The following is a 144179-nucleotide window of genomic DNA, read 5'->3' on the forward strand; positions in this document are numbered from 1 at the left end:
AGTGTTCAGCACTATTTTTCAGTCATTCATGGACGTATACACACTCACTGTCACATTTTTTTCTCTGTGAGTTATCATAACATTTTGTGTATATTTCCCTGTGCTATACAGTGTAATCTTGTTTATCTATTGAAAACTGGACATCTTGAATCAGTTAATGTGGCCACTCCAGAAATCAAGATTCTACCATCCCCCCCCCAGAGTTTTTGCTGTTTTTGTGTAGTAGTTGTTGGTTTAGTGACTTTTCTGAATTTATTCCTTAAAGTCTGTATTCTTTGTTGTGAATGACCACTGGTGTCTTTGCTCGAGTTAGCTTAGCGGTCATCTGATGACTGGTATAGCTTTGACAGTCAGGGAATTTACAACTTTATCTTTACACTTCTTTCTTGTGTAGTGCCTCAAGGTTAGCCAGGGGTGAGAGCTTAGAGTCTTCTCAGGTCTTTCCTGAGCATCCACACAGCCCTAGGCATTCACACAATCCTAAACATGCAGCTACCTTTCAGATTCCTAGAAATATGTCAGAGTTTTTCTAAGTCCCTATGGACATCTCATACCCCAGTTAAATACTTTAGTATGGCTAGAGCAAGTGTGCTTCAAACAAACTTGAGGGATTTTTGACCTTTGTATTGGATATTAGGGGAAGCCATGTGTGAAATTTTAAGTAAAGAAGAGGCATGACTGTGTTTGTACAGCAGAAAAAAGCCCTTTGCCAATGAAGTGGAGAATGGATTAAGGGCGACAGATTGGAGGTAGGGAGATCAAGGAGGTACTTGCAGTATTCTAGGAAAAGAGCAAGGAAGGCTTGAATTAAGGTTGGTGTAGAGTGAGTGGAGAAAGGGGAGTGATGGATTGCAAAAGCTATTTTACAGATTAGACCTTTCATGATTTCCAGGGTGTTTAACTGGGAGGCCAGTGGGAACAGATGAATCAGAGGGAAGGGTCTACTTTCAGGTCTGATTAGAGAAACTAGTTGGAGGAGGATGCGAATATCTACAAAAAAAGAGGCACAAGTCTGAGGGAAAACAAAGACATGGATCCAAATACAATTAATATTACCTATTATTAAAATAACATATATATATGTTATTATATATAATATATAATATATATACACATATATTTAGAGTGGTATCTTTCAATAGGAAATTCTATGTAATTGTGTCACTCAAACAGCTTTGGATTCAGATGCTGCAATCCATCCTTTCCTTCCATCCAGTAAATTCCTCACCATTCTTGATTTAGGAATGCTTTAAAGATGCTAGTTATTTGAAACATACTGACAAAGTGAGATGAACTCAGTAAACGTGCTGCCCTAAACAGAGCCTTATGAAGATGTGATATAAACTTGACAACAGTAAGTTATTTCTTGGGCGATTTTGCTCCCTTGAAAACCTAGCACAAAGCAGATAATGGGTAAAATGTTATTTTTGATGGTAATTACGAGGGGAAACGTGAGTAAATGATTTCTTAAGCCTTGTAAATTAAACTGGACATAAAATAGACGGTTTTACCGTTTGGCAAACGTTGTTTTCCTTGAAATCCAGACTTTGCAAAGCGGTAAAGGCAAGAAGGTGGGTAGACTGCACTGTGGAAAAGAGCATCCGACAGATTTCCCCTCTTTTCACATCCCTCCCTTTTCTCTTCTGCTTCTCAGATGATGAAGTTAAGTTTAGTTCAAGTGAACTTTTTAGTTTTTAAGTAGGGCCGCGGTGAATACCAAAACGAAAAGGGTTCCGGTCTTCTCACTCCTGGCGTTCCACTGAACAGTCAGGCCCCTCCCGGGCTGCGCAGGCCGGCGCCCCAGACCTCCGCGCCCAGAAGTGGGGAGGAAAAGGCGGGGGCAGAAAGGGAGGACGTCGGAGAGGCGGGAGCGGTCCTGGCGCTAACTTCCGCCCCGCCCTCCAAGCCAAGACTGGAGGAGTTGGCGGCCCGCTTCGTTCGCCCCGGGCGCTCCTCCTGGGACGCCCGCCCGTCTCCCAGGTCGTCTCCAATTGGCCGTCAGGGGAACGGAAGCCGAAGCAGAGCAGTGAACCCGGAAGTGCTTCGCGGCGGAGGCCTGGGCGACTCTTTTGAATGGAATCGGGCTGATTCATCGCCGGTTCGCGGAGCCAGAGCCTGGCCGAGTCTGAGCTGCTGCTGCCGCTGTCACCGCCGCCGCTGCCTCTGCCTCTGCTTCTGCGTCACCGCTGCCGGCGGACAACAGTCCAGACCGCAGCCTCCCGCCCCTCCTGCCTTCAGGTAAGACGGGGAAGGCAGGCCCCGGAGGTCCGCGGAGGCTGCCGCGCTAGGCCGCTGCCAGCCCCGTGCTTTCCTGAGTCACGTTGCCCAGCCGAGTTGCCACTTGGGGCCCGAGTGGCGAGGGTGGAGTCCAGGTTCCTTCGTCTTCCTCGTCGGCTACCCGGGTCTCTGACTAAGTTAGGTCTGTATGTGGTCACTTGGCTTCCAGGCGTTTCTGCTCTGCTGAATTCAGAACATCTTGAGAACCTCTCCTCCCCGTACTGGGAGAACCCTTGTTTTTGCCTCTGTCTGTGCTCTGTTGATAGTTGCCCCGTGTGTTGAAAAGCTTCCCACCAGACAGTAAACAAGCACTAGAGAATACAAATCAACTTTCCCGTTGAGTGCATGTTTGCTTTATCCCTTGTCCTAACCATAGGCCTTGACCCCTTTTCTCTTAGTGTTAGCTTTTCAACTCCCTTCGAAAACAAAAACCTCAGAGATGCGGTGGTTTTTAACCTTGAAACTCTTCAAAACAAAGTGTAGTTCATTCCTGCTATGTCTTTTAACTTTCAGGTTGTTCCAATTGAATAGTTGTTGCTGAATTGATTACATTTCCTGTTTTTAATAAAGTAGAAATCTGTTGCTGTGTGTTACTTCTCGGAACTTAATTTTCCTGGTGGCGTTACTTTGTGTCAGGTAAAAGAAGAAAGATGTAAACTTCTCGAAAAATTTTGTATATAAATCCAGTGACCAAAGAAAGATTCTTGAAATTAATATGATAATCAAAAGTTGGTAAAAGATTTAATGGGAAAGGCAGGGAAAAGGCTTTAAAAATTAGCAAAGAAATGTAGTTCTTGAGTGAAAAAATTTTTTTCACTGCTCACAAAAGTGTGTTTTTAGTGCTACTGACTTAATGTTTATGAGTAAGCAAGAAGACAGCTGCTAATAATGTTGAAATAACAAAAACTGAGTACAGTTTTAGTGGCGATGATTAGCATAATAGTGGCCTTGTCTTGTCGTATAAAGCTAGCAACTGACTCATTTAAAGTTTAAATTATGTATGTTTTAAACATATAAACTTAGTGGGTTATTGTGCATTTGAGGAGATTAAAATATGTAGCGGCTCAGAATTAACTACAAGATGCATTTAGTGAAGTTGTATTTAGTGAAAAGCCTGAACAGTGTCTTGAATTTGTCCCAGAACAAAATTACATCTGGTCAACAGAAGAAAATTTGAAGTCGTGATGGTTCAATGAAGACTCACCTTCTGAGTTTGGGAGATTTTTTTCCCCTAGAGCCTATTAAGCAATATTGCTGTACTAAGTGAAAAGCTGGATTTTAACCCGTCCGATATGGATTTATTCTATTTTTATACTTGTCTGTAAACCTTGTGTTTAATATCTAGTTTCAGAACCCATGTTTGAAAATCAATAACAAGAAATAATTGTGCTTTTACTTAATTGCTTTCAATTTGATAGCAATGTTTGTTTCATCGGTCAGTGTCTATCTGTGAAAGCCATACCTAAATACTCATGATTTGTTACTCATGAACTTGTCATGTACCCTGTTTCTTGCACTCATTTGACATTCACGTTCTGTTTTATAGTATTTTGGTAGCCCCATCTGTAAAATGAGTACTGGGTTAAAAATCTCTTCTGGCTCTAAAATAATAATGGTAATAACAACAATGACAACATTGTTGAGTACCTGTGAATGTTTCAGGCACTGTATTAGGTGCTTTGTATTTTTTCTTACAACAGATTTACAAGAAAGGTATTATCCTCATTTTATAGATAAGGTCTAAAGTCCAGAAGAGGGTAACTTGTTCCACATCATAGAGAGGGGAGGTGATGAAGCCAGGATTCAAATCTAGGTCTGATTGCCTCCAGAGCCTTTTTAGTTCCACACTGCTATCCCTTCACTTTATGTATTTTCCATGGGTTTATACCATGCCTCCCTAGGTAGATTGTAAGTTCTTTTCAGTGAAAGCCACAGAATTTCTTAGTGGCTCTATGTCTGTATCATCTTATATACAAGGTAATATTTAATAAATGTTTTACTTGAAAACTGTAATTAGGAGATAGCGCAAGAGGATATTTATGACAATTCTATTCTCACTGTTCTAAAGGGTTGGGGGAGATGACGCTTCAAAATCCTACTTATATGATTAAGTTTAATGTTGACTCTATTTCTTCCACTGAAGAAAGCCCTTAAGAAAGTGAGAGAAAGAAATTTCTAATTACTTTCCATAAATCAGAGAGTAGAGGAATTAAAAACACAGTGAGATCTCAAATATGGAGTAGTTAAAAAAGGAGTTAGCATCAATCTGAGAAGTAATAGTATTTAACTGCAGCATGGTTTGAGGAGTAAAAAATGAAAAATGAACTAGGTAACAGAATGATAAACCCAAACAGCTAAGGGCTTCATGATTTTGTTTGAATTTTGTGAATTATCAGACACCAGCATTCCTTGTGAAAAGGTTGAGAAGTTTAAGAAAAATTGTCACATTCCAAATACAGATTAAGATAATTTTGAAGGATCTGTTTTTTAGGGTTATTCATGATTCCATATATTTTCTGTAAATATTTGAGAATTGATTTATTGTAATTCCAGCATGAACACCATATCAGGTTCTAACTAGCTATTAACTCATTTGGGAGATGAAGTTGAAAATCATTATCCTTTTGAAAGTACTGATACTTATTTTATACTGTTTTTACCAATTAGGATTCTAAACATGTATGGCATAGTAGGCATAGTTATCTAGTAGTGTTTTAGTTAATCATACCATAAATGAGCTTTTGAGCCTTGTGCTTTTTGATAGGTGTAAAAATGGTTTAGATCCACAGACCTTTTGTACTGCTTTTATTTCTAAACATTGGAAGTATTCTCTTTTATGTTATATGAACCCCTTTGCTAAATTCTGCAAAGTGCAAGTCCCTCCTCTCCAGTGTGATTCATGTACTACTGTGAAATACGCCCAGTGATTTGAAATTCACTAAGTGACAAACTATATGGGAAGAAGGATCTGTGTTGGATGATCCATAGCTATGTTCATAGGATGGTAGTGTTGATAAGAGCAGCTAGCAGTCATTGTTTACTTACTATATGCCAAGTAGTGTGTTAAATGTTGTTTGTGTTCATTGTCTTTAATTTTCTAAACAACTCTATGATGTGGACACTATCATTATCCCCATTTTGAAGGTGAGGAAACTGAGGCTAAGAGAGGTAACTGACCCAGTGACACAGAGCTAATAATAAGTGTTAGACTCAGGATTTGAATCCTGGCACTTAGACTGCAGACTCATAGGTCTTAACCTCATGTATGAAGGAAAAGAGTCATCAGCATTTACCATCTGGATCCAGTAGACCTTTTAAAATTTTTACACCTTTAAGTCATTTTATGAGTAATTTACAGAAGTAAAATTAAAGGCATAGTAAAGAAAAAAAACTATATCAGAAATGTTAATAAAGTTTAAGCATAGTGCATACCCATTTTTATTCCGTATATTCCTGTTTTTAAAGGTATATATGCCTGAAATGGACAACGTTGTTTGAATGTAATTAAGTGCTCATCATTCATTTTGCATGAACCTGGAACATACTCATCATGTAAAGATCAGTTTCACATTTTAAATATGTCTCTAATAGACCCTAGCTCATTTTTTCTTATGGTTCTGCTTGCACTGGCAATATTTTGTATGTGTGTATGTGTGTTACAGTATGCATATCATAAACTTTACCATTTTAACTACTTTTAGGCATATGGTTCAGTGGCATTAGGTACTTTTACTTTGTTGTGCAGTCATCACCACCATCCATCGCCAGAACTTTTTCATCATCTCTGATGAAGTCCTTTTGAAAACATAGCTTATAATTTTGTTGAAGAGGGGATGGCCATCATCTTTGTTCACAAAACAGTTTTATTTTGTGATTTATAAACACCAATTTATATAGTTATTCCAATGATTTTTAAAATTTCTACATTATTTCCTTTTATTCACCTTTGTGTACACTTCAGCATTTATCCACATATGAACGTATTATAAAAGAGAAAAGAATATGTTGCACACCTTTTTAGCAAAACGGGTTCTTATAAAATAGTGTGAGATAGAGTCCTTTTGAATACTAACTGGATGAGAATGTCATAGTTCCTTTTTGATCTTGAAACTATATTGTTCAACTCATCAGTCTCTTAAAAAATAATTTATTGAGGTAAAGTTCACATAACATAAAATTAACCATTTTAAAGTGAACAATTCAGTGTCATTTAGTATATTCAGACTGTTATGCAACTATCACCTTTGTCTAGTTCCAAAACATTTCCATTTTTCTAAAGTAAAAGCCCTGACCCATTAAGCAATTTTTCCATTTTATTCCACTCTCCCCAGCCTCTGGCAGTCACCAGTCTGCACTTTGTCTCTATAGATTTATATATTTTGGGTATTTCATATAAATGGAATCATACAATATGTGACCTTTTGTGCATGGCTTCTTTCACATAGCGTAATGTTTTGAGGTTCATCCACGTTGTAAATTGTATTAATATTTCATTTCTTTTTATACCTGAATAATATTCCATATGTTCCATTGTATATATACATAGAATTTATTTACCTTTTTATCCTTTAATGGACATTTGGGCTGTTTCCACCTTTGGCTGTTCGCTGTTGTGAATAGTGATGCAATAAATATGCATGTACATGTACTTGTTTTGAATACCTGTTTTTAGTTCTTTTGGATATATACCTAGGAGTAGAATTTCTGGATTTTCTTGAACTTTTTGAAGAGTTCTCAAGCTGTTTCCAACACTCACTGTTTTTTAAGTTTGAGGAAATTGATCTACAATATTGTCAGTGGTCTGAGATTTTGTTTATATGAGTGGATTTAAACTGGGATGATTTTGCCCTCCCAGGGGACAACTGGCTATGTCTGGAGACTTTTTTTTTTAATTGAAGTATTTGATTTAGTTGATTTATAATATTGTGTTAGTTTCAGGTATGCAGCATAGTGATTCAGATATATATGTATTCCAGATTAGTTTCCATTATAGTTTATTATAATATAATTGAATTATGGGTTCCTGTGTTGTACAGCAAATCCTTATTGCTTATCTATTTTATGTACAGTCGTTTGTATCTGTTAACCCCATACTCCTAATTTATCCCCCCGCCCTGGTAACCATAAGTTTATTTTCAGTGTTTGTGTCTGTTTTTGTTTTGTATATAGATTCATTTGTATTTTTTAGATTCTACATATAAGTGATACCATGTAATATTTGTCTTTGTCTGTCTGACTTGACTTAACTTAGTATGATATACTCTAGGTCCATCTAAGCTCCTGCAAATGGCAATACTTCATTCTTTTTATGGCTGAATATATTCCATTGTGTGTGTATACACCTTACCTTCTTTTTTGGGGGGAGGAGGTAATTAGGTTTATTTAATTAATTAATTTGTTTATTTTAACAGAGGTGTTGGGGATTGAACCCAGGACTTGTGCATGCTAAGCATGCATTCTACCACTGACCTAAACCTGCCCCCCTATATATACCACAACTTCTTAAACTAGTCATCTGTTGACGGGCATTTGGGTTGTATCCATGTCTTGGTTATTGTAAATAGTGCTGCTGTGACCATTGGGGTGCATCTATCTTTTTGAATTAGAGTTCTTATCTTTTTGGATATGTATATTTGGTTCTGAATGTCAGCTGAGGGGAAGAAACCTCGGCTTATATCATTTGTGTTGTTATCATTAGAAACTAGAGTTCTCTTAACTTGTTTCTTTATATTCACATTGTGATTCCCTAATAATTGTGAAACTTTTTTTCTCCTTTTTTCTCTGTCATTTCTCTCTTTTCCATTATGGAAGGAACATGAAAAATCTGAATTCTCAACTGTGTTCAATGAAAGCTAAAAAAAGCCTGCAAAGATGATGTCTCTAGTCTTTTATATCTTTAAAAGATGAAGCAATGCTTGGGGCAGCACAATAAAAACTGAAGATGATGCAATAGCTATAATGTATTTCACTACTGCATCATTTGGGATGATTCTTAGTGTTTTTCCATTTTCTTATTTTAGTCTTTTTTGGCATAGTTGGGAATAATTGATTAAGACATGACAAAGTGATTCCTAGGGTAATGAAATAACAAACTTTCAAGATATAGGAAAAGTAACCACTAAGATTCGATAATGTATTTTAGATTTGTAATAATGTGCAATTGAATGAATTTTGTTCTATTTGAAAAAATATTTTGTTCTATTTAAAAATAAACGAATTTTCTTTGTTCTTTGAAACACCTTTGAAAGACTAGAAGTCATGAAATGTCAGTCCTTACATAGAATCAGAACTGCTCAAAAAAGAAACTTCAGAAATAAAATTTGGATACAGTGTTAATCACTATGCTCCATAAACTCCCAGGGATGGTATTTCATTCCATAGTGGTGATTAAAAATCAATTTTGATTTCTATTTTGTTTTTAAGAATTTTACTTCTTTTAAAGCTCTTGGCATATTACTCTGCTTAGTTCTCAGAGTAATTATATCTTATTAATTTTTTTTAGGACAGAGAAAACAAACTTGGGAAAAGTTATACCTGCCAGTATTAGCAAGAGCTGAATTAAGAAGAAATTTGTCAAACTCAAGAAATTGAAGCTTAACACCACAAGAGTTGTAGTTCCTGACCAGGTGAGAATTAAGAATGTATTTTACTTTTACCTATTCTTTCAGGATATGTTATAAAGATGCTATGAAAATGTATTGTTTTTTTTTTAACACACATCAGATTATAAATATGTGGTAGATAACCAGATTTAAGGGCCCATGAAAGTCAGATAACTAGGATTTTTTTCTTGTTTGCTTTCTATAATTTTTTTTAGTGTGATTTAGAACATTTATCAGTGTTTCATTTCCAAATGTTAGCATTTTTATTAAACCTGATTATCTTATCTTAAATGTTTTAGTTTGTTAAATATTTTTTCCTGTTTGCTGAGACATCTAATTTTGCTAAAAACACGGATTTGACCTGCCAGATTTTCTTTCCCTCTGCTCCCCACATTGCTCATGTATATTCACAGCATCTGGAGTCTGTGTAGAGTCATCAGAAAGAACGCAGGGGGAACAGATAAACTGAACACAGCTGGGAATTGACTTTGGCCTGGAATATATAATGTCTAAAGTTTTTTTTCCCATGGTTCTTTATGTTTATAAGCTTGAACCTGGTCCAGCAGAATTTGAGGGGAGAGGTAATATATTGTAGAGAAATAAATGTCTTGTATTTTAAAATACACAGGATTTTATGTTTGCTTTCTTCAGTCTATAGCCTTTAAAAAAGTGCTGTGTATTGAATGCCATGTTTGAGTTGAGGGATTTTAATGAGCATTTGATGGAGATTTTATTTGCAAATGTTGCTATTGGGAGGATGAGTTGAGGTTGTAGAGTGGAAATTTTGTCTGGACTATCAAGTTTTCTTACGTGCCTTTTCATTTTTTAAAATGAGTTTATCCATTGTCAGTCTCACAAACTTGCGAAGTGAAACAAACCAAGCAAAAAGTATATTATTTATGTAAAATCCAAAAACAGTAGAAGTAATCTATGCCGTTAGAAGTTGGAATTCTACTTTTGCAGGGTGGTAGGAAGCAGGCATGAAAGGTTCTTAGGTGCTGGTAAGTTTTTCTCTCTTCACCTAGGTGGTTATGGTGGTGTGTTCACCTTGTGCAGATTCTATGACTGTATCATTTGTGTACTTTTCTAAATGTGGACTTGAATAAAGTTTACAACATTAACAGTGTTACATAGTCCCAAGATTAAATTGTTAGCAGGATTCACCGAACATGATTAGTCAGTAATGTAATGATGTAATGTATTGAGTTTATTGAGTTTTGGTTTGCATAGCAGTGCTAACTAGTAAAACATCATGGACAAATGACTAAACTAATCTATTAGCACTCAAGTTAGAATATAATTTGTAGTAATACCATTTTCCAAAGTATTCACTTAGGAAGAAGAGGAATTTTAAGGCATAGTAGCAATTTTCAAGTAGAAAAAAATGCATCGTTTTCATGTTTAAAGTATTTAGTTGTACTGGAATTAATTTTTATAATCTGATTAATCTTTCTGTGTATTTGAGGCCATATTAGTACCTTTGCTACTTCTTTCCTTTGATTTCTTCTGTAAATTTTTCAAGCTTATGAGAATGTCTTTTGTAGTTCCTATCATAAAAAACAAATCAGATTGATATTTCAAAGTTAATCTGCTTTGTATTGATTAGTTCTAAAATTATGAGTGAGAACAGCAGCTGAATTTCCTTAGTGAAAAAGGTGTATATCTTCACAGTATCTGAAATAATACAAAATATCTGTGTGGGTTCTAGAGCCCTATCTTAATGCATTTAATGTTTATAATATTTCTTTTAGTATAATGAGTTCATTTTTTAAAAGTCTTTGATGCTAATTCAGAGATCCATAATCTGCTCACAATGTCTTTCACATGTAGTTTCGATGATAACTGACAAGCTGTAAGTTAATTAGCACAGAACTTACTAATGAGGATGTTAAAATTTAATTTAAAAGTGAGGATTTTTATTTGTACACTCTGGACAAATTGAGGGAAATTCAATCATACGTATGATAAGCATTTCAGGCACTTTTTCTTCATTCAGGTACTTTATTAGATAACAATAAGAAAATATAATTAACTTAATGATAGCAAAGTTTTGAAAGTATGCTAAGATTGCTTGTCTTTAAAACTGGGGATAACCCAAAACCAAAGCAGTAAAATAAGGTCTGTTAATTAGCATGGAAGACAGCTTCTTGAATTAATATGTGGTGTTAATTAACAGGAAGTCTGATGTTGTGTTGTAATTACCACCAATATTTTTGACATACTGAGTGACTGAAGGTGAATTATATAGATAGCAATTGAGTAAACACTTTTGTGCTTAGGAACGTTTTCCTTTGTTTCTGTCTTCTAGAAATATGGACAGACTTCTTCGACTTGGAGGAGGTATGCCTGGACTGGGCCAGGTTAGTATATAGAATCTAAGTAGTTCTTTGTGTGTAAACTACAAGCCTTTTACTAGTTATCCAAAGAGAAGGAAATCGGTCCCAAGAAAATCACCTCACAGATAACCTTATGGTAAGAAGGTTCCCTTGCTGCTCGTTGCTGTGTTGCAACACTAACATGTGGAGAATATTTTCTACTATCTTAATTTAATTTTCTCCTAGGAATAAGAATTTTCTCTGTTTGCTTTGAATTAAACTTTTGGGATATGCAAGATTATCAAACTTGTCTTTTGGTTTAAAGAAGACTCAAAATATCTTATTTCTGGGTTTACAATGTAGACTTTAAAAGTAACACATGAAAAAGTAAAAATGGCAAGATCTAGAAAACCGACCTGTAGAATGTTTGTATGTACAGTCTTAATGCTGATAAATTCCTTTGAGTAATTATATACGTAGATAAATTAAAAACTAATACGTCTTTTTTCTTTGAATTTGGTGAATATAGTTTCTTTTACATTCTTATTAAAATAAAATGAATTTTCAGTTGTTTTAATGTTATCATTTATCTTATTCCATGCTGTTGGGCAAAGGGCCTCCAGATAGATTTCTGTCTCAGGAGATTCTGCCTGCTTTCAGGTAAAGAAGAAATTTCTGCCTCTTTTGAGTTCTACACTGATTATCTTTCTAGTCCTCCATTCACAAAACAGATGACTATGTGTTGTTCCTTTCCTGAGACTTTTATGTAATATATTGTTTTATGTCCAAATTTTGGTATAGTATTTTTATAACCACCTTTAGGACCCTTTTAGTTGCCAGGTTCCTTCTATTTCCATGATACTATCAATGACTTTGCTTTCCTTTATTCAAAGTAGTTCAATATTTTGTGTACGAAATAGTTTTGTTTGATATTTCATGAATATTTCAATGTTTTGTAGGCACTTTTACAAGAATTCTTTGATTAGGTCTATCTGGTTTGTGACTAATAAACCTTTTCCTATTAGAAAGTCAAAATGATTTTGTGATTCTGTATCACATCCTTGCATAGACTTCAGTTATTTTTCATTTACTCTTGTTAGTTTTGGATATTTCTCGCATTCCTTTACTGTAAGCATGTTTCTTCATGATTTTTCATCTTTGTAAGATCGGTATAATACATTCTCTTAAGAGGCCTAAGCCTTTCTGGCCTTGACCTAGTAACGCTGCTTCCATACTTTTGTAAGTATTCTGGATAGCTTCTAGAATTTCTCTAATTCATTCTGAAATTAGCAATAACAATGTTAAGACATATAAGAATATGAGAAGTGAACTGAGGTGGTATATAGATACTGCACATTGAATTGCAAATTATAGATACAGGTGTTGTCTTAGTGGAATTCTAAGGGAAGTTGCATCAAAATTAAATTCCAAAGTAACTTTTAAGTATTAGATGCAATAAATTATATATCCATGCTGGGAAATTGCTAGACATGAAATAATGGTTTTACTGACCACAGATTGAGTTATATCAAATCTAAATGACCACTGCAAACCTTTGCATTAAGTGGAAAACTAAGTGTTGGTTCAGTAAACTGTCGTTGTTTTCTGATAATTTAATCGACCGTGTGTGCTCAGTTTGTGTTCTTACTTGAACTTAAAAAATGCTGCTTGAGAATCTGTTATTTCATGTATGTGTTTCATCTTCCCAATTAAATGAGAAATGCTCAACAGAATATTTTATGGGATTCTTATTTCTGTGATACCTCCTTTATCAAATACTAGGAGTTCAATGAGTAAATTTTTTTCTTAAAATTTTATTTTACTCTTGTTCTAGACCAATTTGACGAACAGATAAAGATGTTGCTTCTACAACATGAAATGTAAAGTTTTTCTAATAAACAGGCAGGAAATATTAAGTGTACTGTTTATTTTTAATAAGTCTAAGATGTTTAGATTGATAATAGCTTCTTTTTCCATTTCATAATGCATAGCAGCCAATAAAAATAGGAGAGGAGATACAGTTGTTTTACCCCTCCAAAAATCAGTGGAAAATACTATGTTACCATATAATGGAAAAGACAGAATTTCCTTATAAATAGGGGCAGGTTACTTGCTGTTAAGTTTGCATATGGCCCTTTTAAAACATGGGAATGGTAGTAAAACAGGGTTTTCCATCCATTCTAATGACTCTTAACTTTCTTTGAATAGCAATGACCTTTCTCTTTTCTGTGGTTAATCCTTCCACTTACTCTCTTGAAACCGTGCTCATCTCTACTGACCCCTCTCTCTGCCTACAAAGATGTTTAAGTGTCCTGTATCCAAAAACCAATAAAACTTCACTGTATGCTGCTATTAAATCTTTTCTTCCATTTATTTCCAGAACTTCTGAAGTAATAGCATATACTCACATGTTCTACCTCCTTAATATCCATTGACCCTCATGAGATTGTATTCTGGACTCCTCCTCCATTACTGTACTGGAATTGCTCAAATTGCCAAGTTTGTTGGCTTACTTTTTGTTCTCTTTTCACTAGATTTTAATATATACATTGTTTATAATGTCTTTCTTAAAACTTTCTCTTCTGTTAGCTTTATCATGGTACTTTTTCCTAGTTCTTCATTATGATGTGCATGCCTATACAACAACTTGAAGTATTATTTTTTTAATACTGCATTTTAAAATGTTAATACTTGAACAGTGGCAGGCCAAAATCATTGAGTCTGTCCACAATCCCCTACTTTAATATAACTTATCAGTAGTTTGAAGCAGAAGCAGATGTTATAATAGAACTATTAAGATTGTATGCTTAGCATGCACGAGGTCCTGGGTTCAATCCCCAGTGCCCCCATTAAAATAAATAAATAAACAAACAGACAAACAAACAAACAAACCTAATGACCTGGGGGGTAGGGTATAGCTCGGTGGTAGAGCACATGCTTAGCACACACAAGGTCCTGGGTTCAATCCCCAGTGCCTCCATTAAAATAAATAAATAAATGAAGGGAGAAAGATAGATAGATTTGTGAACTAATAGCTTTATATTTCATTGTGTTTTTTAATTTACTTTGCTAAAGTGCTTACAAACTTGAAATTCCTGAAAGATGTGAGATGATTGTATTAAAAGCATTTACTGCTGTAGGTTGACTGCTTGATTGTCTTTGTAATTATCTCACCTTAGGTCTTGGCAACTAAACTATTTCCAAAAACAGTCAAGACTAAACCCAAGAGATGGGCATAGCCAAAGCATAGTCTCTAGTCTCTTTTAAAAATTTAAGTCTCTGGGTCTATTTTAGCTTGAGAAAGAGTCAAGGTAAGCTTAAAAGTAAATGAACCTTAAATAAAATGTCGGTGTCATTTATTATCTTGTCTTGTGTTTGAATTCTGTAGGCGAATATTCTGAGTTTTGTGTGTTGGGTGTTAGGCTATAGGGAAAACCAGGGTAAACAAGAACATTGCTACTTAACCTTATATTCTAGTAGACACACTGCAGTTATGTTTTAAGTGCCTGGCACGTATTGACTACTTTGAGGGAATACTAGTGCTCATTATAAATAATGTGAATTATAAGTATAGTGGATGTGGAGTTTAATTTTTTTCCACAAAAAGGGAAAGTGAGACTGAATTGAGGAAATGAAGCTTGAGCTAAATTTTGGAATATGGCCAAGATGTATTCAGAAAGGAGAGAGAATAGGCAGGAATAGGCAATGTGAGGGGAAACAATGGGAAAAGAAGCTGGTAAAGGAGTTTGGAGTAGACTATAAACGGTGTTGAATGTCATTGTTAGTGATTTTTACTTTTTTTTCCCATAGATGTTATACTTTCATGATGTTTTTTAAGCAGTGTTGTGAGATAAATCTGTGTTTTTGAAAAATAATTCTAGTGGTAGCTTGGAGATAGGTAGAATGAAAGAGTTTGAAGGCAGGGTCTTCAATTATTTCAAATATTTCTGACTTCTAACCTTCTAGGAACATAATAGGATTATACTTTTTTCATCATTCTTCAAATTAGCCTGCTCATGATTTTGTTTTGGCCAATGGAATGTGAGTTGGAAATTAACCAGTTACTTTTGTGTAGAAACTTTAAGAATCAGTGTGTGCTTTGCCGACCCTGATAATTAAGGAAATGTGGAAATGGATTCTCTCTTAACTGCGTCCCTGCAAGAGAGTGACATACAATCTGCAAGTCAGAAATTGTATGATTTTTGTGTGAAGTCCCCTATATTTCTAGTCTCTGGTTTTTAAGAAACATGGTATAGGCCAAATTAAGCACAAACTGAAAATACATGTGTTCTCTGTAAGTTATCAGTTTGTATCTTTCTAACACAGACCCAGTAATTTCCAGATGGAAAAATAAAGGAAAATACTGTAAGTTAGTGATCAGAGAAGACTTTCTGAAAGTGGTGAGATGTAAGCTACATTTTGAAGGATTATTTCAGGTGGCTAGACTTAAGAAAATAACTTTATTGATTGGATATGCTCTGTTTTATTTGTTGTAACTCTCAAGTCCACACAGTATTTGGGTTTTGTATATATAATATAACCAGCAACTATTTTTCTGATTTCTGTTACGAGTCTTGGAGTAGAAATGTTTTTTTCCAATTATTTGTCCTTTAAGTTTTGGTCTAATGTTATATAGAAAGGATTAATTTTATATAGTAATGTGGGAAAATGATTGGGATAAATGAAGAAACAGTACCATTTTCATGGATGATGAGTCTCAATACCACGTGCCAATTCTCTCCAATTAATCATAAATTTAATGCAGTTCCAATAGAAATACCAACCAGAATTTTCAGGAATTAGAAAGCTGATTCTTAAATTCATATAGGAGAAAACAATCTAAGAATAGCAAAGAAAGTCTTAGGAAGGAAAAAGAAACTGCCAAATATCAAAATATATTTTCATGTTTTGTTGACTCAAGTAGTGCTATACTGGTAAACAGGTAGTCAGGTAGATCAGTATAGTCAAATAGAAAGCCCAGAAATAAATTCATGCATATATGAGAACTTGATTATGGTATTAAAAGTTAGTGGGAAAGGAGAGGCCTGTTCATTAAATGATACTGAAGCAATTGGCTGGGAAAGGAGAGGCCTGTTCATTAAATGATACTGAAGCAATTGGCTTTCTTTATGGGGGGGGAACGAGTATTAGATTCCTACCTTATTCTGTATGCAAAAAATGTATACCATATAGACTGAAGACCTGACTGTGAAAATTAATCTTTGTAGTATTGGAAGACACACACATTAGGATGGCTGTTATCCAAAAAAAGAGTAGGAAATAACAACTGTTGGTGAGGATGTAGAGAAACCCTTGTGCATTGCTAGTAGGAATGTAAAATTGTGTGGCCTCTGTGGAAAATGGTATGGTGGTTCTTCAAAAAATTAAGCAAAATTACCATATGAGCCACCAATTCCATGTCTGGGTACATACCCCAAAGAACTGAAAGTAGGGAACTGAGACAGGTATTTGTACATCAATTTTCATAGCAACATTATTTGCAAAAGCCAAAAAGTAAAAGCAATCTGTATTTATTGATGATTGAATGGATAAGCAAAATGTGGTGTATTAATACTATGGGTTATTTATTATTCAGTCTTAAAAAGGAAGGAAACTCTGGCATATGCTACAGCATGAGTGAACCTTGAAGACATGCTAGTGAAAGAAGCCAATCTCAAAGGGTCAAATATTTTATGATTCCACTCAAGTGAGGTACTAGATTAGTCAGATTCTTAGAGACAAAAAGTAGAATGGTGGTTGTCAAGAATTGGGGATGTAGTAGAATGAGAAGTTAGTGTTCAGTGGTACAGAGTTTCAGTTTGGGAAAATGAAACCTCTAGACATAGATGGTGGTGATGGTTGCATGACATTGTGAATGTCCTTAATGCCACAGAACTGTCCAGTTAAATATGGATAAAATGGTCACTTTTATGTTACGTATATTTTACCACAATAAAACTTCAATTACCATATCTTTAAAATGAGAGTGATAATACTTTATTCAGATGATTCTTATAAGGATTAAATAAACTAACATGTGGCCATATCAGACACACAGTAGATAGCTCCCAAAAATATTTTTTGGAAGAAAGCTTAATCTTTATGACCTCAAAATAGGATAGCATAACTCAAAAGAAAAGATTGGTAATTGGATTACCTCAATATATTACTAATTCTTGTCCCAAGAAAGATAATAGAAACAAACTTAAAAGACAAGTGATGGAGAGGAGATATTTGCAGTAGGTTCATCCATGACACATTTAAATCAAGACACACACAGCACACATAAATCAGAAAGACAAAAAAGGTCTCAGGAAAAAAAGACCATGAAATGATAATCAGTAGAACAGGAATTGCCAACAAGCATATGAAAAGATACTCAATCTCACTGTTATATCAGGGAAATGAAAATTAAAACAGGTATTAGATTTTTTTAAACAAATTCTCTCGTTTTAAGTGTTAATGAAGATTTGAGGAAGCCAAAATTCTCATGTAAGCTTTTTTCCCTTAGGGTGGATATGAGTGTGGCACTTTGGAGTTTTGAAAAATTGCAAAGTATATAAATGTCTATCTGTGCCAAAAATGCCTTTAATGGAATATTATGCAGCAGTTAAAATGATCTCGATTCTATATCTCAATATGCATAATAGACTTTACAAACATATTAAGATAAAAATTTAGGTTGTAGATATATGCATATAATATGAAATCATGCTAATTTTAAAAACATAAAATATCATTTTTAAGGGCATGTAACCCTTGAGTAAAAGTATTAACAAGTTCTGTAGCAGCACTTTTTAGTAGAACTTTCTGTAAGGAGAGAAATGTTCCATATCTGTTCTGTCTAATACAGTAGCTACTATCCACATGTGGCTGTTAAGCCCTTGAAATGTGACTGGAGCAACTGAAGAACTGAATTTTAAATTTTATTTAATTTTAATTTTAATTGATTTAAGTGTTACAGCCACATATAACTGTTGGGTCCACGAGATGTGCCTAGTGTGATGGAAGAACTGAATTTTTAATTATATTTAAATTTAAGTAGTCACATGTAATTAATGGCTCCCATATTGTAAATCGCAAGCCTGGATAACCCACACCAAATTCATTAGAAGGGAGGGAGGCAAAAATAACTTCCACTTCATGTATGATGTTCTCTCTTTTTAAAAAACAAAAAGACTGAAGCAAACAAAACAAAGCAAAACAGGTCAATGCATAACATTAAATAACATTTTCCTTTAGTAAAACTTTTTTTAAAAGCTGCCAAGTAAAACAAAGCCAGAAATTCATTTAAATTTATTTTTCAGAACTTTTTTTCTTGCCTTACTTAGGCATTCCATATTCTCCCCTAGTCTTAGAGTTGAAGAGAATGATACTATCTATGTAGGTTGCCAGAGACTATCCTGCAGGGCCTTGTAGAAAATTCTCTTCTGAGTGAATTGAGAAGTTGTTAGAAATTTTTGAGCAAAGGAGTGATGCTCATCAGACTTCCATTTTTAAAGAACCTCGATATTCTGGAAATGAGACTTAAGGCAAGAATGGAAGTGGAGATAAGAAACTATTACCATACTGTTTTAAAATAAATTACAGATTATGATGTTTTATTTTTATTGTGTATTTATCTGCTAGAGAGATTCTGATGTGGCTTCAGCCAACATAGATTAATGTGTACAATTAATCTTTACGCCTATCACATTTGAAATAAAAAACTTTTATTTACTGCTGGTGCAGTAGCATGAAAATGGGCAGAGCGTTTAGTTTTACAAAAGGATTTTTATGAGTTCTCTTTGTATTCCTTAAGCTCTTTAACCTGTCTGTATCACAGTTTTTACATACTGATGGATGCTTCTGTTTACCTTTTTCCCTATTTGATTCTTTAAGTATTTATCCTGAGGTGATCCTCTGAGCATTTACAAAGAGCCATTCTTAACATTGGTAGAATGATTTGGCCATTTTTCTTCCTCTTAAGAGGTAGGGAAGGGTCAAGAAATTTTAATTGTTTTATTTCTTTGCTTAACTACAAATGAACAGTGACTTTGCTTTAGAAACAAAGCAAATGCTCTTTTTTTTAATTTGCTGTTGTCATGTAATTTATTATTTTAAAAAGTATACTTCCTAATTATTAATGTACTTGAGCTGATGTTTCTACTATAGAAAATTTAAGAAAGAGGTCAGGTCACAAGCAGGCTAATTACAGCTTATTCTTTCTAGGTGTCATTGTAGTATGATTCTTCTGAAGAGATATTAAACCCCATGAAATATGTGGTGCTCCTGAGAAGTCTCAGATCTATTCTTGAGAGTTCTCAAGTGAAAGGGAAACAGATTTCTGGTGGGTGCATTGCAGTTAATCAGTGTTACTTTGAACATTCTAGTTGTGACTGGTCTTTAAAGGGGAAGGGTCTTTGACACTTTGGAATGTTAAATTTCTGTTTTGATATGAAATTACCATATATGACTTTGCTTGCATTCTTTAGAACATAAGGGGAGCAGTGACGTGTTTTCAGTTACAGCGAAATTGTCTTCCAAAATTAATCGCATTCTGATGAAATAGAAAATCGAAATTATGAGAAAAAAGAAATGTTAAGATTTTAAAATTGAAGTGAAGGATGGATCTATGACATCTGGTACTGCTTTTGGTAGAAAGAGTATATGGGATGAGAAATAAGTTAGAAGATAACCTTTGTCTAATATAGAAAGCTAAGGTATTGCAGTATAACCTCAATATTCCAAATGTATGGGATATTATAATCATGAAAATCCAAACTATGTCTATTCCTTCCCTACCCTCAACATTGTTTTACACGTTTGTTTTACTGGTAACATTGCTCATTTGGCACACTGATGTTTGGGTTTCCTATCTTAAACTTGTGTAACATAATTTCTAATTTTTTCAGTTCATATTATCATTTGGACAGTTCTTTAGATATGATACTCATTCAAAGTCTGGGCAAACATGGCTGATGTTCTCTCCCACAACACACATTCAGGATGGTTCTTTGTGGGTTGTTATTTGAGTTGAGTGCCCTGGAAGCATGCCGCCAGAGCAGGGCAGTGGTCTCTACCGGGCAGCCTCCAGTGCTGCTTTTCAGAAATCTTGCCAGGATTTCACAGGCTCTCCCCTCTAGGAGACTGTATGCCTGTGTTGGGCACAATGGGAGGACTTGGGGACAATTAAGAGTAATGACTATGATAGTTATAATTTTCTCTATTTCTTTTATTTTTAAATGTATGTGCATTTCCTCTCTTTACTTGATTACATTCTTTTCTGCCTATATCTATCTGTTCATTATTAGTTCTTTATTCCTTAGTGTTGTAAACACCAGAGCCTGAGTAATTGGAAGAAAATGCTTATCAGAAGTGGTTAGTAGAATAATAAAATCTAGTTTTGGAAAAGCACCCCTTTCTGTTTTATAGAAAAGATACTCTTACTTCATGGGAAACTATTTTATTACCTAGTAAAATATATTTTTGTTACTGTCATATGGCTATATATCATTGTAGGGAGATAATTTTGATTTCACTTTTCACCTAGCTCCACAATTTCTTGCTACTGTTTCCTTCCCACTTGCAGGTTCTTGTTACTATGTACATTTCCTTATTTCTATCTTATAGACTACTTGAGGTCTTCAGATATTTTATAGCTCAGTCTTTCTACAAGGCTCTTCCCTGGGGACTTTTCTGGGGGCTTTGAAAATTGTAGCAATATAGGAAGATAGCCAGGTACTCTGAATAGGGAATGTAAGTTTTTGTGGGATCTGGAGCAAATGTATGCATCTGTAAAGAGAACCCATGTATTTTGACAGTTGTATCAGATTCCCCTCTGGAATTTATAGAAGTGGGTTGAGGAAAGGGATGAGAGGCAAATGGACGAATGCTGAGGGCTCCCATGTTTTATTGTGAGATGTTCTGTGTATTTAATCTCCTCATTTAATCCTCACAACAATCCTATATGGGTAGGGATAATTATTTCCATGTTATAGGGTCAAGTCACGGAACTAACAAGAAGTGGAGCTAGAGTTGGAACACAAGTCTTTCTGATGCCAAAGCCTATTCTACATCAACAACATGTTCTCAGGTAGATAATATCTATAATGTAGTCACTGGCTACTTGCTTCATAAATTGAAAAATCTTAAACAGTCTGGAAATTTTTATTGCAAAATATAGGTGAAGAGTAAGACATTTGCTTTAAAAATTTTTAGGAAACCGAAGTATTTGAGGGTTTTTTTCCCCTTTATTCTGACATGTAGTACTTGATCTATGTTTTGAAAATATTTAAGGAATGAATAAAAATTTCATTCATTTCATTCCCTATGATAATGCATATCTTGATGTATTTATGAAACAAAGGAAACAAAAGTACAACTTTTTAAAGAAGGTTTATATATCTTACTCTTTTTAGTTTGTAAAACATTTTCCTTACTATTCAGAAACTGATTAGTGCTCTAAATTAATTGTCAAAATATGTAATTTCATTAAAAAAATTATTTTGGGAGAGAAGCTTCTATTATTAAACTAATTTGAATGACCAGTCTTGTACCTTGACTTGTAGTAATGAAAGAAGAGGTACAGAGAGCTGTTTTATTTGAATAATAGACTTGCCAATTAGCCATCAAGTGCTTCCATCTGTGAAATTGTTGATCAGATGGGTTAGCTGGGATGTTTCCAGACTAGGGCATCATAAATGGCACTTGAAAACTGTCACTTTGATGATGAGGTTTCAAGTATTACACTGCTTGATGCTGTGGAACCTTTTTTTCCTTTTGCAGTACCATGTTTTTTTAGAACATACTGATCCCACTTATGAATTCTGTGGCATCAAGAGAACTTGGGAGACCTGCCACTGATGCAAAGTTCTGCTTAATCTGCTGCTCTGGCCTGTGCTGAGATTAAACTAGGGTTTTAACAGCTTCTTTCATGGCCTTCAACAGCAATGTTGGTTGGTGATCTGACTGGCAGACAGGTGATGCTCATTGCCCATGGGCCATGGAGCTGGCACACATTGGCAAGTTTCTTTGCACTTTCCCATTAATATAAACTTATCTTCAAATGTCTCACTCCCTTAAATAAACGTATAGTAGTCTAAGGCTGCTTGAGTGTTGAGATTTTATACATGTATCTGTAGTATGAAATGAATTTAACATCCGTCTTATAAATTTTTAAGGATTTAAATTACATATTGATAATTATTAGATTTAAAATTTTGTTTAATAATAACTTGGAAATACAGATTTCTAGAAATAATTGTCATACGTCCTTTCTCACTATGCCATATCTTCCTTGCTTGGTCTTATATTTTGTAGGATGTTTTCTTCCGTAAGTTGACTTCCTTGAATGTTTGTGGATATGATTAGCTGTTAGAGTCCCTGAATGACATTCCTATCTGATAGGACTGTGTTATACTTTTCTTTTCCCATAAACCCAGATTCCTGAAATTTGGGCAGGCTTCCTGGCTACCAGTCTGTGTGGGGACAAATTCATGTCCTTGACACTTTGTGGACACCAGCTTGGCCTTCTATCTGCCCTGGCACAGATCTTTGTCCTGCCTAAACTCGCTGTGAAAGACAGTATGTTTTGGGCAACAATGAAAGGCCATGCTCCGGAGCTAGACTAGATCTAAACAATGACAGAGCTCCATGGAAGAGGAAGAGAATGAGAATCCCAAGTCGGTGTGTGGAAAAGTGGGTGGTTTGGGAACTTGTTCCTATGCATTTTTCTTACAGGGCAGATTTTCATCTATTAGAATCATCCCTAGGCCCTTCAAGCCTCCTCAGCCTGACCATCTCCCAATGAGAGAAAAGAATCAGTTCAGATTCTATTGTTGTTGTTGTTACCTTGGAGTATCTGACTACCGTGCCTCTTTTCTCAAAGGTTTGGCTGTTCCCTGTCTTAGGCAGAAATGTCCAGTAGTTAGTGAAACATTGGTTAAACAACAGGTTGTTGTTTTACAGGTGAGGAAATTGAGGCATATAGCAATTAACTTGTTCAGTGTATTTTGTCATTTAAAGAACTAATGACATTTTGGGGGAAAAATGCCACTTCAAAGCAGAACTGAAAGACTGTCACTTTCAAGTGCTCCTCTATAGAGAATTAAATGGAAGTATAAGAAAAGGAGAATAGATGTGACAGTGTGACCTGTGCCTTCCTTCCCAAAAGAATATAACTTACCCCTGTGCCTTTTGACCAGTTACGCTTTCATACTTTGTAAGCATTTTTCTTGTAATTTTTTTTTCTGTCTCTCCTTAATTCCATAGAAATGGCAATTGTGTAATCTTTTGCTTGTTATCCCAGATAGTATTGTGAATAGGTGAATGTTTACTGAAGTTAGGGTAGTAGTCAGCCATATTTCTAGGGAGCCTTGAGAGGTGATTTTTGTCCCTTCGCCTCTATCTGTTATGCTTCAGAACTTCTGAGCCCTTTATGCTTCTAAGTAGCGTAAATCAAGAAGTTTTTTTTTTTTTGAGAACTACACAAGATACTTTAAAATAGGTAAACAGTTACTTAAAAATAGGTAGTATGTGACATGTTACAGAGTTCAGAAGTTAACTGTGCATATACTGAATAAGTACCCTAGCTATTTCTGCCCCCTTCCCTAGAAACAACCACTGTTACCAGTTTCTGTTCTTCCAAAGATACTCTGTATCAGTGCTGTCCAATAGAACATTCTGTGAGGGTAGAAACTGTATTATACCTAGCTGCTTAATATGGTAGCCACTAGCCATGTGGCTGTCAAACCCTTGAAATGTGGGTAATATGACTGAAAAACTAGAAGTTTAAATTTCATTTTAAATAATTTAAGTTTCAATAGCTGCATATGGCCAGCAACTACTGTGTTAGTGCAGTATGTACGTACTTAATACTATGTTCTAGAGATTGTCCCATTGCATATCTATACATATAAAGCTGCCTCACTTTCTTTAGATGATTATTTTCTGCTCCATTTTATGGATGAACCATGATTTATATGACCAGTCCTCTGTCAATATGCACTCAGGTTGTTTCCTTAATGTTTTCAAAGGATATCTACTACAACATTGGCAGCTTTGAATTTAGGTTTCACCACTTACCTTTGTCACCTTGGACACATTGGTTAACTTTGAGCCTCAGTTTCCTCATTTATGCAGTAGGTGCAGTAGTTTCCATTTTGCAGGCTTATGTGATTTTTAGAAGTAATTTATGTAGTGGACTCAAGAATGGTGTTTGGAGCTCAAGTTACAAGTGGTATTTAATAGTCTTGTTATTACTTATTATTTTAATAATGAGACCATAACTAGCCCAGAGGCCGGTGTTTAATATTGAATGGTGACAGAACATTCAGAAGGCTTTGCTTATTAGCCCATTTTAGGTTTGTAAGTATAGGCATTCTTTACCTTTTATTCAGTTGACTTCTCTGAATTGTACATAGCCTCTGTGGATTACTTTTCATATGCTAATTTAGAATTTTTGTGTATCAGCTGGCAAAATTGTACATTTCAGGTTGTTAACATGGTACCTTGCCTTTCAGCCAATGGTTAAATTTAAGCAAGATCGCTGTACTGATACAGCATTGCTTGTGTTTGAATATTCTATGGTATATTGGAATATTGGTGGAAAACAGGGAAATAAAAATAGCAATAACTGTTTAGAAGCACCCATAGGTCCTTAAATTATATGGATTATAGGAACATATTAGAGTTTGGATACAATTTTTTCTTTAGTGTTTTCCGTGGTATTGCTTGTTTAAAATAAAGCCCTTAGAATTATTTTGAAAAAGTACACCTTTTTGCAACTTGATTCCTTGACCACAGGCGATTTTTACATTCTTAATACACTGGCAACTATTAATAAGCTCATTTTTAGGTTTCCTTGACTTTACTTTTTATAAACATTAAGATCTGTTATCAACACTTTGTACTGTCAGATGAGTAGTTTTCTTATTCAAAGTTATTTAAATAAAAATTTATTTTTTAAAACCAGTAGCCAAAATTTTCATAAGTATACAGATTAAGAACCAATTTCAGGTATGTTCTATGTCTGTATTATACTATGAAGGAAATGTGCTGGGGGGGGCAGTTTGTTGTTTTTAATCTTAGTACTGAAAAGGGATGTTTGTGAGTGAAACTCAGTCAAGGAAAAACAAAATATTAATCTTTTTATATCTAAATTTAGCATTTATTTCTAAAGTATATATTATATTAAAATTAGAATTGCTGGTTTTTTGATAGACATCAGTAATTTAAGTATCAAAAGTTTATCATTAGAAGTAGTAGGTGGTGTAGTAACAGCTGTGTGCCAGGCACTATAAAATGGAGTGCATATGTTCATACCATTTAATCCTCATAGTAACCAGTACCATGGGTATGATTAGCTCCATTTCATAAGGGAAAGTGAGCCTTAGATTTATGCAGTGAAAGAATTCAGCCTTATATTGAGTTCTTCTGATTCTAAAATACCTATGCCCCTTACCAATATTTTAGTTTGGGAGGGAGTTTTATCAGATTGTTCATAGGCATTGTCATCTTCCTTGTATACTGATTTTACAGGAATTACCCGGTGCAGATGATTAGTCTTTGTTTATGATGGTGGTCTCAGGGCTGCCTCTGCAGATGACTTTGAGCAATAATATTTTTCAGTGTTAGAACAGTAAGGTACATATGTGATAATTGAAATGATGCACTGTAGCAGAAAAGGGATTGGACTGTGGGTCAGGAGATTTGATTCTGAATGTACCTCTTGACCTGTAGATTGCACAATTATTTAAATTACCTATGTTTATTTTCCTGTCTATTTCTATCTGTATGCTCAGTAAAAGTGTGATTAAACCTCTCTAACTACTTTATTGCTGTAAAGATCAATAAAAAATGATGAGAGAATCTAAAAATGTTTTGTAGTATCATACAGCACTCAACAAGTACTTTAATCTAAAATATTGGTTGTCTCCAAGCAGATAATATTGTGATGAGTTGTTGAGCCTTGATGAAGCACCCCTAAACTAGATTTGTTTCCCTAGGCCACAATTTCTCTTAAAGAACTTTTGGAACTATCTTTGGAACTACAAATTATGAGATATGAAGTTTGGAAACTGTAGAGTGCGTGTGTGTGTTTGTGTTTAAACACAGGTGCTGTAATCCAATCACATTGTAGGTAGAGTCAAGAGATTTTATTTTTGAAAGATGGGAAAACTGCTCTTAAAATTTTTAATTGGTCATGTCTGAATGAATGCTGTTTTATTTATTTATTTTTTTACCATGATTTCTGAATTTGCTGAGCTGGTTTAACAAATCATATTATTTACCCTATTTGTAAACCTTTTTTCAAGTTTAGCTTACAAGAGTTTTATTTTGTAGTCATTATATTTGAGAATTACCAGAAGAGGAGGCACTAAAAAAAGGCATTAAATACCTTTACAGTATTCTTTCAATTAGAATAAGTCATTTTGGAATATTTGTAAACCTTTTATTTTTGTTTTTTAATAGCTTTATTGAGATATGAATTACATACTTAAAGTATATAATCTGATGAGTTTTGACCAGTGTACATAAACTTGTGAAGCCATCACTATAATCATGATGGTGAACATCCATCACTCCCCACACTTACTTATGCCACTTCGTAATCCCTTTCCTTTCAAACTTCCCCATTCCCCAGGCAACCACTGACCTGCTATTATACATTAGTTTTCATTTTCTAGAATGTTAAATAAGTGGAATCATACAATAGATATTCTTTTTTTGTCTGACTTTCATCATCATAAGTGTTTTGAGATTCTTCTAAGTGTTTGTCAACAGTACATTCTCTTTTATTACTGAGTAGTATTTCATTGCATGAATATACCATACTTTGTTTATCCATTCACCTATTCATGAATATTTTAGTGTTTTCTGGTTTGGGGCTATTACAAGTAAAGCTGCTGTGAACATTGTTTCATTTCTCTTGAATAAATAGCTGAGTGGAATGGCTGGGTCATATGGCAGATGTGTGTTTAACTTATTGAAAAACTGCTAAACTTTTCCAAAGTGGTCTACCATTTTACATTCCCACCAGCAGTGTGAGAGTTCTAGTTCCTTCACGTCGTTACTAACACTTGGTACTTGATATAATTAATCTTTTTAATTTTAGCCATTCTAATAGGTAGTAGTGTCTGATGGTAGTTTTAGTTTGTGTTTTCTTAATGACTGATGATGTTGAGCATCTTTTCATGTGCTAATTTGTTACTTAATATATCTTTTCTAGTGAGGTCTTTATTCAGGTCTGTTGTCCAGTTTTTACTGGGCTGTTTTATTAATGAGCTTTGTGAGTTCTTTATGTAGACTAGGTATAAATCCATGATTTGCAGATATCTTCTACTAGTCTTTGGTTTATTTATTTTTTACTCTGTTAGTGTTTTTTAAAGAGCAGAGTTCTTAATTTTGAAGTCTAATTTACAAAAATTTTCTCTTATGAAATAAACTTTGGTGTAATACCTAGGAAACTTGTGCTAACCAAAGGTCACAAAGGTGCTCTCTTATGTTTTCTTCTAGAAGTTTTATAGTTTACAGTTTTACATTTAGTTCTGTGATTCATTTTGAATTATATATATATGGTCAAGATATGGCTCATGTTCATTTTTAAAACAGTTTTTGCATGTGAATATCCAATTGGATTATTTTTCTCTACCTTTGCATTTGTACCTTTGTTGGAAATCAGTTGTTCCTATATGTAAGGCTATCTTTCTGGAATCTCTTTTCTGTTCCATTATCTGTTTTTCTTTTTAAGCCAGTACTGCACTGCCTTGAATACTATAGCTGTATAACGTGTTGAAATCAGGTTGTGTCAGTCCTCCAGTTTTTTTTTTTTAAACAGCATTTTGGCTGTACTAGATCCTTTGCATCTTCATATATAGCTAAAATTAAATATGTCAATTTCTATAAATAAAAATTACTGAGGTTTTGATTTGCTGTTCTGTCACTAGCTTATTTCACTTAGCATAATGTCTTCAGGGTTCATCCATGTTGTAGCATGTGTCAGAACTTACTTCCTTTTTAAAGGCTGAATAATACTCCATTGCATTGATATACTACATTTGTTTATTCATCTGATGATGGACATTTGGGTTGTTTCTACCTTTTGGCTATTATGAATAATGCTTCTGTGACCACTGATATGCAAATATCCATTCTGATCACTGTGTTCAATTTTGGGGGGTATAATTCCAGAAGTGGAATTGTTGGGTCATGTATTAATCCTATTTTTAAGTTTTGGAGAACTGCTATGCTATTCTTTATAGCAATGTATTATCTTTTAAAGAGATTTAAATAATAAGAAATATCATAAGTCTACCTATGCAGTTATCATTTCCTGTGTTCTTTCTTTTGTAGATCTATATTTTTATCTGGTATTATTTGCTTTCTGCCTGATGGGCATAACATTTTTGTAATGCAGGTCAGCTACCCATTAAAAAAATTGGGCTATTTTTCATTTTAATATTGAGTTGTAAAAGTTCCTTATACATTGTGGTCACAAGCTCCTTTTTATGATTTGCAAATATTTTCTTCCAGTCTATGGACTCTCTTCACTTTCTTGATGGAGACCTTGGAAGCAAAATGTTTTTACTTTAAAGTCCAGTGTGTCATTCTCCTCTTTTATGACTTGTGCTTTTGATATTATACTATGAAATTATTGTTTAACCAAAGTTCATGAAGATTTACTGTTTTCTTCTAAGAGTTTTGTGATTTTTATCTCTTTAGTTCTGTAGTCCACTTTGTGCATAGTGTGAGATGGGGATCATATCATGGTTTTGCATGTAGATATCCAGTTGTTCCAGCACCACTTATTGAAAAGACTCTTCTTTCCCCATTGAATTGTCTTGGCCCCTTTGTCAAAGATCTATTGATCATAAGTGTTAAGACTGAATTTTCGATTCTGTTCCGTTGATCTCTGTATTTATCCTTATTGTAACACTTTAAAGATTTTTTTCTCTTTATCACTGGTTTTTAGTTATAATGTGCATCGATGTAGTTTTCTTCATATTTCTTGTGTTTATGGTTTGTTGAGCTTCCCTATCTGTAGGTTTATTATTTTCATCAAGTTTCAACAAATTTTGACATTTTTTCTGTTCTCCTACCACCTTTCCCACCATTTCAAGGATCCCATTAAACATGTGTATTTTTCTTATTGTAGTTGTCCCATAATTAACTGGTGGCTCTGTTATTTATTTATTAATTCATTCATTCTTTCTTTTTTTCCCCAGTGTTTTTGGTCTCTGTGTTTCATTTCCTATTATTTTGTCTTGAAGTTCACTCTCTTTTTTTTTTCTTATTCAGTCTTCTATTAATCCTATCCAGTGTATTTTTCATCTTACAGCATTTTTTTCACCTTTTGGCCACCCATGGACACCCTAAAGATGAACTCCACCAGGCCTCTAAGTCCATCCCCGACTTTATCCGGTTGCCACTGATATATTGTGGTTTTCATCACAAAAAGTTTGATTTGGGTTGTTTTTATGTTTTTCATGTCTCTACTTAACTTTTTAACAGTTACAAGATTTTGATATTCTTGTCTACTAATTTTAACATCTGTGTTGTTTCTGTTTTCAGTTAATTGATTTATGTCCTGATTGCGGGGGCCCATATTTTCTTTTCTTTTCTTTTCTTTTCTTTTCTTTTCTTTTCTTTTCTTTTCTTTTCTTTTCTTTTCTTTTCTTTTCTTTTTTTTCTTTTCTTTTTTTTCTTTTCTTTTCTTTTATTTTCTTTTCTTTTTTTCATATTTTTTTATTTGCATTTTCTCAATGCCTGACATTGTGAATTTTACCTTGTATACTGGCTGTGTTTTATTCTTATAAAGTATTCCTGATATTTGTTATGGGATGTAGTTAAATTACTTGGAACCTGTTTGATTCTTTCTAGCTTTGCTTTTAAAATTTGTTAGGTGAGACTGGAGCAGTGTCTAGGACTTAGTCTAGGGCTCTTTATTTTTCAGTATTTAGACAAGACTCTCCTGTCTAATCAATGCCTTGTGCATTTTGAAGTTTTTTAGCTTGGCTGATGGGAATAAGCACTATTTCCAGTGCTATGTAGGTATTCTTTCCTCTGATCCTTTTGGGTGGTTCTTTCCCCAGCCTCCGTTTCCTCATACACATGCACTGATTAGTACTCAGCTGAATATTCCAGGAGGACCCTCAGAACATCTCAAGGGTTTTCTCTCTTTGTAGCTATTTTCTCTCTGGTACTCTGTGCTGGTAACTGTAGCTGCTTTGGTCTCCCAGTAATCTCAGCTCCATCACCTTAACTCAGGGAGTCCGGGAGGCTCAGCCTGGTTTCCTTCTCACTGCACTCAGCCTGGAATCTGTCTCAAGGCAATAAGCTAGTATAGTAGTAGGGCTCACTTCCTTTGTTTCCCAGTTCTCAGAAATCACTGTCTTTTGTTGCCTTATCAACAGTGCCTTACAATCTATTGTTTTATATAGCTTTATCTGTTTTTTATTTATTTCAGGTGGAAATGTAAATTTAGTCTCTGTTACTCTGTCTTGAACCTAAGAAGATGTCTGTTTTATTTAATTTTTAATAGGAAAAAACTTGTGTTAGTCTGGATATTCTAGATGGGGTTTCCTTTTCTATCAGCACTTTAGAGAGATCAGTATTGAAATTACACTTAGATTTTAAGAATATATGCTGAAATTGAATAGTTAATTGAAACCAAAATAACAGAAAGTACTGTTCTTTCTTAGCATTCAGAGGTAGTAAATAAACAAGATAGGCTGAGACCTATATTGTTTTATGGACACATAAATTGAGTATGTAGGACAGGATTTCTTAAACAAGATAGATAGCACAGGTACTAAAGGGACAGATTGATAAATTTACATTGAAATCTAAAATTTGTTTTCCTTTAAAAACACCATTATAAAATAAATAGTTAACATTTGTGAAACACATGTATCAGGCACTGTTCTAAGTACTTTAAATATATTAATGCGTGTAACCTTTTCAACAACTATATGAAGTTCAGTTATTCAGACAAAACTGAGGCATGAAGAAATGTAAAAAGCGAAACGGTAAGCCGCAGATTGGGAGAGATATCTAACATACAGTGGACAAAATTTTAGTCATCTATATATATATATTTAGCTTCTACAAATCAGTAAGAAAAAGACATCCATTATTAAATGGGCAAAAGATAATGAACATTAGAAGAAGAAACACAGTTTGTAAACATGTATGAGCTAATGGTAGTGTACAGCCACCCTGTATATTTTGGTAAAAATCTGATAACAATAAAGATTTGCTACCCTGCATTGTAGGCGATTTTTTCCTAATTATGTTCCCTAGGGAAAGTCTCCTACATGGATACAAGGACATTCATAACAGCATTGTTTATATCGGGTCGGTACTCCTTTCTTAAAGGGCCAGATAGTAAATATTTTAGACTTAGACCAAATGGTCTCTGTTGCAACCACTCATTTTCATTCTGCCATTGAAGTGTTAGAGCAGCCATACATAATATAAAATGAATGGGCCTGGCTGTGTTCCAGTAAAACTTCATTTTTAAAAACAATCAGCTGGTTCTTCCAGAGACCCCAGTTTGCTGATTTCCAGTTTATAATATCAAAAAATTGAAAACAACCTAATTGTCTGTCAGTAGGAGAATGAATACATTACTAGGCTGTTAACAGTAGACTTTTGTAAAGTAGGTGATCTTCACATATTAGCACGATTAATCTGTATTAACATACTGGAGGGAAAAAAGCATGTGAAGTTTTTATATACAATTAAAAATATGCAAATGCTATAATGCTATGTGTTACCTATATATTACTTATGTGGTGAAAGTATAAGGAAGTGCATGATAGTCACCAGAATTAGAAGAGTAGCTACAACTGGATTATGGAGAGGATGCAGTCAATCAGGGAGGATGGTACAGGAGCTTCAGCCCAACTGTGTAGTGAGTGATGTTTTATTTCATAAGCTGTTTAGTGATTGTAGTGTATTATTTATTAGGTCTTTTAAAAAAATCTCTTAAGTATTTTATAATAAATTTTAAAAGAAAATTTAAAAGAAAGAAACTAACAGTGGTTAGTTAGAAAAAAACATCAGTTGTTCACTCTGGATAGTTATCACTTTGCTCTTGTTTCCTCTCAGCTGCTCACATACCTGCGTCATTGGATTCTCTCACACCCAGGAAGGCAGCTTTGTACTCTTAGGCCTAAGACAAATCAGATTCCTAAGTAATAACTGTTGTGTCCAGTCTGCTGCCTAGTTGGTTGATTATCTTAGTCTCTTGATCTCTTTATAAGTATGCTTCAAGCATATTAGTTTCCTTTTCTCTAGCCTCTTATTCTGCCTTTTGGATACACTTAACCCTCTGGGAGAGAAGATGTAAGTTCTTAATGGAGACCACACAAGCATAGGATTGCCATTGGCGTTTTCATGTATTCTTGGCTCAAAGAGGCCTCAGAATGCCTTACTTGGCATGTTTGTGGGTGAGATAGTGATCAAAAAATAAAAGTTGAAACTGTATTTATTTATAAAGTGTTTGAAGAGTTATTTATTGAGCATCTTTTTTGTGTGTGTTGGATAATCTTTCTCTAGTGTGGAATTCTTTCAGATATGTTAGTAGCCTTTTCTATTAAGGTATTCTACCAGGAAGCAGTAGTAGTATGCAGAACACTGACCCAGGCGCCATGTGAAGTTACAAACAAGTGATTGCCAAGTCCTTACATAGTGTTTTGCTTAATGAGGACTTAACGTCATGATGAGAATGGTGAGAAGCAGAGAAAATCTAGTGCATCTGAAGAGCGCTGCTCAGGGTATGTGAGGAGAGTCAGTCCATTGTCAGCTAGACTAGCAGCAGAGACAACAGGGCCATATGCACAGTGTGCTCTGAACTGTGAATGTTTTCTTGTCTACAGTAAAAGATATATTTGGCAGTTAATGAATGATTATTTTAGCATTTGAAGAGAGAAAATACTTCAAAGTAGATGCTGATTTCCAACAAGGATAAAAATGGGATTTATATATCATTGTGATATAAATTTCATTTGTGCTCTTTTTATTAGAGGGAACTGAGTGACCATTTGGCAAGGACACTTTAGTCTTAAAAGTATTACTTTATTAAAGACAAAGAAGTAGCAGTAGGTTTTGAAAAAGCTGTTGGTATGTGTAGTAATATAAAGTTGCCTCTGGCCAATGCTAGGTGGAACAAATGAAATGGGAAAGAGACTTAGAATATGGACTTAGAATGGAAAATACTTGTTACTTGGGAATAGAGTTGCCATATTTAGCAAATAAAAATACTGGATGCCCAGTTAAAGTGATTTCAGATAAACAATGAATATCTTTAAAATATATAAATATGTCCCAAGTATTGCCTGGGATGTACGTATTAAAAATATTCATTTATCTGAAATTCAAATTTAACTGAGTATCATTTTTTTTTATCTGTCAACCCTCCTTGGGGATGAAGAACTTCTGTGGTTCAGACCAGGAAGAAAGAAAACTAATCCCACTAAGACTAGATGTTAGTGTGTTTAATTTTGAGTGACTAACTGATTGCTGTAATTGTTTTTGGTAGTCTTAAATTGTTCTCTTTGAGCAGGGTGTAACTTGCTATTTAGATAGTCTAGGTGTAATGTTATAGCTGCGTTGGCTTACATTTGAACTTTGTAATGTCAGGTCGTGGTTAAACATGGTAATAGGAAGAAAAGGAGATCATTTCTATTAAGCGTAAAAATAAAATAAGTTAAAATGAGATATAAATGGATTTCATGTCCATGTAATGTTTACAGTTATCACCAGAATGCTATAATGTATAATGCAGGTGGTAAGAAGCAGTCAGATTCTGGAGATTTGGGATATGGCCTGAAGATATTTCCTATCTTGATTGATGGTATTGGAATTTATCCAGCTGCCCCAGGCAAAACATGCAACCACTGTGTACTTCTCCATTTCCTCCACATAATTAGCCTCCGAGTATTGTACTATGGAGTCTGTTTCTAAAAATCTCTTGAATGTGTTTCTTCTCTTCTGTTATTGCCTCTGCTTGATTCCAGCCTTTACATAATCTTTATCCATACCTTCCTAGTCACTAGTTTGCCTTGGTAAATCTTCCTATGGCTAGAAATGCCAGAGTCCTTTTTAAAATGTAGAACTGATTATTTTATTCATTTGTGTAAAAATCCTTCATAAGGCTCAGTCATCTTCACTGTAGGATAAAAATTATAGTCCTCAGGCCAAAGGGTAGTGGATTCTTGAGGAGATAGTGAAGAGAATGCCATCTCTCCTAAAACTACACGATCAGAATCAACTGAGAGCTTTCTAAAATGATATGTGTAGTAGTATACCATTGTTACTGGTGAGAGTGTGTCTTATTACTTAGGTACAGTAGGACAGAAAGAAGATTGAGGACTAGTATGTGAACCACTTTGTGGAATGGCCCCTTTGACCCTTTGATGAGTTGATCTGTCTAGATTTGGTCCTTCATGATATGTCTCTTTCCAGCTTCATCTCGTGATCCAACTTTCTCATATCCTAAACTAGCCATATTATACTATTTTGTAATTCCTCAGGTATCCCATGTCATTCTGCTCATTCATTCATGACTCTAAAGGAATGCCTTTTGCCTCCGTTGTTTGTTTAATTAATTACTACTTACTTTCCTTCCAGACTGCTTAAGTAATCCCCTTCTTCCCGAAGTCTTCTGTGTATGTCATTGCTCTGATTTCTGTGTCCCTTATACATGCTTTTGCGTTACATGTATGGGTTTTCTTGCCTGTCTTCTAGTTTCTAAACCTTTTAAGGGTGAGGAGGGCCTGTTTACATTTATAAGCTAGTACATGGCAAGTAGGCTCTCCAGTCTGTGGTTGTTGAAAGAGTAAATGAAAACATGCATTCTATGTGTATGTGTGTAATATTCCATGTATAGCTTTGCATACTATAATTTAGAAGATGAGCTAATTAATGAATTATGAATGCTTCCCCAAATAACCAGTTCATTTGTGGGTGACTATATTTTACATGTTTTATAATTTAAATACATAAATAAAATGTCACTGCTGTTGAACAGTATAAAAGGAGAAAGGGCCACTGGGCCCCTTTAAAGTCAATTTTAGTTGTAAGGTCTATTGTGGAATAGTTCTGATACTTTAATGTACTGTTGTAGGACATATGAGGTTCTTCATGATTCTGGGACCCTATTTCCAATTATAAAGGATAGCATGTTTTAGCCACTCCTAAACATTTGTAGTTAAGGTTTTGGAAGTTTAACTAATCAGTCTTCTGTGAATGATGCTTCTCCATAACAGAAGTAGTCAGATGTTGTGCTTGCTCCCTCCTCATTGCTATAGGCCGTAGTGAAAGTCACCCAGAGTAGAAGATGGTCCCTATTCTGGTAAGGCAGATTTCATAAATGTCTAAAGTGGTTGCTGCTTATGGCATATTTCACACACACATATGCACACATTTTTAAGTAGGTGAATACTGTTTTAAGGGTGGTCTTAAAGAAATGTCACAGTTGCTTATTGTTCACTAGATCACCAGCCCCCGTGTTACTTTGATCAGATGTCTTTATAACCAAGTAATGGTGTCATCTTCCCTTCTCCCCCACTATTACCTTGCCTCACCCCACTGCCTGTTGTCCACTGAAATTTTTTTATTTTCGAAGTATTGGCTCTAGGGTGGCCATTAGGTTTGCTGTATTGGAGGACCTCAGGAGGCCTAGGGGAAAAAGTCAGTTTTCAGAGAGACGGGAACTGAGTTTGTCAGATAATTGAAAGACTTGAAAGAAGGAGATGAGTGAAAGGAGGGGGAGGAATATTGAATAGGGGATAAGAATAAAGTATGTATAGCTCCCATTTTTTTTGACATCCTCAAACCATTATTTTTTTCATTTATTATCTAAGCCCTTGCTGATCAAGTTCTGATGAGTGTATTGTTGGTTGTAATTACTTGAGAGCCCAGCTATATTATAACAGTGGATGAAATTATGTCTCCATTGTCATGCTGGGAATTTTTTATTGATTTATCACATGGCATAGTTTTAGGCATTATAGGTTTCTAATGTTTACTTCTTACTCTGATAATATTTTTATTAAAGGAAATACTTCCAAGATTACTCAAAGATAAAAGATGCAGCATATGTGTATTAATTTTCTTTATTGTAATATTTAGAATATTTATATAATTGAGTTCTATTTTAAATGCCTATAATGCTTAAATATATGGGAATATTAGTATTTCTAAGTATGGCATTTCAAAAGCAATGCACCATTATTTTGACATTTCTATTCTTATTTTTCTTTCCTTCTTTTTGTCTTTTTTTTTTTTTTTTTAAAGAATTAATGTGCCATCTGGAAACCTCTGAGATCATGCCATAAAAGGAATTTTGGCTTTTTGGCAACCAGTCATCAGGATTTGCTGTGACTGTGCACCTTATCAGAATAATGAAACTTAATTAGAAAGGTGTTTAACTCATATGTATTTCAAAACATTTTTATATTGGGGATTCTTTTATGGACATTATGGAAATAAAAAAATTAATACTACTCTCTCCCAAGGTTAAGGTGATTAAGTTACTATCAAGAGATAGTCCTTGGATGCTTAAACAGAAATATAAATCAGAACCCTGTGTGACTAAATGGTTCTGAGCTATTTTTAAACACTATGTTCTATATCTTTTTTTCAGTGTTAAAATAAGCAAATACAATTAGTTTATATATTTTACAGAGGGGAGAGTTGCAATATTACAATGCAATTAACTTACTCTGCTCTTCTCTTCTGAATAATGTAGTCATTGGAACTGTCACCCAAAGGACCTTTTTTTTTTCTTTTGGAACTTTTTTTTAACTCTAAGAAGTAACAAGTTTTTAAAATTAATTGAGAGAAAACAGCTGAAAGCACGCATTGAAAGGGTTAAGTCGACATGAAAGAATTCATTTCCACTTTAATGACCTAGCCTTGCTGGGTTAGGACGATGGGGAACATGCTTCTGACTTGTACTCCTATTGCCAATTAACACCTCCTATAACAGGTTGCCTCAGCTAGTCATTGAAGCTCAGGCAGTAGAAATAGTTTACATGCAGCTTGTTTTTCACACTAGTTGTTTAATACTCACAAAATTAAAGTATTAAAAGATTGTTTCTTACCTTGCTGGGTAAGAGATAAACAATACAGTGGTAGTTATTTGTATATGTTTGAATTTGCTTATTTTCTGTTCCTTTTTTGAGGGGGAGGGTATTAATTGAGGAAACTGAAGGTCATGGTTTCATCAAATTTTTAAATTTTTTGATAGAATTTGTCAAGGATTATATTGCATACCATAAATTAAGAACTATCTTCTGTCAGTTATTCAGTGTATTATATGTTCAGGTTTATTTTGTTTTTGAAAATATAATCACTTTCATTTGTTAATTAAGTTTTTCTCTTTGTTGAAAAGTATTTTAGCAGACTTATGAAAGTCATTCTATAATGCAGGACCAAATATACACCTGAAAACAGCCATTATAAAAATAAAGAAGCCCATGTAATATTTTAATCCTAGAACAACTTTTAAATAAATTTTGACATGTTTTATGTCATTTCTCAAGGTAACTTTACATTTTTAGATTTTTTTTGGAGTGTGCAGCTCAGTGATACTACGTATTTTACATCTCTTTTAAGTGACACTTTGGTTCATGTTTAATCAGCAGGTATTTTAATAACATAATAAAATTGGCTAAATAATTGATACCAGTTCACACTAAGAGAAAGGTGGAGTAATATAACTAATAGTGTTAACAAATTTGTTAAAAGGCCTGAATAGGTAACACTTCGAGGCGTTAGTTTTTATCCTGTTATAATGGCAAATGCCTTTTTTTTTTTTTAACACTTAGTCAACAAGGGCTGCCCAAGTAAAAGTCACAGCTTTTTAGGTTGGATCAGATTTTAACCTTCCAAATGGGGAGAAAAAAGCAAAAACAAAAACAAAAAACCCCATGTCTCATTTAATTTAACCACAGTTAACATTTGTGCACCTGGCTGATAATTTCTCTTTTGCTAAATGTGGCAGATCACAACTCATTGTGCAGAGGTAAGTTTGGTGCCCTTGTGGAGTCCGTGATAGGCATTATGTCGTTGCCAGATTGTCTTGTCTTATAAAGGTTAATCACACTGCTTGTGCCTATGGCTCACCTCTTTTGCCCTGCAGTTCTGTTACATAGCTGACTTATATATACTCTTAGTTTAAAGGTATAGATTCCTCCCTACTCCATTTTAAACAAACTTATTTCAAAGTTGCGTGTAGAATTTGAGTATTGAGGATTTATATAGCAAAAGTATTTCAATTTCTTGTTTGTATGAGGGGTATGTGCATTTTAGTTACATTTTTTTTAACAGCAATATATAACTAAATCATATTCCAGTTTTCAAATTGTAACCTTCACCTAAGTTTTAGCAGTGGACTATAAAGTTGTCGAACACTCAGATATTTGTTTTACTTATCTGTTGTCAGTGATGTGTGTACAGGGAACACTTCTTCAGTTTTTTTGGTTTTTTTTTGCTTTTGCTTAATTACCACGTTAGTTATAGCACTGCCTTCAGTTATTCTAATAGTTATTTTTAAAGGACGTGGGAGTTGAGGTTGCATCATGTTCAATTTTTTTAAAAAATGACTTTCTGTACTTGTTTATTGTGATGGTAAGATAGTTGTTATGAGGTCAACAGATTTAACCTGAATAGTTCACACACCATATAAGTTGATAATTTTAGAGCTTTGCTGTTGGTTAAGCACAAGAAAGAAACTTTTTTGGTTTATTTTTTATAATAGTAATAACCTAGGCCAATTTTTAAAATTCAAAAAAAATTTGTGCCCAGGTTTTCATTTGATTTATATCATTGTGTAGTTTTAGTTTTGTCTACCCAGCATTTAACTTAGTTTCTTAAACATTAATAAATTCTCAATACATGAAAGATAATTGAAGTAGTTCAAATTCTGTACATTTATTCAAATTTTTTTCATCCTATGAATGGAAAATATATAATTTGTCATTGTATGTGATCACCACATGTCCATTTTAGTTGAGTGTAAACATAGTTTAGCAATAGTTGACTTGAATCTGACATAAAATTTTGTATCAGTTTATACTTGTGGAATCTTCTGTTTCTTGCTAAAGTCATGGGATTGTAAATATGAGACATGAGGGCAGGGGTAGTTAAAAGGGCCTTGGGAACCTCCTGTGGATGAGGAGTAAAAACCATCCTGTGTCTCTTTTGCTGGGTGACACCTCCCAATTCTGAAAGTTTGTCTCTGTGCCCATTACCACATTATTACCCTGACTGCTCCTGATTACTCTGTCCATTTCTCCTCCTTGAATCCCTGGCTCATACTTTTTTTTTTTCCCTTAAGTTATTTAACATTGAAATAGAGTTATGTCTTGGTATCTTCATTTGCCTAAGGTATAGTCATCTGGCATCTGAACTATCTTGAAAATTTTTACTTGATACTTCTGCTTCTGTAGTGAATGTGTCCTATTTTTGTTGTTCTGTATATTATTTACTCAGTTCTTTAAAATACAGTAAACTAATGCTCAGGTAATTTTGTGTGCTTACATACATACAAACATGATTTAATTGTTTGAATAAGGTGGTATGTTTGAGAACTGTACTTGCCTTATTATTTTTCTATCATTTGTATGCTGAGATTTTTGGGGGGAAAAAAGCACCAAATGTTTTATGTGACTTAAATTTCCTATAGTGTATTTTAATTAAAAGGCGTATTTTTGTTTTCATAGTAGTGTACATATTGTGTTAGTAAATCCAGCAGTGCAGTTTGCTCTGCAAAGCCCCCTATGCCCATCTGGATTTCAGAAAATAAAGGGAGGCCCGGAAGTGTTCCGTTTCTCAGTGGGCATACTGACTGCTTTTGGGTAGGAAGAAGATCCCAGGTCTTATTTCTATTTTCTTTAATAGGAAATGGCTCCAGGTGGCAGAGGATTCTAAAATTGTAAACAATGTAAAGGAACTAAGCTTTTAGAGTAAAAGTACATTTGGACATCTGAAAATGGTATGGTGTTCTATAGTGGAAAGAGCACATTGCTAGAAGTCAGAAATTGCGTTTTAGTCCTGATGATCTATGCCAGTGTGCGTTTTGTCTGCCTTTCTAACTACATTATAAGCTTCCTGAAGCCTTCATTTAATCAGACAGCTGAAGTGCTAAGCACATGGTAAATAACTTCGGCATTATTTGGAGCCTGGGATTGATCTCTGCCTCACATTTGAAAGAACAATACCTTTTTTTTGGAGCCTGGATTTGGAACCCCAGATTTTCTCCGAGAGGACCATGTAGACATGGAATGATTCAGGTCAAGCAAAGATAAACAAATTTTTTCCACTCCAGGATTTTTCTTAGAACCTTTAATATTCTAGCATACAACATAAATTTGGAGAGTAGGGTAGGTATGCAGCATATTCCAAACTTATTCAACTAGGAGTAAACTCTATGAATGGTATTTTTCTTGAAACTCTTTACCCAAAAATGAATATTTAAAAAATCTCTGTCATACTGCAGAATAACAAAGAATTGATAAAACTTGGTGATGTATTGAATATAAGGCCTGAAGGAGAGTCAACAAAATTTTTGCCTAGGTTTCTAGTTTGAGACTCACAGTAATTAATTGGAATTATAAATTGGGAAGGTTTGTAGAGAAACATACTAAGTTGGATTTTTGAGGATGTTTAGTTTGAGATGTCTTTCTTGGGAAACAATATGATGATTGGTAGCATAAATTAGGAGGGAAGGGGGGGGGAACACCATGTGATTTAATCAGCCACCACATACTAGAAACCCATTCTATAACATTTGCACCAATTTGAACGACTTACATTTGAGTAACTCTTAATTACAGGGAACTCATTAACTTCAGCTCTTCTTTAGATAGCTTGGACCAGTACAAGATTTTTCTTACACTGAACCCAAATTCAGTCTCCCCATAGCTTCATTCCATTAGCCCATAGGTCTACAAACTATATAGTCTAAATCAGTGGTTCTCAAATTTAACGAGCATCAGAATCACCCAGAGGGCTTTTTAAAAATGCAGATTTCTGTGCTCTGCCCCCATAACTTCTGATTCAGTATGAATGTGCATTTATAACATATTGCCAGGTGATGCTGATGTGTCTGGTTTGGAGACTGCACTTTGAAAGCTATTATTAGTCTGAACTTTGTCTGACAACTTCTCATATATTTGAAAATAGCTATTTTGTACTGTAAGTCTTTTCCAAGCTTCATCAAGTTCTTTTGAACATTTCCTATATATATTTTAAGTCACTTTCCCATACTGGTAACTCAGATTCTGAAAGTGAAGAAACTTTCTGAAGTGGAATCTCTAACATGTGTCAAGAGCCAGCCAAAAAAGACCTCATCTTTCAGTGCTCTAAAATATTTTGCACTGGTAAACAGTGAAGCTTATGTGGTTGTCTTACAGTTTGGTTCCTAATTTACCTCTGTTTGTTATCATGGACTCCAGGAAGGGAACAAAATCTGTGAACGTACTTAATAGCCATTCTCCTTTCCCGTAGCTTTCTTTTTAAATTAGGGGAGGGTTCCTTCAATATTGTAAATTAAAAATATTCAATATAGCAGCAGGCTGGGGTACTTTTAATTGAAGGTAATATTGCTGTTGAAGATGGCTAGAGCTATCAAGATCTCAGAGAAAGGGGCTTTCAACGTTATTTTTAAATTATTAGTTATTTTGTTCCTAGGTTTATCTGCATAATTAAAACTATCACGAACATTCTGGTTCATGCAGATATCTCTGTTTATTTACTTAATTTCTAGAGTGTAAAAGCAGGTTAAGAAGTTTGTGCAGTTGTAAGGCTTCTGATATACATTGCTCAGTTGCTTTTTTGATAGATTATACACTTCCACCAACAGTGCTGAGAGTGTCTGTTTTATTACACTCTTTCCAAAACTGGGCATTGTAAACCTTGTTTGATAGGAAAACAACAACAATAACAATGTCTTAATGTGTTAATTGGCATTTCTTAATTAAAGGAGGTCAACTAGTAAGGTTGAACATTTTTCATATTTACTTCATTATTTCTTATGAAATTAGTTGCTTTGTATTATTTACCCATGTTTCCATTAAGATTTCAGTGTTTTGTTAACTTATGTATTGGCTTTTTGTCATAATTGAGGCAACTATTTTTTCAGGGTTTTTTTGTCTTTTTAATTTTTTTTATTACAGGCATACCTCATTTTATTGTGCTTCACTTTGCTGTGCTTTGCAGATAATTGTGTTTTTTTACAAATTGGGAGTGTGGCCAGCCAATGCTGAGCAAGTCTATTAGTGCCATTTTTCCAATAGCATTTGCTCAACTTGTGTCTCTATGTCGTGTTTTGCTAATTCTAACAATATTTCAAACCTTCCACCAGCAAAAAGATAACAACTCACTGGAGACTTAGATGATGGTTAGCATTTTTTTTTAGCAATAAAGAATTTTTCAATTAAGGTATGTACATTATCTTTTTTAGACATAATGCCATTGCACACTTAGCATGCTGACTACAGTATAATATAAACATAACTTTTATATGCATTGGGAAACAAAAAAATTCATGTGACTTGCTTTAGTGCAGTATTCACTTTACTGTAGTGGTCTGGAATTGAACTCATAATATCTCCAAGGTATGTCTGTAGTCAGAAATTTTAGATTATATTGCCAGTTTTATATTGTTTTATTTGTTCAGTTGGGTTCGTACCTAGAATATGTTTCCTCACCTGGATCATTTGTTGTTTTCTGGGTTTTTTGGGTTTTTTTGTTTTTTTATAGTAGCCATCCTGATGGGTCTAAGATGGTATCTTATTATAGTTTCTTATGTGCTATCTTATTTGCGTTTCTCTAATGATTAGTGACATTGAGCATCTTTTCATGTGCTTATTGGCCAATTATATATCTTCTTTGGAGAAATATCTATTCACATCCTTTGCCCATTTTTGGATCAAGTTTTTTGTCGAGTTTTAGAAGTTCTCTATATATTATGAATATAAATCCCTTGTCAGATATGTAATTTGCAAATATTTTCTACCATTCTGTGGGTTGCCTTTTTATTCTGTTGGTAGTGTCTTTTAATGCACAAAAATTTTAAGTTTGTGAAGTTAAGTGTCTATTTTTTCTTATGTGACCTCTGCCTTTGGTGTAATATTCAAGAAATCATTGCCAAATCATTATGTAGCTTTTGTCCTTTGTTTCTTCTCTTGTTTTAGGCCTTACATTGAGGTCATTGATCCATTTTGAGTTAATTTTTGTGTAGTGTTAGGTAGGTTCCAGCTTCATTCTTTTGCACGTGGATATCCAGTTTTCCCAGCACCATTTGTTGAAAAAACTGTCCTTTCCCCACTGAATTGTTTTGGCACCCTTGTTAAAAATCATTTGGCCATATATGCAGTGGTTTATTTCTGAGCTCTATTTAGTTCCATCGGTCTATGTGTCTGTCTTTGTGCCAGTACCACACTGTTTTGATTACTGTAGATTTGTTGTAATTTTGAAATCAGGACATGTGAGATCTCCAATTTTGTTCATCTTTTCAAGGATTGTTTTGGCTATTCAGGGTCCCTGAGATTCCATATGAATTTTAGGATGGGTTTCTATTTCTGCAAAAATCATCATTGGAAAAGGAATGTGGCAATGAATATATGTATGATCGTGTATAACTGAAAAATTGTGCTCTACACTGGAAATTGACACAACGTTGTAAACTGACTATAACTCAAAAAAAAATCGTCATTGAGATTTGACAGAGATCTCATTTAATCTGTAGATCACTTTGGATAGGCTTGACTTTTTAATGATATTAAGTCTTCCAGACCATGAACATGAGATGTGCTTCTAGTTATTTATGTCTTCTTTAATTTCTTACAACAGTATTTTGTAGTTTTTATTATACAGTTCTTTCATATCCTTGGTTAAGTTAATTCCCAAGCATTTTATCTTTTTTGATGCTATTGTAAATAAAATTATTTTTGTAATTTCTTTTTCAGATTGCTCATTATTTGTATATAGAAATGCAGTTTTGTTTTGAATTTTGACTTTGTATCTGCTCCTTTACTGAATTCACTTACTAGATCTAACATCTTTTTTTTGTGGAATCTTTACGGTTTTCTATGTATAAGACCATCTCATCTACAAACAGATAATTTTACTTTTTCCTTTGTAATTCGGGTGCCTTTTATTTCTTTTTCTTGCCTAATTGCTCTGGCTAGAACTTCTAGTACTATGTTGAATAGAAATGGTGAAAGCAGGCATCCTTGTCTTGTTCCTCATCTTAGAGAACATGCTTTCAGTCTTTCACCAACATGGGACATTATGTTCACTGTGGGGTTTTCATATATAGCTTTTATTATATTGAGGTAGTTTCCTTCTGTTCATAGTTTGTTGAGTGTTTTTATCATAAAAGGGTGTTGAATTTTGTCAAATGCCTTCTCTGCAACAATTGAGATGATCGTGTGTTGTTGTTTTCCTTTATTCTATTAATGTGGTGTATTACATGGGTCAATTTTTGTATATTGAACCATCTTTGCACTGCAGATTTTAATCTCACTTGACCATGTGTGTAGGCAGTCTTTTGAATATGCTAATGAGTTCTGTTTGCTAGTATTTTGTTGAGGTTTTTTGCACCGATGTTTGTAAGAGATACTGGTCTGTGGTTTTCTTTTCTTATAGTGTGTTTGTCTGATTTTGGTATTAGGGTAATGCTGGCCTCATATAATGAATTAGGAAGTATTCACTTTACCAATATTTTTATCATGGTTTTCGTTATGATTTGATTTTTTGAAAATGTAAATCATTAATCTTCTAGGTAGTGATATGTGATCTGGAGAAACAAATTTAGTGTTAAATGAATCTCTATCAAAATGAAAACTCTAAAGTAAGCTAAAGTGCTATCATGCCAGAACATTTGTTGAGCTCATCATATAAAACATGACAATTTTGTTGATATAATTTTATTTATCTAGGAAAGTTAAGAAAGTTTAAGAAAAAAGGAGACTAGTAGTAAGTTAGTTGTGATGAGAGGTTTTGAGAGAAGTAATACTTTAAGGTTAGGATTATACAAAGTCAACCTAAGTTGCATTTTTTTTTCCTTCAAGTTATTTAATTTTCCTTTTTGTATGGTTTTGGAAATTTTGCTTTATCCATGTAGTTAAGATTTGCCTAATATTTTACAAGGTGTAATAACTCTTCTCTTCGTGTATGTAAATTGTCTACATTTTTCTTAACCTGGGTCATCTTTGATCTACAGCTGTATAGGCTTTTACATCTCTTTTAGCTCAGTTTCCAGGGTCTTTACTGGGGTTTTCTTCATCTTCATTGCCTGGTTGTGTGCTTTCTGAACAGTGAGCATGTAGAAAAACGATAGCTTCAGATACTCACTGCTACCAGAGGTCCTTAACATTTGTCCCATAGATGGTGTTTTTACATGGGCTACTCTTTTTTTTTTCTTCTTTTCAGAATGCAGTTCACTGCTCCAGATCCTTCTCTACTTCTTGCCATGCTGTTTTATTGGAAATTTAATCTGACTAGATCAAGAAATAGATTAGTAATGGAGTGAAGGGGGCAATAGGAAATATCACTGGCTACTGTCTCAAAAAACAACACTTACACAATAGAGAAACCTTTGCATGCTTTTCTGTTAGTATGTTTCTAAACCAGAAGACCATATATCTACTTGCTTATGGCTTGTTCGCTCTCACAGGGTAGCTGGTGGGTCTTTTTTCCTTTCTATTCCATTGGCTTTTGAAGTACCTCAACTTACTCATTCTTTTTTTTCAATCAGTACTTATTCCGTTCTTACTATGTGCCAGGCACTTTGCTAGATACTGGTCATATATGATGAGCAAAACAGTGTTTCTTCTTTCACTGATGGCAGAAATAGTTTCTGGACTTTGTCAGTAATATATTTTGGTGAGGGTGTGATGTTTTATTTCCCTATTTTTTTCCATAGTAAATATTTTCTGGCAAGTTTAGAAAGGTTGTGTTAATAACTATAGCCTAGATACCAGTTTTAAATTCTTTTGTCATATGCATTTTTTAAGTTGCTCTAAGTTAGGAAATAATTTTTATGAATACAATGTTCATTATCCTGACCTTGAAGTATTACTTCTCCCAAAACCTCTCATCACAACTAACTTACTAATGTCTTCTCCTTTTTCCTTAAATTTTCTTAACTTTCTTAGTTAGATGAATAAAATTATCATATCAACAAAATTACCATGTTTTATATGATGACTTCAAATATTTTGGAATGATAGCACTTTAGCTTACCTTAGAGTTTTCATTTTGAAAGAGATTTGTATCTATTTGAAAGGCAAGCAGTAAAGCTGCATTAATAGATGAAAATTTTGGTTTGTTTGTTTGTTTAATTTGGAGGGAAGTAATTAGATTTATTTATTTTTAGAGGAGGTACTGGGGATTGAACCCAGGACCTCATGCGTGCTAAGCATGTGCTCTACCACTTGAGCTATACCCTCCCTGCCTGGTTCTTTTTAAAACTTATTATCTGGCATCTATTATTAAAAATAAAAGTTATGGGATTTTGTTTTTCTCACCACTTTGTATATAAGGAAATAGAGATAATTTTTGTATGTGATTCTTGTATTTGGAGAAAGCTTATTGTAGAACCTCTTATGCTTAATGCTTCCAGTAAATATATGAGCATTTAAACAAAACCAAAAAAAAAATCACGGAATTTAGCATATAAATAGATAAGAAACACAAAGTGCACACAGACCTATAAGTGTGAAATGTAATAAATAAAGCAATTGTTTAATTTTAGTATTAAGCAAACCCATCAAAGCGAGATAGAATATTGATTTACAGTTAGATAGCTAATATGTTCATTATGTAATTTGTAATAGTTACTGTTAAGGAAAGAGAACTTTAATCAAAACAGGGCTTGACAATTATAAGTCATATCTTATTTTAATTTCCGGGCTGCCCAGTATTAAAAACAAGAAGCTTTGTGTGCAGTGGTTGGGGCAGAATTATATTTATAAGATTGTAGTCATCTTGAGGGTAAGGGCTATATGTAAATTACATTGGCAGCAAAATGTTATATTCAAAAGAGATTTGATGATTTTGATGAAGAAGGTAGAATTTTTATGGAGAAACAGTATTTTCTTATGGTGTAATAAGATTTATAGTAATATTTGTTTTAAAGGTAGTTGTTAGGATTTGGAAGTATTTTCATGTTAACTACACCAGTCTCAACCAGTTTGTTCACACCTGGAGCAGTTGTGTGAAATTTGGTGTTGTATGGGGAAGGGAAACAACTGCATCAGGTAAAGTGCAGAGTATGTTGTTCACAGCTCTTTCACCTAGGGATTAGTCTTCTCTTCACTCCACCTACCTCCCCTCCCCACCGCCAGCACCCCCCCGCAAATATACTTCCATATCTACAGAGATCCCATAGCCCTAATCTACATGCTGTCTTTAGCTGAGAGTCAGACTCAGAGAATTTACTGTTTGTGTTGATCCTTCAGTTAATCATACTAGTCCAACAGCAGTTTACATTCACATTAAGGTAAGAAACATGGCTAACTGGTACATTATAGTTGTTTTGTAACAGAGGTAGATTAGCATCACCAAAAGATTCCATATCATGTCTATTGGACACCTGCCTGAGTACTGAGTTAGATCTCCTACAGGTTTGATATTTGCAAGGTTGTTTTGGCTATTTGTGTTATACTTGAATAAAAGAATACTTGACACGTTTTTCCAAAACTTTTGAAAACAATCATGTTTATATTACATATAACTTTAATTTTAAGCTTGTAAACTCTGTGTGTTTATAATAATTTACATGCTTGTTTCCAGGGGCCACCTACAGATGCTCCTGCAGTGGACACAGCAGAACAAGTCTATATCTCTTCCCTGGCACTGTTAAAAGTAAGTGTTGAACTTGCTTTAGAGAGCTCTTGCTTTCACTGTATCTTTGACTTTGGAATATTTTTCACCTTAACCTCACACTTAAGATACTGTTTTAGGTGCATCTGTAGAATAGTGTTTTATTTCCACTGAAGCACAATTAGGTTATTAATTTTAAAAAATAAAAGTGTCCAAAGATCTCAAAGCTTTGTGTCTATATATCTTCCTCTTTATAGATGTTAAAACATGGTCGTGCTGGAGTTCCAATGGAAGTTATGGGTCTGATGCTTGGAGAATTTGTTGATGATTACACCGTCAGAGTGATCGATGTGTTTGCTATGCCCCAGTCAGGAACAGTGAGTACTTTTATGGTTGCCTACTGCAAGTAGATGTGTTTCTTTTCTCTTTTCTTTTCCTATGCAAAATAACTCTCACCATATTACAGCTTTATCTTCCTGATAGGAAAAATTCATTGTAAGATTAATGACAGAAATTTCTAGACTGTTTTGACTTAACTTGTTGATCTTCAAAATGCATCATGAACTCCCTATAGGTCCACTAACTGAGTGATGCATTTAATCCCTTTACCTGTACCTTCAGCTTTAATTAACGTAGCATACTGGATTTATAAGTTAGTTACCTTAAAACAGTAGGATATTAGTTTGATTAGTTTGAATATTTGGTTCAAAAGACTTCAGAGACTCTTAATTGGATTTTTAATTCATGTGCATTATCTGCTCCTCATGTTTTATTCTCATTGTGTATATACAACATTGTTCTTATTGAGCCTTGTAAAATATCTGGGTTAAAGAAATTGTCATCATAAAGCTGTTTGCTATGTTTGCGGCTCTTTACTATAAGTATACTTTGATAAAGTGGTTACTAGAGAAAAACATTATCTTTTAAAATAACACAATGTGTGTATATTCCTACACCTATGCATATATACACGTATATAATAAGCATTTTAACTAGGATCATTGCTACAGAATGCAGTGTATTTGTAAACAATGCAAAATATAGAAAAATACACAAATTTTTCTTCAAGTAGACCAGTTTGTTGAGATAAACTAATTTAGATCTGCTGATTTTGTCCACCTGGGTATTCATTATAATTATTTTGTACATTTAGACATGGAGAAATACACTGCATATTAACTAAAGATTTAAGTTTAAATCTTAGACTGTTATTACTTGTATCTGTCTTTTCATGTCAGAAAATATAAAACATACAATAAAAGTAACTTATTTCTGTTACATTTGGTCATTATGTGGATATCCATTATAATAAAGGGTTTTTAAGCTTTAATATCATTTATTTCCTTGTAAGTGCTTGTTTGACAATATAAAATAGAAGATTTGATCCCCATGTTCACTCTGTGTAGTAGAATTGGAAAGTTTTCTTCTAACTCAAGAGTTAGCAAACTTTTCTGTAAAGACATATGTCTCTGTCTCATATTCCTGGTTTTTTTTTCCAAACCACCCTTTAAAAATGTAAAAAAAAATTCTTAGCCTGTAGGCAGCAGATTGCATACCCCTGTTCTTGAGGATGCACTCTCAATTAGAATTCAAAATACTGTTTGTTTTGGTGGGAAGAAGTGCTTATGTTAACTGGTTTGTTTAAGTGGATTAGACTTAAATTCCTGATGTCAGGGGAAAGCCTTGTGGGAGCTATAATGGCAGTGATCTATCACTGGAAAGATGATATAAGTTCTTCTAATTCTTCAAATTTTCTTTTAGTTGAACTAACAAAATAAGGCAGAATTTAAAGACTTGGGTACAGATTGTCTCTAACAGAGAATTTTTTGTGAATGCTTTTATATTTGAAGTAATGTTTAATAGTATATATTTCCCTCCAATTGCCTAATTTACCGAGTTGTCCTGACTAAAGCACTGAACTTCCTCCTCTTCCAACTCACCCACCCAAAAGCCAAACAGAAACAACTCTGGGAAACGGATAAATTATTTTCTTTCTTCAAAGTGTTAACTGGAGGAAGGGGAAAAAAGACTTTAGGCTGTTTATTATAATAGCTGAATTGTTGGAGAACTTTGGATGAGATGGAAAAGACCTAGTACTTGTTAGTTATCAGAAGATGACAGTAGGAAGCATGCTTGCCTAGGTAGGTCTACCCAAAAAATACTTGGTTCACTTATTTGGTATTTCTGGTATATGTATATATACAGTCATGACCATAAACTCTTAAAGGATCCTAAAAATTGTTTTAATTTATTAGGTGACAGCTGTTTGGTGCTTGACAATTTTAAAAGTTTTATTGATGTATGCTTTATAATTGAATGACATGAGTGTGTATCAAATATGGGCATCAAAAATTATAAAATTATTTTGGTATCTCAAAATGATACCCATCAGTTTGGGGGTAGCTTTTTGTTCATTTACAGTGTAATACAATTTTCCCCCATAGTTATTAATATAAGCTAATCATTTGTCTTACTTTCCAAACCAGGGTGTCAGTGTGGAGGCAGTTGATCCAGTGTTCCAAGCCAAAATGTTGGATATGTTGAAGCAAACAGGAAGGTAAGTATTTCAAGTGATCATATAATGGAATAATGGGAAATATTTTTCAAAAATATATCTCAAAATTTTAGATGTTTATGAACGCTGCTCCCAGGAAAAAAGCCACATAGTTAATGTTGAAGTATCACTATCAGTGTCTTATCTAGTATCTCTTCCCTGTATTATCAAAGAAATTTGCCAGTAAGAAAACTGCCTCATGTTAAAATTCTCAACTGTTCCATAGTAACTTTGGACTGTAGCTTCCCTCTGTTTAGCATATGGAGTTACTTTCTAGTCACTTATAATTGAAAGAGCTTGTATGTTCCATGTATTTGAGAATTGCAGCTGAATAAGATTCTGAATATTTAATTACATTTGTAGGCATATTGAGTTTTAAAGACGGAGAGAGTGGAATCCAAATATTCTTCAAGTTTTTTCCCCGAGATTAGATCTCTCGATAGTTGTCATTCTCTTGCTCAAATTCTTCTACTGTGGAAAAAACTTCAAAATTAATGTTAGCAAAAGCCTCAGCAGCTGAACAGAACAGTGCAAATTGGTTTTTGACTGAGTTCCTAGTTCTACTGCTGGTTTAATTGATATTTAATCCTTTCACAACAGTGGATCCTGGTGTCCATTGTTAAAAATGTACTCTGCCTGGAAAATCCAACTCCCAGAGCTAAGGAGTTAAAGAGTAGATATTTACTTGAATGCTGAAAGGGTAAAAACTGGCTCTGAGAAAGTGTGGTAACAAGGTGAAAAACTGAAAGCCTTATCTACCACTGCTAATGTGCATCTCTTAATGATAACACTCCTTTGTCATACTTACTCATTTCCATGTTTTCTGGATAATACGGTGTATGATTTCAGTGTTTCTAATGGTGCTTTTTCACACCTGTGTGTTTTTCATCTCTTCTTAATTTATACCCTGTTAGTGTGTTGTTTCTTTTCCTATCATAAATGTATTACTTGCTCTGTTCTGAACAGCTGAATGCCCTCTTTGTTTCAGGCCTGAGATGGTTGTTGGTTGGTATCACAGTCACCCTGGCTTTGGTTGTTGGCTATCTGGTGTGGATATCAACACTCAGCAGAGCTTTGAAGCCTTGTCGGAAAGAGCTGTGGCAGTGGTTGTGGATCCCATTCAGAGTGTAAAAGGAAAGGTAGAGTAGATTCTATCTTTATTAGCATCTCCTACCACATTCTCTTTATAGATACGTTAAATAAAAATCTATTTTGTTTAAAGCAAGATTTCTTCATTACTAAAAAAAAAACCCTGTCTGTTTACTTAAAAAAACAACCAAACAAAAAACTCTACAAGTCAATAAATGTGTCTCGATATTATTAGTAATTTAAATATTTAGAGATTTGTTTCTACTTTAATCAGCAATTGTCTGATCATAAATGTTTATCTTAAAATTTTTTTTCTTTCATAGATTTAGGAATGTTAAAGCATACTAAAAACTTGCTGTGTACATTTCATTAATATTTTAATAAACATTACTCCACCTTCCTTTATTCTAAAATGATGAATTTGAAATTGGCACATCATTTAAAAAACCTAGTTAAAGAGCTTTGTTTTATGGACGTTGTGCAGGATATATTCTAGAGTTATATGTTCCAAATATTTTAGACAATGAAAACTTGCCCCATACACTTGGTAACAACCGTTTGCATTTTTGGAGTGAGAACACAGATGAATGATTAGATATGCTAAATGATTCCAAAAAGGGATTAACTTGCAAAGCGTATTGGGTTATAGTTGTTCTTTGTTGAAATCTTTTGTTCTGGTTTAGTTCTTTTTTCTTTCTTTCTTTCTTTCTTTCTTTTTTTGTTTGTCCATTCGTTTGTTCGTTCGTTCTTTTTTTTCTTTCTTTCTTTCTAGCCCCATATGCCATTTTCCTATTTCCTGCCTCATGACAGCAGGGAGCAGCTCTATTATCACCTTCACAGAGCTGTCTGCAAATGTGAGAGGCAATTCGATTTTGCTCAACCACAGGGAGAGTGGATTAGAAAAACTACAGAACATACAGAAATTGGCTAGGTGGTTACTGCTTTAAAATACTGCTGAGGTGTCTTGTTTGAGCATGTACTTCCATTGTAGTGTAGAATAATTGTTAAAATAAAATCACAATACATTTATGGAATCCTTTTTATGCAGCTTTTATAAATAATTTTTAGAGCACTTAAAAATAAATATTAGCTTGCTATGTATCAGACCTGGAATTTGATGATAGTATTGCAGATTACTTTTACATCTGTTCACCAGCTCAAACAAACTAAATATGGCTGTTAAAACATGGAGTTTTTATCTGTCGTGAATTTGAAGTTGGCACTTTTTGACATCATATTATGATGATGAATAAAAACTGAGGTCTTCTCCAAATCATCATCCGATTAGATGTGATTTAGCTTTTCAGAGGCAGAACTAGCTGCAAAAACAATAATAATAGAAAGTGATATACTAGGCAATTCAGAATGGATAACTTCTGAGGCTTGCTTTATACTGATGTTTCAATTTATTTACTTTCTTTTTTATTAAGTGTATGGTTATTTAACTGCTATAAAGGAGTTGAGAATCCTTGACTTTTGTTAGCTTTATGAGTTAAAGTACAGTATAATATTTCTTAAGTTTAATTCTTTGATAACTGATACTTTTTAAAAAGTAATCCATAAGTAACTCATTTAAGTAATAATTATTATTTTAGAAATATAACAGAATTATCTGATTTAGTTCCTCCACCACAGTATTTACAAATAATAATTGGAGATTAATTTTAAGTATAATTAGAATTCTATCTTGTAGTATTAGTGACTTTTAATGATACTTCACTCATGTGATGGTGGCCACTTTGAAAAGGAAAATATAAATGTAAATACAATGAAAGAAAGCATTTTCAAAATAGAATATAAATGAATGACTGTGTATTTTGGTTTTGGTTATCTTATTTATATAGTCTTTGAAATGGCAGTTTTAGTTTCTAGACCTAGTTCAGGTATTATATAACATTGGTGTTTACATTTGTTTGTTTCTAATTAACTATAATTCATATTAAAAGAATGCATTTCATTAAAAAATACACTTATATCACATGACTCTTGTCATATGGTAAAATATATCAAAATGTATCAAAAATTACTTTATGAAATCACATGTATCACCATCTAGTTTTATATGTCATGACAAAATTTAGTATAAATATCCATCATTGATGATTGACATCACTTATTGTACCTAATATTTAGGTTCATACAATTATATTACCTGAAATAAGGATTCAGTTCTTTATCAATAAAGCAGCTTCATCTATAAGGTATCTGAGTTTGGTTATAATTTACAGTCCTCTCAGTGTCTCAAAACCATGAATTAAATTAAATGCTAGTAAATCCATGGCCAGAGTGTTCTAGTTAAATTGTTAAACTTAAGAATATAAACTTACAAAACATGAAGAATAGCATGAGACTCTCCCTCCCCCTTCCCTGCACATGATTTATCAAAACTATCAAAATATTTAATAAGGCAATGATTAACTCTAGAGTTTAAAAAATGTTGATCTATATGTAAATGATTTAAGTTGGGTTTCTCTTCTCTTTCCTGTATGTTTTTATATCTTTATTTTAATGAGTCCCAATATTATCTGTTTTTGAGTTATTAGATAAGCATGGATTCTTTCTTCATAATCTCAATTAATTAATAGTGTTTGATTTCCTTTTATAGTGACTTGACTGTATCTTGTATGGAATTACTGCTATATGCCAGGTATTGTGGTGATAGCCGTTTTTCTCATTTTTCTCAGTAATTCTGGAAATAGGTTCTATTATCATTCCATTTTATGAATGAAAGGGTGAAAAAACTAGGGTCAAAGAGATTACTTTGCACAAAATCACGCCATTTATGTATTAAGCAGCAGAACAAAGATACAAATCTCAGTCTATAAAATTTGAGAGCTCAAGCTATTTACTGGCTCTTTTAATATTAGACAGTTATAAACAATATGATTAGAATAACTCAAGAATGGAAAATGAGTATCAAAGGTCATTGCAGTGCCTTTTCTTAACTTGTATGGATAGGCATCATTCCCCTCAGTGTAAGTTCTCTGAGTTCTCAATCTCTCTGTTTTTAGTAGGCATTATATATTAATTGATTTTTCTCATATGGTATTTGTTCTGTTCATTTTAAAAAACAGTTTAGACAGTTTCCTCCCTGTCAGCCTTTGTAACATCCCTAAGACCGAACATTGAAACCAACATAAATAATAAAATATACTATATGATAAAGAATCCATATCACTCTATTATGTAATTATGTAAATGTTAGAAATGATAGATGAAAAATCAATAATACTGTTTGTAATTTAAATAGAGTGTAAGCTCATAGATATCACCAGTGAGCTCTAATCTAAACTTACCATTGAAAATAGTTTTTAAGATTCTGTTTTAGTTTATTTGTAAAAAAACATGTTTTAAGATATTTTAAACTTTGTTCTCAAATGGCAGCCTCTTGCTTAATGTTTTGCTATCGTGTATATTCAGCCTACAACTGGAATTGATCCAGCAAAAATTTAGAAGTTAATTCAACTTGTAATATGGCTATACTTCTTCCTTAGGGCAAAAAGAACAATTACTTTGTACAGAGTCATAAAACTAGCTAGCATACAATTATTACTGCTTTTGAGAACTAATTTTCTTATTGGGATTCCTGTCAGTAAAATGCTCAGATGTTACCTACTAACTCCAAACAATCTTTGTGTCTGTTCTCTATTTTGAAAACATTTAAAAAATAACTAAAAACCCTTTAGTCCAAATAAATCTTCACATTGGCTAGATTTTCTTGAAGATTTTTTATTTACTCTGATCAGAAATACTCAATGGACTTCTACAAATGTGATGTTTATCTAGTTTCAGATCACCTCATCAGCAGGTGTTTAAATACATCTCATGTGCCTGTATGCTAATGATTTGGGAATACAAAATAAATTTAAAATGGTCTTAGTCTCTTTGAGAAAATAAGTCATATACATTTAGTGTCACTAGTGAGCCAGATACCATTCTGCCAATTGTATGCTGATAATCTTACATTGCATAATAATTTAATACAGCTTATACTGATACTGCTTTGTTTCTGTAACTAAGTATTAATTAGATTTCTAGCCACAAAGAATTCAACAAATATGTATTTAGAACCTTTTATGTGTCAATATGCAATAAAGTAGTACTTGTATAGCAAACGTAGTTAAATGCAAATTAAATTAGAAGCGGGTAGAAATCGGTGTAGGCTGCACAAAGTAGATGAAGCTTGCGCTAAACTTTAGGGGATGGGCAGGACATCACTCAGAAAAGAAGAATTTGTACCCTTGGGGAAAAATGTAGAGACAGTACCATTTCAGGTGGTATTTACCTCTTTGTTCATTCTTCTTTCACACATATTTTAGAATGTATAGTGAGTAGTTTTGGTCGTTGTTGTTGTTGTTTGTTTTTTAATCAGTGTTTTTCAGAAAAGATGGGGCTCTGAAGAGTAAATACAAATACAGGAGGAAAGAATTAAGGCATAAATGTTATAAGAGCTTACCTTTTATTTTCGAATATCTGGAGGGTTATGTCTTTTTCAAGATAAGGGAGAAAATATTTTACTTATCCAAGAAATTTTATATTAGAAAGTTTTAGGATGGTGGAAATTTTAAACTGCTCCAATAATAGTTTTGTTTTAGCATTTACTTCTTATTATTAAAAATGTTATAAAGGCAGGGCATAGAGTAATGAAGAGCACAGGCTTTGGGATCAGGCTTGCTTTAGAATCCAATTTTTATCTTTTCTTTACAGCATGACCTTAAGCAAGTTACCTAATCTTCTTGAGCTTCAGTTTTCTCATCTATAAAACAGATTTTAGTAACCATCTCATAGTATTTATAAATACTATGAAGTGATATATATAATCGTTACAGTGCACATGCCATATAGGAGTTGTGTAATAAATGTCACTTCATTATTCTGAAGATTAAAATAATCAATACTGGTAAAACAACTAGCATTTTAAAAAGCAATGAATATTTCTGAAAATTTTGTTAAGAACAAGTCTATGAATTAATTACTAATGTGCTCACTTTGGGGAGGTGAAAGTAATAACTACAGAAGAAATGAAAACTTTAAAAAAATATTTTGGACATCCTGACTAATGTAAGATACTCTTCTAATTCAGCTGATTTTTTATTGAGCACTTACTGTTTTTCCAACTATTTCTCTAGTGCATGCTGATAAAAAGGAAAATAAATATATTATGTTAAAATTCTGGCCTTTGACATGATTAATGTGTTTCACTTAAAACCATTTTGTGTTTTATTCATCTGTGTGTTGTCTCCCCTACAAGACTGGAACTTCTTTTATAGGAAATATGTTTTCATATCTTGAAACTGATGTAGTGTTTGCAAAAAGTAGTTTTTTTCATAATTGTTTATAAAATAAAATCAAGGAATTCATGTGTCAGTGGTTAACTATTACCAGTTTTGACTTTTAGCATATAAGAAAACTGCAGTTAATTTTGTGTAGTTAAGTAATTTGTATATGTTAGCAGTCATAGAATAATTTATTTAATGAGTAAAATGTGAAATTGACATGGTCAGTGAGCCAGTTTGTTCATAGACATTAGCTTTGATTAATCAGAACCTTGTGTAATCAGAGGTAAAGTTTAACATGTCATTTATCTTCTGATGGTAGTGGAAGATATTTAGAATATCTGTTATTCATAAGATTTTCTTTTGATCAGTATCCCATGAGGGTCAGTTAGGGCTGAATAGTCCTAATCTCAAATTGTATACACACACAATTTTTTCTTTGCCTAGTTTTCCAGACTGAAAGAGAAAAATAGAAAATAGGACACATAAAAGTTCTATTTCCATTCCTAGTATAGCTCTATGAGCATACTTATCCAACTCTCAGAACAAGTTTAGTTACTATATTATCTTTTGTTTGCTTCCTGGTTTTCATTCTTATTATCAGTTTGAAGTTTTATAACACACTTAGATTTAATCTGTGAGGATGGCAAAGAAAATATTATAGGTGCTAATGTACCTATACTATTCCTGATAGACAGACTTAATAGTTTATAATATTAATTTAGCTGATATAATCAGAAATTGTCAGCTTGGAGTGTTAAAACAAGTTATGTTTAAAAGCCTAAGAAACATAAATCATATATAGAACTAACAGTTGTTAATGTAGTTCTTTTTATTTAGAACTTCTATATTATAATTTCTGAGCTGTTTATTATTGTTTGATACTTGCTATGCATTTGAATGGCATAAATCTACTTCAAATTAGTTTGAATCCAGCTGTTTCTATAAAGATACAGGGAAACCTTTGAAACAATGTCCCATTATCTATAAAAATGTTATTTATGGGCTCTTTTGCTTCTTGAATGCTTTCTCTTTCCCCAACTTAATGATCCCTGGTCATTCATTCAACAGATATTTATTGATCACTACTGTTTGCCAAGCATACACTAGATACACAAGGGAAAGAAGATACTCTGTCCTTAATGCCAGTTTTATACTGGAAAATGGAAACTATGACTTTCTTTAAGAGGCTTATCATAGCCCATATATATTAATTGTTTAAGATCACATTGAAATAATTTGACATTAGCCCTTCTGAATTGTTAGGATGTTTCTGTCCCTGGGACTTAGTTTTGGCAGGTTAATGTGTCATTATCACTGTAATCTTCTGAAGAGGTTAGAATTGATTATGGTGGTAAATTTTCTTCTAAGTTATAGTTGATTATTATTCTAATAATCAGTGATTATTCTTAGAATACTAGTAAGCTTTTTAGTAGATGCCCACTGCCACTTTTTACATTCAGAATAGCTTTACTATATGCAGTTTTTATTCCTGATTAAATGTAAGTCAGTGCTTTGTGACGTTTGAGTTTTTCAGTTCAACATTCCTAGAAGAGTGTTTCATGAATTCAGAACTGAGCAGTGATAGGGAAATGGGAAGTATATACTTTGTAAAGCTAGTGATTAGATTTTTATAGATAATGATTGTTTTTGTTTTAAGGAAAAATAAACACAAATAGTAAAACTTTACGTTGAACAGTAACCAAAAATGCTTTCTTGGACCTTTTATTTCAGTAGATGTTTATTCTGCATTGTATTAGGCATCCCAGGTACTCTGCTAGGGAATGGATATTCATTGGTGAGTAAGGCACAAGCCTTGCTGTGCAGTAACTGAATCTAATAGTAGTCTTTTCTTGCTTTTGTGTTAGGATAACTGTTATATCAAGTAGCTTGGTGATGAAGAGTGCTGGCTTTGGCATGCTGTGCATGTACAAATGTATAGTGGTATCACTTACTGGTTGTCATCTCATTTAATTTATTCAAGTCCTCTGAGCCATAGTTTCTTTATCCATAAATTGAGAATATTAATACCAGCTTCTTGATTATTGACAACATAATTTCTATATAATAATTAATAAGCCCAATAAAAAGATGTAAAAGTGATATATAGCAAAGTTGACCTTTACATATTTTTCCTACAATAATGACCTTGCCTTTTGAGGGATAGCAGTTTGAAGGGTATATTTTATGTTTTACTTTGAGGGTGATGTTAAAGCATGAGAAATATATGTAAGTCCATTATTCCCCTTATCCTAGCCTGCCCTACTGCCCTTCTAACATAGGTAAGCCCTGCCCTTTGGTCTCTAGAGCCTGTTATCCCTTTACTTTATGTGGACCTGTTATTAAGCATACCAATTGTGTTGCTTTCACTTGTCTGCTAGAAAGGAATCTGAAGTCATTTGTTCATTGTATGTAGGCTGGCCGAGTAGCCACCAGATAGAGTTGGTATCAGATCAGTGACCCAGAGATGGTAGTCTCTTCTAGGTCAACAGTGGTCCCTGAGAAGTTCACTTTTTAAGTTTGCTGTTTATTCGTCACCTGTAAGTCTAGAAATACCTATCATGCAGGAGTATCAAGATTCTAGGCATATTGTCATTTTTAAAAAGAGATAATAATATTCAGTATAACTGTTAAATTTTTTTATTTTAATTAGGAATTTTCCTAAGGAAATATGTCTTTAAAGATCTCTCCCTAATTTCCTATTGATGTTTTCATATACCAAATGTCTGTGATACTAGATTTATAATTCTGATTTGGTTTTTGGGGTAGCTTTTTCTAACTTTAACACTGTATTGCCGTAGCAGCACTCTGGTTAGTTTACCATGTCAGTTTGGGACCTCCAAGAAGCAGATGCCAAAATGGGATTAGATATACAAGAGATTTATTTGGAGAAACACCTGTGAAAGATAAAGGGGAGACTCTTCACACAGCAGTACAGATTTGACCTTGTGGAAGGAGAAAGAGAAGGTAGGGTTGGGTAGATGGAGTGTCAGACTGCAGCATATTTCTGAGAAAGTTTCAGCCAGGCTGTTGGGGAGTCCTTGAGACAGTTGTCCTTTAGAAGAGGCCCTCATTTGTCAGGAATGGCTAGGTTATAGTATCTCTGTTGTACTCAGTTAATGGCTGGGAGTAAGTAGCCCAAGAGAAGTGTGACATGGGGTGAACCCCTAGAGGATCCAAAGGTGTAGCATCTGGAGTTTGTGAGTCAGCTATGCTCTCTACAGTAGGTTCTGTTGAAAGATCTGAGCTGGGCAGCTCCATGACCACCACAGTTAATAATACTAACATCTATAGTGGCAGGTACAGTGATACTATTTTATTTAATCTTATCACCAACTCTGTGAGGTGTCATTCATGAGCAAATGGAGACATCATCAAGAGGTTAAATAACACTTAACCTTACTTAGGTCACTGAACTAGCAAGTGATAGGACCAGAATTTCAACTTAGGTGAATTCTGACTCCAGAGTGTCTTACGCATTTAAACCACCTATACCGTACTGCCTACATGCATCACTGTAAAAATTCTGCTAAACTTTATCACTTGACTGTATTCCTTTTTTGAAGTTTCATGGATCTAAAAATGTTTACCTTTTGCCATACTAGTTTCTAGAGATGGATTTTGTTTTTGTTAAAGCATATATGTTCAGAACTTCTGGCTTTACTGTTTGAATTTTGATGCATGTCTTCACTTGTCAAAAAAAGTACATTATGCTAGTTACACTCCTTCCCCCTTTTCTCCCAATATATTGAAGTTGTACTACAGATCTCTAGCTACAATAAGCAATTCTCCAAGGATGAAGAAATAAAATGTACATACACATAGGAATTTCTTTTCCAGAGCTAAAATTGACATTTTATAAATAATTTCCATGTTGCAAACTTGAGACTAGGAAATCACAGCAATTCAGTGATATGCATTTGGCATGAGTCAGTTTTAGTTCTTAGTGCTTTTCATTGGAAATGGCATAAAAAGTAAGATTTCTTTGAATTTTTTATGTTGTGGGCTTACTAGAGACATAAGATGTTTTTCTCTTATAGATGTCTGGCAGTGCATGGCAGCAGAAGTAACGAAATGGTCACAAACCCCAGCAGTACTTCCCAGGTCACATGCACCCTTAATTTTTAAAGCATCTAGAAACAACCTAAGCAGTTGATAACAGGTCATTTCTAGGTGATAAAGGGTGTTTGATATGGGGTGTTGCTTTTCGTTCCACACCTACCATTTTTATAGTCATTTAGAGACTGACTTTATATGATGGTGTGTTTCTGTGTTTTTAAATATGTAACCTAACTGGTAACTGAATTGTAACGCTTTTCTCTTTTCTTGGTATTTGACATTGATTTTGAGGTCTTAATTTTTTTTTTCCAAGCTTTTTTCCCCCCAGCTCATTTAATATATAAACACTTATACCATAGTCATTGATTTCAATACAAGGGCAGTTGGGAATGCCAAAGGCAGCTACTATAAAATAAAATTTTAAAAAAGAGACAGAGAAATTATGAATTATAGTATCTACTGCCAGAAGTGTTTGTGCATTTTTCTTTCAGATGCTTTTGTATTAAATTACTTTTACGAGCTTCACTTAAAAAATAACCTCCTTTGAATGTAAAAATTGGGAACTATAGGTTGGTGCTTTAGAAATTTAGTCTTTCAGTAACCTAGCAGTTGATATGAAAACATGAATTTTAAAATAAATAGCATTTGGATAAACTGTACTATACTCATGAAAGAAGCCAAAAAATTATGGATTAAACTGAATTTGAAAATAATTGCAATTTTGGGCCCTAAACCAGATTCATTATTAAAGTGAAATGGTAGGTCCTTGACCCTTGGGTATACTTGAAATAAATACGGAATACAGTATTGTTTTTAAAACTATTTTGCTTTTATAAGCTAAGACAGATGTACAAAAAAGATGCAGTTTTTATTTTGTATTGGCAGCTTCCAAATATTTAGTATCTATTTCCAAGAGTTGCAATTAGTAAAGCAACCATGGTACTGAAATCTGCACATCCCACAAGCTAATTATATTTGCAAGGTCAGAGTGAATACATATTTTCAGAAAAATAAAGGGTTATATAAATATGTGTCTTCTACTTGGCTGTTATATCACAGTTTGTTGATCTGGAGTATAATGTGTACAATTCACAAATTTGTCTGATAACAGAAAGTGGTGTGTGATTGTGTTTATTTTACTAACCAGTATATTCACAGCAATCACTTCCAAATATCTCTCCAGTAAAGATGTGTTAATTACAAAACAGACAAGGTCTTCTATTATATTAAAGCTACTAACAAGAAGACAGCAGGAATCACACATGTAAATAGCATCATCAACCCCTATTTTAGTCCTCTGTTTTGATCTGTGAGTTGCGCATAGACCAAAGGTGCTATTAAAGACTGAGTGTATGAAATAGGCAGCATTATATGAACAAAATTTATTCAACAAGAAAACAGACCTTTAACATGAATTTAACAAGCCTGAGAAATTATAAACTATCATATGCTGCAGATTCATGCAGTGATAATAAACAAAAAAGGAAAGTAAGAGGTTTCCCTAAGCTAGCCAAACTGCTAATGGTTTTGTTATAAGCTGTCTACTGTTGCAGTGACCTCTGAAAAGTCTCAAGGCACTTGTACCAGAAAAAATTAAATGGTCAGGCCAGTGAATAGAGATTCAATGTGGTGTGTAGGACTGCAGCATGGAAACGAATTATAAAAGTCTAGCTTCATATTCCTGAAAATATTCTTCATACTTTAGCTTGGAAGTTTCTGTTATTGCACATTAGGGAGGTAGTTTTTGTGCAGTTTTTTGACTAAATTACTTTTTGGATTTATAAGACTTAAGCTGAACTGCTTTAATGTATGTATACTTTAAAACAAGCTGTAGAAAATTTGTATAGCTCAAAAAAAAAAAAAAGGATTTTCCCCTACCCCCTCCCATACCTTAATTAATCCTTGGGGGTTCTTTGTTCAGTATATTGTATCTGAGATTTCCTTTCTTATCCACTGAGTGACCATTTTGCTGTCATTCTATTGCATCATGCTGTAAATACATAAACATGGAGAAACGCCTTCAGCTTATACACACCTCCAAGTGCTCACTGGGGCTTTTCCTTGAATCTTACTGTGGCATAATTAACACCTTCTTCACCCATTGCTCATTAGTGCACTGGACATTAATGAGTCTATTTTGATAGGTTCTCCAAAGGAGAAACCCACTTATTCTCACAGAGCAAAAAGCAATTATAAAATTGTACAGAAATTAAAATGTAGCCTATATTGCCATATTTATGTTTTTATTGCGTACTAAGTCTAATTTTGGTCTGCAGGTTGTAGAACATGTTAGTTTCCTTAAGACAGTTGCTATAGTGATGGCAGCAAATTCCTTTAATCTTAATGTAAAGTATTCATTTTCTATTGGCTATCATATTGCTACTCATAAATTGTCAATCTAAGCATGTCATTTCACATGGGCCATCATTTATTAGTTGAACAGTATATTAAATTCTTGAATCTTTGTCTTAATTTTTAATAGAATTCAAAGGTTTCTTATTTCATACTGTTTTTAACTGATTGTGAGATCTGTTTAGCTGGTATTTTCATTTTTTTATGAAGTTTCATAAAAAATAGTCCAGAGAAATACTACAGAGATTTTTGTGTAAAATAGTTTTGCTTTTCTAGTTTGAAAGCATTCGGTATAAAAAGGCATCTTGTTGTGATATATAATGGAATTTTCATCGATTTGTAGAAGTGGTTTTTTTCTACAAATGATACTGAAATCTTTAAATGGAATCAAAGTATTCTAAAAACAGACCAAAATGATACTTTGCTCTTAAGTATTTACTGCTATTGGTTAGGGAGGCACTTCTTAATTTCGTATTTATTTAAGTTGTACATGTATCAAAATGGTCTCTTTTCCCTTCTTTAGCCTACATTTTAATTTTATTTTATGTGCTTTTTAGTAGAAAATGTTAGAAAATTTTACTTCATGTTTTTAAAAGTTATTGAAAATATGATAATATCTAATTAAAGCATGTTTGATACTAGTATTTTATTGTTTTGCAGAAAAAATGTGATTAGAAAAAAATTTAAGTATAAGCAAGAAGTGTAAACCTCGGCCATGTTTATTTACACATTAATTTGAGAGTGAAGTCTGGATTACAGTTATTGTATAAAAGGAAAAAAGTTTTCATGAACTATTAAATCATGCATGTTCTGAGGATACTTGGTTTTATTTTAAGGCCAGAGAAGTCTTTGGGGAAGTTCAGACTGTTAGAAATAAAAGCAAAATTCAAAGTTGATTTTTTTTTTTGGCCTAGTGGAGTAGGCAGAGACCTTAGATTGATTCACTTGTCATAATGCTTTGGCCCAAGTTTGTGTTCTTTGGTGCTATTGACCCTTCGTGGTAGCTTTTTAGAAAGGGTAAATTTTGTTTTCTTTCTTTAAGTCTTGCTCTTTAGCGTATAGCATGTAGTAATACTTACTACAGATTTTTCAGACTTGATGAGGTTCCAGGTGGCTTAATTTGAAAGTAAATTTTTTTTAAACTCTTAGTATCTTCAAACAATAATTATACATATGAGAAACAGTCTAGTTGACAATAGTGTTTAAAACAGTGATAAATGTCAGTTGTTTAACACTCTCAAAGGCAAATCTAGAAATAACTATATTATCCTGCTTTAAGATATTTTAATGTGAAGAATGTATTGAGTTTATTCTCTAGGAAATTGATTTAAATTCCCTAAAAGAGGCATCTGTCTTAAGGTCCCAGGTTCTTAACATAAAACATAGCAACATTTAAAATTAAAAGCTTTAATGAGTTCTTTCAAATCCATAATAATGAACAGAAGAAAGCATTAAGATAGTATGTGATTCTTGTTAAAACTCTTAATATGTAAGAGACAGTAGATGATTTATATCACGTAAGAATTTGAAGTTTTTCTGTACTGAAATATTGAATACACATAGTAAAAAGAGGATACTTATTTCTTTACTATCAACTTAGGGCTGTGTCATTCTGTCCCATGTTCCTGGCTTAAAAGCATAGATGACCTTGGTTTTCTTGCATTGTGTCTCCTATTCTTGACAGTGGCTTGGATATTTAAGGCCATCAGACAAGGTATAAAGTCTTTTATAGTCACAAGAAGTAAAAGGTATCTGACTAGAAGAGAATACGTGGAGCAAGTGCCTTGCTGGTTGTAATTTTGTTGTCATTTCAAGTACTGAGGTAGTATAATTGATGTGACAGGGCTGGGCTTTAGATGTGGTCCCTTAGCTTGTGCTCACTTTCAGTTTTAGTTTCTCTTTGTCATTCATTTTGATTAGGTAAAATTTAGGTGACAGACATATGCACACCAATGAAGACTGTTTGGTGTAAGTTTAGTAATGACGTATTTCAATAATAAAGATGCAAAGTTCGTATTTCCCTTTACTGCTTCATGAAAATTGCAATAATTGGTGTCACCTTACATTACAAGATAGAGGGTGGTGTGCTGATGGCACAGTCAGCAGGAGGTTCTTTTTTATTAATATTATAATTAAATGATTTTCTGGAAATAGGCCAGAAACAGATGCAAGTTGATCATGCCTTGTCCACTGTTGCTTGGCATCATCACTTGCTTTTAAAAAAGAATTGACCTGACACCTTGTTTTTACAGGTTGTTATTGATGCCTTCAGATTGATCAATGCTAATATGATGGTCTTAGGACATGAACCAAGACAAACAACCTCAAATCTGGGTCACCTAAACAAGCCATCTATCCAGGTAATGCCTGTATTTGATACTGTGTTAAAACTGTTTTACATTTTAAAAGCCTGTTATCAATGGACATTTTAAGATCCAATACTTAGCATTTTAATTTGTTTTGCAGTTAATTTTTTTGTGCTTTAAAAGGAGATTATGGGAAAAGTGTTGCAGAAGTTAGATTTGCTTATATATGAGTCAGCTTTTAGTGAAACTTTTAAACTGTCCTAACATAATTTGAGGACACCTTTTTTGGAACTATAGTGGAGCCTTAATCTTGACAGTACCTTACAGCTTTGTGTGGTTAACACTGTGGGAAAGGACTGACAGGAGTTTCAGGAGGAGTGTGTTAGGTATCATTATTGATTGGTTAGTAGCCTTTCTCATAGCAGTAAATAGTGGTAAATTGTTGTATACTTTAAGAGGTCCCCAGAAGGAGTCCTTAAATGGTGTTTAAATTTTTCTACCATTTTTTTTGCTTACTCCCTACCTTTAAGACAAATGATATAAAACATGGTTATATATTGCTTTTTATTAGAATCTATATCTTGTTCTTTCTAATGATGGCAACCACTATTATTGCAGTTATTCAGACACTTAATATCCTCCTGAGTGATTAATGTTTTCTTTGTGTCATTCACATGCCTCATTGTTTTTACACAAATCTTTATTATCTGCAAAAATTATTTTAAATGTGTTTTTAAATGCACCACAACCTGTGTTTGTATAGTTAATTGCTTCTCTGAAGATTAATTAAAAGGACAGAGATACCATGTTTGGTTAAATAGAACACATAGGACAGAGACATTATAGTAGCTGTTCCTGCTCTCCTTCTGAAACCTTGTTCTGTCATATGATTGTCTTTGGGGAGTTGTGGCTTTGACAGTTAACCATGGTTAAGCTAGGTTACACTTTGATGACTTTATACTTTTAGATGCTTACATTTTCAGCAGACACTCATCTGAAATCATCGAAGTGAAATTTTGTTTTTTAAAGGATTGAGGTGTGTTGCTTTTGAAAAATTTTTTTACAAGTCAGAGAAGACTGCAAAGTATAATGAGTAAAAGATAAGCTATCAGTGTTTTTGATTGGGTACAGACAAGTCCATGCTTGCATGTTTCAAGAGAATATATTATTGGGCCTGTTTAGCCTGTGATAATGACCTTTCTTTAAAACCCCCATAGCATCATACTGCTTCATTATTTGTTTTGCAGAAGGTTAAGTAGCATCTCATAGTCTAAGATCATTTTGATTACTGCATGGTATGTTTTTGCCATAAGTTTTTACTAATTGCAAGTCAGCAGCCACCTGTTGCAGATTTCGTCTTTTAAATTTAAACACTGCTTTTTAACCTTAAAAATTGAGTATAACAAAATAATTAAAATGTTTCTTTCTGTATCAGTCCAGTTTGTATTTTTTACCTTATAATCTTGTAATTTAACATAGACCTTAAGAAGGAGGTTCCAAACCCAAGTTAAAAGGACCTGTGTATATAACAGCTATAGCATCGTTGTTTATTTCATTTTAGTTTGTTTTGCCTTCTAGTTAAAAATCTGTAAATATATTTATTTCACAGTTTGTCTAGCGCCCATCAGTAAGACATCTATCTGGGTGCTTTACAGTTTTAAGACAATTCCAATACTAAAACACTCAAATGGGATCAAGCCAAAAAGTGACAGAACAAAGCCACACCTTAAAACAGTTTTTTAGTTTTTTAAGATAAGCTAGAAGGAAGGCAGCCCAGAAGAACCTGAAGTGTTAAGATGTGTTAAGAAATTGAATTTTAAGATGTGTTAGCAGGATCTTTACCTCAGGGATTAGAAAGACCATGCCTTTTATTTTAAAGGAAAATCAGTTCATGTTAAGAGAGGTCTTCTTCCTAAACCAAATTATAAGTAGTAGGGATAGAAACCTGACAGGTACCATGAGCGCTCATGCTTGGGGTAACTAATACTTTTCAACACTGATTTTTTTTTTCACTCTTATGCTTAAAATACGTTGTGGGAAAATACTAGGATTATATTATAGACTACTATTGAATATATTGAGAAAAGTTCAAAATATGTTAAGAAAAAGATTATAACATAGGATACACAAGTTCTCCTCTTTGAAAACATATCTTCTGTAAACTGTGCCTATTATTTACACCAACATGTTAGCATTGATTACCTTTAGGTAGTAGGATTATGGATTTTTTTTTTCTTGTTTTTCATTCTTCCTATTTCTTAAACTTTCTACAGTGAAATATATTCTGCTTTTAGAAAATGTTATTTTTAAAGCACTGATAACAGTGTTGAAGTATCTGCTACAAGGCAAAGCTAGTAGACAAGGTTTATATGAACTTTCATCTTTTAAATAAGATAAGCCATTAATAATCCTCGTAGAGAGGAAAAAGTATAATGCTTATACTACAGACTTTTATTTTAATGTATGAGGCTTTTATTAATTTGTACTTGAAACATTTAACATTATTGTCAAGTGTATAGGATTGAGAGTTAGCAAGCATTTATTTTAGTAGCTACAGATGTTAAACTATTCCACTAAAAATTGTTCAATGACCTTTCAGATCCTTAAGGGCCACAGTATATATGAAGACTGGTTGTCAATTGCATGGACATTTAGTGAATGTTAATGCATATATACTAGGGTTGTGAGCCTCTAAGTGTAGCCCTGTGTACAGTTGCATTGTCTAACAGAGTTAAACTATTTGAAAAGCATTGTTTTCAGTAGTTATTAAGTAGTTATGAAACAGTTGCACTGGAAGGAACCATTGTGGTCATTTTGTAGGTAAGAAAACAGACCCAGAAAGTTTATTATTTGCTTAGGTTATCCAGTGAGTTGATACAGGACCTAATACATAACCAAAGCTATTCTTTTATTCTATACTTGGAATTTTAATTAATTAATTTCAGCATAGATATATGTATACAATTCAAAATTCAGAAGATATGAAAAGGTATTTAGCAAAAACTCTTTTCTTTTGCTATCTGCAACCCATTTCTCCACTCTAGAGGGAACAAAGCACATGTTTTGTTTCTTTTCAGGGTTATTATATTTATAAATAAAAAGAAAGCTTCATGTTAAAGTATAATTTAATGGATGATACCTAGCGCCACATTTGTTTTATCAATTGTAAAACAATTCCAGACAGACAGGCTTATCTTTACATCTAAATAAATACAGCTTTTTAAGAGCATGAAACTTTTTTAACCTATCAAGAATCTATAAATAGGTTATTACATACTTCATAAGCTCTGTGTTTTAAAATATGCCTGCTTTTCCACAGCAGTGAGTGAATGGAAGTATAGCTTCTGACCTTTTCTCAATAGTCTGGGCAGTGCCAATGAAGTATGATTAGGATTGGTTTTAGTTACTTCTAAGTATGTTTTAAGTATTTATTTAGTCGTTTAAGTGGTTAAGAAGCCACTTAAGTTAGAGGATCTTATTTTAGGAACTATTGTCAGCAATCCCTCTACAGAAAATGTGGCTCTACACAGTTTCATCCAACCTGGTAACTGACTGCCTCTCATGAACTGCCTGTATTTTTATTCCATAGTTTCTACTATCTTTGCTTATACATCGCTGCAGTTCTAAGTTTATTACTTTTCTTTCTCCCTCTTACTTATACTTTAGTGGTTTAGCCAATCTTGAACATTCATTAGGATTGGTACCTATTCTCCCAAAGATATTTCTAATACTTAAGTTTAATAATTCACATGAGTGAATGAATACAGAATATATCAATAATTCAAATGGTGGTTGATTTTGAAGTTTATTTCACAGTAATGATTATTTGCATACTTTTTAAGAAATTTGTCATACCAACAAAATTATAGAGCTCTACTCTAAGGATTAATTTAAAGAAACATAGAGATAACATCAGTGGATTGTCATAACTCTGCTTTGTCTAGTTCCTCCTTCAAACCATTCTTTATCTAGAATAAATAGCATTTTAGACCCATACAGAGTACCAACCTAGGTAGAACTCCTTGTTTTAAAGGGTGGCAGCCTGCGAACAAAGAAAACAGAGTCAGGATATCCAAGAAGCAAATAAGCTAAGTCCTGTTAGTAAATTCAGAATGTGTTTTCGTAGAAATAGTGCTGGAAAGGGGCTAGCTTCCCAGGTCAGCCACTGAAAGCTGATTTATCCCACAATATATAATGCTGTAGAACAGGGGACCGTGCTTTGCAGATTTCAAACGGTCAGTGAATGAGCTTCAGGACAATATCCTGTTCAATGAAGAATTGCCTAAATTTTCCTAAGTTCGTCATATGTTTTTTAAGTATAAATTTACAACTTAAGTATTGATATTTTAAGAAATTTCCTGGTTATATAACTTCTTTATCTGCCTGATATACTATGGCATTTGCTAGTATGTTATGTTTAATTTGCAGTTTGACCCTTTCAGAAAGCTAGTCTCCCCCTTGTAAAGCTAATCTTGTATTTCGTCTATGCTGCCACAACTTGTAATTCAATGTCAGCTAGACTGGTTAGTTCAAAAGAATTTATTTTTCACTGAGCTAAATAAAAGATGCTGTGCTTTTTGGGCTCATGGGAAGAGGTCTCTACGTGGCCAGTTTATGTGTGATTTGGGATGAATGCGCTGGGGGTACACAGCAGATAAGTAAGTGAATTTGGAAGATGGCTTAAGGATATCATTTGATTTAAATTTTATTTATTTTGTTATTGTCCCTGCTAATCTTTCATGATGCTCATGTTAGTTTTACTACTTTTAACTGAATAATGTAATTGAAAATCAAATAGGTAGTGCCTTCAAATTGCAAACGGTGTATTTCAGCAGTACAGTCAGTCTCTGAAATGTGGACTTGTCTGTGGGCTCATCTGGCTGGCCATACCTGTTATTAGCTTTATGTCCACTATGTAGAATTATATAGTTGGAGCACTGCACAAAGGCACTTGGATTAGAGGACAGTTAGCACTGAAATCTAACGTGAGTTCCACTCTCTAACCGGGCTGTGTCTGCTTAGAGTATTGGGTACCTTTTTCTGATTCTTCTACCCAGAGGATGTACAGATTAAGGGAGGCACTGATTAGTTCTACTTTTTTATCTGCACAGTAGTATAGCATTTCTGTGCACTGAAATTTAATTCATTGCTCTTGATTATTATTGTAATGAATGAAGACTTAATAGATATTGTTAGTACTTTAATGTTGTGTATCAACTGTTTTATTATAGCACATGTTAAGAATATAAGAAGGGATTGTTTCAGTACATATCTAAAATGGTTTATTATTTGGTGGAGTGATTTTTCCTAGCAGAGTTTAAAAATAAAGACTATGCTTTGTTTTCATCCTGGTCCTTAAAGTACAAAGATTTAATCCAAGAATTCCCTAAAATACATTATAGCATAGTATGGTCAAAACAAAACAAAAAAACATGGGCTTTGGAGTCAGAAAGACTTGGGTTCAAATCCCAGCTTTACCTTTTACTAGGTATAAACTAGTAAAAAATTGAGACTTGTGTCTTATTTCCTCATCTGTCAAAATACAGATGGAACCACCCTACCTTACTGGATTGTTGTGAAGATTAGAAGACTTAACTATGTAAAGCACGTGCCAGGTGCTCTTTAAATGTTTCCTTCCACTCCTTTTTCTATTTCAACACCTTAAGACTACACTATAAAAATCTCAATTATTAGACAGTGTGGTGGTTGTTTCATTTATCATTTTAAGATTCCTGAGCTTTTTTGTTTTTATACTTGAAAATATGTCCAATGTGTATTTCTGTACTGGAATGTCTTAGGCTGATGCAGCAGTCCCCAGAAACTGTTCTGAACCTCATTTGAATCTCTTGCTAGAGTTAGATATTTGAGCAGTTGTGAATGGATTACAGCACATGAAGAGAAATTGTTTCTTAACAGAGGCATGCCATTAGCTTAAATTTTTATTATGATTTTCCTGTTTATCTTGGCGATCAAGCGCAGTGGAAAAAGTTCTGCTTGATGAGATTGCCTGTCACTGGGTAAGAGCATGAGCTAAATAGACCCAGTAAGAATAAACTCCATTTTGTTAATTTGGAGACACGTGCAGACACAATCATTTTAATATATTAGAGCTGAATTAAGAAAAGGGAAATTTCAGATTAATGTTATGTGTGAAGGAACTAAGTATATTATTATGACTTTTTAGGCTTTTCTTTTGAAATAACGAAGGCAAATCATAAAATCAGACTTAATAAATTACGTATTATTTATAAATTATGGATAATTAATTTATGAGTTAGATCATGATAAGGTCTAACTCTGTCTCTGACTCTGCACAAGGCTACTAAAACTGCTGAATTTGTGCTGCTCTGTATCATGCTTTAAAGAATGTGTGCCCCATATCTCTAAACCTCACTTCTAAACTTGTAGCTGAGAAAAAAATAATTTAATCTTTATTTGGGATTAAAAAGCCACTTTTAGACAATGGTAAAGGTATTGTCTGCAGGATATGTGAACAGTTTTAAACAGCAGTATTTATTTTACTAGATGAAAAATATTAATCAGTCCTTTTTCTAATCATTTCTCTATATAGGCATTAATTCATGGACTAAACAGACATTATTATTCCATTACTATTAACTATCGGAAAAATGAACTGGAACAGAAGGTAAGCTTAAATTTTTATCTTAGAGGAAAAGAAATTTTTTTCCAAATAATTTAAACTATTCCTTGGTATATTTGAATTTGAGTTAATTGACCTCTTCCATTAATGTGTTCAAGTATTTTTTCATTCCTGATGAACTGCAACATAAAATAAAGGAATATTGAATATTTTATTGTACATATTGAAAGACATTTTACCTTATTAATAAATGCGAAAGCAGAAGAGGAAGTAGGAAACAAATATTCCAGTTTGGTTTTATGATAAATTATAAAAATCTTTCTTCTAATTCTGTGATTTTTCTGATTATTTTATCTTATCCAATAAAATGGCTGTTTGTTACTAAGGTACTAAGTAGCTTCCCAAGTTTTAAAGGAATAAATTAGACTGTAATTGTATAGTGCTTTAAAAAGCCATGGTTACCTAGATAAACTAAAGGTGAATCAAGAGGGAAATGCATTTTGAGAGATTTCAGATATTTAGATCTAAATTCTTCTACCTTTTTATACCAGGCAATTTTCTAATTTGATTACTTTAAAACTACCTGGCATCTTGGTGTATTAGTATTCTTTTGCTTCTACTATTTTAGGATTATCTCAAGTACAGTTTTTCTCTCAACTAATTCAAAATTTTTAAGTCTGCATATTGCTTTTTGAAATTACAATCTGAACTGCTTTTTTTCCTTTACTATTAGAAGTAGTCATTCTCCAAATGAGCTTCTTGTATTTCTCTCTGAGAAAGACTTAAAAAAAATTTTGTACTATTTGACAGCCAGTAAGTTTTGATTTCTACGTCTACTCTGAAGCTCAAACATGATAAGCAATCAGTAGTAAATAAGACCTTTCTTACTAATTGAAACTGTTCCACACAAAGTTAACCTTAGAAGGAGATTCTAGTGCATAGGGTGTGTGGGAGGTGGAATAAGTTGGGCTCTCCATACTACTCCCGCTTTCAACCTGATCACCTCCATTTTCAATCTTATTTACATATTGTGGGGGAGGATGTGCTGTATAAGATTTTCTGAAGTTTGATAAACCATTGTTTCAAAAGTTCAAAGCCACCAGTAAAGTCCTAGGTGCTTGAGCACAGTTTTGAGTGAGGAGCTACAGGGGACCAGTTCTTCCTTGGACTGAGGTGAGACACAGAGCCACACAGCTCTCTTCCAGCTGCTTGCTTTTGTCCCAAAGTTTATGTCTGCTGTGGTGGATTTAGCTGACATCTTGATACATTTTCAATACTTATTTTAATTTTATGCAGAATAGGTACAGGCCATGAAAAAGGGCACCAGTCATACACAAACTGAAAAATTCATTCAGATATATAAATATTTTTATCAGTCTGATAACTGACCCTGCTATTTGGAAATATCCATCTAATTACATCAACTTTTTCTCTTTTTCCTTTTTTCTCTTATGGTACCCCATAAACTTAGCTACCATTCTTGGTATAAAAAACCATACACATAAATACTTACATAATTTAATGTTATATTTATCTTCTTAGTATAGCTCAGTTCAGGTGCTTTCTTGATACCAAAAGCCCTGCCTTTACTCTTATCTCACCAACCTGTATACTTAACCCCAAGTCTTACCTGAGGGTCCCAGTGGAATCCTTGTTCAGGCGTGGTAGGATTATCCTGCTGCTCTGTGGGAACTTCCTTTGTTTGCTTTTGAAGTGCAGAAAAATTCAGTTGTCAACATTTAATTATAGGTAGCTTTATAGCATAGATAGTTGTAGTTGCAACAAAATTTCCTGACGATGTATTTTCTAAAACACTATCAGTGTCAAGAAGATGGGAAACAATCAGAGAAATTAGAGTTACTTGTGTATTGGAATGTCTTGTGCAGCATTTTCCCAGTTTTTTTTCCCCCCCAAACTACTCTTGCCTCTCTGGGCCCTAGGAGGAGAATGGGGAATTTGGAACTTTGTGTCTTGAAAACTCTCATAGGTGACTTTGCCATGCAGCTTATTCTCCAGCATAAGAAAAACTTTGTACTGCTTTTATGTGCAAATCTCGAAACAAGTGATTTTTCTTTTCTTTCTCTTTTTTAATTGAAACATAGTCAGTTTACAATGTTAATTTCTGATGTACAGCATAGTAGTTCAGTCATACATGTACATACATATATTCATAGGTAATTTTTCTAAACTAAATTCATACATGTCCATTTGTGTCTTCAGATCCTCAAGGCTTATGGGTCTCATTTAAAGTATACTGGTTCTGATAGCAAAAGAACAACTGTACTTCTGTAGCCTCCATTTTTTATCAATCATTTAGAAAACTCTTCTTTTTCAACAATAGTCCTCAACTGAAGAACATTATGAGCAGGACTTTAAGAAAAACTGTCTTAAGACTCCAAACATGAAAAGTTACGAACTTCTAAGAATATGTACTCAAAACTAGGAGTCCAGATGGAGAAACAGTGAGCTAAGGTGTTTAGTTCCATGGTCACAAATAGGATCTGACCCCAATTTGCTGATGTGATTGCAAACTGGATGAATCTGTGATTTCCTTTCCAGTTTTGTGACTTTTCATTCTGATATAAAGAAGTTTTAATTTTTAAAATTATAGGTATAATATTAGAATTTGAAGGAGACTTAGAGATTATCTGATTCAAGCCTTCAATTCACAGGGACTCAGAAAGATTGATATACAGTCATTCAGTAAATGGGCCATTTACTTCCTTATCTTGGCATTTGAAAGCTGGGCTATATAAACTATTAGAAATACTGTGTGTAACGTAGTAGTTTTATTCAATAGATATTTATTATCAGCTATGATTAGATTGTGATCTAGATTCTAGAATCTAGACCTTGGTGATCTTAAAATAAACAGACCAAAGTCCTTGCCTGTTGATTTCTCTTTAGTGAGAGAGAAATGTACTGAACAGCAGACAGAAATTTCAGGTGTTGATAGTGTTATAAAAATAATAAAGCAGGTTAAGGAAGGAACGATGGTTAGATACTGTGAGGTGGCTTTTTTATATATGGTGAGGAGTGGCATTTATCTCTGAGTGAGAAAAGTAAGCTGTATAAAGATAAGGAAAATAGCCTTTTAGGCAGAGGGACAGCAAATGCAAAGGCCATGGGCTTGGAGTATTCCTTAGACTTTATTAATGTAAATTTAGGAGAATTCTTATTAAAGTTTATTTAAATTAATAAGATTAAATTTAAATTCATTAATTCCAAAAGTTTTTTGTTGTGTCTCGAGAAAAGTGAAGGAAATTTTCTCAACATGGAGAAATAATTACATTGCTTTATATTTTTTAGATGTTGCTAAATTTGCATAAGAAGAGTTGGATGGAAGGTTTGACACTTCAGGACTACAGTGAACACTGTAAACACAATGAATCAGTTGTAAAAGAGATGTTGGAATTAGCCAAGAATTACAATAAGGTAAAAACTTACTTTCAACATTTATTTCTTATAATCTTTGGAATATATGTGATTAGATGTCAGACATTGTATAAATACAGTATAGTTTGAAATAGAGTGGCCTATTTTATAGATCAGATAATAAATATTTTAAGCTTTACAGGCTATCTGGTCTGTCACAACTACTCAACTCTGCCATTATGGTGTAAAAAATAGCCACAGACAGTACATAAAGGGATGAGTGAGGCTGTGTAGTAAAACATTATTTACTAAAACAGGCAGCTGGCTAGATTTGGCCCATGACCTTTAGTCTGCTAACCCCTGTTGTAGACCATGTGAAATAGTTTCACATTTGAAGTTTCTTCGTTAATCAGAGAACTTTTTCTTACAAGGGAAGGGGAACATGGAGATGTGAACAACAGCATTTAATACTTGATACATGTAACTTATTTTATGAACTTGTATGTTTTTCATTTAATACATGTTTATTGAAAACTTGCTGTGTGCCAGGCACTGGGAATATGGTAAGAAACAAGACCTGTCCTCACAGAATTTATTTTTCTGGTAGAGGGAACAGAAAGTAAGCAGATAAATACATCATAATACATAAAATACATAACATAGTAATAGTGTTGTGAAGAAAATAAACAGGATGATGTAAAGACGAGTACTAAAGGAGAGTACTTTATATGAGGTTGTTAAAAAAGTTGTATTTTTCAGAATCTCCTGAAAATCTTTATTGTATGCTTAAGTATATGTGGCCATTATAATGTTTTGTTCATAGATTAATGTTCTTTTACAATTCTGAAATTAAGAGAATACTTGAGCTGTGACTAAAATGTATCTTCTATATTGTATCAGTTTTGTAGGGCTACCACAACAAACTACCATAAAATGGGTGTCTTAAAACAACAAATTTACTCCAAAGAAGTCCAAAATCAAGGTATTGGCAGGGCAGTGCTCCCTATGAAGCCTTTAGAGGAGGAGCCTTGTTTTTCTTTTCCAGCTTCCGTTAGTCCCAGGCATTCCTTGGTATGTGGCAGCACAACTCTAATCTCTAAGGAGGGTTAGGATTTCAGTGTCTTTTGAGGGGGGATGTGGTTTCAGCTTTCTGGACCAAAACCCACATAAAGAATAGATTTTATGTTTTGACCTAGGACATGCAAATGTTTGTGAATGTGAGTATATATAATTGCAACAAAAGTTTCACAAAACAACATTTACCCTTATAACAAGTGATTTTTTTTCTCATTTGAACTCAGTTTCACTCTGTTTCAGTTATATACACATATAGTATATACATAGACATATAGCTTACAGCCTATTAACAGGTTGAAAAACCTGCAATTTGTGAAGCATATATACATATTATACAATGTCATGATTACAAATATTGAATATCTCCTGTATAACTTGCAGTGGAAAACAGGGATCTTGCCTTCATCCATAGGAAAACAGGGGCAGTAAGAATAGTTCATAACCAGAGTACTAGGCCAAAATTGATGTGTTCCATAACACCTTAGTATTCAACTTGTCCACAGACCAGCTGCATTAGTATCACCTGGGATCTTGTTAGAAACGTGGGCTCTCAGACCTACTAAATAAAAATCTACATTTTAACAAGACATTTGTTAGAAGTTGGAGACCACTGCCATAGAGAAGTCCATGCGAGGTCCTGTAGAAGTTCAGAGACTTTTGCTTTCAACTGGGAGAGACCCAGGATGCAGTCTTAGGGAGTAATAACATTTGAACTAGACCTTAAAGCAAGAATAAGATTTGGACATACAGAGGAATGTTACCCTAGGCCAGCTAAACATCATGAGCAAAGACTAGGAGATAGAAAATGTAAGGGCATCTTTAGGAAACTGTTTGACTAGAGTACATAAGAAGGGTGTACATAAAAGGGTGAGTAGTGGGGAGTAAAGTTTTTTAAGTCAAGTAACAGGGTTTGGAAAATCAAGGTAGAATTATTTTTTATCAAGGGCATGATATACCTAGGACTTGACTTTAGAAACATAATTTGACAATGGTATGGAAGAAAGTGTTGTAAGGGAGATTTGAAATGGAGATTCTGTTTAGGAGGAGCTTGCTCCCAAATAAAAGATACTAGGTGTCTGTCTGGATTACTGCAGTGGCAGTGGGAAGGGAGACTTCAGTAGGCAAATAAAATAAAGCATGGTGCCAGGTGGATAGATGAAGTGAAAGAAGAAGGAGGAATTAAAAGATGAATTAAATGTTTCCTGCCTTGGTGACTGGGAAGTATGTTGGTACCATTAACATTTCCAATTTATGTAGAAGTGCAAAGATGGAGAAAGGAGATAAAGAGTTCTGTATTCAACAAGCAGTTTTCTATGTGGGACTAAACATTAATGGCAGGGGCTAGAGCTTTTGGAGGCAGTTAAAAATAATATTGCTTGTCACACCAAAGAAGTATCATTTCTCTGTTTAAATTATACACATTTTACAAAATAAATATTAGCCAAGAGACAGTGTATAAAATTTTCCAAGTGTAACACCAAGTTGTTCGAGAGAATTGGGCTTTGAAAAAATGTTGATGGGCCCATATAAACTAAATTACAGCAGAATTGGGTTTGACTTTGAAGACCATGCTGATTTACAAGTAGTGTTCCAACTGGAAATCCCCACTGGTTCTAGATTGTAGATATATGTAGAGAGAGAGAGAGAAAGAGAGATTTATCTTTCTAGTATATGTTTTCATGCTGTGGAGACTAAAGAGAAAGCAATAATTTATTGTATTTAAAACAGTTAACCTTTTATAAATTAAAAAGTTATGACTTAAGTTATTCAGCAGACTGTAGGAATGGTTTTCATTTTTCTGTAGCATTACAAGTTTAAGTAAATTCTTATTGGTACCACTGCCAGGAAATAACCTATTTATGGTTACTGCTGCCCATCCACAGAAGTTTTTCCTATTTTACAGTTTTAAAAAATTCTCTGTAGTACTCAAAAACTTGTAAGGTTTGGTTATAAAATGAAAACAATGTGTAAGCTGTGATATGAAGGAGTCCAAATTTGGGACTGTAATTCCCTCTGTGATTGAAAGAGAATGCGGTGGAGTTTTTAGTAACACTTAAAATATAAAAAGAAAGGCCCATACTACTAGTTTTTCATAGTATTCTTTTTAATTGGTTGGTGTTTTAAACTAAGGTAATTACTGTTAGGTGCCAGTTAGCTCCTAAAGTGAAAGAAGACTAGAAAAAAAGTTAAATTCTTTTATCCCAATTTTCTAATTTCAGATCTGAAGTCCATGCAGAGATTCTGCATGATTATTAGTCACTGATTTCTCTAATTACTGAACTTCAGCACCCACAACTCTTTTGTTCCAAATCTCCTAATTTTTTCATGCCAAGATGCATCAGTTTTTTAATATTGATAATATTTGGATATTTGTGAATGAATATGCCAGTGAAAAAATGAATTGTAAGACTGTCTTAAGAATTGCATAGAAACATAAAATTTTGCCTTGTTTTCAAATAGGTAGCCCTATAAATTCAGAGATCTGACAGTTTACTTTTCAAGTAGAAATACTGTCTACTTAGTAACCTGAAAAATGTTTGGATACATCTTTCACGTAATTTCATATAAAATATGTAATATTTAACTACAGTTGGTTTACCACAGTAATTAAATGTCTTGTTTTATGCTAGTGCAGTAAGATAAGAAAAACAAAATGTGATATAAATATTGGGAAAACCAGGCCAGATTATCATTATTTAAGTATGATAGGATATATTTGCAATCAAACATAGAAATACATGAGACTAAACTAGAAAACTAAGAACTGCGATTATTGAGAATTGTGTAGGTTACAGTAACCATGCAGTTATATAGGCTGAAACCAATTGAAAAATATAAAAGGCAAATCAGTTCACAGTAGCATCCAAAATTACAAAATACTTAGGAATAGCTACTATTAAAAATATAAATATATGAATATGTATATGACTTGAATAATAATAAAAACCTTTGTGAGTAAATTCCTTTGTTTCCAAAAAGAAAGACTCAGTATTTGTAAAGCTGCAATTGCGCTTCTCAAAGGTTTAGTGCTGGTAAGAATATCAGTGAGTTTTGAAATTTTTGAAAACTTAACAGTAAAGTTTATCTGCAATAAAAATAACATTTATTGAGTGCTTATTTAGAGTCAGATTGGGAGGAAATATTTCTACCTATAACACAGAAATGGCTAGTATCCAAAATGCATAATAGACAAAGAATTCCTATAAAATAATTTTAAAAAACAATAATAAATTGGACAACAGAGTTGAAAAATTCATTGAAGACAAATGGCATATAAACATGAAAGAGGTTTAGTCTTATTAAGTAATCAAAGAAAATAATTAAAAGTATAAGCAGATTTTTTTTCCTTTTCAAATTAAAAAATGGTTTGGAAAAATGCACCACTAGTGGGGAAATAAAGTGACATATGACATTTCTGAAGGCCATCTCCCAGTTTTATTTTTCAGTTTTAAAAGTGCATATAACTCTTTAGGCCAACATGTTCTCTTTTAAGGATTTATTATGAAGAATGAAATTCTACAAGTACCAACGTAGAGAAATATTTACAACTTGCTGTTAGGTGTGAAAAACTAAATTGTGTAACAATATGAAAAGTGCCTACTATGTTATCTTCCCTCCATTTTCAATAATACCTCTCTGTCTCACATATATCTCAACCTATTCTGTTGTTAACAGTGTCACCTCCAAGGTGGAAGGTAGGGGAATATTATACTTTATGTAAATCCTGGATTATTTGCAGTTTTTTCACTAAGCAATTGTTATTTATATCTAAGATTGTGTTAGCTTAAGTAACAATGGTTTAAGCAAGGTAGAAATGTACATCTCTTGCAATTCAAGGCCAGTATGAAGCTTTGAAATTATTGCAGATCCAGATATCTCCATCTTTTGATCTACTTTCCTTGTATTGGCTTCCATCCTTCAGATCTCATGATTCAAGGTGATTGCTAAAGCTTTAGCCATCCCCATCTGAGTTCCAAGCAACAGGGAAAAATGATGGGCAGAGGAGGGATACCTACCAGCTACACCAGTTCCTTTTCAGGATCCTTTCCATAAGTCCCATAGCACTTCTGATTATATCTCATTGGCAGAACTTGGTCAAATGGACATACTTTGCTTTGGGAAAGGCTATATAATGTAGTCTTTTACCTGGGAGCATTGCTGCTTTTAATAAAATCAGGATTATATTACAGAAGAAGAAGAAGGAGATGTATATTGAGTAGGCAACTAGTAGTAGACTCTGCCATAGAAAATTTTTTTAACTAGCTGAATTACAATTTCTGTTATACATACACATGCTTTTATGGGAACACACACACACACGATCTTTATCTTTTATCTCTATTTTATATAATTACATTTAAAATTGGATTCTTTATGTTTTTAAATAGAATTTTTGCTGTTCAGAGGTCACTTAATAAATTACGGATTTGGCTTTATTCAGGATGTGTCATTAAAAAGTAATGATTTCTCAAATTGCCGTGAATGTTGCTTCGAGGTCTTTGGAGATGGGTAGGACTATGTTTAAGTCACAGTTTCATTGCTTATTGGCTGTGTGGCTATGTGTGTCCCCATCATTCCTCTGCACACTCCTTTTTTGTATATTTCATTCTGCATTGTAAGTTGGGACTTAGAGGCAGGTAAAGTAAAGCGCAAATGTGAGCTTCTTGAAGAGCCGGAGCTGTCTTACTCTTTGTGAGCACTTAGTAGTTACTTACTGAGTATGTAAAATGATGAAAATTCTACTGTTGAGAACATGCATGGAGTGTACTGGAGTGTTATAAGCTATTCCAAAAGAGAAGTAAGAAAAAAAAATTATAGTAGAAGTATTGCTGGAATTAACATATAGGAGATAGTGCCTTATTTCTTCATGTAAAATGTAGATTAACTACTTAAGGATTCAGTAAATTAATATGTATGTTAATGTTTAATAATTGATGGTTATAGGAAATCCAGTTTTATTGTTCTCCATATTCATACCTTTAATACTTTCTCAGATAGTTTTCTAATTGTTTTATGTTTGTTTTTGCTTTCCTAAGTCTATTTTATAAAAGCCATTTTTTAAACTTACTCTCTATCCCCATACTTAACCCATAATGTGATTTTCAGTTATAAAGTCAATACATTGACTTTTTATAAAAATCAAGAAAGAAGTAAAATGCCTTATCTTACATTCATTAGCAGTCATGCAGAGATTGTTTAATTGTGGCAAAAATTACTGTATAGGTGATTTTAGAAAGCATGTGCTTAAATGGGAGCATGGCGTGTTACAGAGTGAACACAGTTAACATGTCAAAGGGAAAAAAAGAAGCCTGAGGAATGGAATAAATATGAAGAAGTACAAAGTGGAGTAAGAGACATGGTGTCTATAAAAGCAGAGGTTTAAAGATTAGAAAAGGGATATCGGAAAAGGTGTTCAGAAAGTTCAAGTAAACTGAGTTCATTTGAATTTACCTGGTGGAGATCCTTAAAAGAGTATTAATGAAGTGCCAAGGATCTAATCCATGTTTGTTAAAGGGTAGATAAAATGGTAGAATTTGAAAGACAGGTTTTCCATTTGAGAAATTTGACCATTACCAGAAAAAAGATAATGAGGTTAATAGGTTTGGTAAAGCCTCTTTAAGATAGGGGGCACATCTGAGGGGATTTTGATAACATAACAGACCAAATTCTGGGAATTTCTTAGAACTGTGCAGACCGTGCGTGATGGGATAGCCATATGGGGGTCTTTGTTGATAAACTGTTAAAACGTTTCTAGTGTGAATAGCCACAAACATTTTCAGTGCTTTTTTGTTGGTTGAGTAAACCGAAGAGCACGGATGCAAAAGCAAAATTTGATGCCAAATCACAGAAGTTGCCATAAACACAGAAGTTTCCCTAGTGAGGACACTGCCTGTGCCTGAATTTCATTTGTTTCTGCTGATACCATTTCTTAATTTTTCCTGGTGACTAGCCAGATTAGACCTATGAATGAAGACAAACTGGTCTTTCCCAGATGGTAAATGAGATAAAGGTAACTTTAGGTGGATGGAGAACATATTTAGGGATTTGATGATCTGGTCTGATCTGGTGTATCTCAGAATGTAAGAGATGTGCTTACTCTTTTGTCATGGGGGTTTGCAACCTTAGTATATGCCTAAATCTACAGCTGCTCCTCATTTTCCAGATGGCATCTATGGCTGGGAGTACTTTTTACCATCTGTACTTCTCAAAGAGTTTGTGAACTCTCTCTTTTAATTATTGGAAAAACTAATTGGTGAAGTGGTTAGATGATATAAAAGATTTTTTAAATTGAGTTAGAGCTTTTATCATTCTATTTAACCTTTTATGTAAGATCAGTGTTTTAAATGGTTTTTTATTTTCATTGCTGCATATCTGCCATCTTTGACATTTGAAATGCTAAAATACTCCATAATAACTATTTTGTACATGGATTGGTATTTTGAGCCAAATTCCAACACTCTTACCTCCTTCCAGTAAAGTACAGTTTGTTGGCATGTGCATAGAACAACTAACACTGAATGGATATAGAGTACAAACTTACGTGAATTGTTCCATTCATCTAATATGTTTTCAAGTCAGTAAGGTATAGGGTCATGATTTGTAAAAGTAATTTAGAAAAACTTTTTATGGGTTACCAATGTTTCCATATAGGTGAAACACTGAGATAGTGGGAGAAGCAATGTCCCAATTAGGAGATACTTGTTTAACTAGCTGAGAATAAGAGAAGTGACATCTGACTCTGAACATACTCTCTGTCTAGGGAATTCTAGATTTGGAGTGTTATTAACTTATTTTTCCTTCTCTCACTTTTTGAGTCATAAATGTATTTCCTAATGATGTGTTGTAAATAAATATCCTGTAATAAGCAGTAGATACAATACTTATTCTCCATCTTTTCTCTTTAGGCAGGATCTACTAGGGAAAATTCTCTAGATAGTTTGTCCATTTATAAAATTAGATACTTGCCATCTTTGCTCATTTTCAAGTTCTCTGTTTACAAAACTATTAAGAAGGTGTGAAATGCAGCCAAACTTCCCAGTTTATGGGAAATGTCTGATGATTGCATTTCCTACATGTTCATTGTTCACACATGAAGAAATTTGGCAGCTGGGAGATTATTAAGTTTAGAGTATCCAAATCTAACCCACACTGGGATTTTGGTTTCCTGCTTTCTGCCGCTATTATCTCACCCTCTTTTGTAACCATATTGTGGTAAGTGTTGTGGTATTATTTCTTAAGATTGGTGATCCTTACGTTTTCTTCATTTTCCATTTATCAAATGCTATGAATAAATCATAGACCAGGAATCCACCTGATGCAGAATCCTAGCTTCAGGCAATAGCATACCGAAAACCATTAGAAGGAGGTTCCTTAAACTCCGAGTTTTCAATAAAGAGGTTTTGTGGTGCCATTATTGGGAAAGAGAGCAATGGTGGTAGCTAATCTAAATGCCTTAATTATTTCAGAATTATTCTGCTAGAAAAGTAGTTTATATGTATGATTTTGGTTGATTTTATTTCATTTGGCTTTTAATTCAAGTAATTTTTTGATGTTGAAAATTTCCAATTACTCTATTTCTTCATGGTTATTAAAGATCATTCATATGAAGAAGTGAGTTTTTTCAAACACATGTATTACTTTTAGAGATTTTAAATACGTGAAGGTATTAAGGGAGAAAACTATATGATTTGGTAAGTGGTTCAGAAGTCAGCAGGTCCTTTGATCCTGAGTGTTACTGATAGTTAAATAGATCCTGGGTATGTATACGTTTGGTTGACAAGGAACAGGAGACAAAGATACAGGAAGTTGGGGGAGAACCATAGTGAAAGGAGGAAAAGAAAAAAAGACAGAGTAGGACTAGCTAGCACCACAGTGCCATAAGCTGCTGCCTTAGTTCTTCTGTCCTCTAGTTTAGCCATCCCCTAGAGAGTTCCGTAACAGTTCGCAAATGGTTAATACTTCCATTTGGTGGTCCAATTTGATATTTTCAATGTCTTTTACAAATTTCTTAAGTCTGTTTTCAAAATGATGGTGGTAATAGTTTTAATTACCCTGAGGCTGTTCTGAAGATCAGCAAAATTTTGCTTTTTTATTCAATAAATTATTTGAATAAAAGATTCTGAGAATGAAAATCATGGTCATCATTATCTTTGGTGATTACTCTGTGTGGCAAAAGTAAATTTAGAATTTGAAACTCTGTCCTTTGTGTTTCATTCACAGGCTGTAGAAGAAGAAGATAAGATGACACCTGAACAGCTGGCAATAAAGAATGTTGGCAAGCAGGTGAGGTATACTGCAATAGGTTATGCAGTTGCATAATAACATGCTCTTGTAGAGTGAAAACTATTTTGGAGCCTGTATGATATTTTTTTCCCTGTCTGTTCACTCTACATTTTTCTTCTGTCATGTAAATGTGATGCTAATTTTAAAGGTCACTGAATTATTTGATGTCACATTCTTTTTGCCATCTACAGAGAAGTAAATCACAAATATACCTGTGAGACACTATCTTTAGTGAAAATAAGGAAATTGGGAAACTAGTGTCCTGAGTTAATTTTTCAAGAAATATGTTTACTATTTTTGAAATAATGTTATCCATGATGATAATAGAATGGTAGGTTTATTTCATATGTAACAGTTTTTTAAATATGATTTTTCAATATGTAGGTAAAGGTCCTGAGAAAGCTTAGAGCCCTGTTAGTTTATATTGAGTGAAGGGAGGGTTTTAACTATTTGCTCTTTCACTTTTCCAAGATGAAATATATATTTTAGTTCCTATTTTCTGAGGGATGAGGGGAACACACCAACCAATTAAAAGAATCTACAGATTAATTAGAGTGTTTTTTAAAGAATGTTGATTACATTTTTTCATTTCATGGAACATGGTTATCATATTGCTGATGTTGGCAGAATCTTGATATTTCAGATGCAAGACACTAAGCTGTCTTTGCTTTCAGCCATCCTACCATATGCTCTGATCCCATCACATCTCACAAGCTATGGAGGTTTGGGCCAGGACCATACTTGGATGGGAAATCTCTAAGAATCACCCAGCTGCCACAAGAAGTAATGTAGATAACTGAGGGAGTGTGTTACCAATTCACTGCAAAGCCAGCTACTCCAGTAGAGCAGTAGGGGCAAAGGTCTGACTAAAATATCATAATTGGTAAGATCAAATCTCACTCTTTGCTGAGTATTATAATTTAAAAAACAACAGGAACCCTCCCAAACCAAAATGAAATACAGTTCATCTTATTCTCCTGTCCTATGCGATAGTCACCCTGCTTGTCTTTTCCCATTACTTATCTTAGTCTAATATGTAATATTAGATCAGCAGCTTGGGGCCTAGCACTTTATAGCATTCAGTAACAATTTTTTGAATAAATGACTCTGACGCTATAGTTTCTTGGTGTAGATTTTACTTAATAGTTAGCAGCAAATAAAAGAAGTAAATTAAAATAAAAGTGAAACTGAGAAGTATATAATTGGCAAAGTTTATTATCATCAGAATTATTTTTTAAAATGTAGGACTTTCACTAGTTTGACCTACTGCATGGCAAAAGCAAAACTGTCTATGATGGAATCAGACCAATATCTTTTCCTCCTGCCAGTCTTTCTTATAGTCTCTTTCACCTAAAATGCCCTAAGGCTTATTTCTGAGCTAAAGAAAATTTAATATTATTGGCTAATTATTTAAATTATTTGTAGCATGTTGTATCTCTGGGTTTTTTTGTTTTTGTTTTTGTTTTTTTTAAAGAAGTCATGCATATTGAAATTGTAGTTTAGGAAAAAGAATAGCCAAGAAAGAATTTCAGTGGTGAACATTTGTTTAAAGTTAAAAATTTTGGTATTTTAGCAATACATATAAGAAAATAATGCTTTAATTGAAAGGTTTTTATTGTGTGCAATATATATCCTTTATTTCAAAGCTTTTAATTTAGCCAAAATATTTCTATCAGTGCAGCCTTAAACTTAAATATATAATAAGCATTTAAATCTAGCTTTCTTTGTTATAATGCAATTTTAAGCCTTGTTTTTAACTCAGATATTTCAAATAGAGATTTGATCATTTTTAAGTTAAAGGATTGTACCTATATACTTTTCTATGATATATTTTTTCAAAATAGCTACGTGAAATATTTTTAACATTTTAGAATTGATCCAAATTGTATTAAATTTTTAAACTACTAGCAGTGACTTTTGGTCCAAGAATATTTCTTGAATCATTTAAAGCACTATTCCCGAAATATTAAAATTAGATAGGAATTAACTTAAAATTATAGAGGAAGTAATGAGAATTCACATTGAACTCTTACCTCTTGGTATGTCTTTGAGTATAGTACCCCCTTAGACATTCAATATATGTGAATGGCAGAAAATATACACACATAATCAGGCTTATACACACATATAAAATGCTTATGCTTTTTTTAAAAATCAAATGATTTTTAACTATATAGAATACTTTGTTACTCTATAATTTCTGCTGTGGAGTTACAACATTGTGTGCACCAGTCTTTCATTGTGTAATCTATTATTTTATCAGCTACTTAACATTTTGGCAGATTTAGAAATCCTGAAAATGTAACAATATATTAGGAAAGTTAAATTGTAAAATAGATATAAATTTAGGTTTGGCCTTTTTTTAAAATCAGTTTCATCAGCTACTGAAAAAAATCTAAATAATTCTCCTACCGGTAATATGGTTCTTTTTTCTTTTTCTTTCTTTATTCTTTCTTTTTTTTTAGGACCCCAAACGTCATTTGGAGGAACATGTGGATGTACTTATGACTTCAAATATTGTCCAGTGTTTAGCAGCTATGTTGGATACTGTTGTATTTAAATAAAGCAATGCAAAAAGCTATTAGTGATACTTTCAGTATATATTCCTCTATTGTTCATAATTCTCAAAATCAAGGGACCTCTGAAGGTGTATTTGGTTAAATGTAAGACATCTGGCATCATTTGCAGCACGTAACACCTTCAGTCTCCGTTGTGCAATTACTTCTGTTTCTTTAGTCAGGGTCCTTGCAGATTCCAAAGTTGTATAAGAATACATCAAAGTGGACAAATTTTGTTAAGATCCCCTTTAATATTTGAAGAAATCAGTAACAAATATATTTTGATTGTTGCTTACAAAATAAAATAAATTTACAGTCTATGTCTCCTGAGGTCTTTTTGGCACTGGGTGGAATTGACAGAATAACATTTGACAGTGCTCTAGAAATCTCACACAAGGATATGTTTCCCTTTGTAGTTTAAACTACCACAAAAAACATCAGTGTGATAACAAAACTTCACAAATGTAAAATGACTGCCATTAATGAGTGGCTACCTCATTAGTGAGTAATACAGAAAAAATGTTGACATATTTTATTAAAACTATTTGTCACAATTTAATATTGTAAGCTCAGTATCTTGTTAACATATTATACTTTCAGTATTTCAGAGGAGTATATTTAAGAAGAAAAAGGAGGGAATTTAAATTTAGACTTTCATCATTTTTTTAAAGGGTACATTCCCCCAACAGTGCTGAGATTGTCTGGGAATTGCCTCCTGCAAACTTCACTAAACTTTTAGCTAAGACAGCCCATACAAGCTTTATAATGTCTTCAAAGCAAAACAAGAAAAGTAGCCATAATGTGACTTTAATATGAGAACATAAGTAATAATTTTGTCATTGTTTTCTCTCATATTTTTTAAATTAACTTAGAAGTATCCAGGTTTCTGATAAAGACAAAAATTTGACTAACAGCAGTTTTCATAGATGATCTCCTCCTTCAACCTGTTTCTAACCTGATGTACATAAGTAACTGCCCTCGTTAATATTCGCTCGTGGTACGGCACCATACTGGGTACAACAAGGAACGTGCTAAATGTATGGAGACAAACGAAGATTTAATTCTTGTCTCTACCTTATGTGAAAATATGGTAAGAATGTCTCTACAGCTTCATTAAAGGAGGAATTTACTTGGGGGCTTAGCCTCTGCTCGAGGTGGTATGAATAATGTGGTAAACCAAATTACTATCCTGTTTGAACAATTCTAGGCTCTTCTTGGTTGCCTAATGGAAAGTTACTAGAAACTAAAAGTGGAAATGGCTTAAATTCCCACTGTGTTTCACAGTCTTTTCTTTTCTTTTTTTTTTTTTTTTTGGTGGAATAAGAGGTATTCTGAGCATTCTTACTTGCCCTGTGGTTTCTTCTTATAAATATACATATAGTGATGGTATATTTTATGTAGGACATTTAATATGTATTAATTTAATTTTTAGGATACAGCAGCTAACCACTTAAAATATAAGCATTGAAGTTAGTAGTAATTTTCCTTTTGCCTGATTTAAACTTGTGTAAAAGCTGGGTTTTTTTTAATACATGATTTTTCCCTTTACATAAATAAGGTTCTATGACTTCATTCACGGATACTGTTCATTAGAGCTAGTCAAGATTTTTTTGTACAATATGCCCACCGAAGGCCTCAGTAATCCAAGGACTATTTTCAGCATTTGAAACTATTTTTTCTTTTTTTCTCCTTCACGTTAGTCTCCTGAAAAATATCTCCTGAGTGAATCCAGTGACCATGAAGGCTTACACCATGCCTGCCTTTTGCTCCTCTTTGATCACCTCATCTTCCTGCACTTCCCAGAGTCACATACCACATTCTTCCACTTGCCACTTGGTTCATTTTGGAGACATTCCCAATTTCAAAACCTTACCAAAATCCCTCCTAGCAAAAACCTACATTTTTGTAGATTTGGAGTCGAGTCAAAATTAGGAAGCCCCAAGAAGAGACTCAATGAACACACTTGTCTTGGAATGTACAGCTATTTTAGCAGCAGCCTGGTGGCCCAGGCCCGGTTAAGCTTTGAAACATTTAATCACAAGCTCAAAAGCCATTTCAGGTTTCTGTGTGTGTGTGTGTGTGTGTGTGTGTGTGTGTGTGTGTGTGTGTGTGCCCGCGCATGGGCGTGTGCTTATTTAAGCATCTTTACCCATCTATGCAACGCTAAAGCTGCACTAGAACAAAAACTCTTGCTTGCCTCTAATAAAGAGATGACCTGGTGTCCTCTTAGACTAGTATGGGGGCATTGAAATCTCCCGCCTTACTGTAGTGTGATCTGCCTGGACCAAGAGCACCAGGGTCTTCTGGGAGCTCATTATGTATATAGACCTACTGCATCAGAATCAAGAATACTTGTGTGGTTCATAGGCACTTTAAAGTTTGAGAAGCCCTGCTCTACATAAGTATGGTTCAAGAAAAAATGTGCAGATCCTGTGATCCTGACAAAAACCTTAGTTTCCCTTCCTGAGCATATATGAATTAAAGGTGTAGCCTATATATGAGGAATCACTGAATTCAGTACTGATGATCTTAGTGAGTGCACATTTATCTCCTAATCCAATTCCTTAAAAACTCTGAGAAAGATGCACTCTATTCATTTTTCTATAGTTTAATATGTCATTTTAGCATTCTTCATTAAAAAAAAAAGCCAGTTCAGGTTACCAGGAATGGCAAAACTTGATAAAGAGGCCAGGTAGCGTGTCTCCTTTTTGCTACACACTTAAGACTCTGTGTCCCACTGATGTCAGAGTGAGGGGATAACCCTGGAAGCTGTGGAGAGAAAAGCATTCAGGGATAAAGAAGTTAATGATCAAAGAAAGGGGAAAGCAAGAGTAGCCAAAGTACAGCAAAAGGCTCTTGGGAGAAATGGCGGTGGAAGATAAAGGGCAAAAAAGCCAAGTATCAAATAGTGTCACAGCTACTGTCCCCTCCCCCACACCCCCAAAGCCTCAGCAGCTAAGACCCTGCTTGTTTGTGAAGCTTCCTGGCCAGGAGCTGAAATTTGCTTTCGAAAGAAAAGGAAAATGGGGCTCTGGCTGTATTTTTCTCCCAGAAAACAATCTCGGCTTGAGTCTGGGACATCTGGCCATCAACCCTTCCAGCCCTGGACCGCCCGCGCCGGGCCTTGCTCGCGGTGCCCTGCTGGAGCCCACAGCTGGTGCCCTCTGCAGCCAAGGCGCCCTGCCCACCTCGGGGGGCAGTCTCTCCCTCGACCACTCGGCCACCGAGGAGCGCTCTCAAAATGCGGTCGCCTAGGCGTAGGTCGAGTCTGGTCAACTCCTCTCTGTACAGCCCAGGACCCACCCAATGTTCCCAGCGCCGCTCTCCCTCAGGGAGCGGCCGGGGCCGGTGGAAGGCAGACGCGCTCTCTCGGAGGAAGGCACGAGTTCCCCCGGGCAGAGGCATCCAGGCCGAGCCTCCGGCACGGAGAGAGTGTCCTGGGGTCTGCGCCAGACGCAGCTCGCCCCGCGCTCGGCCAGTCTCCGGGCGGCTGCTACGTCTCGGGATCGCCAGGGTACTGGGGAGACTACTCTCAGGCTGCTTGGGGACCTCAGACAATGGAAGCTGAGCGGGGCGGCTGGTCTAGGGGTTGGGCGCGAGGGTGGCCTCTCCCGTCGCCGGCTCCCTGCAGTGTCCCGCGTAGAGCGGCCAGCCAGCTCCCGGGGCCGAGCTGAGCTCCGGAGCTGCGCTCCTCCTCCTGGTTCCCGCGCGCTCGGCGTCCCGGGGAAAGCCACTGGAGGGCGGGTTGGCGGGTGCTGGCCACTGGAAGCAGCTTCGGGCGGTAAAGCCTCTGCTGCTCTTGGCCCTCTGGTTCAGGCGGAGGGTTGGGCTTCTCTGTACAGTCAGTACCAGTAGATTTCTTTCTGCACCTCGGGGTCGCTCTGTGCCTCGTGCTATTTATTTGTGCCAACATCCTTTTAAATTCTTTTCTCTATTTCTCTTTAGCTTCTTTCTCGTTTTAAAATTACTGGCATAAATTCTTTTTCTCCCCTCCAGATTACATAAACATTACACACACACACACACACACACACACACACACACACACACACACACACGACTCTTCTATAACGATCACTGCATTGACACCACTTCCACTCTGTCTCCCCAGATCAGCGCTTCTAGCGAATCCATTTGCTCGAGGATTCGGCCCTCTTTTTCTGGCCAGGCTTTTGAACCTGTCGCCAACGCTGTACCTCAGAGAGAAGGAAGTGCAGTGGGACGCGAGGGATGCATGGCGCCTGCCCCCAGTTACATGCTCTTCAGATAATCTGCAACCAAGCTCGATGATAAAATATTTAGTAAAGGCCTCGTAAACATCACTGCAAATACATTAAGGCACTTCAGCCCGACAGCTTATGATTATTTCAAAACTTAAAAAGGAGATCATTCATTGTCACTGTTTCTGTGCTCAACCAAGAAACCGAACCTTCCCGAGGTGGGTGGATGGGTGGGTGAGTTGCTGCTTTTCGCCTCCACTACTCCCCCTTCCCGCTCACTTTCATGGCTGTGACTCTCAGCAGCAGTGATTTATTTATTTATGTATGTAGTTAAAAAGGTGTGCATTCGTGGGGGTGTTCGTGGAGTACACGCAGGACCTGCTCACAAAGGACTGGCTCAGGTGTCTTGTGCTTCTGTATTAACTGGAAAAGACAGACTCTGGAACTTTTACAGGGCGAGAAGAGGCCACCGGCTCGCGCTTTGTATACTTTGCACTTGAAATCGTTACATTCAACTGAATATTTGGCTCATTCAGATCCGAAAAGTCTCCTAGCATCGTTGAATTCCCTCCTCCGCCCCTCAGCTCCAAAGGAGGGAGGTGGGGGGGGGGGGAAGGTAGGAAAATGTTTAGTAAATTGCACATCTTTGAATCTTCCTAAAGCAGTGGTCACAAAGCTTAAAGGTGACACAACAGTGCTCACGTAAAACCAACACACATTCCCCACCCCACCCCCCAAGCCAACAATAAAATCATCCCCTTCAATTTGCCATGATCGTCGCGACCAGGAGCCAGGTGATTATCCTAATTAATGTCTATCTAATTAAATTACTGTCAGCAGTTAACCAATGGCAGGAGCCGTTTCATCGGCTGCACAAGCAGCAAGATCAAAAGTGAGCCTTTTCTGATTGCTGCATAGTGTCAATTGGCCAATCTCTTCTCCCAGGGAAAAAAAAAAAGTAAATCAAACCTTTGAGAAGCATTTGCTGGTTGAAGTGCTTTCTGTCTAGTGAGGGGGTCTGTGGATTTCTAGTTTATGATAAATAGGACTTTAAAAATCAGGGACAGGAGGGCGAGTGTTCAGGTTCTGGAGCTATGCAGCTGGAGCACTGCCTTTCTCCTTCTATCATGCTCTCCAAGAAATTTCTCAATGTGAGCAGCAGCTACCCACATTCAGGCGGATCTGAGCTTGTCTTGCACGATCATCCCATTATCTCGACCACTGACAACCTGGAGAGAAGTTCACCTTTGAAAAAAATTACCAGGGGGATGACGAATCAGTCAGATACAGACAATTTTCCTGACTCCAAGGACTCACCAGGGGACGTCCAGAGAAGTAAACTCTCTCCTGTCTTGGACGGGGTCTCTGAGCTTCGTCACAGTTTCGATGGCTCTGCTGCAGATCGCTACCTCCTCTCTCAGTCCAGCCAGCCACAGTCTGCGGCCACTGCTCCCAGTGCCATGTTCCCGTACCCCGGCCAGCACGGACCGGCGCACCCCGCCTTCTCCATCGGCAGCCCCAGCCGCTACATGGCCCACCACCCGGTCATCACCAACGGAGCCTACAACAGCCTCCTGTCCAACTCCTCACCGCAGGGCTACCCAACCGCCGGCTACCCCTACCCACAGCAGTACGGCCACTCCTACCAAGGAGCCCCGTTCTACCAGTTCTCTTCCACACAGCCTGGGCTGGTGCCCGGCAAAGCGCAGGTGTACTTGTGCAACAGGCCCCTTTGGCTGAAATTTCACCGGCACCAAACGGAGATGATCATCACCAAACAGGGAAGGTAATGCTACATTCTTGGCTGCCTCTGCTCCAGGCGCGACCCGGGGGCAAGTGCACCCAGGTTGTGACCGCCGCGGCAGCGACGATTTGGGGTCGGGAGCGGAGCGGAAGGCGCTCCAGTGAGTCCTAGAGTTGGCTGGTGTTGGGAAAACGGAAGGTGGAAGGTATAACTACCGTGGTGATGTTGGGGAGGGGGTGCCGCTCTGAAAGGTGGTCGGGGAGCCAGTCAGTGGTCGGAGAACGGAGAGAGAGAGGGAGCGCCCTGGTCGGCGGGCGGGAGATGGGAGGGACGCATCAAAGCCCGATGCACCGACAGGTGGAGGTTCGGGTCGCCAACCTCGCTTTCCACCTGGGCAGTAATACCTGCCGACTCCCCACTTCAGCTCACCTGCGGATCTCCCCGACTTCAGCCCCACTTCTTTTCCTCCCCCACCACCTCTTTTCCAACCCAGCAAACATTCGTCCATCGACGCTGAGAGAACAAGTTTTGCTTTGCTATCTGGCGCCGCGCTTCTTGCATTTAATCTTTAACATTTATGTTTTTCCCCCTTGTTTTCTCTCCCCCTCCCTTAATTTAAATAGGCGCATGTTTCCTTTTTTAAGTTTTAACATTTCTGGTCTCGATCCCACGGCTCATTACAATATTTTTGTGGATGTGATTTTGGCGGATCCCAATCACTGGAGGTTTCAAGGAGGCAAATGGGTTCCTTGCGGCAAAGCGGACACCAATGTGCAAGGCAAGTCCTTCCAATTAACACGTTTTCCTGACACTTATTTAGGTGAGAATGATTAATTAAAGCCTTTGTGGACTGGCTCGAGCGACTTATAAAATGATCGGCCAATGACTTCTAAAAGGAAATGAGGGGGAAAGGGGGACAGACTGAGCTTCGAGAAGGGGGAGGATTATGCAAAAGCTATTTTAATCACCCCCAGTTAATAGGAAGAAAGTGCAGTCTAAAAAAGCCCCAGCTAATGGGCCTCACCGTGGAATAAGGGGTGTGTGTGTATGTGTGTATGTGTGTCCAGCGTGGTGAGGAGTTGGGACTGGACAGTGCCCGGGGCATATGTAAACAACTTATTTCTTTCTCTAGGAAATCGGGTTTATATGCATCCGGATTCCCCCAACACGGGGGCTCACTGGATGCGTCAAGAAATATCTTTCGGAAAATTAAAACTTACAAACAACAAGGGAGCTTCAAACAACAATGGGCAGGTCAGTGGCTCAAGCGCTCATTTCTCTGTCTCTCTCTCTGTCTCTCAAACATACGCATATACACACACTCACTCATAACACTCTTCCCTAAGATGCAGTTCCTCACTTTAAATCAGCATGAGAAACTGAGCACACGTTTGTTTGCTTCTTTAAAAAGACTTCTAAAAAATTCTATTTCCATCCTCCAAAATTATATTAAATAATCTATAAAGTTGTTCTCGCGCTCCCGCCCCCAACCACCGCCCAATCCCCAAGTTCCAGACCTTCTCAAGTACAAATACTTGGTTGATTTCGAGAAGGAAAAGCAGAGGATCTGCAGGTTGTGAAAAATCTTTGTTTCTCCTTAGAGGAGGACGGGGAGAAGGGCCCTGAGGATTGGGCGGTCTGGTTCGATTTTCATCCGGTGCTCGGGCGATCCATGCTCCCGAGGAGCGAGGGCTGGTCGGCCTCAGCCAGCCAGTCACCAGCCGGGCGAGTTCCGCGGTCAGTTAGCCGGAGCAGCGGGCTCCAGGCAGCCTCCGCGCGGTCCGCGACGCACAGCCTCGCGCTCGCCGATCGCGTTAACGCGCCGCCCCGTGCTCCCCTTTCTCTCCGCCGGACAGATGGTGGTTTTACAGTCCTTGCACAAGTACCAGCCCCGCCTGCATGTGGTGGAAGTGAACGAGGATGGCACGGAGGACACCAGCCAGCCCGGCCGCGTGCAGACATTCACTTTCCCCGAGACTCAGTTCATCGCCGTCACCGCCTATCAAAACACCGATGTAAGGAGGCCTGGGGGCTGGGCTCGCGGCCCGCGGCACCCGCTTCCCCGGGCACGCGCTGGTACCCCTCGGCCATCCCTGGCTCGGGCACTAACATCAGCAACAGCTGGCTCTGCTGCACCTTTTGGGCAAAGGGCTGTAAGGGGCCTGCTGGGCACCTTCCCTGAATACCTAGCCGTTGGGAAAATGCTCCCTATTCGTCTCCTTTGCGGGTCATTCGGGCCACCTTGGAGATGACCAGGATTTCTAGGGCCTCTTCTCTTGGGAATTTTAATTTAGTTCTCAAACTAGAACAGATTTAAATCTTCCTCTTTTTTTTTTTTTTAAGTCCTTCTTCCCTTTAGAAAACAAGCAGATTTTCCCCCAGCATTTTATTCTTGGCAAGATTTGGCGTTATCTTTAAATTTTTTTTTTAAGTCTCAGAACTGATGGCTGAAATAAACAAACATCACTTTTTGGATGATCAAAAGAAACACACATTCATATATGTAAAAACAACAAAAAATCAAATTACTGGGGGATATGGAATGAGTTTTCTACTCCTCGATCACTTCAGCATTTTCAAGTTTGCAAAAACTTACTTTACTACTGTTGATTTGACTACTGGAAGTGTTTTTTTTTTTTAAAGTGAAAATATCAGAAATGAAAAATATGCATTTATTTTAAATTAAAACTGATTTTAAGATGCAACTTGTGGGTTCTCCAAGTTGTGTATCAGAATCAAACAACTTCAAAAAAAGTGATGAAATATTTAAAATGGGCAACATTTGGTGACGAATTTAAGTGCCCCTTAAAGATTTTTGTCTGAGTAAGTGCACTGTGTAACAAGCATTTCAAAAATGTGCATTTGAACCAATTTAGAACACATGGGAGAGCTAATTGAAAGCAGTCCTTTAGTTTTAGGCAGCATTAATTTAAACATGTTCCTCATAACTTATATCATACTTTCTCTTTTTCTCCTTTACATCCATTCCCTCAAAATTTTCAGCTAATGAAACCTTCTAGTTAATGAAATTGTAGGCCTTAAGCCTCTGTAAAAAGTGGCAGATGACATATTTTCAAACACCCAGTCCTCTGTATGAAAGTAAAATCATATTAATCTTTTTTTTCTCTTTTCCAGATTACACAACTGAAAATAGATCACAACCCCTTTGCAAAAGGATTTCGGGATAATTATGATACGTAAGTAGTTTTGCACCTTTCTTCTCAAATTTGTGGATTTGGGCTTTAGGTCAAAGGTGGATTGTTTTGTATGTTTTTGGAAGCTAGGAAGTGTGAAGACGGGGTTGTTTTTGAGGTTTTCCCTATCCTTTTTGTCAGCTCCCCTTCTCTCTGGTGACCTTCTGGCTTTGTACTTCTGTGGTTTTGGTCAAAGGTTTCCTCCACCTATTTTTAGCTTTCTTATGAATTACAAAGTTGTTGGCGGGCCTCTGGGGCTGGCTGGCTGGCTGGCTGGCGAAGCTGCCCTGGTTCCCCGGGTGCGGGAGTTGTGTGTGGCGCTGCAGATGCTCAGCTCAGATTGTCTGTGTCTGAAACCGCCCGATTCTGCCTGAAAGTGCATGTGGCTCTGGCAGTTGTTACAGTCTCCTTGGCATATGTGACTTTTATTTACCCATTTCCAAGTTTTGTGTAATAGCTTTTCCTGTGCAAGTTTACTATGGACTGAATAAAAAATGTGCACCCACTACAGGCAAGTTCATGGGCATAGCCGATGTCGCAGTCATTTCAGGCTTTGAGAAGGACCCAGGTGCTACTGCTGTGTATTATTTACGCTTCAAAAGAAAAATATTCCTCTTATCTTTTGTATCTAGGTGTGTTTTAATTAAATGTGTTGGTTCTCTTTTCTCCAGGCCTCCCTTACCTGTCTCCAATTCTTTTCTACCAAAAATGCTGTCCTCTGGGGGCAACACTAGGTGTAAACTAAATGCTTTCTGAGTTTGTTCTAGCATTCTTGCTCAGAGTACAAGTACAGTGGTAGAAGTTCATACAGAGTTATATAGCAAAACCTAAATCTGGATGGTGGAGATCCCTTTACTTTTTTTCTGATCATAAAAGGGAATGGTAGATAAACTTTGATTTCATGGCTTGTACTAAGTGCTTGGGACAGAGCTACGAAGTTGAAGTTGTCTTTGACTACAAGTAGATTAAACTTGTGGGAAAAGGTACTAGTGGACACCTCCAGGTAGATACCAGCCTTCCCTCCTTATATTTTTATAGCAAATTGAAAAGAGAGTCATTGATGATACTACTTAGAACTGTCATGTGCATCCCTCAAAAATAGGTTAAAGGAAGAAAGCCTTATCAGTATGATTCCCCAGAAAAAAACACTTGGTTATTCTAGTCTTTCCTCACAATCAAAAACGGTGGGCTCGGCACAGTGGAAAGTGTGTGGCCCAGGAGACCAGAGATATTGGTCTCTGTACTAGAGGGTCTTGTAGATTTTGAGCTTTTAATTCTGTTGTGAACATCTGTTACAAAGCATTTTATTTTGCACAAATCAATTTGGTAATCCCAAGTGGATTGGGACCTGGATGGGCATATAAACTGTATCCTTTGCCGACTGTTTTTTTTTTCTTTTTAAAATATTGTGGTGGTAAACAGAGAAGATATTTGCACCTTGCTGGTTATGTTCCCTTCCTGCCTCCCTCTACTTTTTCTTATCTGGGACTGAAATTAAACTTCAGGAGGGAAATTTTGTGCAGTAAGCAAACTGGACCTGAGCAGTCACAGCATAACCCTCACCTACTCTTCTTCTGGCTGATTTCTGTTGGAAAAGCCACTTCCATGTGATTCTTAAATCGCTATATATGTATCATAAAAGTCTTCTGTACCAATACAAATGGATACCTTGGAGTTCTAGGGGTTAAAGAAGAGTAGAATGGTTTATGACACTCTCTCCCTTTCCATTGTTATATTGGTTATTTGGACATGGCTCAATTTTGATGAAGCAAGGAAAGCAATAAAAAGTTCAGGGAACCAAGGGGTTTGCTTGGCCACTCACCAGAGAATCTCCTCCCCAAAGAATAGAGGTCTGAAAAGACTAAGGCTCTCTTTCAAAACAGTCTGTTGATTAAAGATTAAAACATTTATGTGTGAGCTAAATTAAAAGGAGGCATGTGTGTATGTGTATGAGAAAACACTTTTACCAATCTTGAACCAATCTCTGGTTCCTTCTCAATTCTAATGGGATTTTCTAGGCCCAAGGCCTAGAATTAATCTTTATTTTATTGAAGGGAATTCCCAGTAACACAATTACTGTCTGTGATTGGGCAAGTTATTTAACGTCCCTTTGCCTCAGTTTCTTCATCTGTAAAGTGGGATAATAATGGTACCTAACTTGGAAAATTGTTGTGATGGTTAAATAAATTACTATTTAATTCAGTAATTTTTCTTGTCCTAGACAAGAGTGCCTGGTACACAATCGAGCTGTATAAGGATTAGCTATTATTAGTGGGAGATTGGAGGTTGATAACTGTGAGAGTTTGCTCCCCAAGTTGGTTTTGTTTTGTTTTTAACCAGTAACAGATCGAAAGCTGGGGAGAGAAGGTCAGAGTAAAGAACACTTTTTCTTTATAAAATAATTTTATTGATTGATAACTTTGTTTCCAAGTAGTAATTCTTGTTTGTATTTGTGGCTGTGGGGTTAAAAGATCACACAAGGGAAAACAGTAGTCAGTAAGTACTATGGAGACTTCCAGCAATAATCCTCTGGTTGCAGAAGACTGGTGAAGGCCAGTCTGATCTTTACTATCTGGATAGCCTTCGTGTGTGTCAAATGTTAGAAAGCGGTGTTAAAGGGTGGAGTGGGCAACTTGTTTGGAAACTCACCGCAGAAGAGAGGCCCACTGGGCAAATAGCACCTTAGCCCCTAGGTAGATCTGCTTCTGTGTGTATACATACATTGGAGAAGTGGGGTGAGAATTCCCTGCTGTGCTCCTCTCTCGGCTCTCTGTACACTTGGCAAGAGAAGCCTTCCTCTGGGTCTGTATCATTTTTAGGTCCTTGAATAGACAAACTGGTTCCTTGATAATTTCGTGATTTATTCTGGGGAGGATGCCGGTCCGTGACCTTTTGTCTGTCTCTAACCTAGACGGCAAGTTACACGTGGAGAGTGTAGGGGTGGGCGAAAATGGGTGGCCTTCTTTTTTGACCCCCTCAAGGGACCTCTGCGCCACCCTTCGGTTTTCTCTCTCTCCCTCCCTCTCAGGATCTACACTGGCTGCGACATGGACCGCCTGACCCCCTCGCCCAACGACTCCCCGCGCTCGCAGATCGTGCCCGGGGCCCGCTACGCCATGGCCGGCTCTTTCCTGCAGGACCAGTTCGTGAGCAACTACGCCAAGGCCCGCTTCCACCCGGGCGCGGGCGCGGGCCCCGGGCCGGGCACGGACCGCAGCGTGCCGCACACCAACGGGCTGCTGTCGCCGCAGCAGGCCGAGGACCCGGGCGCGCCGTCGCCGCAGCGCTGGTTTGTGACGCCGGCCAACAACCGGCTGGACTTCGCCGCCTCGGCCTACGACACCGCCACGGACTTCGCGGGCAACGCGGCCACGCTGCTCTCCTACGCGGCGGCGGGCGTGAAGGCGCTGCCCCTGCAGGCGGCCGGCTGTACGGGCCGCCCGCTCGGCTACTACGCCGACCCGTCGGGCTGGGGCGCGCGCAGCCCCCCGCAGTACTGCGGCGCCAAGTCGGGCTCGGTGCTGCCCTGCTGGCCCAACAGCGCCGCGGCCGCCGCGCGCATGGCCGGCGCCAACCCCTACCTGGGCGAGGAGGCCGAGGGCCTGGCCGCCGAGCGCTCGCCGCTGCCGCCCGGCGCCGCCGAGGACGCCAAGCCCAAGGACCTGTCCGACTCCAGCTGGATCGAGACGCCCTCCTCCATCAAGTCCATCGACTCGAGCGACTCGGGGATTTACGAGCAGGCCAAACGGAGGCGGATCTCGCCCGCCGACACGCCCGTGTCCGAGAGCTCGTCTCCGCTCAAGAGCGAGGTGCTGGCCCAGCGGGACTGCGAGAAGAACTGCGCCAAGGACATAGGCGGCTACTACGGCTTCTACTCGCACAGCTAGGCCGCCCCGGCCCGCCCCGGCCCCGCTCCCCGCTCCCCGCTCCCCGCTCCCCGCCGCGGAACGGCCCCCACCCCGGCCAGCCCCTTGCGCCTCTCCCCCTGCTCCTCCTCCCCACATCCCACCTCGCGCACACCCTCGGTTTATTTGACCTTCGAACACCGTCTGCAGTGAATAAGTCCAGGTCTCCGACTGTGATGTTAACTTTTTTTGCACAGCAGTTTCTGCAGTTAGCGCACCGATCTTCAACTTGGCTGTAAACCTTTTGGTTTTCCTACTTTTCTTCTGTGAAGTTATCCTTCTAGCAGTCCTCCCCCACCCCCTCGTCTTTTTCTCACCCTCTCCTTCTCTTTCTCGTAATGAAACTCTTCACCTTTAGGAGACCTGGGCAGTCCTGTAGGCAGCAGCGATTCCGACCCGCCAAGTCTCGGCCTCCCCATTAACCATAGGACGTTGACTCTAGAACCTGGACCCACCCAGCGCGTCCTTTCTTATCCCCGAGTGGATGGATGGATGGATGGTAGGGATGTTAATAATTTTAGTGGAACAAAGCCTGTGAAATGATTGTATATAGTGTTAATTTACTGTAACGAATGGCTAGTTTTTATTCTCATTGTCAAGGCACATAACCAGTTCATGCTTAACCTTCTCATTCACTTCTTTTCCTTTCTTTGCCTTTTCCTTCACCCCTTCTCCCCTTTAAATTTCTTTCTTGTGAGATAATTAATATTCTAAGAGGCTCTGGAAACTTGAAATATCTGATAGATAATGATGGGTTTCTCACTTCTCTTCAACCCGTTGCATGAAATAATTACTCTGTGCCATACTGCACACAAATAGCTAAGAAGAATCCGACCAAACACCTGTAAAGGATAGGTGTCTGTTCATAGGCAAGTCGATTAAATGGCATGATGCCTGCAAAGCAAAGTTAACTGGAGTTACATGTTTTCCCCCCTTCCTTCTAAATAGAATAGCTCGACATCAGCAATATTATTTTGCCTTATTTGTTTTTCCCCAAAGTGCCAAATCCATTACTGGTCTGTGCAGGTGCCAAATATGCTGACAAACTGTTCCTGAATAACTTTTCAGTTCCCCCCTCCACCTTTATATGCTGTAAATCTTTGTAATGAATATTCTACTAATGATATAGATGACTGAATTGTTGGTAACTATAGTGTAGTCTAGTGAAGATGAATTGTGTGAGTTGTATATTTTACTGCATTTTAGTTTTGAAAATGATTTTCCTGCCACCTAGAAACAGCTGAAATTTGACTTCCTTGGGAAAACACTAGCATTAATGCAAGTAAGACTTTTTTTTTCCGCCCTCTAAGTCTTGTTATATTTGATAAGGAGCACTAATCCCCCTAAAAATAGATTAGTAGGATTTCTAATGTTGTGTAGCAAACCTATACTTTTTTTTGTATTTTAAAATTAATGTGAAATATGCATCATACACAATATTCAATCTAGATTCCAGTCCACTGGGGGGATTTTTTTCCTAATAGGAATTCAGGGTCTAAACGTGTGTATATTTTGGCTCTTCTGTAAATCTAATGTTGTGATTTTTATATTTGTTTCGTTTTGTCTGTGAACTGAATAATTTATACAAGTACACACTCCATTGAGAAACGTTTTGTTTTTTGCTCGTTTGTATCGTCTGTGTATAACAAGTAAAATAAATCTGGTAAAACGCTATGGTGTTTGAAAGCAGTTTACAGTTTGAAAATAATTTAATTATTATAGATGATTATTTTTAAGGGTTAAGGAAGAATAGCCTGTCCCTACTCCAACATGGGGCAGTCTGTTTAGTGGAAACTACCTCTCATTTTTCCTCTTAAATTTGTTTTATAGCACTACTAGTAATTACTTTCCCCCTCTTACTTACAACTACTTAGTTCCCTGTAAGTCAAGTTTCACTTTGTTGCACTCCTTTTTTTTTTTTTTTAGGAAAATGTATGCAGTTCTTCATCATATCTGATTTTCTCTGAAGTAGGAGATAATATGAGCAGAAAGAGGAGGGTCTTTAATAAGAAATTAAGAATTTCTTTAACTTTCACAAAGTCAGGCGGGAGGCTTTGGGCAAGAGTAGGGTGTAATTTAAATGCTTGTCAAAATAGGCTGTTGACTGCACCTTCAGGTAGATGTCAAAAATTCTGGTCTTTAAATACGAGGCCTTGGAAGTAAGAGTCGAATCCGTAAATGAAAACACAGAATGGCCTACATTTCTTGAGTGGACTGTTTTGGGCGGGGGTTGGGAGGGGTTGGGGTTGGGGCTGGGGAAGGACTCATAGAACAAACTCGTGAAAGGTCGATATTTAACCATAAGCTTAAAACTTGCTTTGGGAGTTATCTGGGGGCACCACTCCATCTCTTCTACAGAGGGATTCTTCTGCCAGTCCTACCCAAGCCAGATTCCCATCCCTTAAGAACAAACGCAGAAATGTGGATATTCCAGCTTGGGGCGGGGGTGGGATGGCTGCGCATTAGACAAGGAGTCCGCAGAGTTCTGCCTTTACCTCGTGGAGAAGCGATTTTTGTACTTTTGTCTCCAGAGGAAGGCGATCCAGGAAAGAGGTGGAAAATGGTTCAATGTTCTTGCTTAGCCTGGGCCAGTTTCAGGTTACGGGACTAAATTTACCCCTACCTGGAGATTGTCCTATATCCCCACTGCAATTTGACAGATGCAAAGAGGCTTTAAAATTCTAATTGAAATGAACATTGGAGGGGGTAACAAAACCAATTTGCCATCCCTGGACAATTTCGCCACTAGACGGCGTTTCACGGAGTTTTGTTTGCCACACAGAAAACTGATGACTGATTTTCCTTTGTTTCTTTCTCCCTTCCCACACCTAAGAACTAAAGAGGACAAAAGTACAAAATACGGTGCTTGTGTGGCGAGTGAAGTGGAGCAGTGTGTTCTGGGCCTGCGCTCCTGTGACCTCGCCGCCGCCGGGGGCGGCCGAGCAGGAGACGCACGTGCGGCCGGGAGGGCGTGGGGGCGCCCAGGCCGAGGCCGAGGGGCCGCGGGGGCCGCGCTGGGCTCCCGGGCAGGAGGCCGGGCCAGGCCCGCCGCCCTCGGGCCGGAGTCACCGCGAGCAAAGAAGTCGGTGTCATGTGCGGAAACGAGCTCTTAGAAGCCGAGGATAGATTTCACAGGAACGTAGTGCCTTGTACTGAAAGACGCACTTAGCTGCTATTAAGAAGTACTTGAAAAAATTGGGGAGGTCGTTTCCCTTGCAGCTCTGCACCATCTGCTGTGTGGACTGAGTCAGCGTGAGGTAAATTTGCAGCTACGCGCTCCTCTCGGAGGCAGTGTGCTTTCCTGTCCCTTTCAAGCATGATCATTTCTCCTCGCTTCCAAGGAGTCTTGGGTGTCTAGTGAAGTGATACTGTCAGTGTGTCTGAGAAGCTGCTGCTGTTCCAAGGAAATCCGAGTCTGGACTTGGGAGGGCCTGCGGGAACCAGAGTTCCAGTCCCGCGTTAGATTGCGAGTTGCCTTTTATCTCGGTGAGGGTAGGGGTCAGGGTAGGGACGGAGAGGGATGACGAATCCTCCCCGTGAACTTGAGTTCCTCAGTTTTCAAAAGTGCCTTTTCAGAAAGAGAAAGGAAGGAAAAAGAAGGTGAGCGTGGGGCTAGCACTTTGTTCTGGCTCAAGCCGTCTTGCCACTCGCAGCCCGCGCCATCTTAACTCCTTTCCCACCGGCCGCTTGGGGCCGAGCGCAGCGTCAGGCAGGCGCCGCTCGACCGAGAGATGCTGTGTCCTCGGTTCTTCACCTTCGAGGCTGGCGCCGCCGGTCAGGGCAGCCGATGGGCCGGCACAGAGCGCGCTGCAATCGAGGGCTGCGGCCACGGGCGGCAGGGCCGTCCTGCTCGGGCCGGCGAGGCTGAAGCTTGGCTCGGGCCTAGCGCCGTCCGGGCGCCCGCGAGCCCAGGCCGGCGGGGACGGGCGTCCGTCCGAGCTCGGCCGGCGGTGGGGCGGTCCCTGAAGCCTGGCCCCCGCCGCTGAGCCTGGACCCAGGCTCTCTGGCTTCGCCGGTGGGCGGGTGGGCGCGCGGCTGCGTCCTGGCTGTTTCGGCCAGGGGGCCAGGCAAGGAATCTAGTCTAGATCTGGGCCGCAGATCTAGACAGGGAGCCCAGGCGTCGGTCCAGGCCCGGAGTCCAGGCGGTTCTCCTGTCCCCTCCGAGTCCGGTGGAGCGTGGCCTTGGCTTTGGTCTTGGGTGTGGCCTTCCCGCGTGTAGCCCCTGCTGAGCCTCGCCGGGCACCCGACCAGGGTTTGGATGTGAAAGCCTTGTCAGGCCTAGCAGAAACTTACCCAACAGTTTGTTTCAAAAATCAAGTTGTTTCTGTCTCTTTGGGGCTGACTGACTTCCCCGAGCTCTTAAAGTGTAGTAGAGTCTACAGAGAAATTTATAAAACTTCTTTATGAAACTTTATGAAACCTCCTGCTATGAAATTTTCTTATAAATGTGCCTCCTAAAACTCAGTGTGACCCACCGACCCACTTTTTTCTTTTTCTTCTTCCTTTCTTCCTTCCTTTCTTCCTTTTCTTCCTTTTTGTGATGTTAAGTATTTATCTCTTTAGCACTGAAGCTTTCAAGGGTGTTGTGGTTTCAGTTTACGGTGCAGGCTAGGAACAAAAGCTTTGTTGAATAGAGGCCATTTACATTCCCAGAGAATTTAAAATGCACTGTAGCAGTATTTGGGCAACGTGTATGCGTACTTAACGTGATTTTATAAAATGTTTTGCTTGTCCTCAGGTGCAACGCCTTTTCTGTGTGTACATGAGTTACTTTATCGTGTATGCATTTTAGCCATGGAGATAGGAAGAAATCATAGAACTTATGATCCTGTGTGAAAACAAACCAGTGTAGATCCCCAAAGGAAACAGCAACATTTATTCTTATTTTTAGACAGACTTACTTTGAAGAAGTCCGTGATTTTAAAGACAAGTGATAGGCATTCAGTTTTTAAAAATATTTAATATACTCTGGTATGTGGGCAGTTGCTTGGCTAACTTTGTTACTTGAAAGAGTAAAATTTCAGCCTAATATCAGTAGAGTCAGTTTTTTAAATGTAGCTGAGAATTTTTAAGCAAGTTGATTTATTGAAGTTACAATTTGAGTGCAAGATTTACTTTTGGCCAGTCAGATTTTCTTTTGCTAGAACAAGATAAAAGTCTCTCAAGGAAGACTAGACAAACTAGGCAGGATTTTAGGCACTGCATTTACTTGATTAAATTCAGTTGCTTTGAGATTTGTATGTCTTCCTGGTTCTGGTCTTCAGCTTGTAAGTTAGGTTACAACATATTTAAAAATATATTCACTTGAAAGAACCCCACTGATTTCACAATAAAGTAAACTTGATGGTGTACAAGTCACTGGTCTCATCTGAGCTGATTACATCTGCCTTGCATGCATTTTACACCCACAGTATGGTTTGCAGTGGTGTTCAAGGCATAGCGTGAAAAATTTGATTTGAATAGTTCCATTAAAGCAATGAATAAAACCCATGGCTTAATAGACTTTCTAGTGATAGCTCCCCCCCTTACTATGGTAACTCTGAAATAAACATGTGATCTAGTATTAGGAACATGGCATTTGGAAGACTCTTGCTGGTAATATTTAATTTAATAAACATACTAACTGTGACATTATTAATGCAATGAAGCTTGTACCACAAGCTGATTCTTTCAGGTTGTTTGACCTATTACTTATCACTAGATTCCTTATAAACATATCCTGTGACTTACAGTTTGAATTTTATATTAAAATTATTTTGGATTTCAACTCTTTAAAAATATCTGCATGACAAGAAACTCATTTTATATACAAAGCATTTATACTTGAGTATCTTGGCAAGCCTTTTATGAGGAGGATGAGGGAATTTAGGAAGGGAGAGCATCTCTAGGGCTACGCTTCTAGTCCTTTTAGCTAATATAGTTTTGTTCCAATGCTAGGAGGAAAACAAAGAATATAAGGTTAACTTTAAGTTTTGGGGCAAGAGTTACACTTACTTAGAATATATATGTATATGTGTGTGTACATATATAATTATATATATAATATATAATTTATACTGTTTCAAGAAATGGCAAATTAATTGGATTTTCTGGTTGAAAAATGTAACAAAACAAATCTTGCTAATATTAGGTTTAGTACTCATATTGGGGTTTATTTAGGTATTGATTTAGCGCATATCTTCATGTTAGCAAAAGGGTACTGTATGGGAAAAAGCCTTTTCAATACAATCTTATTTCGGGTTCCTACAAAAAGAAAAACAGTTAACAATGTTGTTTTCAAACCACAGGATCTTCCTCGCTCACATTTCAACTTTTAAGATTTATTTGTCTTTTATTTTGTCATTCTTAGTATGAAGGGGAAGGCATTTTTCAATCTTAGGATAATTCAGAAGCAATTTTTTGGTTCTCAGTTAATTCAGTCTCATCTTAAAAGTTCAAATTTAGCAAAGCACATGTTCCCTTGTTCATGCCAAGTGTGATAAAAACTAGTCGAAAAATAAAACTATTGCAAACAAGTAGAGCACTGCACTTCACTGCATACTATACAGGCCACATCATTTCTAGGTCTGATGTCACTGCCTGCTAGGCTGCCATTTGTGGGCACAAGTAAGACTGACCTTGAAAGTTGATAGACGGCACTACTGTTTCAGATATGTGTGTTTGAATTGTATGTGTGTGTTTTAAATATCCTTTTTGAATATTGATGTGCGCATCCGTGAGCATTCAAACATTTGCCATCTTCTATCAACAAAAGGTTATTCTTTTCAGGCTCCAGGATGTGTTTTTCTCCCTCTGCATTGGAAGCTCTTCTTTGTTTTCTAAACCATGAATTAGCAAAATCATCTCTCCCTCTTTGTAATATAGTCAAGTTATAGGCTACTTTGTGTAATTACAACTTTCTTAATAGTTTAATCTTTCTATTTACGCTATTAAACTATCACTATACGTTTTAAGTTTAACGCCCTTGAACTTCAGTGAATAAAATACACGTATATGCTATATAGAATCAGTTTAGGCCACCTGTAACCAACAGTGACATTTTATGAGAACTCAGTATTGTATAGATTGCTGTTATTTTGAATGGCTCACTCAGTTGGGAATTTACAAAAGGCCAAACCATTATTTGTAATTAAAAATGTTTCTAATATGGTTAGTACTTTCATAACCTGAGTTGTTTTTTACTTAAAAATTTATAATTCTTAATATAATTTTACCACATATACTCCTCAGCACTTTCCTTTGAGAAAACAGAAGGTATAATGGGGAATTATTCTTTCACAGTTTACCTACAATTGTATGCTGTGTAATTTGTTTAAATGAAATCTTTTTTTCCTACCTCTGTCTAATTTCCTATTTTATATATATATATATATATATATATATATATAATTATTATTTTTTTTAATGACTGCATTCTAAATAATCCTTAGAGCTCACTCACCTTTGGGATGCACTCCCTTAATTTATGCTCACATTCTGCTTTGTTCCTGTGGAGAAAGTCAAAGAAACATACTGACTTCCTCCTCAACAAATTTGTTCTTTCCTCTTCCAACTCTGCTGTCTTCCTGACACTTATTTTGCCCTTGTTGACTCTCTTGCCAACAACTTTTTTTTAACCTACTCTTCCTTCTCACACAACCACCCTGAACCTGAATCTTTATAAAATCTACATCTCATTCTTCAGTTTGTTTATTTCAGATCAGAATTTTTACAGTTGTCTCCAAAAGCAATTGTAAGGTTATTCAGGACATATCAGATACAATACGTCTTTTTATTTAACTTCTCCCACGTTGATTTTTTTTTATTTTATGCTTCTTTTTCTATATACTTTTATTATCACTTCTCTCGATATTCACTTTATTTGTTATTTGGATTTTTTTTTAATTTGTGTAAGGGCAATATTTTTGTCTTTTATTGGTATTTCTGTTCTCTTCTTTACCCCTAGCATTCTTAACTCTGTGAAGCACTCCATTTACCCCTGCCTTCTTTTGTATTAGGACCCATCTTTCAATGCTTTCTTTGATCCTTTTCAATTCAGCTTCCTCATTTGCACAAACATTAAAATCTTTTTTACTACATTTACCAGTGTGCTCTTAACCAAATGTAGTGGCCTTGTTACAGACTAATCTTTATTCTTTTAGCTATTTAAAAATCATAACTAAAAAAATCATAATTAATCCTTTGGGTGATTCAGAATCACGGATTCTGCAACTCCTTCACTTTTCCTTCTTTCCTCCAGCTTTTCTTTCATGAGTCCCTTTGCTTGTTTGCTTATCTATTTATGCAGTTTATAGGTTTCTATAAGATTGCTTTTCACAGGACGTGTCCTTAAATACTTCTAAGAAATCTAGCTAGACACGTGTTATGGAAGAATGGGGTGGGAAAGAGAAGATCTGGTACTAGTTTTCTTAATATATACCTTTTACCCATTGCTTAACAGCCTTCACCTACTAAATGGTGTCTTATTTCTTGTAGCCTGATACATTTTAATTGACATTCTGAATTTTTCTATTTTTCCTTCCCTTCTTTGAACTGTATATATAATACCTACTCATGTTCTTCCTGCCCTTCAGTTTAACAAGATAAGGGTTACAATGAATTAAAAAATTTAATCTTTCTTAGTTAATGTTAATTTAACCCCTTAAGGAGATTGGAATGTGACGTTTATACATATGCTAACAACTTAAGGAGGAAGGTTTTTGTTCTTTAAACGGCTACACAGTTGTGTGTACTATATCTTATTAATGACATCACTAGCAGCTGTTTCTCTACACAGCTAGAAAAAATAAAGTATTAAGCCTAAGCTATTCAGTCCTTATAGATCATGAGAAACAGTTCTACTTGTATCACCACTGTTTAGGAAACTCTTTGCTCCTGAGTTAAAAGTTACACAGATTTTAAATTTCATTTTCAATTCTTTCTACTTCACAGTGATCTTTAAAAATATGTGTGTTTGTTTGTGTGTATGTGTGTCTGTGTACAGCACCAAAATGAGAACAAGAACATAAAATCAAGAATTGTGAGTGGGGAGTTTCTGACCCTCCGTGCATTCTGTAGTCCTAGGTATTGTCATAATTGTGTGCTTTCTGAGGACCTCTTATTGGAGCTTGAAGACATACCCTTTCAGTACTCTCTTATCTATGAAAAGAATTCTTTGTGTATCTCCAAGCACTAGAATCAAGAGCCTTTAAATTTATTACTTAACTTGCACACAATATAATTTCCATTTGAGTAAGAAATTGATGGAAATGCCACCACTTCAAAGAAATGGTCACATAATATGACTGAAAATCTGTAGTTGGTGCCAAGGCAATTTAGTATGTAAGATACCTGCCTTAAATTTGTTTTGTAAACAGAGATCTCAAAGGAGCCTGACTCCTAAGGTATAGGAGAAAACATTGGACACAAGACATTTTGTTTCTGTGATTTTCAATATCCTCATGTGTAAAATGAAATGATAAGCAAATCTTTTAAGTATCTTCCAGCTTTAAAGAACTTTGTTTTTTGTAGACCTCTGACTTTCTATGCAGTTTGAGTTCAGATGTTCTGAGCAGGGTAGAATAACCTCTGGAGAAGTGGCTTTCAAAGTTTTTAACTGAGACTCACAGTAATAAATAAATACATCCACAAAAGTTTCACAAAACATTTACCTTTACCACATTCAGTACACTCTGATGTTTTTTCTTTTATCTCTAATTTCATTGAAAAGGAAATTCTGATTATAACCTAGTAAATTTACTTCATGATTCTCTGGTAAACAGTGACTTGAAGTTTGCAAAACATTGCTGTAATGATACTTCAACTTTACAAACCTAGAATGTCCTCAGTTTCCTCTTACATATGTCTACATTTTAATATTTCTCTTCTAGACTGGCAGAATATACATATTAGCAAAACAGAGCAAATCACTTCGTAATTAATAACCCACTTGAATGTACGGTATACAGGATGTTTTGATGTAAAGATTGAGAGACTGTCGTTTACAATGAGATTTCCATTATGATCTGCAGTTTAAAAAATCTTTACATTCTTTCTCTTTGAGATTACTAGATTTTATTTTACTTAACCGTATCATTATTTTTTGGCATTTAACATTTCTGTCTCTTTCATGCACACACACACACATGCTTACTCCAAGCATATCAATTTGTTGAAATCGAGGTCACTTCTAGTCTTGGGAATAATCAGGCCCATACTTGCTGGTGTGGATCTTTCTATGGACTGCTTCTCTCCCTTTCTTGACAAGGAGGCAGCTGGGTGGGGGAAAGAGACTATCAGTAACCTCTCCTGTCCTTTAGGTCAGGGGCTTCACCTCAGACTCAACCAAGGAAGCTTTTAAAAATTCTGTTGTCTGAATTTGCACCCCATCCCAAATAAAGAAGAATATGCATGTTTGGAGGTGAGAGCCAAACATCAGTGTTTTTAAAAGATTGCTAGGTGATTCCAGTATGCAGCAAAATCTGGGAACCATGCCTCTAGGTTTTTTGTTTGTTTTATTTTTTTGTTTTTGATATGAAAGAAAAGGTAGAGAGTTTTTTTGGTTTGTTTGTTTAGCAAGTATTAGCCATGGTGGCAAACTATCTGTCCATTGTAATTTCATGCCTGGGGATGGTGGTAATGGCAACTTTCTTAAAAATACAAATAAGTTCATGGATTTTAAAATAACTATTTTCAAATGACTTTTTCTTTCTTTCTTTTTTTTTTTTAGAACATTGTGACAGTATAGTCATGTTTTAGAACAGGCAGTTTATCCCCTTGACTGTAAGAGAAAGGCAACCTGAAAAACACTGTCTTCTCACTTTCTATTTAGAAGAAGCATTTGTACTCCTCCTCCAGCATATCATGATTAAAACGTGGTGATTAGTGCTGTCTCTGGAAACTGCAGCCATCCATAAGGTAGCCTTTATCTAAGACACACTGAAGTTGGAAGGTGGTGTGGAAGCATTGCATGTTTGACATCTGATGTCATCTTCAAAATAATAAATGCCAGAGTCTCCAGAATAGTTCTAATCCATGGAACAAATACAGAATTCTAGGGTGGGAAGTCAGTATAGCAGTGCCAGGCACGTATCATATTTAAGTTCAGTTATAGAGGGATTACCTCCAAAATGTGTTAAATGGAAAAATTTCTTCCCCTTAATATAGGCCAGATACAAGCAGCTTACTTACTCAGAGAGCTTTCATAGTCCATGGCAACCTCCCAAGTCATTCATTTTTAAGTGGTTGCATCCATTTGAGTCATAATGTGAACATCACCCAGCAAACTGAGTCACAAATTAATTTACATATTTGAGAAGTTGTATTCAGTATATTGCAATAGAAATATAGAAACCTTGCATTTTTGTTTCGTTCAGCTTCAGAATTCACTGAAGTATGGAAGGTTATTGTTTTCTATTATTATCTCTTGGAATAATAAGTTTAAACTGAGCTATTTGTGCTTTACATAATATTTCTACGTTGAAGCACTATACCATAACTAGACGATAGGATGAAATGACATCTGTTTATTTGCTGAGAAATATAATAGGATACACAAATTCATCAGCTCTAGGACTCAAAATGGTTAAAACTCAAAAGGTTAAAAGGAAAACGCTTCGTTAAATACATTTTAGGATTTCCTAAGCTTAAAATATTAGAAAAGTTATAGAGTTTTTTTTGTTATATACAAACTGTTCAGTTTGTTCACGCTTTAGAAACCTGCAGGTTCTGAGGTTTAAAAATAAAAGAACCAACAAGGAGAAAAGTTAAAAGTTTTTGATTCTGCTTATTTTTTACACTGCCTACTACCCACCTCTCCAAATGTAATATTTCATCTGTGCTAGAATTAAGTATTTATTAGTGTTCAAAGAACTAGGCAGTCATCTGACCATGGCTTATTATAGCTCACTCCTAAATTTAGAAGTGTATCCATATTGAGAAATGGTAAAGGGAATAGAGAACAAATGCACAGTTTTTAGTTTACTCCCTGTTTTGGATTTTATATATATTTTGAAACTAGATTTTATTATCCTAATCATACTGTCTTGAGCCTTTTAAGGGAGCAAAGTAAGATTGTGTTAGAATTTTTTGAGATGTGTAAGTTTTATTTCTATAAAGTGTACTTTTTTGTCCAATTATACTTTCTAGAAATGATACATTGTCACTTTTTAAAAATTCAGACATTTCCTATTTCTGAATTATCTGTGTACATTGCTTCTCACTTGCTTCCATCTGCCAATTTTTGATTACTTTTACTCCTTATTTTTACTAGATAACAAAAAAGGGAAGTTTGTGGTAAAAATGAAATCTGTTTATCAGTGAATGCAATTTGGCAAGAAGGAGGATACAAATATTTCTAAAATGAAAATTTTAGACTAATGGATTTTGTTTGTCCTTGCTCTTTTTGCAGTCTTAAAATATAATTAAATTAAAGGTTTTAGTTTAATTGTATTGCAAACTGAAAGCAACATTGTGATAGTTAATTTCATAGAATCCTAGAATATGTACTTCCAAGGTGAACTCTCTAAGATAGGAATACTCTGCCATTATTTTGAAAGCCTCCCTGATAGATCTCCATGCTGGTGGTCTGACCGCTTCTCTTTTTTTCATACGGATTTCCAGTTAAAAGAAGGGTTATAATGGACAGTGGTACACCCCTATTTCATATCTCTGTTTAGGGTTACTAGTTTAGATAAATTTCCTTTCTCTCCTACCATTCTTTTGTAGATCCTCTTCATAGAAAGATTGGGAATTCTTTATCTAAGATAAACTGATACAACAAGAATTTTCTATGTTGATCTGATTATTTTAATATAGCAAGCCTTTGTAAATTGCTGACTATGACTGAGGCTTAGATAAGGCACCACGGAAACTGTAGGATAAATTAAATATGAATTATCTGTGATTCATGAGAAGACTGAACTACATGATAAAAAGTGGTGAGTGATGAATTTTAGAAGAGAAGCAAAGTGAAATCCTTTGGGACCTTAGGAGAAGGCGTGATTACACCCAGCTGAAGGGATTGTGGAAGACTTTATGGATGTGTTACTTGTTGAGCCTGGATTTACAGAAGTCAGGGGTTGGAAAGGCATTCTAGACCGGAAAAAATAAAAAGTCTTATGCTTAGTGTAAGAGATAGAGAAACAGAGACCTATCAGAGAAATAGGTAATTATTTTGATGCTTAGGAAATAGCATGTGTAGAGGAAGTGGTAGGATGGTAAGTTTGGAAAGGCTGGGTGCCATGTAATGGAACACCTTGAATGTTAGGTTAAGAAAAACTGGGCTTCTGATTACATGGAAATAGCTCAATCTGATTAAATTTAATTGACTTTTACTATGAATTCCAGTCGAAGAAACCATGTGTACTGTTGTGCAACTTATTTTCATTTAATAATATATTTAGGCTATATTTCTAACTCAGTACATATTGACTGCATTCTTTTTAACATCTTTACTATTAATATTGTATGGATATACTATACCTAACTAGTCCCTACTGATGTACAGTTGTTACTAGGTTTTTACTGTTGTAAAAAGTAATACATTACACATTTATATCTGCACACTTTTGTTAGATATCTTTTGGGTAAATTCCTAAAAGTGGGATTGCTGGACTAAACTGTATCAATTTACAGTTACTTCATAAGTATATGATAATTTGTTTACTCACCAATTCTGTGTTGATTTTGACATAATTAAAATTTTGATTGTATTGATGAAACTGGAAATTGGCATCTAAAATAGAAAGGTATCCACTAGCTAGAGAACATATAACTTTGGAGGATGTGTGATCCTGGGGTATGGGATGGTGTGACAGTGTAAGAGAAAACTTACAGGAATAATGTTACATGCCTTTCTAGATTGTTAGTTTTACTGAAAGATTTGAGAGGAAAAACATGTTATTTTCATTTCAAAACAATCTGAAAAAAATAGAAGGTAGAGTGCAGTCCTTATATGATTTTTTATTAACAAAAATGAATATTCTATTTCATTATTAAATAATATTTTTGATAGCACTTTGCATATTGAGGTGCTATACAAATTTTATTATGGTGTTAGTGAACATCCTGTTATGGGACATAAAATCTCTTTTCATTGCTTAACCAAACCATCAATATATAAAGAAAAAGAATGGCAAATTGTTTATTTGTTGAAGTGTTCTGATAGAATTATTGCACACACAAATCAAAAAGCGTCATAGAAAGAATTTGGTTATGAATACCTGCTTCTCTTTCTTTGTCCTTTTCAGGTTGTAAGCAAACTATTACATTGCCTTAACTAATTTTACTTGTTTCTTATACTTTGCTCTTAATAAAGAAAAGCCACTTCTCAACTTGCAGGTATCAAATAATTTTTTTAATAGTCACCACATCATCTACACCTACTCTCTTTTTTTTTTAACTTTTTTTATTGATTTATAATCATTTTACAATGTTGTGTCAAATACACCTACTCTCTTGACTGGTAGACGAACTGAAGGGCACAGAAACACCGTATATTTAAGATAACACATTCAATAGAAAGAAGCATTAACAAAATATATGACTTCTCAGTCTTTCTAAGATTCTCAAGAAGGACAGTGGTCTCAATACTTAACATTTTTTTTTAGCAGCTCAACTCATTTTCAAAATGAAGAATATAAAACATGTAAAAGTGAAGGTGTTCTCTTGAAGCAGAGTGAGGCCCCTGGATTTCTGGTCACTGGCTCTCTCTTCCTCAATTCCTTCATGACTCCTGAGGGTCCCTCCAACAATAGCTCGGTTGTTGGGAACACGTTCAGGAACAATACTCTCCCAGGTGATTTTGGTGCCCCTGCCTTTTAAGAGACACCAGATGAAACCCTCAGATGACCCAGTGGGTCATTCTGTCCTCTATTCTTGGAAGATGATATGTCCTGTATTTGATATATGAAATTCTAAAGGCCCACGGTTTTAGATTCCAGATTTCTTGGCTAGAGCAGATAGGTCTTTGAACTTCACTTTATCATATTGTTTATTTCCATAATCTGGGCAACCATAATAATAAATTAAGCTATCTCTGTGACCCTCAAAGAACTTTCCTGTTGTGATTCATTGATCATTTCTCTATGGATTTCCTTTAGAACATGAATCTTCAGGGAAATTTTACTTGTACTGGATGCTTTGGGCTCTGCTCCTGACTTTTAGATTCTCCAAAACCAAAATAGTTATTTTGGTGGAAAAGTTAAAAAAGAACTCCTTAAATTTCATAGCAATCTCCTTAAAGGAAATTTAAAATCATCATGTATTTCTGAGGTGTTAACTAAGCTTTGATGATTGGTTTATTGATTCATTCTTAAGGTAGGTTTATTCCAGAAATACTGCCTTAAATATTGTATTGTAATAATGCCACTTCTTTATCAACATGCTGCAGATAGATCTGGCCATATAGCAGGAGAGCAATGACATGTGGCTGATGACTAAAGCCACTAATGCCAGTGCTGAGCATTAAAACATGATTAAACCCAAAAGGAGATTGGAAGTGCCATAAAGTGCTCCTATCCACTTTCAAAAACTTTATCCATATAGTATGAATCTAGCTTGAATTGAAAAGATAGAAAATTCACAGAGATTTAGTTTTCTTTTTCCCAAAATTTTTTTGATAAATACTTTAAATTATTATGGTAGTTGACAATAATGAGGGGAGGACTCTATGTAACCTGGAATAATAAAATCCTCAGTATAATAATGTACACGGCCATCAAACCATCTTTCTGACTTAATGCCATAGCTTGCAAGGTGTTAAGTTAAATGTAAGCTTATGGATTTAGTTAGAGTTTTAAAAAAATACTGTTTTTACCTTTGACTAATGAGTGCATAAGAGAAACTTGGTTATTCTGCATTTTCTAATGAGGTTCATAGCTTTTTCAGTTCTAAGCAACATATGAATCCTCTGACCATTTAAATAACATTTTTCTTAAAGAAAATATTTATGAAATGCTAATAAACTATTAAGTGAACAAGTAATACAATGTGTGATAATTTTTACACCCTTCCTACAGTGCATAAAATTTTAATACAAACTTAGTGTATACTTGATAACAATTTACATGTTTATTTTACCATCTGGTAAATGTGTAAACGATATTTTGAGAAGCACATTTCATATTCACTTTAACAACTTATCCTTGACAATATGTGCCCTATCTTCTGTATTGACTGGAAGGATCTTGGAAATTTTTGAAAAAGATGAATCCAGGAAAAAAAAAATTCATGTCCTGGTTTGTTTGTTTTAAAAATATTATGGAGATTTAAGACTTAGTTTTTAGTAGCAAACCGAGGGATTGTGTTGTTTGCTGACTTTTACCAGACATCCTGCTAATTAGGGTAGAATAATCAGAGCAGCTTCCAAATATTATATCACATACATCAAATCAGCTTTCCTACTAACACTATAGGCCACATAGGTAGCAACAATAAAATAAAGATGGTTCTGTGTGCTGTTGTATAACAGTATCACATCTTTTACAGAGTGTTTGGCTTGCTATCGCTTGCGTCTAAATATGGGAAGATCATTTTTTTTCCAATGTGTTGCAATGAACCTCAAGTGGATAGCTTTTATCGAATACTTTAACAGCATTTATGACACTTTGGCCTTCTGCCTTTTTTATTTCATTCTCTATGCTTATTGGTCTCACTGGAATAAATCTCAGGGACTTAACACAAAACAAACAAATAGATAATTCTATTTAGTTTTGTTTTAATGCATTCTTTCTTAGCTGGTAATAATCTAAGAACCTTTGTAAAATTTCATGGACTACCTCAACATGCTAATTACCATCTGCCCATCTGTAATGAAGAGGTTTGATAAGTGGATCGCAAATGTTGGCTTTTAACAAATATATTCCTCATCACAAAATTTGAAATCAAAATAAAACTCAAAACCACATTTTAATCTACTGGATTTAGAAATCAAAGTACAGGTATATCTTAAAAATATTTTTGTAAATAAATCATGTCACCAGTTACTTTTTAATTCATTCTAAGTAACATTTTAAACTCCTCAAATTAGTTGTCCTTATCATAGAATGCATATCTCACTGTTATGATTACACAATTCTGAGAAAATTGTCTATGTAAGTCTTTATCTACAGGTATGATATTAAGCTACATTATTCCTCATACTTTATGAAGCTTACAACCTACTCTCTACAACAACCCTGTAAGATGGACATCAGCTTTATTTTACAGATAAAGAGATTGAGGCATAAAAAGTTTGTTATCTTTCCCATGGATATACAACTAATAGATGTTAGAGCAAGAATTTAACTCCATATGTGCCTTGCCTGAAACTAAATTCTCTTCAATACATTATTGCCACAGTTTTTAATCAGGAGGACATGGAATCTACTTTCGTTGAAGTAGTAAACAGCCCAACATAGAGTCATTTATTCTTAAGAGGAGGAACTTGCCTGATATTTAAGAATCAGCTAATATTCAGATTTTTAAAAAAATAGGCAAAAATAGTATTTGACACCATGCTAACTCTGGAAGGAAGCTGATTTTTTAAAATACTAAAAATATTATAGTGATAATAATAATAACAAATACTTACCAAATACTTACTTTATGACATTTTTCTAAGGTGTTTTTGTATTAACTAATTCAATTCTTATAACAATCTTGAGATAGATGCTTATTCCCATTTTCCAAACGAAAGATAGAGAGGTTAAGTTACTTACCTAAGGACATAGTAAACAGTAAGTAGTTGAATCAGGATTTGAACTCAGGCAATCTGATTTCAGAATAATGACTATTATTAGAATGTTAAGATAAATGAGATGGTAACTATATATCTCTTTTAAGACTACTACTATAAAAGTAGTATGAAGAAAAAAATTGGGTCAAATAGGAGTTAAGAACTCAAGAAAAAATAAATCTGCAATAAATCTTTAAGAACTTTATTTAAGGATGTAAATATGAGCAAAACAATTTTCATTTTTCAAAAAAGATAATATTTTACTTCAGGCATACAATATTCATTATTTATTCCAAATGGAATAATAGGATAATATTTGTTTTTGAATTTACCAAAATTTTCCACTTTATTGGCCTCTTTCTAATAAGGAGAATGATTTCTAATGAATAGAATTAAAAATAGTGTAAGCTATATAAGCATCATGAATTGAAAGCATTTCATCAGTGATATTTTGTTATATAACTTCCTTTGTACAACAGACATAAAATATATCTGGTAAAATAAACTTATTTTAAATTAGAAAAAAAGCATTTTCATTAATAAAATTGTACATTTTAAAAGACAGTGTTTGTGGAATTAATTAGAAGCTTGTTAAATTTATACAGAATCATCTAGACCCTCATTTGACCAGTAATAATGGTCAGAACCTTTGAATGAGATTGCCAAAAATGAAAAGTTTTAATAGTTTTTTGATGTTTTATTTAAACACAAGATCTATTAAAATCCTTATATAGAACACATGGTAGCCCTAATCATTGGGTATTTATGCTTAGAAGTCAAGTTTTTTTTTTTTTAACAGTTTTAGTTCTAAAGTTGGATATCCTCTATTTTATATACTTTATATTATTATTAATTTCAAAATGTAAATCTACTTGTATATTCTTAAAAAAAGGAACAATTTCTACAAAAAAGGGAAGTGGTAGGACATGTAAAAGAGAAAAATAGTAATGATAGTATTTCTTTTTTACTTATGTGGCTTATTTTGAATTTCAGTTAAATATATCTATGTGCAAACTGAGAAATGTTTTTTTCCCCATACTTAAAAAATGGTTATTTGTGTGTTTTTATAAATGGTCTTTTATTTTATGGCCTAAACTTTCAAATAAGAAGGCTATAAAACAGAATGAATACTACTGCATTAGAAATTATTTTGAATAATTAATTTGTACCTTACTATAGAAGAACTCATTGAACTTGTTTGTGAAGACAAATTCTACAAAACTTGTTTCTACGTCCATGGTGGTAAAATGATCTAAAACTAGATCTTTATGCATTTCTGCACCCCCCCCCAGCAGCACTGCTCCTCTTCCCACCCCAACAGTATCTTTCTGAAGAAGTCCTATGTTTACATTGTTGGCCAAAGGCAAAACTGTAACACTGTTTTTGACTGTCCTCCCCAGACTGTGTTTCTGTTTTTCATATTGCTTCTTTCCTTTCTCAGTTACCTCATATCCTCTTGCTTTCTCCTGTATCTATTCAAATTTGCTCAAATATCCTGTGGTTCTCAGTCATGGCTACCCATCAGAATCACCTATCATTCTCCACTGGCCACCCCCCCCCCCGCCCAACCCCAAACAGGTTCCCAGGCTGAAATAAGCATCTGCCATTCTTATAAACAAACAAAGATGCCCAGGGCATTGATGTTTTTAAGACATGCTCCAGATAATTCTAATGATTAGCTAGGAGGAGTCACAAACAACATATTATTCTATTATTCCATTTAGAATAAATAATGAATATTGTATACCTGAAATAAAATCTTAATTCTTTTTAAAAATGAAAATTGTTTTGCTGAGGCATTAACCATTGTGTTAAATGATGAAATGATGAAATACTTGTTCCAGGCATCAGCAGACAGGGCAGGAAGAAAATATTTTGGGCTTGGAGCCTTTCTGGTGTGCTTAAACTCACATCACATAGATAGTGCCTCATTAGCTTATGTATAAGGCCAGCCATGGTATTGCTGGTAACCCAGTGAGAAGAGACTGAGTAGAAATGTATATCTATTTAAAGCCTGTAGAATTTGCTTCACTTGTGTTTATTATCCCCAAGTAGCTGGCAGTAAGGAAATAAGGGGTAAAATTTATCTGTGCCCTCTCTCGAGAACCTGCATTCCTAGTTCTCTTAATATTTGGCATTTTAAATAACATAATTTATTCTGACTTAGACTTAGTCTGCTTATATTTAGTGTTCACAAAAATTTCAATACATTATGTAATGGGAATTGATCCTGTTTTTGATAGCTTATCCTTTTTTCAAGCACCTTTGTAGAAGAAAATTTAAAAAAAAAAAAAACCTTTTTTGGATGGGTCAATAAATAATGTCCAGAGCTTGATTAAATCTGGTGACAAGCTCTGGCAATTTAGATTAAGTGTTATCTGAAACTTGCATGGATTAATCGATTTTTTGTCTTTTAAAGATCTTACACGGATGCACCATAGTGGATCAAATACTTTCAATTAACTGAAATGAAAGCAGTATCCAGCACCTACCTATGGTTTTGGAAATTGTTCTGCTGTTTCGTTGAATTAAGATTGTTCAGACTATCTGATGCAACCTTTTCAAATTGATTCTTTAGGAATTAGGCTCATTCGAGGGGTCTTTAAAGTTTATATCACTTTGGATTAAGTCAGATTTTTGTAGAAAAATTGATTTTATATTGGGGGCAGTACCGTGTGATATTGAGAGTTATTTCTGAGCTCTGTTAAGGTATTTAATTTTGTTGAGTCACTATTTTTTCACCAGCAATTCAGATATAATAATGATTGCTCTGGTACTTATTTTAGAGGAATTTGGAGAAGGAAGATTTTGCTATAAATAAATTATTGTTGAGCCTTCAGTAAAGCTTGTTGAAATCTTTCAATAAAAAGTATTACAAAGGTAGTGAATTACAGTAATACAAATTGCTAATATTATTAACAAATCAGCAGTCACAAATGATGTAATATGCTCTCAGCATCACTTAGTATCACCTTTTCTGCATCATGCAGTCGACTGTATTTTAATGATGTGCTTATGCCTGTTTCTTCTGTTAGGCTTAACTGATCATGAGGGCAGGGACTGTATTTGTCTTTGTATTTAGTCTAATACAGACCTTGGCATATAATAGATTCAATAAAGTTTTGATCAGTGAGTATTTTTCTTATGTATCTAGGATAAAAATGTTAATTACTTTAAATTAAAATCATTATATCACTTTTATTCTTTTTTTGGGAGAATACTATTAGGAAATAATTTTACTATCTCTGGAAGTATGCAAATGTGAATTTAAGAGGAGAGACTCAGTACTTTTGAAAACTCACATTGCATTGGGAAGTGAATTATGTTAAGTCTGAGTAATGGGGTGGAGCAGTGCAGTTACTGTTTTGTAGTGGGTGGGCAGTGAGGTATAAAGAAATGACCATGGGCTTTGAAGCTAGGCAGACCTGGATTTGAATCTGCCACTTTCAAGATGGGTGATCCCAAGGAAATTGCTTGATGCCTCAGTTTCAATTTCCTTATCTGTGTAAAGGGATATTATTCACATAAGACCATTTGTAATGAGTAGATAGAATCCTTAGTAAACCGTATGATACATTGTTTGTACATAGTAGGGGCTATGATAGCTTGATAGCTGTTATTATTAGATAAGTTAGCAAATAAATGATTCTTTTCAGGTAGAAAATGATTTAAAGGTGTGCTTCTCTTTTTTCAAAGACAGACTTTTCAACTGAATACAAATTTCTGCCTTTTTACTTTCTCCTTTAATTTGCTGGAAGTTAATTTCTAAATGATTTTAAATTAAACATTATGAAAGAATGTATTTTACTCCTTGCTTGTAAGGGATCTTGTACTATCAGAGGATTACAAGGTGAAGCTAAGCTGGTGGTTTTCATTCTATCCTCTGTTAGTCCCTGTCACCAAACTACCACGCAATTTGGAGCATTTGCCTGTGTTGGCTCAAGAGAGGCCAATCGAGACACTAATAGATGCATTTTCTCCATGAGTACACCCTTGGATCACACATAGATTTCCTATTAACAGCAGTGAGAGTTAAACTTGTAAATCCCTTATGCACTGATGGGAGAATAGACCTTTTAGTTTACTTAGCCATCTTCCAGTTATTTGGCACTTTCCCCATCCCTTGTGAGTTCTCCAACATTTTCATTAAAGGCTTTTCTATTTTCTATTCTGCTTCATTCAGTTTGGGTTGTAATTCACGTTGGCCTGATGCCTTGGCAGCAATGAATAATTCTAATTGCCTCACTATCTATCTAGTCTGGCCTAATCATAAAGCCTTTCAACTTTTCATTCAAGCTTCCAGCAGTATCAACTTTATGGGTCACAAACTTCCCACTCACATCCTTTCATTGCATCTTAGCTGCTTACCTCTTATGTATTTAAGAAACTCCAGAGAGTTCATCATTATTTCATTCCTTTTCTGTTATACCATCTTATCCTTTCTGTAAAATTAAAGCAGCACTGCAGAAGCCTAAGGTTGCAGGGCGACTTCTGTCCAGACATTGTATCAGAAGAGCTCGATACCCTAGTTCTCATTTTAGTTGTAGTAAAGGGTTAGAAACTGGAAAGTTTTAAGTATTTTTCCTTGTCTACCCTGTCGCTTCTTTATAGTTAGCTCTACTTCCTTGTCTGCCTACTGAAATGCACATTTTTCTTTTCTGATCCTGAAAATAGATATAGTATGAGAATCATAATGGTATACTGAAAACAGAGGTCCTGCTTTGAATGCCTGTGATTTTCTGGCAGACAAGGAGGCTGCTCTAGTACTCTATATGGTAAGGGTATTCTGTTTGATTCTGTATAGCAATGCTTATTTTAGAGATGTTATGGGAACCTTTCTCAAATGATGAAAGAATGTGTTTTAAAGAGCCCCAAAAAGTTTAAAAGGAAAGACATACACATTATTTGATTATTAAATGTATTATTTTTCCTTCTTCCCTCTCCTTTTAAAAATATTTTAAAAATATAAGTCACTTTTCATTATAAAAAATTTCAAGTATTTCATAATAGTGTAACGAATTCCCATTTATCCACCTATTGATAGATCTAGGGGCTTCAGCAGTTTCAGGTTGGAATTTTGTGGTGAAACTAGTACTTTAAATGTGATATTGTTACTTCTGTATATGTTTGTCTCTATTTTGTCAGTCTAAAGAAATGTCTCTTTTGTCTCTCTTTCTCAGCCAAGATGATTATTGCCTAGAACCATTAATTTGTTAGAGTTTACAAAATAGGATTTTAAAATTCTATCATTCCTTCATTTATTACCTAGAATTACTCTCCTTCATTTTGTTACAACAAGGTAAATGAATCCTTTCCCTTTATTTGCCAGTTTTCAAAATAATAAGTTGGTTCATCAGTATTTTCCAGAGGTGACCAGTGAGTTGTTTACTTTCCTCATGTTGAATGCATGGATTTAAACTTATTTGGTGTGTACAGTCCATTGTATTTATTATCAGTTTATCCCATCGTTGGCCCATGAATGGCTTATTCAGTGTAAATCTTGAGTGCTTTTGGAAGGACTCCTGTAGCCTTTGATGATATCTTTTCCTTTCATATATATCTATATATCTATATATATATTTATTTATTGAAGTATAGTCAGTTTATATGTGTCAATTTCTGATGTATAGCACAATGCTTCAGTCATACATAAACATAAATATATTCATTTTCATATTTTCACCATAAGTTACTGCAAGATATTGAATATAGTTCTCTGTGCTATACAGTATAAACTTGTTTTCTTTCTTGCGTAACAAGATATGTCAGTCTTATCTTGAATTCTGAATGGTTCATCTAAATTTTGTTTCCTACCTTTTACGTGAGTTAGTTAGTTCTCTAATGAGCTCTAGTTCTATTAATGTGAAGTGGAAATTAGAAACCACAGTCTGGATGCTAAAGGTGGTCATTGCTACTAGATTGGTCCTTTCAGGGGTCTGTCCTAAGGAATTTTACACACACACACACACACACACACACACACACACGAGACATACCCCCTAAATAATAAGATTATAAAATAAAATACATCATGGATTTGTTGTAATACTTCCAATTCCAATGCAGGACTTTAGCGTTTTTATTTAACTAGCTTCAGTCTTAAATTTCTATTGACTTTCCCTCATGCTGAAAATCTCTATTCCATCTCATACTGAAAAATCTCTATTTCTTGCCTTATTAATCCAATTATTTGCTCTCCCTCCCCACAATATACTAAAAAGGATCTCACAAAAATACCAACAGCACTACCAACAGTATGATCACTGAAAATAGCTTAAGATTGCTTTAGAGTTCTTTCCCTCCTTAGAATATATCCCATTAAGTATGTATAGTCAAAATCACTGTGTTTTAAACTCATATGGAATGTTCCTTTCTTGATGACTGTATCATCTAGTGATGTGGTAGGCAGAACAATGGCCTTCCTAAGGTATCCATGTCCCAAACTCAGGAACCTATGAATATGTTACCTTATATGGCAACGAGATGCTACAGATGTGATTAAGTTAAGAATTTGAGATGGGGAGATTTTTGCATTATTTCATTGGGCCCAATGTGATTACAAGGGTCCTTAAAAGTGCAAGGAGCAGAACAAGAGGTTGGAGTGTTGTGATGTGAGAAGGAATCAACATACCTTTGCTGGCTTTGAAGACAGAAGGGGGCCAGTGACAATACGTGGTATTGTTTCCCCATAATTAGAATACCTAGGTCTGGTAACCAAAGGCTTGAAGCAACAACAGCAACAATAAAAACAAGCCTTTTGCTTTTTGCAATTATATGTAATGGTTCATTTGCAGATTATACGAACCATGTTTATAATTCCAGGATTTGGTACAAGGAAGGATTGTTCATTAGAAGACAGCATCTTACTCTTTACTTTTAGCATGGTTAATTGAACATTTAAAAAAATTGATAGTTTTGACTGGTAATCAATGGATACTGAGCCTTCCCTTGAAATTTAACATGTCTGACAGAGGGATTTTCCATCAGACTAGCTTCAGGCTCCATCTATGGCTTTCGAACATTTTCTCCCTCTATTCCCCAGATATTTCCAGTGTGGAGAATATCATCATGCAGTGTGACCTCTGCTCTGTGCCTTCACTGAATGAGTCACGTCAGTGTGGTGTAGAAGTATTTCTGAAAGCCATTCCTATAGTGGGCTACCTAGCAATAACTTGTGGAAATAACCACATATATATCGAACTAAATCAAAAGTAAATGTGTCCTTGATACAACTTTCCGTTAGCAGGATTCTCAGTAGGCCTCCATCCACTCCAGTACTACCCAGCTTGAGAAGAGTGGTAGAGGAGAAGTTGGAGTGAAAAGAAACAGTGATCTTAACTGATTGTGGTTAAAATATATATTCAAAATGCTTTTGAAATTTTTACAAAATCTTATTTCCATGTAAACCCATTGCCAAAACCTCTTCCAGGAGTTTGGAGGGGGTTTTTATTAGCTTCCTACTGCTGAGTAACAAATTACCACAAACTTAGTTGCTTAAACCAATGCAAATTTATTGTCTTATGTCCTAGAGGTTAGAAGTCTGAAATGGGTTTCCCTGGTTTAGAATTAAAGTGTCAGCTGAATTGCATTTCTTCTGGAGGCTCTATGGGAGAATCTATTTCTTTGCCATTTTCAGCTTCTAGAGGCAGTCTGCATTCTTGACTTCTGGTCCCCTTCTTCCATCTTCAAAGCCAGTGATATAGCATTCAGTTCTTTCTTTTTGACTCTCATCCTTCTGCCTCCCTTTTATAAGGGTCCTTGTAATTATATCAGCCCCCAAGATAACTCACTGTCTCAAGATCCTTAAGTTTATTACATTTTCAAAATTCATCTTACTATGTAAGGTAACATATTCACAGGTTCTGGGGATTAGGGCACGGACATCTTTGAGGGGCCTCTATTCAGCCTACCACAGGGCAAGTGTAGAGCCCTGAAACTATGGAAGCATTTTTTTTTTTGGTTTAACAATAAATCTGCTTCTGTCCTTTAGTAAAATTTTAAAGTTTTCTTCATATAGATCCTATAGGGCCTTGTTAAATGTGTTTTAAATATTCTATATTTTATTGTCACAATTATAAATAGCTTCCCCCCATTTCCATTTCTAGATGATTATGGGGGTATGGAGAAGAGTTACTAAATGTATTTCTACTTAAGTGTGGTATTAAAAAGTTATACCACATTTCATGATTAATTCTAGTGTTTTATTCTCACTAGAATCTCATATGTTTTTTAGATATATAATTAAATCATCAGCAAAATGATTGTTTTATTTTGTTCTTACCAATTATTTATTTTTTCTTACTGAGTTTGCAGTCTTCACCTGATGCCCAGGTTTTGCTGAAATATTTTCTACCTTAGTTTCAGATTATTATTAGAATTTTCATAGTAGTATGTCTCTTCTAGTCCATGAACTCTTATTTAGCACCTACATTACAAATTTTTGTCAATTTGTTATTATCTAGATGAATAATTATAAAATATATTGGTTTTCAACCTGGGGCCATTTTTGCCCCCCTAAGGAACATTGGGCAGTCTCTGGAGATACTGTTGATTTTTACTGCTAGGGAGGTGGGATGCTACTGGTATCTATCTAGAGGGTACAAGCCAGAGTCATACAATGCACAAGCCACCCTCTCACCTGTGAAACAAATAATGATCTAGTCTGCATGCCAGAATTGAGAAACCCTGAGCTGCATGTTTTACAAAGTTCATTGCTTACCTCTGATCCTGTTCTCTTCATTTTCTTGTACCTAAGGTCATACTGATGCATGTGTTATTTTGTTAGAGTTCTGTATTGAATTTTTTTCCTTGGATTGCTTATGTTGATGATACATTCCTGTATTCTTATATATCTGCAAGCATCTTTATTATGCTTGGCAAGTGAATGATGTAATTTTTTTCCATTGTAAATAACTTGTTTTTGAATGATATCTTGGCTAGGTATAGGATTTTTGAATTGCGTTCCCTCTCAGTATTCTGTCAATGTTTTATTTTTTCTATTTCTTAATGTTGTTGATGCCAATCTGATTTTTTTCCAATATAAATAACTTTCTGGCTCTGAAGCTTGTTATATAGTTCTTTTTAATCCTTGAAAGTTGATACTTTTACTAGGATATGACTAGGTGTATTTCCTCTTTTCCTCCCTCGCTCCATCCTGTTTCCTTCCTTAATCAGTGAATTCTTTCAGTTGTAGGCTTGATTTCTTTTTTATTCCAGGGAAAATTCCTTCTTTTATTTCTTAAATTATTACCTCTCTTCCATGCTCAAGTTTCTTCTTCTAAACTTTCTGTTACTCATATTTTATGTCTCTTCGATCTGTTCTCCAAGTTTCTAAACTTTTCCATCAAGATTTTTTTTATATTTTTTTCCTCTGAACCAAACAATCAATGCTTTAAATTTTCAAAAATAAATTGAGATATAATTTACATACAGTGATTTTAAATGTTCAGATTTGTAAGTTTTGACATATGTATACATCCATGTAACCGACACCTTCTCAGGATACAGAACATTTTTACTATCCCAGAAAAGATCCCTCATGTCCTTTCCCAGACATTTCCAAGCCACCCCCACCAGGCAAGCACTCTTCTGATTTTCTTTACCTTAAATTAGTTTTGCCTGTACTAGAACTGAGTGTAAATAAAATCACACTGTCTGGCTTCTTTTACTGATCGAGATGTCTTTTGAGTTCCATCCATGGATATTGCTTGTATCAGTGGTTTGTTCCTTTTTTTTGTTGAGTAGTATTCCATTGTATGGTTATACCACATTTAAAAAATTCATTTCTCCTGATGTTGGATATTTAGTTTATTTCCTTTTTTTGTACTATTATAACTAAAATTTCCATGGACATCATTGTGAAAGGCTTTTCTTACATGTTTTCATTTCTCTTGGGTAAATATGTAGAAGTGGAATTGCTAGGTCATAGGGTAAGCACATATTTAGTTTTATGGAAAACTGCCAGACCAATTTTCAGAGTGGTTAGTGGGAATAGTAAGATGGTACAACCACTTTGGAAATTGTTTTGGCAACTTTATTTAAAAGTCAGTTGATCTCAGTTGATCATATCAACATGACTATATTTCAGAACTCACTATTTTGTTTTATTAATCTATTTCTTTATGTTTAAAACATTTTCTGTAATTTTACATCAATTCCAGACTGTTTTAATTACTGTAAGTTTTGAAGTCAGGGGTGTAAGTCCTCCAGCTTTGTTCTTTTTTAAGGTTGTTTTGTTCTTCTAGGTCCTTTACATTTCCATTTGGATTTTAGAATCAACTTTTCAATTTCTGTAGCAAAGCCTCCTGTGAATCTATGGATATAGATTAATATAACAGTACTGAGTCTTTATATCCATGGTGATGGTATATGTCTCTATTGACTTCCTTTAATTTTTATCAGATATGTTTTGTAGTTTTCAGAGTAGAAGTCTTCCACATATTTTGTTAAATTTATCCTTACATGCTGCTATTGTAGTTGGCATTGAGTTTAAAATTGTTTTGTTGTTGGTTTTTTTTTTTAGATTTATTTTTAATTGAGGTAACATTGGTTTATAGCATTATGTGTTTCATGTGTACAACCTTGTATTTCTACCTCTGTATACCCTACAGCATGCTCACTAACACAAATTTGTTTCCATCTTTCTCCATGCAGTTGATCCCCTTTACTCATTTCACCCTCTTCTCAACCTCTGGCCCTTCTCTGGTACCTGCCACTCTGCTTCTGTTATCTTTGTGTTTGTTTTTATTTGGTTTGATTTGTTCTTGTATTTTGTTTTTTTATTTTTTATATTCCATATATGAGTGTTTGTCTTTCTTCATCTGACTGTTTCACTTACCATAATATCCTCAAGGTCCATCTATGTTGTCACAAATGGCAAGATTTCACCTCTTTTTAATGGCTGAGTAGTATTCCATTGTGTGTGTACATATATATACACACAAATATTTGAATAAAGAAGACATTTTATTTATTTAAAAAATCATTTGTATAAACAAAATTATACATTTATATATTATATAATATATATAAAATATATATTCAATGTTTTCTTTATCCATTCATCCATTGATGGACACTTTGGTTGGTTGTGTCATTCTTGGCTATTGTAAATAATGTTGCAATGAACATGTGAACATAAGGGTGCATTTATTTTTTTCAAATTAGTGTTTTCTTAGTCTTTGGATAAATATCCTGAAGGTGGAAAAGCTGGGTCATATAGTAGTTCTATTCTTAATTTTTTGAGAACTCTCTATGCTATTCTCCATAGTGGTCGCACCAATTTACATTCCCGCCAGCAGTGTGTAAATATTCCTTTTTCTCCACATTCTTGCCAACACTTGTTACTTCTTGTATAATATGTCTCTTTCCAATCATTTATTTCTAGTAGACAGAAAAACTATGACCACAGACCTTGTATTTTGCAGTCTTGCTAAATCCATTTATTAGCTCTACTAGCTTTTTAAAAAAGATTACTTAGGATTTTCTATGTAGATGATTTCAGTGACAAAAGCATATTTTTGCTTCTTCCTTTACAATCTTTATGTCTTTCACTTATTTTTCATGTTTTATTGCATTGCTGCAATAAGTACTTAGTACTATGTCAAAATGTGGTGTGAGCATATAGCCTTGCCTTTTTTCCTGATCTTAGGGGAGGAGCAACCAGTCTTTCACCATTAAATATGACATTAGTGGTAGGCATTTTGTAGATTCTCTTTATTATAAGGAAGTTTTCCTCTTCTCCTAGTTGGCTGAGATTTGAATTTTGTCAAATACTTTTCTCACAAATACTGAGATGATCATTTACTTTTTCCTCTTTATTCTTCTAAATTTTACATTACATCCATTGATTTTTAAGTATTGAACCAACCTTATATCCCTGGGATAAACTCCAGATAATAATCATGCTCTGTTATTTTTATTTCATAGTTCTGTGTTCAATTTGTTAATATTTTGCTAATTTTTTTGTGAATATTTTCATAAATGGTATTATTTTGTGGATTTTTCTTGTAATGCTTTTATCTGATTTAGGTACTGGAGAAGTGCTGGTCTCGTGAAACAACTTGAGAAATGCTCCTTTCTTCTCTGTATTTTGAAAAAAAGTGTGTAAGATTAGTATTATTTCCTCCTCAGAAATTTCATAGTTTTACCAGTGAAGCCATGTGGGCCTAGAATTATCTTTGTGGGAAGTTTTTAGTTATAAATTAAAAATTTTTAGTGCACATAGGGCTATTCAGATTTTTAAATTTATTTTCATTTCAGTTTTGGTAATTTGTGTCATTCAAAGACTTTTTCCTCTTTGATTAAGTAGTAAATTTATTGTCATAAAGCTGTTAATGATATCCCATTATTATTTTAATATCTATAATATCCATAGTAATGTTACTTTTTTCATTTTTGGTAATTTGTGTTTTTTTATCCTTTTCAGTCTTGGCAGCAATTTATCAATTTTATTAATCTTTAAAAAAAATCAGGTGTTGATTTCATCAGTTTTTAAAATCTTATCTGCCAATTTTCTATATCATTACATGATTGTTTTCTTTTTTATACTTTGAGTTTTATTTTCTGCCTGCAGAGTTCTTGGTTAAAATTTTTTTCTAGTATATAAGAAATATGATTCCATTCTTTTCTAGCTTGCTTAGTTTCCGATAAGAAGTCTGAATTTCTTATGATGGTTCCTCTGTAGGTGTCTTTTTCTGGATGCCTTTAAGATTTTTTTCTTTATTACTTGTTTTCAAAAATTTGATTATGATGTACTTGGTAGTTTTCTTTGTATTTATGCTGCTTAGAGTTCATTGGGCTTCTAGGATCTACCAGTTTATATGTTTTGTCAATTTTGGAAAAAATTTTAGCATATTTCCTTAAATTTTTTCTGTCATTTTTATTCCAGTCAAAATAATTTATAATTTCCCATGAATGCCTTTTAATTTATTTATATTACTTTTTAACGCCTTTATTGTGGTATGTTTCCTGTACAGTAGACTACACATTTCAGATGTACAATTTGATGAATTTTGATAGATGTATATACCAATGAAACCACTGCCACAATCTAGATAGCTAACATTTCCATAACTCCCCAAGAGGTGCAGATTTTGAATTCCCAATTTATCCTGTCCCACCCTTTTTATCCTCTGGTAACCATAAGTTTGTTCTCTTTGTGTGTGTTTTTCTGTTTTGTAGATTAGTTCATTTGTGTCCTTTTTTTAAGTTTCCTCATATAAGTGGTATCATATGATATTTTTCTTTCTCTTTCTGACTTATTTTACTTAGCATGACAATCTCCAGCTCTATCCATGTTTGTGCAAATAGCATTATTTTATTCTTTTTTATGACCGAATAGTATTCCATCATATATATGTGTGTGTGTGTGTGTGTGTGTGTGTGTGTGTGTGTGTGTGTGTGTGTGTGTATACTACATCTTCTTTATCATGTCATCTGTTGATGGACATTTGGGTTGTTTCCTTGTCTTGGCTATTGTAAATAGTGCTGCTGTGAATATTGGGGTGCATGTATCTTTTCAAATTATATTTTTCTGTAAGTATATGCCTAAGAGTGGGATTGCTGGATCATATGGTAAATCTATTTTTAGTCTTTTGAGGAATCTCCATACTGTCTCCTATAGTGGCTGTACCAATTTACATTCCCACCAGCAGTGTAGCATGCTTTTTTATACACACATTTAGAAATGTGTTGTTTAATTTCAAAATGTTTAGGAATTTTCTGTTTATCTTTCTGTTTTTTCCTAGATTAATTCTGTTATGATCAGAGACCATACTTTGTATGATACCAGTTCTTTTTAAGTTTTGAAGATTTGTTTTATAATGTATGTGTTTGTTGAGTAGAGAATTCTATAGATATTAATCAGGGCTAGGTGGTTAATATAGTTGTTGAGGTCTTCTATGTACTAATTTTATTTCCATTTTTTCTATTGATTGTTGAGAGGAGTGTTGAAATCTTTATTATTTTGAATTTTTCTATTTTTACTTTGAGTTCTATCAGTTTTTGCTTCATACATTTTGAAGCTCTGTTATTGCTACATACTGATATAGATTTTTATGTGTTAGTGAATTGACACTCTTATTATTATACAGTGTCTATTTTATCTTAGGTAATATTTCTTGTTCTTATGTCTACTTTATTTGATATTAATATAGCCACTCTAACTATCTTTGGATTAGCATTGTATGTCTTTTTCTACCCTTTTACTTTTAATCTATCTGCCCATTTATATTTAAAGTGGATTTCTTTTCAACAGTACCTAGGTGGGTCTTGCTTTTTTCCCCCTCTAGTATAAGATGATCTCTGTCTTTTAATTGGTAGGTTTAGACCATTTACATATAATATAATTATTGATATGTTTAGGTTTATATCTACTATTTTATTATATGTTTTCAGTTTGCCTTTTTTAAAAAAATTCCTCTATTCCCTTTCTCTGCCATCTTTTCAATTGTTTGAATGTATTTTAGTATTCCATTTTAATTTATCTGTTGACTTTTAAATTATGTTTCTTTTTGTTAATTTTTTAGTAGTTTCTTTTTGGATCACAGTATACATATTTAACCTTTCATAGTCTATTTTGCATTGTGCCACTTCAAGTAAAATGTAGGTATCTTTTATATTTTCCCACATAATTATCATTTTTTAGTTCTTCCTTTGTTTTTGATTCAGGTTTCCTTTTCAACCTGAAGAACTTAATTTTTTTTTTCTTTTACAGTGGGTCTGATGGTGAGAAATTCTTTTACTTTTCCTTCATCTCAGAATGTCTTTTTCACCTTAACTCCTAAAAGGTATTTTTGCTGGCTATAGAATTTCGAGTTCCCAGTTTTTTCTTTTACCACTTTAAAGATGTTCCACTGCTTTATGGTTTCTAGAGTTTCTGGTAAAAAATTTATAAAAATTCAAAATTTTGTTCCTCTGTATGTATGGTCCTTTAAAACCTCTGTGGGCCATAATTCCAATTTAGTTCAGTTTTCAAATGCTGACTTAGTCTGTCTTGCACATTAGTCATTCAAGGATTAGTTGGAAATTTGGGTGGTATTCTAAATCTTAGTTCAGTTCTCAAAGCCTTTGCTATGCTACCATTGGTTCTGTTCCTTATATGCACATCTCAAAGGTGAACCCATGACTTGGGAGTTCATATACAGTATCTGAGGATCACTTTCTTCAGATCTGTCTTCTCTGAGTCTTGTCACTCTGTTTTCCCCAAAGGAGTCCCTGTTTCTTATTGTTTTGGTCATAAAGATGGGATTTATTTTGGAATTATAGTCAGGAGGCTCACCCTCTTGCACGTTGCTTGTCCCAGTTTAGATCACTTTTTATAGTCTTCCTACTTTTTTAAAGTTAAGAAAAATTTATTGCAGTAGAAAAACACAGCATAAAATTTACCATCTTAACCATTTCTAAGTGCACAATTTAGTAGTGTAAGATATATTCACATTGTTGTGTAACTAATCTCCAGAACATTTTTATTGTGGAAAATTGAAATTCTATATCCATAAAGCAACAACTTCCCATTTCCTCATCTCCCCATCTTGTCAACCACTATTCTACTTTGTTTCTATAAATTTGACTACTCTAGGCAGGTCTTTATAAATGGAATCATGCAGTATTTGTCTTCTTGTGACTGGCTTATTTCACTTACCATAATATCCTCAAGTTTCATCCATGTTGTAACATGTGTCAGTATTTCCTCTTTTTCTAAGGCCGAATAGTATTGCATTGTATGTAATATGACATTTTGTTTATCCATTCATCCACTGATGGACAGTTGGGCTTCTTCCACCTCTTTGCTATTGTGCATAGTGCTGCTATGAACATAGGTGAGCAAATGGGTCATGCTTTTAATTCTTTGGGTATATACATATATCCAGAAATGAAATTGCTGGATCATATGGAAATTCTATTTTTTTGGTATTTTAAGAAACTACCATACTGTTTTCCATAGTGGCTTACCATTTTATATTCCTACCAACAGTGTACCAGGCTTCTAATTTTTCCATGTCCTCACCAACACTTGTTATTTTATTTTAGTTTTTTGGGCTAGTGGCCATTGCATTCTAATGAGTGTGAGGTGATTTGCATTCCCCTAACGACAATCTGCCTACCTTTGTTCATTTTTCATAGTTGGCAGATTTGTTTTTGTATTTTGTCTAGTTTTTAAAAAATTGTAATCAGTGGAGGAGATAAGCTTTAGTGGGCTAACCTTGCCACAGCAAAACTACAACTAGTAACTTTTAATTTAGAGTTTTATTTTTGGGTGATGGATTTTGTTGTTTTTTTTTTCAAAAAAAATTGGACTTTTTCTGGAAAGTGATTAAATAATTTAGGGATCACCTTGCATTTGGGGGGCTTGTTTTTAAATCTTCAAAGTGTTGGTCTTCTGTAGACTTTACTGAGGCTAGTTTAGCCTTAGTACTAAGGCATACTCTTCTTGGCATCTCTATTGAACCTCCCATGTTTTGAGCACAGTCTCTCCACTCTGGTTTATGGGAACTTGAAAAGTTCCCAGGCCTGAGTGAACTCTGGGAATTGTTTAGCTTATAGTTATCTGGAAGTTGTTCTTTTCTTGGCAGTTGTTCTTTGACATTGTGGAGTTTCACCCTTGGGACACACAAATTTGTATTCGGCCAGAAACTCAAAAGGGACCCTCTAAAGTTTTGTGGAACTCTTTCTTTGTGTAGCTTCCCCCTCTGTGATATTATCGCACAAGTTCTATTCATCTCAGTTTCTTTGAACTCCAACCTTTGTCTCCTCGGCTCAGTGGCGCTGCTGGGGTCTGTTTTGATTTTACTTCCCTGTACCACTGTGATGCCACCAGAGGTCACTTTGGTTGTCTCTTTTCTTTCAGGGATTGTAGTCTTGCAATACTTATTATCTGATGTCTGAAATTAGTTGTTTTATATATTGTGTCCTTTCTTCTAGTTATTTGTGGTAGGAGGTTAAGTCCTAGAACAGTTACTCCTTTGTGGATAGAAGCAGAGGGCCCTTTCTTTATATTTTGCTCTGTGCTTTGAGATATTTCTTATTGGGCTTCTCGCTTGATTTGTGGTAATGATCACTTTCTTTTCAATTCAGCTACTGAATTTTGGAATCAGAAAATCTTAGTTCTAAAAAGTCTATTTTAATGCTGTAGTTGAATCTTACGTATTTTTATTTTTGTGTTAAAATTATTTATCTTGTTCAATATTTCTATCTTATTAGCAGCTTCTTTTTCTTAATTTTTTGTTTTTATTTCTTCATGAGGTATTTGAGTTCCCTTAAGTGCATTGTTACTTTTTAAAAAATTTACTCATATTTACTGTTAGGGCTCATAGCTTTTGGGATACTTAGGGTAGTAGTAGCAAACCCACGAATAGGAAGAGGGGCAACAGTGTTCCCTTCTGTGGGTTACTGGTGTCTTAATTGGTAATCAGACTTCTGTGCTGCCAGGATAAATTTCAGAATTTTTAGCATGGTATTTAATGTTCCCATCATTTCACTAACTCCTCTTCTCATCTTCACAAATGAATCCTGTGTTTAAGAAATTCTATTTGAGATTCCACATACAAACTGTTTTCTTAAGCATTTCTGCTTTTGTACTACTATTTCTTTTGCCTTGTATGCTTTTCTCCACTCCTGTCCTCCTAGTATATTTTTTTCTTATTTATACTTTGAGCTTCAGCTGAGTAGGCCTTTCACTCCAAAAGGAATAAAGCATGCCTGAATAGGCTGATCACCTTGTTGGGGCAGGATCACAGAGAACACCCACTGGGCAGGTAATTCTAAAGTATAGAGCTAAATAGTGTCTATGCTATATCTATCTATCTATCTATCTATCTATCTATCTATCTATCTATCTATCTCTATATATCTATATATATCATATTAATCATACTCAAAAGAGAAATACAGACCCTGTGATGTAAGTCTCTTATCATATTTCCAGATAAGTGCTAATGAAAAATGGAGAAAGGGGAGAAGCCTTTCCCAATACTTCTGAGAGGCCAAATCTTTCATTGCATGGGCCAAGGCGGGAGCATGGAAGAGAAAAGAAAATGGTTCCTCCTACTACAGTCCTGGTTCCCCGCCTCAATGCAATTTAGGATTTTGATACCTGGCTAAGAGTTTTCTCTATATTCCAAGCCTCGTCATTATTCTAGAAACTTGAGTGTCAAAGATCCATCCAAATATTCTTAACTTCAGTGATGTTCATGTGCCCTCCAGATCCAAAAACATTTCCTATGGTCATGTGTGAAACGTGAACTTCCCAGATTTGAAATCTTAAACTCCCAATCTTATTCTTTTATAATACTTTCCTGTTTTACTAGTTCTTATGCATCTTTACATATTACATTTCTTTTGGCTCTTAATGATACTTAGGAATCTTTGATACTCCATCTTCTTTCAAAGTATCAGCACCCTTCCAGTTGTATATAGTTCAGCCTAGACACCAGAGTATATGAGTTCAATTCTCTTGTCAATACTTTCACTACTATTTGTCATTTCTCTGTATCCAGTCTTCACAACCTCAAATCAGAAACAATCCAACAACCTGTCTTCTTTATTCCAACATATGGGATTCTGGGGAAAAACATCACAGCTAGGAATATTAGTATTAAAAATAATAGAAATGTGCATGTTGTTATTAAAAATAATATCACACTTATTTTTAATATAGATCTAGCCAATTCTTTAGGGAAAACCAGGTTTTCATGATACTGTGCTAAGACAAAAGTTTCTCTCAAAGCTCACATAAAAAGAATAGCTTATAATGTATTGAAGATACTGTAAAAAAATATTTTAGAGCTGTATTCCAACATACAATCAACGATATCACATGAAAGTTTATGTCCATGAGGATAATTTTAGGATCCAGCACAATGTGATTTAGTCACACTAGGGTAGTCAGTTTACCTAATTTAACCCATGAAACAGTCTTTTTATCATTCAGCATTCTTGGTTGCAAACAAGAGAAAAGCAACTCTGTCTAACTTAAAAGCAAGACAAAAATATTTGAAAGATATCACACAGAATTAGTAAAAGTTTGGAGAATGAGGCTTGAAAAATGGGTGGGAATCAAGAAAGGCAAGGGCCAGAAAAGATCCCATCATAAGAATAATCTGCTAAGGAAACATGTTGCTGCACTTAGACTCTTGACCCTATTCTTCTGATTCTCACTTCTGTTGCTACCACTGTGGCAAAAAATCTGATTCTCTCTGCATCTTTGCTTCCCTTTGTCATGATACAAAGTCCTAGGATAATAGATTTTCCAATCGATCAAACCTAGATCACATGTATACTTCTAGCTTCTAGAGAGTGCTCTTTGGTGTTTGTAGGAGGAAGCAGGACCCTGCCTTTCCTCTGTGTTGGGATTTCCCCAATATAAGAGGGGTATTTGTATGTTAAGTTAACAAAAATAGCAAATGTCCACTCTATCTCTCAAGCAGTCCTCCTTAAATATTGTTTATCTTGGCCAAGATTTTGATCGGTATTGGACAGCATGAGTTCAAGATTGTATTTGCTGACAACTACCTGGAGTGCTGCTAGTCTATGTTGCCAATTAAATAAAGACCCATATGCTTTAACAGACAGTTGAATTGGGAGTAGGATTGATATCCTCTTGTGAAATTTGAGTTGCCTAATATAGACACATGGCTGACTAGAAGGCCACCCCCGGTGCAAGGCAAGCTGTGGGAGTACTCATAGGCATGGCCAAGAATCCACTTTTAAAAACGGTTATGATTTGCTCTGATGCACAGACAAAGGGAACATTTATGCCCCATGTAGCAAAACCATAATAATATTAGTCTGGAAAAATTTAAGAAATTATAACTGATACATCCTTAGTCATAAAAAAAAATTCAGTAAATATCCCATAGAAAAGAATGCCTAGCTTTGAAAATTGCTACTGAGTATTGCTACTGCCTGGTACACTTCTGACCAAAGAAGATGTTTGAGAAATGTACTTGAGGATGACTGGAAAAGGAAACTTCCATGGCCTTTTTCTTTTGAAAAATATGAATGTGAAAAAAATGTTATGTTTAAATATAATTTGAAGAGAGAATATGGTCACATGGTTCAAAAATGGTATGGAGTATGAAATCTCCTTTTACCCCATTTGCCCAGTAATCTCCACCATTTTTAACCACTTAAACTGACTTTTGTATTTCCTTCCAGAGTTACTTTTATGGAAATTTAAGGAAATATGTATACATAGTCGTATTTAACCCTCTTAAAAAAGACACAACACACTGTATTCACTTTTTTGTACTTTAAAAAAATAAGAGAGATTGAAGATTTTTCCATAAAAGTAAGTCAAAAACAAAACAAAACAAACAAAAAATCAAAAACTTTCTCATTTTTTCTTTTAAATAACTTTCCTTTATGTAGACTTACCATAATTAAAAAAAAATAATCGTTTATTGAAGGAGATTTGAGTTTTTCCCTATCTTTGCTATTACATGCAACGCTAGAATAAGTCAACTTTTACATAAATTATTGTGAACATGTGTAAGTTTATATGTAGACTATATACCCAGAAGTGAAATTATTGGGTCAAAGGGCAATTTGTAACTCTGGTAAATATTGCTAAATTATACTGCTTTGTCCTTCCACTTGTGTTATTATCTATTTTCCAACAGTCTCTCCAACAGCAGTTTTATTACACTTTTGAAATTTTAATAAATTTGATAGTGAAATTGGTATCTGAGTATAGTTTTGGTTTATTTAGTTCATTTTTCTTTGAGTGAGGTTGAGAATCTTGCAATATATTTGAAAACTATATTCTCTTTCCTTGGACTTAATTGATCTTATCTTTTGCTTTTTTGCTAATTATTATTGGTTTTTTCTTATTAATTTTTATGTACTCTATGAATTTGTGAGATTAACCCTTTGTTTATAATATGAGTTGCAGGTATTTTTTTAACCAGTTTGTTATTGGCTAATGACTTTACTTACGATGTTTTTTTTCACTATTTGGAAGATTGACTTTATATTTTAATTTCTCCTGTGGCTTCTGGGTTTTGAGTCATGGTACTACTATGGCTTATGGGTTTAAATCATGATCAGTTTTATTTTATATATGTTTTATTGAAATATATTTAACATACAATATAATATTAGTTTCAGGTGTCCTACATAGTGATCTGACATTTGAATACCTTATGGAATGATCAGCATAATAAGTCTAGTAACCATCTATCCCTATACAAAGTTACTACAATATAATTGACTGTATTCCTTATGCAGTTATTTCATCCTCATGACTTACTTATGTTATGATGGCGGTTTGTACCTATTAATCTCTTTCATCTATTTCACCCTACCCCCACCTCTCTTCCCTCTGGCTGCCACTCATTTATTCTGTGTATTTATGAGTCTGTTTTCATTTTGTTTGTTTTGTTTTTTAGATTCCACATGTAACTAAGATCACACAGTGTTTATTTGACTTATTTAACTCAACATAATAGCCTCTAGATCCATCCATGTTGTTGTAAATGGCAGGATTTTATTTTTATGGCTAATATTTCCTTGTATATATATACATCACATCTTCTTTATCCATTAACCTATTGATAGATACTTAGGTTGCTTCCATAACTTTGCTATTGTAAAAATGCTGCAATGAACATTAGGATTCATATATCTTTTTGACTTAGTGTTTTTGTTTTCTTTGATAAATATCTAGATGTGAGATTGCTGGATCACATGGCACTTCTAGTTTTAATTTTTTGAGGAAACTTCATAATGTTCTTCGTAGTGGCTTCACCAATTTATAATCCTACCAACAGTGCACAAGGACTCCTTTTTATCCACATTCTTGCCAACACTTGTTATTTATTGTCTTGTTAATAATTGCCATTCTGATATTGTGAGATGGTATCTCATTGTGAGTTTGATTTGCATTTCCCTGATAATTAGTGATTTGAGCATCTTTTAATGTGTCTGTTGTCCATCTGTATGTTTTCTTTTGAAAAATGTCTATCAGGTCTTTGCCCATCTTTTAATTGGGTTGTTTGAGTTCTTTGTATATGTTGGACATTAACCCATTATGAAATAAATTGTTTATAAATATCTTCTCCCATTCAGTAGGCTGTCTTTTTATTTTGTTGATAGTTTCCTTCACTGTGCAAAAGCTTTTTTGTCTTATGTAATCCTCTTATTTATTTTTGTTTTTGTTCCTCTTACCTGAGGAGACAGATCCAAAAAAAAAAAAAAAAAGAGTATACTGCCTGTGTTTTCTTCTAAGAGTATTATGTTTTCAGGTCTTACATTTAAATTTTTAATTCATTTTGAGTTTATTTTTGTATATGGTATCAGAAAGGAGTACAGTTGATTCTTTTGCATGTAGATATCCAGTTTTCCCAGCACCATTTATTGAAGAGACTATCTTTTCTCCATTGTATATTCTTGCCTCTTTTGTCATGGATTAGTTGCCCATATAAGTGTGGGTTCATTTCTGGGCTTTTCATTCTGTTCTATTGATACATGTGTCTGTTTTTATATCAGTATCATACTGTTTTGATTATTGTTGTTTTGTAGTATAGTTTGAAATTAGGCATTTGCTAATGGTTTGTTGAGGATGTTTACATCCTGTTTATCAGTGATATTGACCTGAATTTTCTTTTGTGGTATCTTCATCTGGTTTTGGAGTCAGGGTGATGCTGGCCTCATAGAATTAGTTTAGAAGCATTTCTTCTTCAAATTTTTGGAATAATTTGGGAATAATAGCTGTTAACTCTTCTATAATTGTTTTGTAGAATTCACCTGTGAAGCCATCTGGTGTCCTGGGCTTTTGTATTTTGGGAGGGTTTTTTTTTTTAAATTACTGATTCAATTTCATTACTGGGTAATTGGTCTGTTCAGATTGTCTATTTCTTCCTGATGCAGTCTTGGGAAATTGTATGTTGCAAGGAATTTATCCAGTTCTTCTAGATTGTCCATTTTATTGGTATACAACTGTTCATAGTAATCTCTTATGATCCTTTGCACTTCTGTGGGTTGTGTGCACCCTTCTGTTGTGGAGCTCACTACTGTGGATATGCTGGTAGGCAAAGCCAGCCCTTAGCTCATGTGATGGCTACAGGCTTGCTGGAGGGTGGGGTAGGCTTCCTGTGTATGAAGGTTTCCTTTCTCCACATCCTTGCCAACATTAGTTATTTGTTTCTTTTTGAAGATAGCCATTCTGACAGATGTGACGTGATACCTCATTGTCATTCTGATTTAATTTTTACATGAATTTTTAAAAATAATATTGATTTGTGGTTTTCCTTTTTGTGAAATCTTTGTCAGAGTTGATATTAATGTTATTGCTTCCTGCAAATATATGGAAACTTTCCATCTCTGTGCAGTTGGGTGGTTTAAGTATCACTGGGAACATCACTCTTTAAAGTTTTTATAAACTTACTGGAAACTATTGTTCTTTTTTAGGGGTGGGGATGAGTGGCTTGTTTTTTTAGCAATTTACCCAGTTGCTTCTATGGAAGTTGGTTTGCTGAGATTTTCTATGTTTTTTGGGTTAAGTTTTGATAAATTATATTTGAATACACACTGTTATTATTATTGTTGTTCTCTAAAAATTCTGCTATTTTGGTTTATATATTTCTATTTCTATTTCTTTGACCTGACAGCTGTTTTTCAGAAAGTTAAAAAATTTCCAGATGGAAGAGCCTTTTTATTATCTGATTTTGTTTATTTCCAATGCTAATACATAGTGATCAGACTGTTGCCTGTTTTATTTCTGTTTTCTGGAACTTATAGATTGAATGTAAAAGCATTTATGACAATTCAGATGTCCTTTATCAAGCCAGATATTAACAATATTTTCTTTCTAAACTACAGCAGCTTGAAATCTTTTCTTTCTTCCTTATCGAAACTCCTGAAATGAATAATGTATGCTTCCTTATAGGTCGTTCATTCATGAACCACCACAATCTGGCTTCCACCTTTCAATCACATTATTTTGAAAGAATCCTTGTTATGATTACCAGTAATTTCTTGCTTATGATTTTCTTTTAATGTGTTACATAGCCCTCTGTAGTGTTTGACAGTGTTGACCAATGTCTTGTCTTGGTTTTAATGATAGTTCAGTATCCTGATTTTCTTCTCATTACTCTGACTTCTGTATTTTCTTCATGTATTTCTCTTTTCTTTGTTCTTGCTCCTCAGAAATGAAAATTACATATATTTGGTTATCTTGTCTTCTTTTTCTAATCTTCTTGGAACATCTCACCTATTCCTATGGCTTTAGTGTCCGTCTTAAAAAAGTTCAAGACTTTTGATCTTCACAAATTTATAAAAAACTCTACAGCGTTAGCATAGCATACAAATTTTAACTATTTGGCTTTTGCTTCTTTTCATTGCTTTTGGAAAAATTGTATATGCTCACTTTAAATAATTTTTAAAATATTAGAAAGTGCAAAAATTAAAGTTAAAAAATAACCTAGTGCTGTACACCAGAAATTGACACATCATTGTAAACTGACTGTACTTCAGTTAAAAAACCCTCTAAATTCCACTATACAAAAATTATCATCATTAACATTAGGTGAATATTATTCCAGATATCTTTCTTTATGCAGAACTTTGTGCAGATAGCTTTCTTTCTAAATGCAGAATCGTATGTGTGTACATATATATATACACACACATATATTACATATACACATATATACATATATATAGGCAGAACTGTAGATATAAAGAAATGGTGTAGGTTGGTAGATATAAAAATAGTTTTATAAAATGTATCCTATTATAGATTCTATTTAAAAAAACTATTAAATTTCATTTATGTGAATTTATTAGAAGTTAAGGTAAAGCAATTTTAAACTTCAAATAAATGCTTCTTTACTGCAGGATTTATTTCTTTTAAGATTCTCTTATGATTAAAAAGTATTATGAAAAAACTAAGAAATTGGAGCATTATGTTTTATTAAATGGATGTTTTAATTTTAGACAGAATTGATTGACACTGCTATGAAAAAGTGAGAATAAAAGCTCTTTTACAGCCTTGTTTCTTACCACCCTCCAACTTCTATGTTATATTATTATTGCTGCATTGTCTGTGTTTATAATAACCATAATATACTAGCCATAATTCTTGTAATTATTCTATTGTTCTTCATTGTATTCACTGTTTATCATCACTGTTGTTTATTTATTTGTTTGATTAATCTTTTAAATGGCTGATTAGCAAGATGGAGTTATGGCTTTTGTAATCTCTGTGTTCTTTAATATTTTAACATGTCTGACTATTATCTTTGAATTTGAATGACATCTTGATTACTTATTGGTCAAAATTCATAGTTGCTAGCAATGGAATCCACTTAAGTGAGTTTAAGTAGGAAAGAATTATTAAGCTCACAAAATTAGTGGGAGGGCAGAATCAGTAGACTCTAGGCTGAATTTTTTTTGCAGGTTTGGTTCTCTGGCAGTAGGCAGACTTTGGAGTGTAAAATGTCTATTAGGGGTTAATACATGTGGAAGAAGGGGAGGATTATGCAGAGTGGGATTGTGCAGAAGAAGAAGTCCAGCTGCTTATGGAGACCCAATAAAACCTTATGTCATGTGGGGACCTATATCTACCACAAGTAAATATAAGTATCTACCCTTAGCACTATTCAGATCTACTTCCCTATTTATGTTTGGATAGTATCTCGATCAGGATTCTTATGATCCTTTCTTTCTGAGGAGAAACTTAGAAGAGGGAGGTTAGTAGGAAAAGCTACATTATCTGTCACTGCAGTTGGTCTCTCTGCTACAAATGATACTCATTGTTTTCTTCCATTATCCAGTTTAGATTTCTCTAACCCTCACTGGTTACTCTCTTAACCTGGAGGGCGTATGAGCTAGGCTTTGATGGGTCTGAGATCCTGATTAATATGCCCTTCT

General features: G+C 35.0%; 2 protein-coding genes and 1 long non-coding RNA gene across 3 annotated transcripts; 2 read left to right on the forward strand and 1 right to left on the reverse strand.

The window, feature by feature from the left end:
• Positions 1–1969: 1969 nt before the first annotated feature.
• On the forward strand, positions 1970–87869 carry PSMD14 (proteasome 26S subunit, non-ATPase 14). The gene is made up of 12 exons (XM_006196215.4): positions 1970–2238; positions 8780–8903; positions 11188–11239; positions 47990–48061; positions 48277–48396; positions 50506–50576; positions 51562–51712; positions 65602–65709; positions 72227–72301; positions 75566–75691; positions 84929–84991; positions 87457–87869. The coding sequence occupies exons 3-12, from the start codon at positions 11192–11194 to the stop codon at positions 87553–87555; spliced, it is 933 nt and encodes a 310-aa protein (XP_006196277.1). The 5' UTR covers positions 1970–2238; positions 8780–8903; positions 11188–11191; the 3' UTR covers positions 87556–87869.
• A 4902-nt stretch (positions 87870–92771) lies between these two features.
• Positions 92772–100633, forward strand: TBR1 (T-box brain transcription factor 1). Its single transcript, XM_031677769.2, has 6 exons — positions 92772–93555; positions 94137–94291; positions 94646–94767; positions 95370–95528; positions 96649–96710; positions 99736–100633. The coding sequence occupies exons 1-6, from the start codon at positions 92864–92866 to the stop codon at positions 100592–100594; spliced, it is 2049 nt and encodes a 682-aa protein (XP_031533629.2). The 5' UTR covers positions 92772–92863; the 3' UTR covers positions 100595–100633.
• Positions 100634–106756: 6123 nt separating this feature from the next.
• On the reverse strand, positions 106757–110859 carry LOC140696600 (uncharacterized). Its single transcript, XR_012073098.1, has 3 exons — positions 110745–110859; positions 108054–108099; positions 106757–106855 (listed from the first exon to the last, which is right to left on the reverse strand). It is a non-coding gene; the product is annotated as an uncharacterized lncRNA (long non-coding RNA).
• Positions 110860–144179: the final 33320 nt, after the last annotated feature.

This window comes from Vicugna pacos, chromosome 5, assembly GCF_048564905.1.
Source record: "Vicugna pacos chromosome 5, VicPac4, whole genome shotgun sequence".
Taxonomy (NCBI): domain Eukaryota; kingdom Metazoa; phylum Chordata; class Mammalia; order Artiodactyla; family Camelidae; genus Vicugna; species Vicugna pacos.

What these genes read in the sequence shown, in the direction of transcription:
- PSMD14 (XM_006196215.4), top strand. Translation starts at nt 11,192, where the DNA reads ATGGACAGACTTCTTCGACTTGGAGGAGGTATGCCTGGACTGGGCCAG. An exon ending in CTTCCCTGGCACTGTTAAAA is followed by an intron (nt 48,062 to 48,276) that starts GTAAGTGTTGAA and finishes TCCTCTTTATAG; the next exon opens with ATGTTAAAACATGGTCGTGC. An exon ending in TAAAGAATGTTGGCAAGCAG is followed by an intron (nt 84,992 to 87,456) that starts GTGAGGTATACT and finishes CTTTTTTTTTAG; the next exon opens with GACCCCAAACGTCATTTGGA.
- TBR1 (XM_031677769.2), top strand. Translation starts at nt 92,864, where the DNA reads ATGCAGCTGGAGCACTGCCTTTCTCCTTCTATCATGCTCTCCAAGAAA. An exon ending in AGCGGACACCAATGTGCAAG is followed by an intron (nt 94,292 to 94,645) that starts GCAAGTCCTTCC and finishes TTCTTTCTCTAG; the next exon opens with GAAATCGGGTTTATATGCAT. An exon ending in CCGCCTATCAAAACACCGAT is followed by an intron (nt 95,529 to 96,648) that starts GTAAGGAGGCCT and finishes TCTCTTTTCCAG; the next exon opens with ATTACACAACTGAAAATAGA.